Raw genomic sequence first — 115,119 nt, forward strand, 5'->3', positions numbered from 1 at the left:
CTAAACTTCACATCCATTATCAAATCCATAAAGAGATGCTTTGTAAATACTGTATAATTATGAAATTGGTAAAGCAAAACAGTCTTTCTTCTCCAACATCATCAACAGGAATATGAACAATGCCCGTGTGCTATTTTCAACAGTAGAGAAGCTAACTAATCCCCCACCACAATTAGCACCTGAACTTCTCTCAGTTAATAAATGCAATGAGTTTGCATCCTTCTTCAAAGGTAAAATTGATAAAATACGGCAGAATATTGCTCATAATATATCTCAGTTGCAAATAACTGAAAAGCTGCAATCACCAGTGACACAGACAGACAATTTCAACACAATGTCAGAATTTTGTTTGATTGATTATGAGACTCTTGAAAAAACTGTACAAAATCTCAGTTCCTCAACATCTGAATTGGACATTCTGCCCACCAACTTTTTTAAGTCTGTTCTTCACCTTATAATTACAGATGTGCTTCAGATCATAAATACATCCCTAGAGACTGGCATTTTTCCTGTGTCCCTGAAAAAAGCCATTGTAAAGCCCCTACTTAAAAAGAATAATCTGGATGCTTCAGTATTGAACAACTACAGGCCAATATCAAATCTACCATTCATCGGGAAAATCCTTGAAAAAATTGTCTTCAATCAATTAACTGCCTTCTTGATATCAAACAGCTGTTTTGATATCTTTCAGTCAGGATGTCGTGCCAATCACAGCACTGAAACAGCACTGATTAAAGTTATAAATGACATACAGTGGTGCTTGAAAGTTTGTGAACCCTTTAGAATTTTCTATATTTCTGCATAAATATGACCTAAAACATCATCAGATTTTCACACAAGTCCTAAAAGTAGATAAAGAGAACCCAGTTAAACAAATGAGACAAAAATATTATACTTGGTCATTTATTTATTGAGGAAAATGATCCAATATTACATATCTGTGAGTGGCAAAAGTATGTGAACCTCTATGATTTGCAGTAAATTTAAAGGTGAAATTAGAGTCAGGTGTTTTCAATCAATGGGATGACAATCAGGTGTGAGTGGGCACCCTGTTTTATTTAAAGAACAGGGATCTATCAAAGTCTGATCTTCACAACACATGTTTGTGGAAGTGTATCATGGCACAAACAAAGGAGATTTCTGAGGACCTCAGAAAAAGCGTTGTTGATGCACATCAGGCTGGAAAAGGTTACAGAACCATCTCTAAAGAGTTTGGACTCCACCAATCCACAGTCAGACAGATTGTGTACAAATGGAGGAAATACAAGACCATTGTTACCCTCCCCAGGAGTGGTCGACCAGCAAAGATCACTCCAAGAGCAAGGTGTGTAATAGTCATCGAGGTCACAAAAGACCCCAGGGTAACTTCTAAGCAACTGAAGGCCTCTCTCACATTGGCTAATGTTAAGGTTCATGAGTCCACCATCAGGAGAACACTGAACAACAATGGTGTGCATGGCAGGGTTGCAAGGGGAAAGCCACTGCTCTCCAAAAAGAACATTGCTGCTCGTCTGCAGTTTGCAAAAGATCACATGGACAAGCCAGAAGGTTATTGGAAAAATGTTTTGTGGACAGATGAGACCAAAATAGAACTTTTTGGTTTAAATGAGAAGTGTTATGTTTGGAGAAAGGAAAGCACTGCATTCCAGCATCAGAACCTTATCCCATCTGTGACACATGGTGGTGGTAGTATCATGGTTTGGGCCTTTTTTACTGCATCTGGGCCAGGACGGCTTGCCATCATTGATGGAACAATGAATTCTGAATTATACCAGCGAATTCTAAAGGAAAATGTCATGACATCTGTCCATGAAGTGAACCTCAAGAGAAGGTGGATCATGCAGCAAGACAGCAACCCTAAGCACACAAGTTGTTCTACCAAAGAATGGTTAAAGAGGGATAAAGTTAATGTTTTGGAATGGCCAAGTCAAAGTCCTGACCTTAATCCAATGGAAATGTTGTGGAAGGACCTGAAGCGAGCAGGTAATGTGAGGAAACCCACCAACATCCCAGAGTTGAAGCTGTTCTGTATGGAGGAATGAGCTAAAATTCCTCCAAGCGGGTGTTCAGCACTGATCAACAGTTACCAGAAATGTTTAGTTGCAGTTATTGTTGCACAAGGGGGTCACACCAGATACTGAAAGCAGAGGTTCACATACTTTTGCCACTCACAGATGTGTAATATTGGATCATTTTCCTCAATAAATAAATGACCAAGTATAATATTTTTGTCTCATTTGTTTAACTGGGTTCTCTTTATCAACTTTTAGGACGTGTGTGAAAATCTGATGATGTTTTAAGTCATATTTATGCAGAAATATAGAAAATTCGAAAGGGTTCACAAACTTTCAAGCACCACTGTACGTCTTAATACTGATGCAGGCAAAACATCGGTCCTGGTGTTACTGGACCTCAGTGCAGCTTTTGATACTGTTGATCACAACATACTGCTATATCGACTTGAACACTGGGTTGGGTTGACTGGTAAAGTTATCAACTGGTTAAAATCATACTTAAAAGATAGAAGCTTCTTTGTTACCATGGGAAATTGTACCTCAACATCAATGTCCTTGACCTGTGGTGTCCCCCAGGGGTCGATCCTTGGACCATTACTATTCAACCTTTATATGCTCCCATTTGGACAAATTATCAAGAACAACTCAATTTTGTATCACTGCTATGCAGATGACACCCAAATTTATTTTGCTCTATCACCTAATGATTATGTCCCCCTTGAATGTCTCTGCCAGTGTATCGACCAAATCAACAACTGGATGTCACAAAATTTTCTTCAGCTGAACACAGATAAAACAGAAGTACAGTGGTGCTTGAAAGTTTGTGAACCCTTTAGAATTTTCTAGATTTCTGCATAAATATGACCTAAAACATCATCAGATTTTCACACAAGTCCTAAAAGTAGATAAAGAGAACCCAGTTAAACAAATGAGACAAAAATATTATACTTGGTCATTTATTTATTGAGGAAAATGATCTGATATTACATATCTGTGAGTGGAAAAAGTATGTGAACCTTTGCTTTCAGTGTCTGGTGTGACCCCCTTGTGCAGCAATAACTGCAACTAAACGTTTCCGCTAACTGTTGATCAGTCCTGCACACTGGCTTGGAGGAATTTTAGCCCATTCCTCCGTACAGAACAGCTTCAACTCTGGGATGTTGGTGGGTTTCCTCACATGAACTGCTTCCTTCAGATTCTTCCACAACATTTCAGTTGGATTAAGGTCAGGACGTTGACTTGGCCATTCCAAAACATTAACTTTATTCTTCTTTAACCATTCTTTGGTAGAACAACTTGTGTGCTTAGGGTTGTTGTCTTGCTGCATGACCCACCTTCTCTTGAGATTGAGTCCATGGACAGATGTCCTGACATTTTCCTTTAGAATTCGCTGGTATAATTCAGAATTCATTGTTCCATCAATGATGGCAAGCCGTCCTGGCCCAGATGCAGCAAAACAGGCCCAAACCATGATACTACTACCACCACCATGTTTCACAAATGGGATGAGGTTCTTATGCTGGAATGCAGTGTTTTCCTTTCTCCAAAAATAATGTTTCTCATTTAAACCAAAAAGTTCTATTTTGGTCTCATCCATCCACAAAACATTTTTCCAATAGCCTTCTGGCTTGTCCACATGATCTTTAGCAAACTGCAGACGAGCAGCAATGTTCTCTTTGGAGAGCAGTGGCTTTCTCCTTGCAACCCTGCCATGCACACCATTGTTGTTCAGTGTTCTCCTGATGGTGGACTCATGAACATTAACCAATGTGAGAGAGGCCTTCAGTTGCTTAGAAGTTACCCTGGGGTCCTTTGTGACCTCACCGACTATTACACGCTTTGCTCTTGGAGTGATCTTTGTTGGTCGACCACTCCTGGGGAGGGTAAAAATGGTCTTGAATTTCCTTCATTTGTACACAATCTGTCTGACTGTGGATTAGTGGAGTCCAAACTCTTTAGAGATGGTTTTGTAACCTTTTCCAGCCTGATGAGCATTAACAACGCTTTTTCTGAGCTCCTCAGAAATCTCCTTTGTTTGTGCCATGATACACTTCCACAAACATGTGTTGTGAAGCTCAGACTTTGATAGATCCCTGTTCTTTAAATAAAACAGGGTGCCCACTCACACCTGATTGTCATCCCATTGATTGAAAACACCTGACTCTAATTTCACCTTCAAATTAACTGCTAATCCTAGAGGTTCACATCCTTTTGCCACTCACAGATATGTAATATCAGATCATTTTCCTCAATAAATAAATGACCAAGTATAATATTTTTTGTCTCATTTGTTTAACTGGGTTCTCTTTATCTACTTTTAGGACTTGTGTGAAAATCTGATGATGTTTTAGGTCATATTTATGCAGAAATATAGAAAATTCAAAAGGGTTCACAAACTTTCAAGCACCACTGTAATTCTATTTGGGAAAAAAGATGAAAGACTCAGGATTACCACTATTCTTGACGCAAAGGGGATTAAAACAAAAGATATGGTTAAAAATCTTGGTGTTTTCATTGACAGCGAGCTAAACTTTGACAGTCACATGAAAGCAATCACTAAATCGGCATTTTATCACCTAAAAAACATTTCCAAACTAAGAGGACTTATGTCAAAAAATGATCTGGAAAAACTTGTACATGCCTTCATCTCTAGTACGGTTGACTACTGCAATGGCCTTTTCACAGGCCTGCCAAAAAAGACCATCAAATGACTTCAGCTGGTTCAAAATGCAGCGGCTAGGGTTCTCACATGAACAAAAAGAACAGAGCACATTACTCCAATTCTAAGGTCCCTTCACTGGCTTCCAGTAAGCTACAGAATTGACTTTAAAGCATTGCTGCTGGTGTACAAATATCTAAATGGTACAGGGCCCAATTACCTCTCTGATATGTTGCAGCGGCCTAACCCAATCAGATCTACCAGATCGCAGCAGCAAAATTTACTGGTAAAACCTGTTGTTAAAACAAAGTGTGGTGAAGCAGCTTTTAGCTACTATGCAGTACAGATATGGAACCAACTGCCAGAGGACATCAAAAATGCTCCTGCTGTTGGCAGCTTCAAATCTAGACTAAAGACCAAGCTGTTTTCAGATGCTTTCTGCTAACTGATAAATATCATCATCTTTACATGTTTTAAACTTTACTTAACTTTTACAGTCTCTGCATGTTTTAAACTTTACTTAACGTTTATTCTATTTTATTCTGCTGTTTTTTACTGAACTTTTACTTCATTTTATTATTTTATTTCTACTATTGTTTAATTCTTATTATTTTTCTTCCTCATTTATTTTATGTAATTTTTTTTCTATTGTTTACTGTTTTGCTTTTACCTTTGTAAAGCACACTGAACTGCCACTGTGTATGAAATGCGCTATATAAATAAACTTGCCTTGCCTTGCCTTGTGCATGCGCACATGGACTTCCTCTGTTTGCTTGACTGTGCGAAACGAGCAATTTCATGCACATTACTTGCTCGGGAATTCCCTCAAATTAAATAACTTCCCAGCCACAGAATGGCCTGATATTTTGTGAGATATTACAGAAATAAACATATATCACAATGACCAAATTTCAGAGGGAACTAAATTTCACCAATTTTATGAAATCGAAAGGCCATCTAGCTTTAAGAAAAATAAAGGTTAAACCAACCAAAATTATTAACAGTTTTCACAGTATTTCAGATGAAGATTTGGACAGTTGTGGCATCCTGTTACCTTGCTTCATGAGGGAGTCACCTAGGAGACTTTTCTTAGAGTTGCCATAATTACAGTTGAAAACTATGTACTGGTGAAGGGAAGCAATTTCTTTTGAAGTAAAATTCACTTAACAATTACTTACCTACTAAGTATTTACTGATCTAATAAAATCTTTCAGAGCGTCCAAAAAATTTTGATACAGAAACAAAAGTTATGTATGGACACTCATTTAAATACAACTCCACCAATTTGGGTAGGTATTAACCACTGCATACCAGGAACACCCTATAAAATGTGCAAATGTACCATTTTTACATTACCGTTTTTATGTGTTTATGTTTTTGTTTTAATGTTGTGTTCCATGTCACATTTTTTATCATGTTTTTTTTTTATATGTTTATCACGCTGTGTTTTATGTGTTTTATGTTAGATGTTTTAAGTGTTGTTTGGCATGTGTGGAAGAGAAAGCTGACTGTGGCAGTGGGGGCGTGGTCAAGAACCGGTCTGTGACAGGAGGGCGGAGTCAGGGAAGGTAAGTGGCAGAATCACTACACCTGAGAGCAATTAACCTGTTTGTGTGTCTTCCCAGTGACCGCGCCCTATATAAGGAGGGAGAGCAGAGAGCAGGGGAGCTCTCCCAAACCAGACGGCTGATGTGTGTGTATGTGTGTGAGAGTGTTTGCGACTGAAAAGTGCAAATAAAGCGGATTATCAACCTGAGCTCTGTCCTGCCGTCTTCTGTGCTCCGCCAATACATAAGAACGGCTACAGTGGTGCCGAAACCCGGGACCTGGAGCACAGAACGCCGAACCGCCCCATGGAGTCTTCCCTGTTCGCCGACCTGGTCCACGCCCTCGCCACGGCCCAGCAAAGCCAGCACCAGGCGCTCGTCACGCTCCGTAAGGAGCAGGAGCAGCGCTTCAAGGCCCTGGTGTTGGCCCAGCAAGAGGACCGACAGGCGTTCCGGCACCTCCTCGTGTCGGCGGGGACAATCGATGCTTCCATCGCGGGCCCGTCCCCCCTCACCCTGACAAAGATGGGCCCGCAGGATGACCCCGAGGCTTTGATCACGCTCTTTGAGCAAGTCGCGGAGACCTCAGGGTGGCCGATGGATCAGCGTGCGGCGCGCCTCCTCCCCCTGCTAACGGGGGAGGCGCAGTTGGCCGTGCTACAGCTCCCCGCCGACCGCCGGCTGGCCTACGCGGACCTGCGCCGGGCCATCCTCCAGCGCGTGGGGCGCACCCCTGAACAATAGCGCCAGCGCTTCCGCGCTCTGCACTTGGAGGAATTCGGCCGCCTGTTTGTGTTTGGCCAGCAACTCCGGGACGCCTGCTGGCGGTGGCTGAGGGCCAACAACCGCGACGCCGAGGAGATCGTCGATCAGGTGGTGCTGGAGCAGTTCATCACGCGCTTGCCCACAGGAACCGCGGAGTGGGTCCAGTGCCACCGCCCGGCGTCGCTGGATCAGGCCATCGAGCTGGCGGAGGACCATTTGGTGGCTGTTCCGGCGGCAGGACAGCAGACAGCCTCTTCTCTTCTCTTCTCGCTCTCTCTTTCTCCCCCTCCTTCTGTGTCCCGTCCTCGCCCCATTCCCCCACCGTGGAGGCGGGGGCCGGCACCACGCCAGCTGTCCCGCCGCACCCGTGGTGCCCTCCCGTTTCTCCCTTCTGTGTCTGTCTCTCCCCCCCTCAGGTGAGTGAGCCCCAGAACACCAGTGCAGAGAGGAAGCCCGGGCCGGTGTGCTGGCGCTGCAGGGAACCGGGCCACCTCCAACAGCAGTGCACGGCAATGGAGGTGGGCACGGTGGTTTGGATCCCCGACGAGCCAGAAGCCGCCCTCGATCAGGCCGGAGCATATTGCATACCGGTGAGTATCCAAGGGGATACATATCAGATGTTGGTGGATTCTGGTTGTAATCAGACCTCAATTCACCAAAGCCTGGTTCAAAACGAGGCATTGGGGGGAGCACAGGGGGTGATGGTGTTGTGTGTGCACGGGGATGTTCACAGCTACCCTTTGGTGTCAGTCCACATTTTTTTCCGAGGGAAAAAATTTATAGTGAAGGCGGCGGTTAATCCTCGCCTTACCCACTCTTTGATTTTGGGGACTGATTGGCCGGGATTTCGGGGTTTGTTGTCACGCTTAGTAGAGAGTGGGTCCTGCCATTTAGCAGGGGGAGGTCCCGGTGTCACTTTGGTGGGAGCAGCTGTCATAGAGCCGTCTACGTCATCTCCGCGTCAGAGTGAGGAGCCCCAGGCTGCTCCTCTCTCTCTCGGGGAATCTCTCACGGATTTCCCGTTAGAACAGTCGCGAGACGAGACTCTGCGACATGCGTTTGACCAAGTGAGAGTAATCGATGGTCAAACGCTCCCGCCAAACGCCCCGCCAAACGCCACCCTGTCCTTCCCCTATTTCTCTATTATGAAGGATAGATTATACCGAGTGACGCAGGACACTCAGACGAAAGAGCAAATCATGCAGCTTTTAATTCCAAAGAGCCACCGGGAATTGGTATTCCAGGCGGCTCACTTTAATCCCATGGCTGGACACTTAGGGCAGGACAAGACACTAGCCCGAATAATGGCCCGATTCTATTGGCCGGGGATTCGCGGCGATGTTCGTAGGTGGTGTACGGCATGCAGCGAATGCCAGTTAGTAAATCCAGCGGCCATTCCAAAAGCGCCTTTGCGCCCTCTTCGAGACCCCGTTTGAGAGAATTGGGATGGATCTCGTCGGGCCATTAGATCGGTCAGCATGAAGGTACCGCTTTATATTAGTTCTGGTGGACTATGCAACGCGATACCTGGAAGCAGTGCCTCTGCGCAGTATCTCAGCACGCAGTATTGCGGAGGCACTCTTCCGTGTCATCTCCCGAGTCGGAATCCCGAAAGAGATTCTGACTGATCAAGGCACTACATTTATGTCACGGACACTGCGCGAACTGTATGGGTTATTGGGGATTAAGCCGATCCGCACCAGTGTGTATCACCCACAAACGGATGGTTTAGTGGAACGGTTCAACCGCACCCTCAAAAATATGATTAAAAAATTCGTAAGTGAGGATGCACGTAATTGGGATAAGTGGCTCGAGCCCTTGTTGTTCTCAGTGTGCGAGGTTCCCCAGGCCTCCCCATTCGAATTATTATATGGGTGTAAGCCGCGCGGCATTCTAGACGTGCTGCGGGAAAATTGGGAGGAGGGACCTTCACAAAGCAAGAACGAAATTCAATACGTTATGGACCTGCGTGCAAAACTCCACACGCTCATCCACCTAACCCAGGAGAATTTGCGGCAGGCCCAGGAACGGCAAGCCCGCCTGTACAACAAGGGTACGCGCCTTAGGGAGTTCACCCAGGGAGATAAAGTACTCGTACTGTTGCCCACTTTGAGCTCCAAATTGATCGCCAAGTGGCAAGGTCCCTTTGAGGTCACATGGTGAGTCGGGGACGTCGACTACGAGGTGAGGCGAACGGACAGGGGTGGGGTGCTACAAATTTACCACCTCAATCTCCTTAAACTCTGGAAGGAGGCGGTCCCCATGGCGTTGGTGTTGGTGGTTCCGGAGAAGGCGGAGCTGGGGCCGGATGTTCAGAAAGGGGCATTGACATCACGTACCCCTCTGGTCCCCTGTGGAGACCACCTCTCCCCGACCCAGCTCACGGAGGTCGCCCAGTTGCAGACCGAGTTTTCGGATGTGTTCTTGCCCCTGCCCGGTCGCACTAAGCTCATAGAGCACCACATAGAGACGCCCCCGGGGGTAGTAGTGCGTAGCCGCCCTTACAGACTACCCGAACACAAAAAAAAGGTGGTTCGGGAAGAACTTGAGACCATGCTTGAAATGGGCATCGTCAAGGAGTCCCACAGTGACTGGAGCAGCCCGGTGGTCTTGGTACCCAAGGCCGACGGGTCGGTCTGGTTCTGTGTGGACTACAGAAAAGTCAACGCGGTGTCTAAATTCGACGCGTACCCAATGCCTCGTATTGATGAGCTGCTCGATCGACTCGGCACTGCTCGCTTTTATTCGACACTGGATTTGATGAAGGGATATTGGCAGATCCCCTTGACTCCACTATCCTGAGAAAAACGGCCTTTTCCACACCGTTTGGTTTACACCAATTCGTCACCCTTCCATTTGGGCTGTTTGGGGCGCCCACTACGTTTCAGCGGCTGATGGACAGAGTCCTCCGCCCTCACGCCACTTATGCGGCCGCTTATCTAGATGACATCATCATCTATAGTAATGACTGGCAGCGGCACCTCGAACATCTGAGGGCTGTCCTTAAGTCGCTGAGGCGAGTGGGGCTCACAGCCAACCCAAAGAAGTGTGCGATTGGGCGGGTGGAAGTACGGTATCTGGGCTTCCACTTGGGCAACAGGCAGGTGCATCCCCAAATTAATAAGACGGCAGCAATTGTGGCCTGCCCGAGACCCAAGACCAAAAAGGGGGTGAGACAGTTCCTGGGGCTGGCGGGCTATTACCGTAGGTTTATACCTAATTATTCGGACGTCACCAGCCTGCTGACTGATCTCACTAAAAAGGGGGCACCAGATCCGGTCCAGTGGACGGAGCAATGCCAGCGGGTTTTTTCCGAGGTAAAGGCTGCACTGTGTGGGGGGCCACTTTTACACTCCCCTGACTTTTCTCTCCCCTTTATGTTGCAGACCGATGTGTCGGACAGAGGGCTGGGGGCAGTTTTGTCCCAGGAGGTGGAGGGGGAGGACCGCCCCTTCCTGTACATCAGCAGGAAGCTGTCGTTGCGTGAGGGGCGCTACAGCACCATAGAGAAAGAGTGTCTGGCTATCAAGTGGGCGGTCCTCGCCCTCCGGTACTACCTGCTGGGACGCCCTTTCACCCTCTGTTTGGACCACGCGCCCCTCCAGTGGCTCCACCGCATGAAGGATGCCAACTCGCGGATCACCCGTTGGTATCTGGCACTCCAACCCTTTAATTTCAAGGTGGTCCACAGGCCGGGGGCGCAGATGGTCGTGGCAGACTTCCTCTCCCGTCAAGGGGGGGGGAGTCGGCTGCAGGCCGGACAGCCGCCCGGCCTGAGTCGGGCGGTGGGGGTATGTGGCAGTGGGGGCGTGGTCAAGAACCGGTCTGTGACAGGAGGGCGGAGTCAGGGACTTCAAGAATTGACTGTTCTCTTGCTGCCTGATATATCCCACCCCTTGACAGATGCCATTGTCATAAGATAATCAATGTTATTCAATGTGAGGAAAGAAAAACAAAATGGCGGAGTGTGTTGCTGAACCAACCAAGGACGAAATAAAAAGTCTACTCGAAAACAAAACCCTAAAAATTGTTATAAAGTACTGAAAAGAAACAGAAAAAGCTAAAAGAATATATTTTTCCCCCCAGTATCTTCTATTCCACACTCCAGCCCAGTCAGTGGCGGTAATGCACCTTTAAGCTGGTTTGCCAACTACCAAAAAAAAAAAAAACGAAAGAAGAAGAAGGTGAAGAAGAAAACCCCAAAAACTACAAAAAAGGAAAAAAAGTATTTGATGGTAAGAACATATCTTTTTTTTTCAAGAATTATCACATTTTTCACAAATTGCTACTGTCATTTCGCCAGTTTGTTTACATTGTAAGCGGAAATGATTTTGTCTGATGTTTTGTATAAAGTTTTAATTTATCAAATTTGCAAAAGATAAAAATTAAAATGCTCTTTTATATATATATGATATTACACAGTCTTGTGAAGATATGAAGTTTATCTTTGAGTGGTGAATGTATATATCACAAGTGAGCGATGGAAGCTGGAAGTTAATCTCATCTCATCTCATTATCTCTAGCCGCTTTATCCTTCTACAGGGTCGCAGGCAAGCTGGAGCCTATCCCAGCTGACTACGGGCGAAAGGCGGGGTACACCCTGGACAAGTCGCCAGGTCATCACAGGGCTGACACATGGACACAGACAACCATTCACACTCACATTCACACCTACGGTCAATTTAGAGTCACCAGTTAACCTAACCTGCATGTCTTTGGACTGTGGGGGAAACCGGAGCACCCGGAGGAAACCCACGCGGACATGGGGAGAACATGCAAACTCCACACAGAAAGGCCCTCGCCAGCCACAGGGCTCAAACCCAGAACCTACTTGCTGTGAGGCGACAGTGCTAACCACTACACCACCGTGCCGCCCGCTGGAAGTTAATCCATCTATAAATTCTGAATGAACCAACAAACTGGCAACCTCTCACAGAAATTAAATCAGAGAAATCTTTCATTCTCCTGAAATTTTGAGCCATTTTTATCTTTTTTTTAACTTTATCCTTCCGCTTGTGCCTGGGGGGGGGGGGGGGGGGGCGTCGCGGGAAGATGTAGACGTCTCTCTGCAGCCAGGTGAGTAGTCTCCTAGAGAGTCAGGCCATGTGCACGGAGGGTCTCTGCTACTCCCTCTATCCATCTGCGGTGTGGTATCCCTCTGGCCCTGACACCTCAGTGTCTGGCGGTGTAGGCTCTTAAGGCTGGCTGTGTGATTGGCATTCTCGTCAGGTGACCAAACCACTGTACTCTCTGCTTGGTGATGAACTGTAGGACAGGTTCGGTTCCAACCATCTCTCTAACCACTTCGTTCCTCAACCTGTCTCTCCTTGTCTTTCCAGCTGCTCTTCTCAGGACCCTCGTCTCACAGCTTGTGAGTTTTCTCTCCTGTGCTCTGTTCAGGGTCCAGGTTTGGCACTGGTATGTGAGTGTCAGAACGAAGATGGCATTGATCAGTCTGGCCTTGGTCTCCATAGGAATACTTGGGTGCCTTAGTAGAAGTGCTAGCTGGTAGTTGACAGAGTTTGCTTTCTTTATTCTTGTCTCTATCTCTCTGTCTAATTTCCCATCCTCTGTAAAGATGCTCCCCAGGTATTTAAACTCCATGGTCTGTTTGAGGAGTTGTCCATTAACTGTGATCTCCAGTCTCTCTGGGCAGCGGCCAACTGACATGGATTCTGTCTTCCCAATGCTGATCTTCATCTCGTGACAATCGCATGCACTGTTTAGCTCATCTGTGTGGTGCTGGAGTTCCTCCTTGCTCTCGTTCAGGATACCTTGATCATCAGCAAAAAGCAGTTCGTTCAAGGACTCTGGATCTGGGTTAGCTTCCTTTGTGATTTTATCCATGTACACTATGAACAGTAGAGGTGAGAGTACGCATCCTTGTCTCACTCCGGACCTTATCTGGAACCAGCTGGAGAGACCATTTGGTGTTTGTACTACACTCTGACTGTTATGGTAAAGTGCTCTTATGTTCTCTAGAAGTTGGCCCTTTATACCGTACTGTTCCAAAATCTGCCAAAGTTTGTTCCTGTTTACCCGATCAAAAGCTTTTTCCTGATCGACAAAGACAAGGTGAAGATGCTTTTGGTACTCGCAAGCCTTCTCACAGAGTTGTCTGAGTGCAAAAATTGCGTCCGTGCAGCCCCTCCCTTTCCGAAAGCTGAACTGGGCTTCACTGAGCATCGGGTCTACAATTGCTCTTGTGCGTTGTTCAAGAATTTTTGCAAATATTTTACCTGTGTGACTGATGAGGGAGATGCCTCGGTATGTGCTGCATTCTTTCTTGTTCCCTTTCTTCTTCCATATCGGTATGACAATTGATTTCCTCCAGTCCTCCGGCACACACTGTTCCACCCATACTTTCTGGAAGATACTAGTGAGCCATCTGATGCCAGTCTCGCCACACGCTGTGATGGCTTCTACAGGGATCCTGTCAACCCCTGCAGCCTTGTTCTTTGGACTGGTCTTCACTGCTCTCTGTACCTCTTCCTCTAGTACACTGGGTTCCATGTGCTCTGGGTAGCTGGGGTTGAACTGGATGTGACTGTTGTTCTCATCAACCGGGTGGAGGAGATCTCTGAAGTATTGCTCCCATCGCTGTTTAATCTTGTCCTCCTCATATATGGGGTTTCCATCCTGTTCGTTTATCACAGGGGTGGGGTTGTAGGGTTCGTCTATGAGTCGCATGGCTCTGACACTCCTATAGAACAGAGGAACAGAGGATTTCTATTCTGGAATCAAAGATTAATGCTCTGCCAAAGACGGATGAATTAAAAGCGATATCTCAGGAAAGGAGTACAGAAACAGTGGCTGAGAATGCAGAGATTGCACTCCGACAGACCGAGGACATTGCAGATCAAGTGGAAGAATTCATCAATCAAGCTGGGCAAAATGTGAGTACAGAAAACTGGCAAATGATGGGTGGTAAGCCCAAAAATAAAAACAGAAGAGTAATTACTTCAACACCAGCTCGTTCTACAAATTACAATAGGATCTACAATCCTATGGAAAATCCACAGCCCATAAGGCTTCAGAACAAATTTGAATGCCTCAGGGATGTGGAAGAGGATTTTTCAAGCGGACAAACACATAGTAAAAAGAGATCGCACCAAGATCGAAGAGCTGTGAGAAGAGGTAAAAAGCAGCTCGTAACACCACCTGATCCCACAACCCTTGTTCTTGGTGATTCCACTGTAAGAAAATTAAAAGGTTATGGGATGATTATTTGTTGTCTTCCAAATGCATCCATCTCTGACACTAAAGACAGCATTTTGAAACTCATGTCCGAGCATAAAACTATTAAACGTATTGTTGTGCATGTGGGAGCAAATGATGTTTTCAGAGAACAGCTGTTTGTCCAAGATGATTTCAGAAAACTTTTTTCTGAGCTCTATAAGACTGGAATTCAATCTTTTATCAGTGGCCCACTCCCAGCGAGAAGAAGTTTTGCTTTTTCTCAACTCTTCAGTCTTAACACCTGGCTTGGAAAAACTTGTTTTTCATTTGGTATGAACTTCATAGACAATTTTAACCTTTTCTGGAATCGCAAAGAATTTTACAAGCCAAATAGCACTGAACTCAGCTGAATTGGAGCCAAAGTCTTAGTAGACCATTACAGACTTGCAATCTTTTCTCAGCCAGCATTGAGGAAAACAGTTGATAAGATGTCGCAGACTGACATAGTTACAAAGCCTAAACAATCATCTTTGCAAGTCGTCATCAAGGACACACAGACATCTGACTTGCAAGACTCCCAACATTCAAAGACAGATGACTCCACTTCTCCTCGGATGGATTTCCCAAATAGCATGAAAAAATTGCTCCCAATGGCTACACTCTCTTTTTCCAGCCCAAATCTGTCGCGACAAGCAGTGTACCCAGTTCATCAAAATTGTGTTCGTCCAGGACTTTCAGCTGGCTACAAATCTTTTTCACCATCCAAAAGATACATGTCATCTCCAATCCTTTCACCCTCAAACCAAATGGAACATTTAGAAAGTCTTGTTTGATGTACTCTGGGTCCCTGCAAATGGGTGTAGTGTTGAAAACTAGCTGGGACCCAATGTGCCTATGCCATTCACTATTCCTGTGTTGATAAGAAACAGAAAACATAGAGCACATTTAACCCTGGGGGTGAACCAATCTAATCTCCTTCCTGTTTTAAAACAGCATCAGAGTGCACAAGCAGATATTACTTCTAGACTTTCTGTAAAGCTATCTCTTCTGAACATTAGATCACTTTTAAACAAGTCATTTTTAATTAATGATCTTATTTGCAAACACAATCTTGATTTTTTGCTTTTAACTGAAACCTGGCTGGATCAAGCAAATAGTGCTACTACCCTTATTGAAGCAGCTCCCCCAAATTTTAATTTTTTGAATGTTACCCGACAAGGGAAAGGTGGAGGGATCGCAAATATATTCAAAGTCTCTTTTCAATGTAAACAATCCTCACTTGGTGATTTTATGTCCTTTGAACACTTATGTGCACTTGTTACATGCTCTCCTAACATATTATTATTAACTATTTATAGGCCTCCGAGACATTCAGCCAAAGTCTTTCTTGAAGAGTTTGGTGAACTGTTGTCAGTCATTTGCTTAGAGTTTGATTGTCTTATTATATCTGGGGATTTTAACTTGCATGTAGATAATACTGATAACATTTATGCCAAAGAACTACTTGCAATTATTGACAACTTCAACCTAGTACAACATGTACAGGGGCCGACCCACTCTTGTGGTCATACTCTTGACCTCGTCATCACAAAGGGTCTTACTGTTTCTAATACTGTTGTTGACCTGGCCTTATCTGATCATTTCTGTGTTTTCTTTGATGTTTCTATGTCTCCTCACATTCAGAACAGCTCAACGACTATAGGTAGGAGAGTCATAAAAGACAACACATGTGTTCTCTTTGAGCAAGCTCTCTCTCAGAACTCAACCAAAATGTCAGACTCTGTAGATGATTTACTGGAATTTTTTAATTTAAATATGACCCAAATTATGGATGATATTGCTCCATTCAAAATCAAAAGAGTCAATGATAAGCAGAAAGCACCATGGAAGCAGTACCCGGCTGTTAAACTGCTAAAGAGAGAATGTAGAAAGACTGAAAGAAAATGGCGCAAATCTAAACTTCACATCCATTATCAAATCCATAAAGAGATGCTTTGTAATTATAATTATGAAATTCGTAAAGCAAGACAGTCTTTCTTCTCCAACATCATCAGCAGGAATATGAACAATGCCCGTGTGCTATTTTCAACAGTAGAGAAGCTAACTAATCCCCCACCACAATTAGCACCTGAACTTCTCTCAGTTAATAAATGCAATGAGTTTGCATCCTTTTTCAAAGGTAAAATTGATAAAATACGGCAGAATATTTCTCATAATATATCTCAGTTGCAAAAAATTGAAAAACTGCAATCACCAATGACACAGATAGATAACTTCAACACAATGTCAGAATTTTGTTTAATTGATTATGAGACTCTTGAAAAAACTGTACAAAATCTCAGTTCCTCAACATCTGAACTGGACATTCTGCCCACCAACTTTTTTAAGTCTGTTCTTCATCTTATAATTACAAATGTGCTTCAAATTATAAATACATCCCTGGAGACTGGCATTGTTCCTGTGTCCCTAAAAAAAGCTGTTGTAAAGCCCTTTCTTAAAAAAAATAATCTGGATCCTTCAGTGTTAAATAACTACAGGCCAATATCAAATTTACCATTCATCGGGAAAATCCTGGAAAAAATTGTCTTCAATCAATTAACTGCCTTCTTGATATCAAACAGCCGTTTTGATAATTTTCAGTCAGGATTTCGTGCCAACCATAGCACTGAAACAGCGCTGATTAAAGTTATAAATGACATACGTCTTAATACTGATGCAGGCAAAACATCAGTCCTGGTATTACTGGACCTCAGTGCAGCTTTTGATACTGTTGATCACAACATACTGCTATATCGACTTGAACACTGGGTTGGATTGACTGGTAAAGTTATCAATTGGTTAAATTCATACTTAAAAGATAGAAGCTTATTTGTTACCCTGGGAAATTGTTCCTCAACGTCAATGTCCTTGACCTGTGGTGTCCCCCAGGGGTCGATTCTTGGACCATTACTTTTCAACCTTTATATGCTCCCACTTGGGCAAATTATCAATAAAAATTCAATTTTGTATCACTGCTATGCAGATGACACCCAAATTTATTTTGCTCTATCACCTAATGATTATGCCCCCCTTGAATGTCTCTACCAGTGTATCGATCAAATCAATAGCTGGATGTCACAAAATTTTCTTCAGCTGAACACAGATAAAACAGAAGTAATTGTATTTGGAAAAAAGATGAAAGACTCAGGATTACCACTATTCTTGACACAAAAGGGATTAAAACTAAAGAAATGGTTAAAAATCTTGGTGTTTATCACAGCGAGCTAAACTTTGACAGTCACATGAAAGCAATCACTAAAATGGCATTTTATCACCTAAAAAACATTTCCAAACTAAGAGGACTTATGTCAAAAAATGATCTGGAAAAACTTATACATGTCTTCATCTCTAGGGTTGATTACTGCAATGGCCTTTTCACAGGCCTGCCAAAAAAGACCATCAAATGACTTCAGCTGGTTCAAAATGCAGCGGCTAGGGTTCTCACACGAACAAAAAGAACAGAGCACATTACTCCAATTCTAAGGTCCCTTCACTGGCTTCCAGTAAGCTACAGAATTGACTTTAAAGTATTGCTGCTGGTATACAAATCTCTAAATGGTACAGGGCCCAATTACCTCTCTGATATGTTGCAGCGGCCTAACCCAATCAGATCTACCAGATCAAAACAGAAAAATTTACTATTAAAACCAGTTGTTGAAACAAAGTATGGTGAAGCAGCTTTTAGCTACTATGCAGTACAGATATGGAACCAACTGCCAGAGGACATCAAAAATGCTCCTGCTGTTGGCAGCTTCAAATCTAGGTTAAAGACCAAGCTGTTTTCAGATGCTTTCTGTTAAATAATTAATATTGTCTTCTTTACATTTTTTTATAATCTTTACTTTGTCTGCATGTTTTAAATTTACTTTAACTTTATTCTATTTTATTCTTTATTCTATTCTGCTGGGTTTTTTTTTCTCATCCTATTTGAACTACTACTTCATTTTATTATTTTATTTTTACTATTGTTTAATTCTTATTATTTTCTTTTAATTCTTTTAATTCTTTTAATTAATTGTTTTAGAATAAAAATAAAATTATTTTATGTAATTTTATTTCTCTATTGTTTACTGTTTTTGTTTTTACTTCTGTAAAGCACATTGAACTGCCTTTGTGTATGAAATGTGCTATATAAATAAACTTGCCTTGCCTAGAACTCCCGTGGTGACCGTTTGCAGAGTTCACTCAGTTCCTGACCATAAGCCTTCCATGAGGCATCCTTTACATGTCTCACCTCTCTCTTGCTCTTCCTTCTGGCTATTCTGTAGTTCACATAGTCTTCGTGTGTCTGTGATTTTACCCATACTTTGTAGAGTTTCTTCTTTTCCCGTACTGCCTCTTTCACCTCATCATTCCACCACTTTGTGGCTTTTCTCTGACCTCTTCCATATCTCTTCGTCCCACATGTGTTATTGAAGCAGTCAAGGAGTGTGTCTCTGAAGATACACTATGTTCCTTCTACGCTCTTGTCCCGTGTGTCTTCTTGCTCTAGTCTCTCTGTGACTCTCCATTTTATCTCTTCTTGTGTGTCCATGTTCTTCCGAAGTTTGTGTAAGTTAATCTGTGGCTCATGTGGCACCTTTCGTCTGTGGTTCCCATTTTTCTTCCCTCTCATACTCATGAGCACTGGTCTGTGATCTGTGTCCAGCCCGGCGTTTGGTATCGCCCGTGCATCGTGGTCCTCCTGGATGCTCTGGTGAGGATGAAGTCCTCACCAGAGCACTATATGCTCATTTTTATCTGCATGAGCATATTTTATCAGAAATACTAATATGCAAATAAGTTAATTACATTCCAGGAATTTAGCAGATGATCTTAATCAGAGCAACGTATAACAAGACCCTAACATCCCAACAGCAGTGGGCAACCCAGGCAGCAGTTGGGGGTTAGGTGCCTTGCTCAGGGGCATTTCAGCCATTCCTGCTGATCTAGGGAATTGAACCTGTGACCTTTTTTTGGTCCCAAAGCTGCTTCTCTAACCTTTAGGCCATGGCTTCCCCATGATGATGGACACAGTGAAGAAACTTGTTCACACGTGATCATTTTCATAAAAATGGTTGACTGATAAATTGCTCCATTGCACAGCTAAGTTGCATGGGTCATCCATGTCTGCCAAAGTGCCTTGTGTGGTACCAAGGTTTAGCAAAGCTCACATTAACAAAAATGAGTGTGGCTACCATGTTACATTTAGTCAAACAAATGAAGCCTTGAGGGCAGACTTTTAATTCCCCACACTTTTGAATCCATGCAAATGTCAGATGAACATCCCTTCAATTTCTTGTTAAGTTTATCACAACAATATGTCTCAATTTTGTGTTATTGATTGTTAAAACTTGAGGTAACAGTCCATCACGTAAAACATCTGATGCCTTGAGTCCTAGCAACATATGCACTGCAAATGGTTCACTTTTATCAGCCATTTTCCAAAAATCACTGAAAACTGAAGATTTTTAATGAAATGAACACCTTGAACAGCTGTTGGCTGTTTTTAAAGAGAATTTTTGGATATGAAGCTAAACAACTGCAACCCCATTTCAAACTTCCCTTTCACAGGAAAATTGCAAAAAAGGTTCTTCCAAACCACTCAACAGACACTGTTCTATAATATACAGTCAGAAATATGGAAAAATTATGTGGAAAAAAAATCATCAATGAATATGTATATCATAGCATAGTGAATGTTTGCTTAAAGTGTAGTACTCTATATACTATCCATGTACTAGTTGTGTACTTCTATTGAACTAAATTAGGACAACAAGTATACTTGTAAATAAATTAATTTGAATTTTTTTGTTTAATAATTAGTTAATTTTAGTATAAGTAATAAATACCCAACTGATGTAATGTTCCCTTTTTCTAAGTGCTTCTTCATGTCCCTGACCTTATTTTAACTTTGTCAGCCATTGTACATTGTTATTCATGAAAAGGCAAATGTAAATATACTGGTATGTTTTGTAAGTGAATATGAAGTATGTTTGAATTTATGTGCACACATGGAAAATCCATCCATCCATTATCCATAACCACTTATCTTGTGCAGGGTTGCAGGCAAGCTGGAGTCTATCCCAGCTGACTATGGGCAAGTCACCAGATCATCGCAGGGCTGACACACAGAGACAAACAACCATTCACATCAATATAGAGTCACCAATTAGCCTAATCTGCATGTCTTTGGACTGTGGGGGAAACCAGAGCACCCGGAGGAAACCCACGCAGACATGGGGAGAACATGCAAACTCCATGCAAAAAGGCCTCCGTCAGCCGCTGGGCTTGAACCCAGAACCTACTTGCTGTGAGGCAACAGTGCTAGGCACTACACTACCATGCCGCCCCCACATAGAAAATGCAATTGCAAATACATGTTTGAATTCACATTTCCACATTATAATTTTGAACGGGAATAAAATCAGGTATACCGTATATTGCTATAGTCTGCAGCTTCCTTTTTTTGGTACAATATTTCACATGACTCAATCCAGATATCTTTGTTTTTCCCCTGGGGACACTTAACCATGTAGTTTTCAAGAATATGTTGCAAAGAAAATACTTTTTGCTAAAATGCTTAATTTGTTTCATTTGACCTTTTTTTACACACAAATAACAATTTAATTAAACTAATGTACTTTTTCTTTAGTCAAGTCTGTGGCTCAGTCTCCCCTCTTTAACAGCACCAGTGTATGAACTTTCTAATACTGCAATCTTTTTGACAGTTGTTTGTTTGTTTGTTTGTTTGTTGTTACCCCCAGTATAAAGCAGGTCTTCTAGAAATAGGAGCACCATTACATACAGTACTTCAAAAGAAAGTCCTTGGAGTATACACTGACAAACCAGCTCACCAGGCTAAGTAATTATCGAGTTCTGCATGCTAAGTATTACCGCTGCTTTTGGCATCCTAATACTTCTGCTACAAAATAGAAGTTCTGTGTATTGTTGATCTTCATTAGAAAGAAATATAGTTGCCCATTAGTAGTAGTGAAGAGGGACATCAACAGTTTTGTATTTATGTGTTTAATGTTTACGAGTTGCATAGTGTAATTTTTAAGTTGAATTAACTGTTAAAGGAATAAAACCAAAGAGCAGATGGCAAGGTTTACAAAACCATGGGGGAATATTCTGGAACTGTCAATCTAACATTTTTAAGCTGGCAAAAAAAATAAAAAGAAGAAGAAATCGTATTTGCATGTGCGTCAGCAACGTAAGTAAGTCACTGAGGTCATGGAACATTGGCACTACAACCGAATGATTTCACCCATAGGTATTCAAAAGACATTCTTTTTGACAAACACATCATGTCTCACAACATTCAGTTTTCAGTATTCACATTCTTTCTCATGAAGCTGTCTTGTGTTGGTATTAACATGAATAATACGCAATTTTTAAACTCTTTGTTGAGTTGCAGATGCTCCTCTGATTTCTATTATATGAACCTATATATGATTGGTAATGAGAAGCAAATAAAATAATAGGTGAATTTTGTTGACATTGGTGAAAAGAATAGTCATATTGTTTAAAAAAGTGAATTGTTTAAAAAAATGGCTAAACAAAGATAAAAATGTATTGTTTTGTAAGTTAATACATACTTTGTATCGGTTGCATTTGGGATGTGTTTCTAAATAACCAAAGTCTCAATCTCAACAAGTAACTAATGAAGAAATTCTTTAGTGTTATATCAAATATCAAATAGCTTACTTAAAATGATATGGTTGAATATTTGGAAATTCAAGCCCCTCCTTGAATCGCCACCTTAACGTGGTGGAGGGGTTTGAGTGCCTCAGGGATTCTAGGAGCTATGTTGTCGGGGGTATTTGGCCCTGGTAGGGTCTCCCAAGGCAAACAGGTCCTAGATGAGAGGTCAGACAAAGAGTGGTTCAGAATGACCCTTATGAGAGGAAAAGCAGGTATCCGAGTGCCCTCGCCTGGACCAGGGATACCGGGGCCCCACCCCACCCGGAGCCAGGTCTGGAGGAGGGGCTCGTCGGTGAGCGCCTGGTGGCTGGGCCTATGTCCATGGGGCCCAGCTAGGCCCAGCCTGAATGAGCAACACAGGACCACTCTCCTGTGGACCCACCACCCGCAGGAGGTGCCATAAGGGTCTAGTGCACTGTGGATCGGGTAGCAGCCAAAGGTAGAGGCCCTGGCGTACTGATCCCCAGCTGACAAAACTGGCTTTTGGGACATGGAATGTCACCTCTCTGGTGGGAAAGGAGCCTGAGCTTGTGCATTAGGTTGAGCGGTACCAACTAGATATAGTTGGGCTCACCTCAACACATAGCTTGGGCTCTGAAACCAATTTTCTGGAGGGGGTTGGACACTCTTCTATGCTGGTGTTGCCATGGGTGAGAGGCACCGGGCAGGGGTGGGGCTATTGGTACTGGTGGGGATATTGGCCCCCCCAGTTTGGCGTGCTAACATCAGAGTTCTCCCTAGTGAATAAGAGGGTTGTTTCCCTGCGTCTTCGGGTCGGGGAACAGTCTCTGACTGTCATTTGCGCTTATGCACCAAATGGTAGTTCAGAGTACCTGACCTTCTTGGAGTCCTTGAGTAGGGTGCTAGACAGTGCACCATTGTTTAACTGGGGGACCATTGTTTTACAGGGACTCCATTGTTTTACTGGGGGACTTCAATGCTCACATGGGCAATGACAGTGAGACCTGGAGGGGTGTGATTGGGAGGAACGGCCTGTCTGATCTGAACCCGAGCGGTGTTCTGTTGCTGGACTTCTGTGCCATGCACGGTTTGGCCATAATGAACACCATGTTTGAGCATAAGGGTGTGCATAAGTGCACATGGCACGAGGACACCCTAGGATGTAGATCAATGGTTGTCTTTGTAGTCATTTTATCTGATCTACGACCGTATGTCTTGGACACTTGGGTGAAGAGAGGAGCAGAGCTGTCAACTGATCACTACCTAGTTGCAAGCTGGATCAGATGGTGGGGGAGGATGCCAGACAGACCTGGTAGGCCCAAACATGTAGTGAGGGAATGCTGGGAATGTCTGGCAGAGGCTCCCGTCTGTCGGATCTTCAACTACCACCTCCGACAGAGCTTCAACTGCATACTGGAGGAGGATGGGGGCATTGAGTCTGAGTGGACCATGTTCTGCACCTCCATTGCTGAGGTGGCCATGCAGAGCTGTGGCTGCAAGGTTGTTGGTGCCTGTTGTGGCGGTAATCACCAAACCCGGTGGTGGACACCTGCAGTGAGGGGAACCGTCAAGCTGAAGGAGTCCTATCGGGCTTGGTTAGCCTGTGGGTCTCCAGAGGCAGCTGACAAATACTGATGGGCCAAGCGGAACACAGTTCTGGCAGTCACTGAAGCAAAAACTTGGGTGTGGGAGGAGTTCAGTGAGGCATGGAAAGTGACTTTCAGTCAGCCTCGAAGAGATTCTGGCAAACCATCGGGTGACTTAGGAAGGGGAAGCAGTGCTCTGTCCCTACTGTTTACAGTGAAGATGGAGTGCTGTTGACCTCAACTACATCGTCTGGCAGTGGAAGGAATACTTTGAGGATCTCCTCAATCCCACCTTCATGTTGTCCAAGGAGGACACAGAGTCTGACAGTGCTTGGGAGGACTTGCCCATCATGGGGGCTGAGGTTGCCAAGGTGGTTAAAAAGCTCCTCGGTGGCCAGGCTCTGGGAGTGGATGAGATTCGTCCAGAGTTCCTGAAGGCACTGGATGTTGTTGGGCTGTCTTGGCTGACACGCCTCTTCAACATTGCATGGAAGTCGGGAACAGTGCCTCTGGATTGGCAGACTGGGGTGGTGGTGCCCCTTTTTAAAAAGGGGGACCGGAGGGTGTGTTCCACAAGCACCTGATTGTCATCCCATTGATTGAAAACACCTAACTCTAATTTCACCTTCAAATTAACAGCTAATCCTAATCTAATCAAATTAACTGCTAATCTCAGTTTCTCTAAGCAGAGTAAAACATTCTAATTGCTGATCTGATAGTTATATTGTTAACTACAGGGTCACTTACATTGTCTGACCTTAAATTAGTAGTTTGAATTTTTTGTCGGATATTCTCAACTTTGTCATTAAAAATATTCATGAAGTCGTTGCTACTACATACTACAGGTGTGCATGTGTCTATAGTGGACTTATTCCTGGTTAATTTTGCGACAGTATTAAATAGGAATCTAGGATTATTTTTGTTATCTTCTATTAGGGAGGAGAGATATGTTGATCTAGCAGCACTAAGAGCTTTTCTATACTTCAGGAAGCTCTCCTTCCACACTAATTTGAACACTACCAATTTTGTTTGATGCCATTTACATTCCAATTTTCGAGTGGTCTGTTTTAAAATGCGAGTGTCATCATTATAAAAGGATGCTAATTTTTTGTCTCTGACCATTTTTCTTTTAAGAGGAGCTACATTATCTAAAGTATGATGGAACATTCTTATCTATCTATCGATCGATCGATCGATCGATCGATCGATAGATAGATAGATAGATAGATAGATAGATAGATAGATAGATAGATAGATAGATAGGAAAGCATGCATGTGAGAATTCACTTTTCTGCTTCTCTTCTTTATTTTCATGGAAAGACTTGGGATTGGAGAACCATACATTTGCTAATGGTATCCGGTTCAATTCAGTAGATCCCCTGGTTTCCTCAGGTTGGTGTAGTCAGCCAATTGAAGATAACTAAAGTTCTGAAGAATGAAATATACTCACAGTGGTCATGAAGAGATGAAGGAGATGAAGTAAACAAAATGTGTAGTAAGTGTAATATTAGAATTACTATCACCCATGGTCTCACACACACACACACACACACACACACACACACACACACACACACACACACACACACATCTGATGGTATAGATTTTAACAAGTTTAGTAAAAATTTAAAGATTATGATGGTTTACTCAGACTCTTTGAACCCACTTCCTCAAGTTCTCAACAAGATAATCAGAAAGAGGATGATGAAGCGATGACCATATGTAGACTACCCACAATGTTTGAATCAAACACAAAGCTTTCAGAATATTTGCTTACCGTATGTTGCTGCACTTGAAAGCTATCAATCTAAAGTTGTTGTTTTAGCCAGGTGAGAAAGTGAAAAAGTAATTAAAATGGGGATGGAAGAGGTGAAATGAGAGAGAGCAGAATGGAGAGGCGATACACACAACACAAACATGTGCACACAAATGACTGTGCTCTGTTTGCATTCAGATGTATTTCTATTTCTTCACTGGTTGCACATCATACAGTCTCACTGAGGGCTGTACATCCCAAAGGCTTAAACTCTAGAATTTCCCTGGTTGTTATTCCTCTCATTGAGCATATAGAAAATTTTTTAAAAATTAAAACATTTCAGATGACATATAGAAAATGTTTGAGTCTGGTCGTCGTCACTGCTGAACCTGATCCGGGCTTGAGGCGAACTTGGTTGACTTGGCCAGAATTGCAGTATTAGGGTGGCCGGTTCCTTTCTGCACACTCACACACACTTTCACACCTATGGGTAATTTAGAGTAGCCAGTTAACCTAACTGCATGTCTTTGGACTGTGGGGGAAACCAGAGTACCTGGAGGAAACCCACACAGACATGGGGAGAACACACAAACTCCTTGAGTCTGTTATCTTCTGTCAATACCAAAATGATCAGATTTTGTTGTCATGAAATTTAAAATCACCTAATGTTGTCATGAAATTTAAAATCACCTAATTTTTCTCTTTAAATTATACATTTTCTCAGTTTAAACATTTGATATGTCATCTATGTTCTCTTCTGAATAAAATATGGAATTTTGAAACTTCCACATCATTGCATTCCGTTTTTATTTACAATTTGTACTTTGTCCCAACTTTTTTGGAATCGGGGTTGTATTTTAATAATAACCACAGGCTGCTGCCTCTGATATGCCTCTGCCTCTTCCCAAAGGCTCGAGCTGAAAAAAGAAAAAAAACTGATTAAAAGAATCTAACTTCAGGTTCGGGCAGCACGGTGGTGTAGTGGTTAGTGCTGTCGCCTCACAGCAAGAAGGTCTGGGTTTGAGCCCCGTGGCTGGCGAGGGCCTTTCTGTGTGGAGTTTGCATGTTCTCCCCGTGTCCACGTGGGTTTCCTCTGGGTGCTCCAGTTTCCCCCACAGTCCAAAGACATGCAGGTTAGGTTAACTGGTGGCTCCAAATTGACCATAGGTGTGAGTGTGAGTGGTTGTCTATGTGTCAGCCCTGCGATGACCTGGCGACTTGTCCAGGGTGTACCCCGCCTTTTGCCCGTAGTCAGCTGGGATAGGCTCCAGCTTGCCTGCGACCCTGTAGAACAGGATAAAGCGGCTAGAGATGATGAGACTTTGTCCCAACTTTTTTGGAATCGGGGTTGTATTTTAATAATAACCACAGGCTGCTGCCTCTGATATGCCTCTGCCTCTTCCCAAAGGCTCGAGCTGAAAAAAGAAAAAAAAACTGATTAAAAGAATCTAACTTCAGGTTCGGGCAGCACGGTGGTGTAGTGGTTAGTGCTGTCGCCTCACAGAAAGAAGGTCTGGGTTCGAGCCCCATGGCTGGCGAGGGCCTTTCTGTGTGGAGTTTGCATGTTCTCCCCATGTCCACGTGGGTTTCCTCTGGGTGCTCCAGTGTCCCCCACAGTCCAAAGACATGCAGGTTAGGTTAACTGGTGGCTCTAAATTGACCGTAGGTGTTAATGTGAGTGTGAATGGTTGTCTATGTGTCAGCCCTGCGATGACCTGGCGACTTGTCCAGGGTGTACCCCGCCTTTCACCCGTAGTCAGCTGGGATAGGCTCCAGCTTGTCTGCGACCCTGTAGAACAGGATAAAGCGGCTAGAGATAATGAGATGAGATGAGAAGTTCAGGTTCACCCCAAATATGGTTCTTCAAAGGTTCTTTAATTGTTAGTTATATAATTAAAGGGTGCAAAGAAGGGTTTAACCTTTAAGAAATTCCCCAGAGGGACAGCTGAAGAGTGAATATGAAAACAGGTCTGTAAGTAGAATAGCACTGATTTTCTCATTAATTATTAATATTGAGTAATCTATGGTATAAACTGGGGCAGCACGGTAGTGTAGTGGTTAGCACTGTCACCTCACAGCAAGAAGGTTATGGGTTCAAGCCCAGTGGCTGACGGGGCCTTTCTGTGTGGAGTTTGCATGTTCTCCCCGTGTCTGCGTGGGTTTCCTCTGGGTGCTCTGGTTTCCCCCACAGTCCAAAGACATGCAGGTTAGGCTAATTGGTGGCTCTAAATTGACTGTAGGTGTGAATGGTTGTTTGTCTCTATGTGTCAGCCCTGTGATGACCTGGCGATTATGTCTGGGATGTACCTTGCTTCTTGCCCATAGTCAGCTGGGATAGGCTCCAGCTTGCCCATGACCCTGCACAGGATAAGCGGTTATGGATAATGAATGGATTGTCTAAACTGCATGCATTTCTCAGAGGATGTGATAGCCTTTTATACAGAGATGCCATTTTGTTATGCAGATGCAATGAATAATCTCCATCTCCAGTTCTCTACATGTGCTGCATTTTTTTTCTTTCTTTCCCCAATTTTGCTTATCTGCTGGGCAGAAATGGCACCATTCATAGGTTGAAATTGCAAAAATTTATATAAAATAACTGTGAGACAGTTATATCAACAAACTTCATCATACATTTTATATGAAACATGTACTCTATCATACTATGTCTTACTCTTTCAGCAATATCAGCTTTAATTATTTAAAATGGAATAACAGATGTCAACTGTTTAGGGGATGTAAGAGCACTTAGGCTAAATTATATATGAAGTAATACACGGGCTTATTGAGGTGAAAGCTCGTGCATCCACTTTTCTTCAACATCTCTGACGTCTTCTGTCATTAGCCTTTCAGATGATTTCCACTAGCCCTAGATGAAACAATTTGACTACTTATTGTATTGTGTCTCATGCTTGTTCTGGAACAAATGAATACTTGGATATCAAACCAGGACATCAGGCTGGAGTTCTCTGGTCTGATGCAAGGTGTTTTTCCAATAAAAACGGTACACTGACCTTCTTTGTTTTGAATAATAATATGTGTGTATTATACATCTGTGCTAATAGAATGAGTAAGAGTATTTGATGGAATTGTTTGCATCTTATATGTGATGTTTATGCCACAGCTTGTGTGCTGCATGTTTCATTAACTCCATTCATAATCAATGCAGAATATAAAATGGAATCAATACACAGCATTTGTTTTTGCACATCCTTCTTTCTCAACTATTCTCAGTGTTTGATAATAAGCACATCATTGTCCCTCTGATACTGATTTATGCAAAGCTTTTAAATAAGCAATTCTATGAAAGTCATTTCCATTTAAAATGACATTGTTAAAATATAATAAATCAAACCACAGGGTGAGGGAATTTCATTTAAAAGGATAATATAATAAAGCAGAATAGTCAAGGAAGGCCTAGAATAGAGAGTGTGTCAATAATAAGTGAACCACAATGGAATTTGTTTGCATCTTCCAGTGTGTGTAGAATTAGAGTTTTTCCAGATGTGTTCGAGGTCATGATATGGCTGTGGGCCTCTCTATGTAGCATGATATATGGTTTCTCTAATTGTACATTAAAGACACATTGACCCTGGTACTGTATGTCCTGTGGTGTCTTCATAATGAAATGAAATGGTTGTTAACTCAAGATTCTTTCAATGTACTTTTCTTGCAGGTGCTATGAAGACTCACAGTAATCAGTAAGATAAATTTTTGTTTAGTTTTATAGGATTGATTTCACTGCACTTCTGATGGCTGATGTAATCAAAGGTAATTTAATATCCTATCCATCCATTATCCATCCATCCATCCATCCATTATCCGTAACCGCTTATCCTGTGCAGGGTCATGGGCGAGCTGGAGCCTATCCCAGCTGACTATGGGCGAGAGGCGGGCTACACCCTGGACAAGTTACCAGATCATCGCAGGGCTGACACATAGAGACAAACAACCATTCACACCTATGGTCAATTTTGAGCCACCAATTAGCCTAACCTGCATGTCTCTGAACTGTGAGGGAAACCGGCGCACCCGGAGGAAACCCACACAGACATGGTGAGAACATGCAAACTCCACACAGAAAGGCCCCTCTCAGCCACTGGGCTCAAACCCAGGACCTTCTTGCTGTGAGGTGACAGTGCTAACCACTACACCACCGTGCCACCCTAATTTAAAATCCCTTATATACCAATTTAGAGCTTGCAGTAAACCATTATTTTTCATCATTTTCTACTCATCTCATCTCATTATCTCTAGCCGCTTTATCCTGTTCTACAGGGTCGCAGGCGAGCTGGAGCCTATCCCAGCTGACTATGGGCGAAAGGCAGGGTACACCCTGGACAAGTTGCCAGGTCATCACAGGGCTGACACATAGACACAGACAACCATTCACATTCACATCTACGGTCAATTTAGAGTCACCAGTTAACCTAACCTGCATGTCTTTGGACTGTGGGGGAAACCGGAGCACTCGGAGGAAACCCATGCGGACACAGGGAGAACATGCAAACTCCGCACAGAAAGGCCCACGCCAGCCACGGGGCTCAAACCCGGACCTTCTTGCTGTGAGGCGACAGCACTAACCACTACACCACCGTGCCGCCCCATTTTCTACTCTTTAACCTGTAATAACATTACTTAATTAACTAAATCATTCATTCATTAATCTTCAGTCAGAGTAATCTTTATCATGGTGAAGGTCAGGGTTGTATAATAACTTATAATATGTAAATTTCACTGAAATAGTTATGAAGCATGATTATTGCAGTTACTTCTCACTAAAACTTGACTTAAGATTGCCTATTTTAGGTGCAAGATTTTCAGGGGGGTTTTGGTGGTTTTGTTTTGCATTTTTTACCTTTTGACTAAATTTATATCGTCTTTTAAGCTTGTCTTCAATAATGCCCTAAGATCCAAACTAATAAGTGCAAATGTGTATGTGTAAACATATGAAATGCACAGGCAAATCGTGGCTGTGTTGCAGAATTTGCAAAGAATAATTGTATGAATTATGTCACGTGAAAAGTCAGGGAGGGAATAATCATGGATATACTGTATTCCCTCTGAATGCTCAACTCTTCACAGTGAGAACTCTGAAGGATCCCTCACCATAGGCGTCAAACATAACACGGATCGAACATCTCATCTCTTCTCATTATCTCTAGCCGCTTTATCCTGTTCTACAGGGTCGCAGGCAAGCTGGAGCCTATCCCAGCTGACTACGGGCGAAAGGCGGGGTACACCCTGGACAAGTCGCCAGGTCAACACAGGGCTGACACATAGACACAGACAACCATTCACACTCACATTCACACCTACAGTCAATTTAGAGTCACCAGTTAACCTAACCTGCATGTCTTTGGACTGTGGGGAAACCGGAGCACCCGGAGGAAACCCACGCGGACATGAGGAAAACATGCAAACTCCACACAGAAAGGCCCTCGCTGGCCATGGGGCTCGAACCCAGACCTTCTTGCTGTGAGGCGACAGCGCTAACCACTACACCACCATGCCACCCCGGGATTGAACATAACAATAGAATTCACTTGAACTCAGTCAGTGTTTTGTTGTCACACTATAAATGACGCGTTTTCAAACAGTACTGTGAACTGGATAACAAATAGACAGCCTAATTCCTCATAATGCCACCAGTTTCATGTAGGAGCTGCTGATTTTGTAAATTTGCAGAGACAAACTAAGAGAATCCACAAGCTATAGAATGTTACCTCACACAATCATAAAATCATGAAACCAAAATCCGAAATAAAAAAGCACTACTTTTAGTCCCTTAATTAAATGTATTAAGATTTGATTTCTCATTATTAAAACTTGGCATAATTTTGTCTTTAACTGGTTGAAATGGTTTTCCTTAAATGTAATCCCCAAAATGACTTTCAGGTTTCGTGAACTGCTCTGTGGGTGCACATTAATCAATCTGTATTGACGTCACCATGTACTTTGCACCGTGTTGAAATTCTCCAAACTGCAGAGGCATTATGCCAAATGTGCAAAACAGACTTGTTATTTTGCTCATGTGAAAGGTGCCATTCGATGTAGTCTCTGCTATTTAATCAGGTTTTATAAAGTGTTTTTATACACGCAAAACTTTATAAAATCAGGACTTAATTATGCACAAATATTTGACCTGTAAAGTAGGCCATTGTTTCAGGATTAGGTCTAAATGTATATCTTATAGGAATATGCTACAATCTTTAAAAAAATCACAGTTGTATTGTAAATGCAGCTGACATAATTCATCTTATTGTTTTCATTTTATGCAACATGGTTTTTGTATATGATTTGGTGGCTGTAGTCCAAGTCTATATGGTGAGAAATGTTGAAATCTATTCCACATGTAGCATTCTGTGGCCAAAATGTTCCAGTGAATTCTGAGATTGTCACATACTGTCATACTGTATAATATACAGTGACTTACAAAAGTATTCATTCCCCTTCATGTTTGTCCTGTTTTGTTGCATTACAAGCTGGAATTAAAATGGATTTGGGGGTGGGGGGTTCACACCATTTGATTTACACAACATGCCTCCAACATTAAAGGTGAAAATTGTTGTTTTATTGTGACACAAACAATAATTAAGATGAAAAAACAGAAATCTGGAGTGTGCATAGGTATTCACCTCCTTTCGTATGAAACCCCTAAATAAGAGCTGGTCCAACCAATTCACTTCATAAGTCACATAATTAGTTGAGTAAGATCCACCTGTGTGCAATCAAAGTGTCACATGATCTGTCACATGATGTCTGTATAAATCAACCTGTTCTGGAAGGACCCTGACTAGTAAGCAAGCAACATGAAAACCAAGGCGCTTCCAAACATGGCAGAATCAGATCGAACTGATGTTTATGTTAATGTTTAAATGATGCTGATCTGGGAGTATTCTGTGTTAGTATGTGTTACAGGGTCCAGCTCCTGGGTCTGCAATGCATTAAGTGAAATTAATGTCATTCTTTATATTCAAATTAAACACATCTATAATTTTTAAAGGATTATTAAAGTCCTTATCTCTGAATGAGCTGAATTTCATTATGTGGGGTAGCTGGTTCACAATACTGAACTGAATGACACAGAATTGCAATTCTACCCAATTAAAACACTAAATGGTTGACTGTACTTTGCTATTCCTATGCTGCCCTCATGTGGATGTCAGTAAAAATTTGCTCAAAGATCTGTATCTGTAATCCTGTCTAAGGAGTAAAACACTTAAGTACTCCATGATGAAATAAAAACCAGAAACAAATTGGAAATTACTCTAAGACTTCATTGTGATCTAACCAGAAATAATCAGAAAAACAGCAATGTCGCTTTTTAAATCCTCTATATTTATTTTTTTAACAAAAAAAAAGAAAATCCTTAATTTAAAAAAAACAGTTAAAACATTATATATAGCCAATATATATATATATATATATATATATATATATATATATATATATATATATTTGGGGGTTTTGTTTGTTTGTTTGTTTGTTTGTTTGTTAGCAATCTATCGTCTAGATGGTTGCACCGATTGACTTCAAATTTTCAGGGTAGGTGGGCAATGGTCTGTAGATTACCTGATTAAATTTTGGGGGTAATCAGGTCAAGGTCACTGGAATAGCATGTTTTCCATTATAACCCAAAAACAGTTGCTGAGAGACAAATGTTTACTATTATAAGCATATAGGAACTCCCATATGGCCTTTCATTTGGCAGATGATCTTTGACCTTGAGTGACCTTAAAAATGTCAAATTCAAGGTCACAGATTTTCAGAGGGCTGTAACTTGAAAACAGTTGATGGTAGACAGATATTTACCATTATCAACTTATAGGAAGTGCCATATGGGCTTTCATTTGGCACCATGAAAGACTTTGAAATGTCAAACTCAAGGTCATGGATTTTCATAGGACTATAACCTGACAGCTGATAATTGAGAAATATTACCATTATCAACATATAGATATAAAATAAGTGCTGCCGGGCAAGGTTTGTTTTGCCTGGCAACACTTGTTTATATTATTAGCTGTTTATGTCCCAGACATTTTACTTGCAACATGTGTCAACAATGTCTCAACTTTTCTATTTCTCAGTAGCAGACAGCTCTTCCTGTGTTTGTTCCTGATTTATGCATCAGTCCATGCTTTGGCAGACACTCTCTCTCTCTCTCTCTCTCTCTCTCGTGTCAATGCATGTGTGCACAGACGACCTGCTGTCTGTGCAGAGATCTGTCTGTCTGTCTTTGCTGTCTGATTTCCCAGCACGTTCCATGATTCCAATCATTGGGAATTTTTATTGTGTTGACTTTGTATTAAGATGAATTCAAATGCAACACAAATGAATAGTGACTTCAAATATAGATTTGGCAGCTTAGTATAACATGGAAGAATAAGCTATATCAATGACAGCCAAATAAATAAAATTAAATTTGAAAACCTTTTTAATGCTCTTTCCAGAAAGAATATGACTAAAACTCGTTACAACTCAGTGCTAAAAATATGTAAATGATTGCATTATGTCACCAAATTTAATATGCACTTGTGGTATGGTTCGGCAGTACTTCACTGGGGTAGGTTGACAAGCTTGGTTTTATAGTGTGCACATGGTATTTTTGCCAAGGCACAGCACTGTCAACCCTCTGCCTTGTTTCTACACTGGGTAAACTAAAAGAGCACTGATGTGTGCTGGCGAACACTGGTGACTCTAATCAGAAACATTTCAAGATGGCATGGAGTGTCTAACTGCAGCCCAGTCCAGCTTGCCACCTGTTTGGCATTATTAAGCAGTATAGGGCAGCTCAATTTTCACTTAATTTGGTTTGAATTAAAGCTGCTTTCTTTTTCTCTTTTTTTGACTGAGGACAACAGCGGACATATGGTTTATTAATGCCACTGTGACGTGCCTTTAATGTGATTTTTTAATGTTGGGTTCTGGGCATTTGTATCATAAAATCCACCCTCAACCACTTCCATCTACTGTACATCTTCCCCTTACACAGACCCATTGAGATATATATATATATATATATATATATATATATATATATATATATATATATATACACACATACACATATATATATATATATATATATATATACACACATACATACATACATACATACACACACAGGGCAAAAAAGTATTTAGTCAGTCACCAATTGTGCAAGTTCTCCCACTTAAAAAGATGATAGAGGCCTGTAATTTTCATCATAGGTATACCTCAACTATGAGAGACAAAATGAGAAAAAAAATCCAGAAAATCACATTGTCTGATTTTTAAAGAATTTATTTGCAAATTATGGTGGAAAATAAATATTTGGTCAATAACAAAAGTTCATCTCAATACTTTGTTATATACCCTTTGTTGGCAATGACAAAGGTCAAACGTTTTCTGTAAGTCTTCACAAGGTTTTCACACACTGTTGCTGGTATTTTGGCCCATTCCTCCATGCAGATCTCCTCTAGAGCAGTGATGTTTTGGGGCTGTCGCTGGGCAACACGGACGTTCAACTGCCTCCAAAGATTTTCTATGAGGTTGAGATCTGGAGACTGGCTAGGCCACTCCAGGACCTTGAAATGCTTCTAACGAAGCCACTCCTTCGTTGCCCGGGCGGTGTGTTTGGGATCATTATCATGCTGAAAGACCAAGCCACGTTTCATCTTCAATGCCCTTGCTGATGGAAGGAGGTTTTAACTCAAAATCTCACGATACATGGCCCCATTCATTCTTTCCTTTACACGGATCAGTCGTCCTGGTCCCTTTGCAGAAAAACAGCCCCAAAGCATGTTTCCACCCCCATGCTTCACAGTAGGTATGGTGTTCCTTGGATGCAACTCAGCATTCTTTCTCCTCCAAACACGACAAGTTGAGTTTTTACCAAAAAGTTCTATTTTGGTTTCATCTGACCATATGACATTCTCCCAATCCTCTTCTGGATCATCCAAATGCTCTCTAGCAAACTTCAGACGGGCCTGGACATGTACTGGCTTAAGCAGGGGGACACATCTGGCACTGCAGGATTTGAGTCCCTGGCGGCGTAGTGTGTTACTGATGGTAGCCTTTGTTACTTTGGTCCCAGCTCTCTGCAGGTCATTCACTAGGTCCCCCCGTGTGGTTCTGGGATTTTTGCTCACCGTTCTTGTGATCATTTTGACCCCACAGGGTGAGATCTTGTGTGGAGCCCCAGATCGAGGAAGATTATCAGTGGTCTTGTATGTCTTCCATTTTCTAATAATTGCTCCCACAGTTGATTTCTTCACACCAAGCTGCTTACCTATTGCAGATTCAGTCTTCTCAGCCTGGTGCAGGTCTACAATTTTGTTTCTGGTGTCCTTTGACAGCTCTTTGGTCTTGGCCATAGTGGAGTTTGGAGTGTGACTGTTTGAGGTTGTGGACAGGTGTCTTTTATACTGATAACGAGTTCAAACAGGTACCATTAATACAGGTAACGAGTGGAGGACAGAGGAGCCTCTTAAAGAAGAAGTTACAGGTCCGTGAGAGCCAGAAATCTTGCTTGTTTGTAGGTGACCAAATACTTATTTTACCGAGGAATTTACCAATTAATTCATTAAAAATCCTACAATGTGATTTCCTGGATTCTTTCCCCCCATTCTGTCTCTCATAGTTGAGGTATACCTATGATGAAAATTACAGGCCTCTCTCATCTTTTTAAGTGGGAGAACTTGCACAGTTGGTGGCTGACTAAATACTTTTTTGCCCCACTATATATATGTATGTATGTATGTATGTATGTGTGTGTGTGTGTGTGAGTGCATGTACTGTATATTCCGATATAGTATATGGACATGAGTGTTTTACTGGGAAATACCCCACTCATATTTTTCATATGAGCTACATCCAAGACATGGAGAACCAAAACAGTGAGATAAATCTCTGTATGTCACTCCTGAAGAAATAGATGAATTGTTTTGATGAATTTGGGTACTTTTTGTTTGTGCATGTGTCTATATAATAAAAAGAACATCACACATTGGCTTGAAGATATGAAGTTTATCTTCTCATGTTGAAAAATTCACATTTTTCATATGAAATACTGTACATCACAGATCTGAGTGACATATTTAAATAATTGCTGGCACTGAGTGGTATATCAGATATATTCCATTCAGCTAGCATGAGTCGAAAACGAGTATGCGCAGCAGAAAACTTTCTTATTGAATATTCGCATCAGTTCCAACAACATGTGACGTCATGTTGTCTTGACAACTACACAATATTGTCAACCATATTCAACACTCATTCTCCATTGGGTAGAATGACATAATACATGTAGGATAAGCGATATGCGAACAATATTGCATGCTATCAAACCAGTTGAATAGAACTCCTAGAAGGGAATAATAGAATACATGTTTTTATTCCATCAAATAATAATTTCCGATATTTCACTCCGATGATGTCACTCCCATGATGTCACTCCCAGTGTTTTCCCGCTGAGTAGACGCGCATTGTCAAAATGGCAAACCGGTTCAAAATTAAAATTCTTTTGATTAACTTGCATTTTTTTTTTGTATTTGTTTGGTGGTTGTTTTTTTGTGGATGTGTCCATATGATACAACCCCGATTCTAAAAAAGTTGGGACAAAGTACAAATCGTAAATAAAAACGGAATGCAATGATGTGGAAGTTTCAAAATTCCATATTTTATTCAGAATAGAACATAAATGACATATCAGATGTTTAAACTGAGAAAATGTATCATTTAAAGAGAAAAATTAGGTGATTTTAAATTTCATTACAACAACACATCTCAAAAAAGTTGGGACAAGGCCATGTTTACCACTGTGAGACATCCCCTTTTCTCTTTACAACAGTCTGTAAACGTCTGTGGACTGAGGAGACAAGTTGCTCAAGTTTAGGGATAGGAATGTTAACCCATTCTTGTCTAATGCAGGATTCTAGTTGCTCAACTGTCTTAGGTCTTTTTTGTCGTATCTTCCGTTTTATGATGCGCCAAATGTTTTGTATGGGTGAAAGATCTGGACTGCAGGCTGGCCAGTTCAGTACCCGGACCCTTCTTCTACGCAGCCATGATGCTGTAATTGATGCAGTATGTGGTTTGGCATTGTCATGTTGGAAAATGCAAGGTCTTCCCTGAAAGAGACGTCATCTGGATGGGAGCATATGTTGCTCTAGAACCTGGATATGCCTTTCAGCATTGATGGTGTCTTTCCAGATGTGTAAGCTGCCCATGCCACATGCACTAATGCAACCCCATACCATCAGAGATGCAGCCTTCTGAACTGAGCGCTGATAACAACTTGGGTCATCCTTCTCCTCTTTCATCCGAATGACACGGCGTCCCTGATTTCCATAAAGAACTTCAAATTTTGATTTGGCTGACCACAGAACAGTTTTCCACTTTGCCACAGTCCATTTTAAATGAGCCTTGGCCCAGAGAAGACGTCTGCGCTTCTGGATCATGTTTAGATATGGCTTCTTCTTTGAACTATAGAGTTTTAGCTGGCAACGGTGGATGGCACAGTGAATTGTGTTCACAGATAATGTTCTCTGGAAATATTCCTGAGCCCATTTTGTGATTTCCAATACAGAAGCATGCCTGTATGTGATGCAGTGCCGTCTAAGGGCCCGAAGATCACGGGCACCCAGTATGATTTTCTGGCCTTGACCCTTACGCACAGAGATTCTTCCAGATTCTCTGAATCTTTTGATGATATTATGCACTGTAGATGATATGTTCAAACTCTTTGCAATTTTACACTGTTGAACTCCTTTCAGATATTGCTCCACTATTTGTCGGTGCAGAATTAGGGGGATTGGTGATCCTCTTCCCATCTTTACTTCTGAGAGCCGCTGCCACTCCAAGATGCTCTTTTTATACCCAGTCATGTTAATGACCTATTGCCAATTGACCTAATGAGTTGCAATTTGGTCCTCCAGCTGTTCCTTTTTTGTACCTTTAATTTTCCAGCCTCTTATTGCCCCTGTCCCAACTTTTTTGAGATGTGTTGCTGTCATGAAATTTCAAACGAGCCAATATTTGGCATGAAATTTCAAAATGTCTCACTTTCGACATTTGATATGTTGTCTATGTTCTATTGTGAATACAATATCAGTTTTTGAGATTTGTAAATGATTGCCTTCTGTTTTTATTTACAATTTGTACTTTGTCCCAACTTTTTTGGAATCGGGGTTGTATAAAGAACCTTAAACAGTTGCATGAAGATATGAAGTTTATGTTCACTAGTTCGCTTCATTCACTCGTGAATATGTTCACCACTCGAAGATAAACGTCATATCTTTGCACGACCGTGTACAACCCCAATTCCAAAAAAGGTGGAACGCTGTGTAAACTGTAAATAAAAACAGAATGTGATAATTTGCAAATTATGGAAACCCTATATTTCATTGAAAATAGTACAAAGACAACATATCAAAATGTTGAGACTGAGAAATTTTATTGTGAAAAATATATGCTCATTTTGAATTTGATGTCAGCAACATGTTTAAAAAAAAAGGTGGGACAGAACCATGTTTGCCACTGTGTTGCATCACCTCTACTTTTAACAACACTCTGTAAATGTTTGGGAACTGAGGAGACCAATTGCTGTAGGTTTGAAAGAGAAATGTTGCCCCATTCTTGCCAAATATACAATTTCAGTTGCTCGACAGTTCGGAGTCTCCTTTGTCGTACGTATTTTGCGCTTCATAATGCACCAAATGTTTTAAATGGGAGACAGGTCTGGACTGCAGGCAGGCCAGTTTAGCACCCGGACTCTTTTACTATGAAGTCATGCAGTTTTAATATGTGCAGAAAGCGGTTTGGCATTGTCTTGCTAAAAGAAGGCCTTCCCTGAAAAAGATTTTGTCTGGATGCACTATAAAAAATGATTTGTTGTTTTAACTTAAAAAAGTTAGTGCCCGGGCTGTCTTAAAATTTTGAGTTCATTGGAATTCATATAGTCAGTTAAATTGTTCACCTCGTTGTGTTAACTTACGATATTAATTTCAATGAACTCAAAATTTTAAGGCAGCCCGGGTACTAACTTTTTTAAGTTAAAACAACAAATCATTTTTTTTACAGTGTGGCAGCATATTGCTCTGAAACGTGTATATATCATTCAGCATTAATGATGCCTTCCCAGATATACAAGCTACTCATGTCATTTGCACTAATGCACCCTCATACCATCACAGATGCTGCCTTTTGAATTGTGCACTGATAACAAATCGGATGGTCCCTCTCCTCTTTAGCCTGGAGGACGTAGTGTCCATGATTTCTAAAAAGAATTTTACTTTTGATTTGTCAGACTTCGGGACAATTTTCCACTTTGCCTCAGTCCATCGTAAAAGAGCTCGGGGTTTCTGGATATTGTATATATATGGGTTTAACTTGCATTTGTGGATGCAGTAATGAATTGTTTTCACAGACGATCATTTTCTGAAGTGTTCTTGAGCCCATACAGTGACTTCCACTACAGACACGTGTCTGCTTTTAATGCAGTGCCACCTGAGGGCCTGAAGATCACAGGCATCTAATGTCAGTTTTCAGCCTTGTCTCTTGCAGAGATTTCTCCAGATTCTCTGAACCTTTTAATGATATTATGGACCATAGATGATGTGATCCCCAATTTTTTTTTTGCAATTTTACACTGAGGAACATTATTCTTAAATTGTTGCACTGTTTGCCTATGCAGTCTTTCACAGAGCAGTGAACCCCTCCCCATCTTTACTTCTGAGAGACTCCACCTCTCTAGGATGTTCTTTTTATTCCCAGTCATGCTACTGACCTGTTGCCAATTAACCAAATTAGTTTTTTTTTAGCATTACACAACTTTTTAAGTTTTTTGTTGCCCCTGTCTCATCTTTTTCTTAAAACTGTTGCTGACATCAAATTCAAAAGGAGCATATAAAGTTGGGAAAGGGGCAACAAAAGACTGAAAAAGTTGTGTAATTCTAAAAAAAACTGATTTGGTTAATTGGCATCAGGTCAGTAACATGACTGGGTATAAAAAAGAAAACATTGTTTTGTTTTTATTAATGTTTAACACAGTGTCCCAACTTTTGGGAATTGGAGTTGTACTGCAGCACTTGTCAGAGTGTGCAACCTAAGAATGTCATTGTACAAGGAGCATTCTTGAACCTAATTAATCTTGAATCATACTGTTGCATAAGCCTAACTTCATTTAATGTGAAACTACTTTGGTCTTGGCTTAATTAGTATGCATTCACCTCAAGACAAGGCTACGTTAAGAACTTAGTGTGCCTGGATTGTTGTTTATTATCTCAGCTATGTTTCCTATTGCTTTCAGTGAATGAGCCTGAGCCCTTTCTATAATTTGTCTACAAATGATAAATATTATAACATACTGTAAATTGCAACTGAATATCCTTTGAATATAAGAAATATTGTAGTTTGTCAAAGGATTTTCATACATAGTTTCTATTGGACTTCACTGCCAATTAACAGGCCTTTGTTTGATATTAAGTCAGCCCTCTTGTGATAGCTAAGGTAAGTCTGGAAACAATTTTTAAGTTCTGAGTCACAGCTGTGAAATATACCAGTAAGGTCAATGCTTTTGGTGTGGTTACGGTTTCTGACTTGCCTCCTGCTTCCAGGATATTCCTTTGTTTTCCAAAGAGTGTAATTTTCAACAGGCATTCTCAGTCTAATGGGATGTTTTTGATGAATCACTGGAGTTGAGAAACTATAGAGTTCACTTGTACAGACTGAATTATAAAAAATAACAACTTCAGTGGGCGGCACGGTGGTGTAGTGGTTAGCACTGTTGCCTCACAGCAAAAAGGTCCTGGGTTCGAGCCTAGTGGCCGGCAAGGGCCTTCCTGTGTGGAGTTTGCATGCTCTCCCCGTGTCTGCGTAGGTTTCCTCCGGGTGCTCCGGTTTCCCCCACAGTCCAAAGACATGCAGGTTAGGTTAATTGGTGGCTCTAAATTGACTGTAGGTGTGAATGGTTGTCTGTGTGTTAGCCCTGCGATGACCTGGTGACTTGTCCAGGGTGTACCCTGCCTCTCGCCCATAGTCAGCTGGGATAGGCTCCAGCTTGCCTGCGACCCTGTAGGACAGGATAAGCGGCTCCAGATAATGGATGGATGGATGGATGGATGGATGGATGAACAACTTCAGTGTTTTGAGGCAGTTTTATCAAACATAATGTCTTACAATATTCAGTATGAACCTCATATGACAAACAAATACAATACCAGTCAAACGACTGGCTATCGTAGCCTGCAGGGAATCGGCCGTCAGACATTCTGTCGCATGTCCCAGACCCGGTGAAATGTAACTGAATTGTCTTGGCCAGGCCTAAGGGTCCCATCTGCATCTCATCATTGCTGAGGAGTGTGCTCCCATCACCCAATCAAGCATCCAGCCAGAGCAGGTCATGATATATTTTTTACCATATTAACATGCCATTGTGTGTTATGCCTGATGTAAAGATTCTCGTCTCAGCGAGCCTACCACACAGATTTAATACTTGTCATTTTTAGGGCATACCTAACAACGTGTTTTCTTTCTCTCTCTCCCCCCCCCCCCCATCTGTCCCTCTGAGTTACATGTTGATCCTGGGATTGGGATGCTGGCCTCTTTTGCCCCTCGGACCTGCTTGATCCATCCTGGTGCCCTGTGTCTGGTTGGAGTTTTATCGCCCCACTCCTGTGAAGGACGGCCCCATGAGGACAGTTGAGGGTTATACCTGTTAAAACTGTTAATATTATAGTCAGGCTGTCTGTTGTTGCCCAAATGAGGATGGGTTCCCTTTTGAGTCTGGTTCCTCTTGAGGTTTCTTCCTCATGTCGTCTGAGGGAGTTTTTCCTTGCCACCGTCGCCACAGGCTTGCTCATTGGGGATAGATTAGGGATAAAATTAGCTCATGTTTTAAGTCGTTCAAATTCTGTAAAGCTGCTTTGCGACAATGTTTATTGTTAAAAGCGCTGTACAAATAAACTTGATTTGATGTCTCGACACAGCTTCTAATTCAATGTTTTAGAATTCAATTCTAATTCAATGTCACAAATCCACAGTGGATGTGATTACCTGGAAGTGCATACAAGATACTCTATTTCGTACAATGAAGGAAATAACAATTGTTGAATTAGTTATTGAATAAATAACAGTTATTCCACGAAATCTAGTCGTACATGAGCTGATAGCCGACGAGGTGCATAGTGCCGAGTCGGCTGTAAGCCATGTACAACAAGATTGAGTGGAATAATTGTTTTATTCTATCCACATTCGCTGGATATGAGCAATCGTGCACTCTCATTGGCTACTCTGCTACTAGGCTATCAGCACGGTGGTGTAAGTGGTTAGCACTGTTGCCTCACAGTCAGGAGGTTCTGGGTTCAAGCCCAGTGGCTGATGGGAGCCTTTCTGTGAGGAGTTTGCATGTTCTCCCCATGTCTGTGTGGGTTTCCTCTGGGTGCTCCAGTTTCCCCCACAGACATGCAGTTAGGTTAACATTGGATGATGACCTTGGGCTGAAGTGCCCAAGAGTGGCAGCGTGCATGTACACAGCAGTTTTGTTCTCCTATGATGAACTCAGTTTCATTGTACATTTGTGCAGTGACAATAAAGGCCATCTAGCTATCTATTCTATCTATAAACCGTGAGTAGAGACAAACAAAATGGCAGAACGTGTTGCTGAACCAACCGAGGACAAAATAAAAACTCTACTCGAAAACAAAACCCCAAAATACAAAAAATATATATATATATGAAATAAAAGTATTTGATGGTAAGAGTTTATCTTGTTTTATTTTTCAAGAATTATTATTAAAGCATTTTTCACAAATTGCTCCTGTCATTTCCCTGGTTTGTTTATATTCTAAGAGGAAATTATTTTGTCGGACGTTTTGTATAAAGTTTTTATTTATTGAATTTGCAAAAAATAAAAATGCTCTGTAGCCCTGTGATGACCTGGCGACTTGTCCAGGGTGTACCCTGCCTTTCGCTCGTAGTCAGCTGGGATAGGCTCCAGCTTGCCTGCGACCCTGTAGAAGGATAAAGCGGCTAGAGATAATGAGATGAGATGAGAAAAATGCTCTGTTTCTCAAAATCCAGTGAATGTGGATAGAATAAAACAGTTATTCCACTCAATCTCGTTGTACATGGCTGCTACAGTGCTACACGCCTCGTTGGCTGTCAGCTCATGTATGACTCAATTTTGTGGGATAATTGTTAATTATTCAATAACTAATTTAATAATTGTTATTTCCGTAGTTTTACCAAATAGAGTATTTTGTATGCACTTCCAGGTAATCACATCCACTTTGGATTTGTGGATGATTTCTGATATGTAGTAGCCAAGATAAGCTGTGAAGCCTAAGGCAGTAGACTGGTTAACATACCCTGGCTGAGCATCTAAAGTGTTTTATGTTCATTTCATTGAGAGAGGGATTTTTGTAAACCTGCATCAGTGTTTAAACTGTTAAAAAAAGGTGCTTCATAAAATTCTCTTTAAATAGCCTGTGTCTCTATCCTCATCCCCCACCTTAAGGCTAAGCTTTAAAACACGTAAGAGTCTCTCTCATACACACACACACACATGCCATGAGTGTGTGTGTGTGTGTGTGTGTGTGTGCACGCCTCGTCATTCTAGAGTGTGCAAGTTTCAGTGCACCTCCTTGCTGATGTCAGCCACTCCTCCTCAGATTTAGTCCTGCTGCAGCAGAGCAGTTGTGTCTAACAAACCAATCACATCCAGTTGTATGAAACAGCATACACACGCACACACACACTGACACTCACCAATGCATGGCTGCACTTATGGAGTATTATCCCATCATACTACTTTCCATCTGTTTCCTGCTCCCAGGTAAGACAGAGCACGTATGTAGCTGTGTGTGACCTCAGATATGTCTTTGATTCTGAAGCCTGAAGAGAAAATCTGTTATGATGGAAATTTAATCAAAACAATATGCATGTGGATGGGGATGGTATGCCAATATGGGGATTTCTAATATGGGAACTATTAAAGTATAGCACTTGTAGGGAAAAACATCTATCTAGTGTTGTCAAGAGGTTAAAATACAACTTTCAAAACAATTTACCCTATACTGGGTGACATACACAGATTTATCTCCTGATAGGTAGATGGTTTGTTATTTAGTGGCGTGTTTACAATATGAGTCAAAAAGTGATGAACACCTGAAATATTTATTATTATTATTATTATTATTATTATTATTGTTGTTGTTGTTGTTGTTGTTGTTGTTATTACCAGGTCATTTACAAAAGACCTAACTATTTCTATTTAAGAACTTACTAACTGGCCATTCTCAGATCCTAATGGGATGCTTATTAAAGGGCAGGTGTACTGGGCAGGTAAACAAGTTAAGACTATAGATAATAGTCTCAGACACTGTATGTATCCATTGTAAGACAAATATATCATATGTTCTACAAGTCCCTAATGAGATTTATCAAGATCTAGTCATTTTCCAAGCCCTGCGATGACCTGGCGACTTGTCCAGGGTGTACCCCACCTCTCGCCCATAGTCAGCTGGGATAGGCTCCAGCTTGCCTGCGACCCTGTACAGGATAAGCAGCTACAGATAATGGATGGATGGAGGGATAGTAATTTTCAATTAGATTTATACTGTTTCACTGAATTAGAAGTCCGATATTTCCCTACTCTTCTCTATTCATCCCAAAAACTTCCCTATACTTCCCTTTTCCATACTTTCTAATTTCTGTGTATGATCCCATTCCTTAAAGGAAAAAAGGTGAGGTTTTTTTAAGCTTTTCAAAAACATTTCATCAACAGTGTACTTTAAAAAGTGCTACAAATGCAGCAGAATTTTCCGACAGTTTCAGGTGCCTCATGATCATATCTGATATTGTGTATAAATAAATAAATAAATAAATAAATAAATCATTTGACCTATAGCAAATTAATCAATTTTGGAAATGTACTGCTAGAGAGATTAATGTTTTAGGTGTTATACTTTCATAAAGGAACTTTCAAAGTAAAGGTCAGTATTCCAGTTTCCAAAGATAGATCTACAGACAGTTGGGGTATGAAACATCAAAACTTTCTGTATGTACAAAACTTAATTTACATTGTTAATTTCATTGTGGTATTTCTATTAGAATTTTCCCAAAGCTCAACACATTGGGTTAACACTTCTGAAAGGCATATGGAGATTTGGATAGACATGCCCAGGGAGCAGATGATGCTAATGAAGAGTGAAGAAGAGAGGGAAAAAGAGAGAATGAAAAAAATACAGCATGGTACCAGATGGGGAATCATCTTGATCAGTTTACTTTTTTTGTGTGTGATGGAATGGTCTGGTCCATCTATTTTCAGATATCACAGCTTCCTGTTGGGGGAAATTAAATATAAAGAGCAAGTTGAAATAATTTGAGTAATATGGTATTTCTGCCTCACTTGGCAGCAGTAGAGAAGTCTTCCTGTGCTCATTTAACTGACCTCTGCAGATAAACTATAAAATTGAAACCAGATGCCATCAAATCATTGACTCAAATACTGGATAAGAGGACTATGGATATTAAGATATGACAGACAAAATCCAGTTGCAGGTCAGATTGTTTATTCCAACTACTGTTGCATTCAGAATAATATAGTAAATATTTCCAAACGTTTTGTCTGTTCAAGGATGACAACTATTAGAAAGATATTTCTAATATAAGTCCTTGCACTGAAGAAGTAGGAAAGTGTGTCTTTATATTACTGAGTATATTATTTTTATTTCTCTTTTAAGGGAGCAGAAACTGCTTCAGTATTGACACAAAGAAAGCCCAGATCATCCAAGGACCAAAAGAAACACAGTTTGGCTACACAGTGCAGCAACACGAGGCACTTGGTCAGAAATGGTATGGCATTTTTTCACTGAGTAATATGTCTAACCTATTACATGTGCTGCTTCCTAGAAAAATATTTAGTTTTCAGAAGCAATCAGTGATTGTATGAAAGTAACTAGAGAGTAATATCTCTCGATTGTCACAATTTGCGATGTGTTGCAGATTTCACGAGACACAAAAAGACTTGTGTCCTGACATTTATATTAATGGCATGAGGTTTCTAAGTTAAACAAGATAAAGGTGTGATTTGATTTGTTAAGAAAGCAGGAAAAGCAATGTTGTGATTTTCAACATCAAAATGTGTTTTATGGCTGGAACTGTATGACAATTTTTAATCTATTATATATTATTCATGAATGTTTAATTTATTGCATAGATCAAGGATTGAAAAAAACTCTAGTAAAGTTCCATAGCACTGAATAGTTAAACACACATCCCAGTCATATATTTCTCAGAGCAATTTTTGTGATTTGTATTTCGTCCCAATGCTGTCTGCTGGCAAGGAGTCTGAGTTCTGCCTTGCCAGAGAGCTCTGAGCAAACAATCACATTTCATGCCTGATTTCATTCAAAGTATTTCACATAGAAAAAAAAGAGTCAGACTGTCCAGGTAAAGTGAAATAAATAATAAATATTCAAGAAAATGTATATGCTGTGTATACACAAATATTTACTTCGGATGAGGAAAATCCATTAAATCAGGCTCAGGTAAAACAATGTGATATTTTGTAGCTCATTCATTCCACATGGTGTTTAATCAGAACCATAAATTCCAGCTAATCTGGATCCAAAATGAAAATCTCAAACCAGGCCTCACAAATTGAAGGACTAAAAAACAGGTATGGATTCATTTTAGACGATGCAACAAAAAGTTGCTCGTGTTTTTACTCATGTGACTTCAACATAGGCAGGAGTAACACAGTTCTAATTCTGTGAAAACACACACAAAAAAAACCCAGATCTAAAATGGGAAAGAGCTGTTGTGTGACTGACTATACAAATAGATTCAACAAGAAATTGGAGCTCTCTTTTTACAGACTGCTGAAAGCTAAAGAAAAGAGAAGCAACTTGAGGTAGTTGTTTAATGTGTAAGCTGACTACAGCCTTCTCAAATGTTCGTAAATTGTTCAAGGACAGTTATTTTGTTATTAACATTTTTTTCATTTTTAACAAAAGGCATATTTTAGTTAATAGGCTATTATATTACAAATGTTTGTAAATAATCATTGTTTATATATATATATATATATATATATATATATATATATATATATATATATATATATATACAGTGTCTTGGTGTTTGTCCTGTTTTCTTGCATTACAAACTGGAATTAAAATGGATTTTTGGGGGGTTAGCACCATTTGATTTACACAACATGCCTACAACTTTAAAGGTGAAAATTGTTGTTTTATTGTGACACAAACAATAATTAAGATAAAAAAAACAGAAATCTGGAGTGTGCATAGGTATTCACCGCCTTTCGTATGAAACCCCTAAATAAGAGCTGCTCCAACCAATTCACTTCATAAATCACATAATTAGTTGATTAAAATCCACCTGTGTGCAATCAAAGTGTCACATGATCTATCACATGATGTCTGTATAAATCAACCTGTTCTGGAAGGACCCTGACTCTGCAGCACTACTAAGCAAGCAACATGAAAACCAAGGAGCCTCCAAACAGGTCAGAGACAAAGTTGTGCAGAAGTATAGATCAGGGTTGGGTTATAAAAAATATCCCAAACTTTGAATATCCCAGGGAGCACCATTAAATCCATTATAGCAAAATGGAAAGAATATGTCACCACTACAAACCTGACAAGAGAAGGCCCCCCACTAAAACTCACAGACCGGGCAAGGAGGGCATTAATCAGAGATGCAACAAAGACACCAAATATAACACTGAAGAAGCTGCAAAGATCCACAGCGGAGATGGGAGTATCTGTCCATAGGACCACTTTTAAGCCGTACACTCCACAGAGTGGGGCTTTATGGAAGAGTGGCCAGAAATGTCATTAGTTAAGAAAACACGTTTAGAGTTTGCCCAACAGCATGTGGCAGACTCCCCAAACACATGGAAGAAGATTCTTTGGTCAAATTGGACTAAAAATTAATCTTTTTGGCCATTATGTGAAACGCCATGTGTGGCGCGAACCCAACAGCCTGAGAACACCATTCCTACAGTGAAGTATAGTGGCGGCAGCATCATGCTGTGGGGATATTTTTCATCTGCAGGGACAGAAAAGCTGGTCAGGACTGAAGGAAAGATGGATGGCACTAAATACAGGCTAATTCTGGAGGGAAACCTGTTTGAGTCGGCCAGAGGTTTGAGACTGGAATGAAGGTTCACATTCCAGCAGGACAATGACCCTAAACATACTGCTAAAGCTACACTGGAGTGGTTTAAAGGGAAACATTTAAATGTGTTGGAATGGCCTAATCAAAGCCCAGCCCTCAATCCAATTGAGAATCTGTGGCATAACTTGAAGATTGCTGTACACCAACGCAACCCATCTAACTTGAGAGTTAGAGCAGTTTTGCATTGAGGAATGGGCAAAAATCCCACTGGCTAGATGTGCTAAGCTAATAGAGACATACCCCAAGAGACTTGCAGCTGTAATTGCAGCAAAAGGTGGCTCTACAAAGGATTGACTTTGGGGGGTGAATACCTATGCACACTCCAGATTTCTGTTTTTTTCATCTTAATTATTGTTTGTGTCTTTGTGTCACAATAAGGCAACAATTTTCACCTTTAAAGTGGTAGGCATGTTGTGTAAATCAAATGGTGCTTACCTTCAAAAAATCCATTTTAATTCCAGCTTGTAATGCAACAAAACAGGACAAACACAATGGAGGATGAATACTTTTGCAAGACACTGTGTGTGTGTGTGTGTGTGTGTGTGTGTGTGTGTGTGTGTGTGTGTGTGTATACAACCCCAATTCCAAAAAAGTTGGGACAAATACAAATTGTAAATAAAAACGGAATGCAATAATTTACAAATCTCAAAAACTGATGTTGTATTCACAATAGAACATAGACAACATATCAAATGTTGAAAGTGAGACATTTTGAAATTTCATGCCAAATATTGGCTCATTTGAAATTTCATGACAGCAACACATCTCAAAAAAGTTGGGACAGGGGCAATAAGAAGCTGGAAAAGTTAAAGGTACAAAAACGGAACAGCTGGAGGACCAAATTGCAACTCATTAGGTCAATTGGCAATAGGTCATTAACATGACTGGGTATAAAAAGAGCATCTTGGAGTGGCAGCGGCTCTCAGAAGTAAAGATGGGAAGAGGATCACCAATCCCCCTAATTCTGCACCGACAAATAGTGGAGCAATATCAGAAAGGAGTTCGACAGTGTAAAATTGCAAAGAGTTTGAACATGTCATCATCTATAGTGCATAATATCATCAAAAGATTCAGAGAATCTGGAAGAATCTCTGTGCGTAAGGGTCAAGGCCGGAAAACCATACTGGGTGCTTGTGATCTTCAGGCCCTTAGACGGCACTGCATCACATACAGGCATGCTTCTGTATTGGAAATCACAAAATGGGCTCAGGAATATTTCCAGAGAACATTATCTGTGAACACAATTCACCGTGCCATCCGCCGTTGCCAGCTAAAACTCTATAGTTCAAAGAAGAAGCCGTATCTAAACATGATCCTGAAGCGCAGACGTCTTCTCTGGGCCAAGGCTCATTTAAAATGGACTGTGGCAAAGTGGAAAACTGTTCTGTGGTCAGATGAATCAAAATTTGAAGTTCTTTATGGAAATCAGGGACGCCATGTCATTCGGACTAAAGAGGAGAAGGACGACCCGAGTTGTTATCAGCGCTCAGTTCAGAAGCCTGCATCTCTGATGGTATGGGGTTGCATTAGTGCGTGTGGCATGGGCAGCTTACACATCTGGAAAGACACCATCAATGCTGAAAGGCATATCCAGGTTCTAGAGCAACATATGCTCCCATCCAGACAACGTCTCTTTCAGGGAAGACCTTGCATTTTCCAACATGACAATGCCAAACTACATACTGCATCAATTACAGCATCACGGCTGCGTAGAAGAAGGGTCCGGGTACTGAACTGGCCAGCCTGCAGTCCAGATCTTTCACCCATAGAAAACATTTGGCACATCATAAAATGGAAGATACGACAAAAAAGACCTAAGACAGTTGAGCAACTAGAATCCTACATTAGACAAGAATGGGTTAACATTCCTATCCCTAAACTTGAGCAACTTGTTTGCTCAGTCCCCAGACGTTTACAGACTGTTGTAAAGAGAAAAGGGGATGTCTCACAGTGGTAAACATGGCCTTGTCCCAACTTTTTTGAGATGTGTTGTTATGAAATTTAAAATCACCTAATTTTTCTCTTTAAATGATACATTTTCTCAGTTTAAACATTTGATATGTCATCTATGTTCTATTCTGAATAAAATATGGAATTTTGAAACTTCCACATTGCATTCCATTTTTATTTACAATTTGTACTTTGTCCCAACTTTTTTGGAATCGGGATTTTATATATATATATATATATATATATATATATATATATATATATATATTGTGTGTGTGTGTGTGTGTGTGTATAACAAAAGGAATATTTAACTAAGTAAATAGGAAAATGCATTTTGCATTTTTTTGGTAATACATTTTTTTCATTTAATTTTTGTCAAAAATATTGTGAAAATTGAATCGTGAACCCAACATTGTGAAATCAAACCAAATCATGTGACTGGGTGAATTGTTACATGTTCAGTCACAAATAATGTCCAAGTTAATATTTGTGGTTTATTTCTACACATTGTATTGTATATGTATTGTTTGTGTATTTTTATCTGGTAGCCTTACAAGCTGATTTTAGTCTTTGATCCTTTTGCAAAATCTCATTTGTTTTAATGGTTTTCTGAGAAAAAGTAGTCTCTGAGTTTTCTTAGAAGAAAGAGCTCCGAGTGCTTCATTGTTTTGCTGCCACTGATTGCCATTTAAAACTATTATCTTTGAGTCAGCTCCACATGTGTATCATAAACCCTGCAGACAACACTTAATGTGTAACTCAATTAAGGTAACCCCACTCAACTCAAGCTGGCTACCTACTTCCTGTTTTCAAGCTTGAGGTTTTTCAGTCCTGATGGTTAACTTGCATTCCTTCAGGAATACAAAATGTTTTGTCCTTTGAAGTTTGCAGGTAAATAAGTGGAAAGTATTTGCACTTGTCTAGCAACCTGTCTGCATGGTTCATGTAGCACTAGCGGCTTCTGGAAAGTATGTGTTGTGGTTTGTTTTTCCCAAGAGTCCCACTGTGCCTCCCATCATAGTTTAACTTAACACAGTGGCAAAAAGCAAACCTCCTGGCATATGACGCTTCAGGAATGTGAGTGAATCCACAGCAGCACACCAGATTCAGGAATTCTGTAGTATGTAAGAGTCTTTAAAAAAATCTCAGTAGCTCTGTATTCCACATTCTATCACCACATATGGTATTATGATTTGTGACTTTTTTTTTGTTTCCTATGATTCAGGAATAAAGAAGTTATGAGCAGTGATACGTTTCCAGGAAATCTGGAGTTTCTGCTGATTGGTGCCAAGAAATTCAGTTTTTAATCATTTTTTTAATGTGTGTTATGTTTTGGCACAAGTTAAGATCCATGCTGGAAATCATTCGTTAGTAATCCTTTTAAAAATTCCAGATTAATTTATCTTTTTTTATTCGGTGAAGTGGTGTAGTTGCTTCTTACTGAGGAAGTACTCATCCATCTGCTTCATACAATCTATAGCCATTCAAAACTCTCAACCTGGTAATCCAAAGTGCTGGAGAGATATACTTTAAATTATTGTATTTTACAAAAATTCTGAATCACTATAGATACATTTGTGGTCATAAATGAAGCAACTATATGAGTAAATTAAACTATAATATGATTTTAACTGAGTAAAGTATTCTATAGTAAAGAGAACAAGTGAGTAAATTTGTCATGACATATGTGTTTTGCTCTGTTTTCCTGTAGGCTCCTTGTGGGAGCTCCATTAGAGAAGAATGGTGAAAATGAGACCGGTGATGTCTACAAGTGCCCACTTGATAGCTCGACTAAAACAAACTGTTCACGCCTCAACTTAGGTATTGTCTGGATTCCTGATGGAAGATTAATTTTACACCAATAAAATATGACGTTTTGTGGACCAACTCTGTCTTCATTGAAATTAATGTTATTACCTTTTTTATTTTCCTGAAGGAGGGACAACTCTAAAAAATGTATTTGAACACAAAGACAAAATGAGACTAGGGATGTCCCTAACCTCCAACCCAAAAGACAACAGTTTTGTGGTGGGTGTCATTTTCAGAATAATACTATTCACAGGCTCTACTCTTATGATCATAATGCAAAAATAAAAATTGGGAACAAAATCACATCATCTGTGAGTGTACTAGCAGATAGGCATAGTGTATGGATTTTTTTTTTTTTTTGGACCATCAGTGCAAACAATTTTCTTGTGAAAAGCAATATAATTGTAAAAAGGGATTGGGTTGGAATGAATACATTACCAAGCAGTGTATTTAGGTGATTATATAGTTATAATCTGCTCCTTTCCTTTAAAAAGCTAGGTGATACACTTAAAAGCTAAGTGTATGGCAGTGTTTTGGCACACATTTGTGTACAAAAATATATTATGAGATTAGATAAAATATTGTTTCACTTAAGACCAGAAAGCTGGATCAAATGGGATGAAAAATCCCACTGTGATGGCAAAGTTTGGATGTCACACAAACTATTTTGCCAGTTCACCCACATGTTCATGCAGATATTTTGTTCTTCAGGCTTGTGGTCCATTATGGTCATACGAATGTGGTACATCTTTATACAGCACAGGAATCTGCTCCAGTGTTGACAGCACTTTTAACTTCTCACACAGCATTGCACCTGCCTTTCAGAGTATGATTTTGTTAATTTCTCAGTTTTTCTTTTTCATTTTGTTGAAAATACTGCATGATCATTGATTAGAGTCTTGGTAGAAAAAAAATCTGTGCATGATTATTTTTAACTAAATGCACATATTCAGTCACTGAAAGTTACCATTTGAATGTGTATTTTTATCTACCAGGATGTGAAACATATATGGATATAGTCATAGTGCTGGATGGATCAAATTCTATATACCCCTGGTTTGAGGTGCAGGACTTCCTAATCAACATCCTCCAGAAGTTTGCTATTGGTCCAGGACAGATTCAGGTATGACTGAAGCATAGTCATGTCCACCATGCATATGTATGTAGATGGGTATTTATATAATGTGTTCCATAATATTTGTCATCAGAATATTGTTATTATTATTGCTATTGACAGAGTTCTTGTTTGTGCATGCTATTTATATTGTACATATTTGGGATCTCTACATACATAAACAAATATTGTAATGCAAATCTCGGATTATGTGCTACTGTAATTTGTAGCTTGGCTGAGAAACCATACTGATTTAAACACTGCATATGCAACCTGAGGACTAAAGTGCCACTAAATCACTCGAGGACTGTTGAAGTCTACAAGGGGACACAAACTCTTTGGACAAAAAATGGACAGATAAAGGTTTACAAAGGACCACTAAAGACCATAGATAGATAGATAGATAGATAGATAGATAGATAGATAGATAGATAGATAGATAGAGTGGTGCTTGAAAGTTTGTGAACCCTTTAGAATTTTCTATATTTCTGCATAAAATGACCTAAAACATCATCAGATTTTCACACAAGTCTTAAAAGTAGAAAAAGAGAACCCAGTTAAACAAATGAGACAAAATATTATACTTGGTCATTTATTTATTGAGGAAAATGATCCAATATTACATATCTGTGAGTGGCAAAAGTATGTGAACCTCTAGGATTAGCAGTTAATTTGAAGGTGAAATTAGAGTCAGGTGTTTTCAATCAATGGGATGACAATCAGGTGTGAGTGGGCACCCTGTTTTATTTAAAGAACAGGGATCTATCAAAGTCTGATCTTCACAACACATGTTTGTGGAAGTGTATCATGGCACCAACAAAGGAGATTCCTGAGGACCCTAGAAAAGGCGTTGTTGATGCTCATCAGGCTGGAAAAGGTTACAAAACCATCTCTAAAGAGTTTGGACTCCACCAATCCACAGACAGACAGACTGTGTACAAATGGAGGAAATTCAAGACCATTGTTACCCTCCCCAGGAGTGGTCAACCAACAAAGATCACTCCAAGAGCAAGGCGTGTAATAGTCAGCGAGGTCACAAAGGGCCCCAGGGTAACTTCTAAGCAACTGAAGGCCTTTCTCACATTGGCTAATGTTAATGTTCATGAGTCCACCATCCAGAGAACACTGAACAGCAATGGTCTACATGGCAGGGTTGCAAGGAGAAAGAGACTGCTCTCCAAAAAGAACATTGCTGCTCATCTGCAGTTTGCTAAAGATCACATGGACAAGCCAGAAGGCGATTGGAAAAATGTTTTGTGGACAGATGAGACAAAAATGGAATATTTTGGTTGAAATGAGAAGCATTATGTTTGGAGAAAGGAAAACACTGCATTCCAGCATAAGAATCTTATCCCATCTGTGAAACATGGTGGTGGTAGTATCATGGTTTGGGCTTATTTTGCTGGGTCAGGACGGCTTGCCATCATTGGTGGAACAATGAATTCTGAATTATACCAGTGAATTCTAAAGGAAAATGTCAGGACATCTGTCCATGAACTGAATCTCAAGAGAAGGTGGGTCATGCAGCAAGACAACGACCCTAAGCCAAAGTCCTGACCTTAATCCAATCGAAATGTTGTGGAAGGACCTGAAGTGAGTAGTTCATGTGAGGAAACCCACCAACATCCCAGAGTTGAAGCTGTTCTGTACGGAGGAATGGGCTAAAATTCCTCCAAGCCGGTGTGCAGGACTGATCAACAGTTACTGGAAACATTTAGTTGCAGTTATTGCTGCACAAGGGGGTCACACCAGATACTGAAAGCAAAGGTTCACATCCTTTTGCCACTCACAGATATGCAATATTGGATCATTTTCCTCAATAAATAAGCACCACTGTAGGTAGGTAGATAGATAGATACGTTCTGTAGACCCTCTCAATATAAATTTATTTTAGGAAAATAATCCATGGGGCGGGTGGCATGGTGGTGTAGTGGTTAGCACTGTCTCCTCACAGCAAGAAGGTCCTGGGTTAGAGCCCAGCGACTGATGGGGGCCTTTCTGTGTGGAGTTTGCATGTTCTCCCCATGTCTGCATGGGTTTCCTCCTGGTGTTCCGGTTTCCCCCACAGTCCAAAGACATGCAGGTTAGGTTAACTGGTGCCTCTAAATTGACTGTAGGTGTGAATGTGAGTGTGACTGATTGTTTGTCTCTGTGTCAGCCCTGCGATAACTTGGCAACTTGTCCAGGGTGTACCCTGCCTTTTGCCTATAGTCAGCTGGGATAGGCTCCAGCTTGCCTGCGACCCTGTAGAACAGGAGAAGCAGCTACAGATAATGAATGGATGAATCCATGGGGCAGCCATGACCTAAAGGTTAGAGAAACAGCGTTGGGCCCAAATGGTTACTGGCTTGATTCTCGGGACCGGCAGGAAAATCCATGGCTGAGATGCCCTTAAGCAAGGCACCTAAACCCCAACTGCTCCCCAAGCCCTGGGTATATGTATGTACTCATTGTACATCGCTCTGGATAAGAGCATCTGCTAAATGCCTGTAAAATAATGTAATCCAACTATTCAAATATTAGGCTCATTGTTTAAAAGTGGACAATATTTTGGCCATTTATTGCATCCATACTGACACTTCAATTCTCAACACTTTCTATTAAAATGGTCATTTATATACTTTATAGAAATTTGGAGTACATTACAGAGCAAGTCTAAACTTTAAGGGTTCTCATTTCTTGTAACAAACCTTATCTTATGACAGGCCTACTTAATCAGTCACAATTCAGCGTCAGGCCTTTTATTTGCTTTTACTCTTCTACAACTGTATACTGTAATGATTTATAATGGCTCTTTTGGGTGTTACCCAGAAGAGGACGGGTTCCCTTTAGAGTCTGCTTCCTCTCAAGGTTTCCTGTGGTCTCAGGGAATATTTCCTTGCCACTGTTGAACTTGGCTTGCTCATTCAGGATCGAAACCTACATCCGGATTTCTGCTTTGTGAGAGTGCCTATTGTTAAAAAGCACTGTACAAATAAAAGTGAATTGAATTTAGGATTAAACCCATTTCATTCAAAGTCAAATAGTTCATACCTATAAGAACTCAATAATAAATGTAACTTCTGCTAATGATGGGTTGTGATTTCCACTTCCAAGTTCCAAAATGTAAAAAAAAAAATCATGGACTCCTTAGATATACTTCACAGACATCTGGGGATCCTCAGGCTTTGAGAACCAGGGCTCTATTAATTTTATGTCTGGCTTTTCCTGCTCTCCACAGGTTGGAGTGGTGCAGTATGGAGAGAGGGTGGTTCATGAGTTCCGCCTAGATGATTTCCATACAGTTAATGAAGTGGTGAGTGCAGCACAGAATATTATCCAACGTGGAGGAGAGGAGACTCGCACAGCACTTGGGATCAACGTTGCACGGTACACCAAAAGCAGACCTTTTTTTATTGAAAATATTACACTTTTCAGGTCTACAGTCACTCTGAGATTTTGTTTTAGTTATAATTCCACTACTCAGAGTCTGGTTTTGAAATTCTTACAAATACAATAAATTTGTGCAAATAGCTTGTAGGCCGGTTAATTACAGGAATTTTTGACAGTGGAATAAATCATTTTCTAATATCAATGATAGTTCCCAGGCATTTAAGCGTGGAGGGCGTCCCGATGCCAGGAAAGTGATGATTGTGATAACTGATGGAGAATCACATGATAGCCCAGACCTAAAGAAAGCTGTTGAAGAGAGTGAGAAAGACAACATCACATTGTATGGAATCGCTGTGAGTCTGCTTTACCTTTACCATCCATTTGTTACTCAATTCGTATTAATTTCCCACCAAATGTATCAAGGGTCCTTTACTGCATAGCCACTTCCAGTGTCTTGCAAAAGTATTCATCCCCCTTGGTGTTTGTCCTGTGTTGTTGCATTACAAGCTGGAATTAAAATGGATTTTTTTTAGGGGGGGTTAGCACCATTTGATTTACACAACATGCCTACCACTTTAAAGGTGCAAATTGTTGTTTTATTGTGACACAAACAATAATTAAGATGAAAAAACAGAAATCTGGAGTGTGCATAGGTATTCACCCCCTTTCAGATGAAACCCCTAAATAAGAGCTGGTCCAACCAATTCACTTCATAAGTCACATAATTAGTTGATTAAGAGCCACCTGTGTGCAGTCAAAGTGTCACATGATCTGTCACATGATGTCTGTATAAATCAACCTGTTCTGGAAGGACCCTGACTCTGCAACACTACTAAGGAAGCAACATGAAAACCAACGTGCGCGCCAAACAGGTCAGTTGTTGAAGTATGGATCAGGGTCGGGTTATAAAAAAATATACCAAACTTTGAATATCCCAGGGAGCACCATTACATCCATTATAGCAACATGGAAAGAATATGTCACCACTACAAACCTGACAAGAGAAGGCCGCCAACCAAAACTCACAGACTGGGCAAGGAGGGCATTAATCAGAGATGCAACAAAGACACCAAAAATAACACTGAAAGAGCTGTAAAGGTCCACAGCGGAGATGGGAGTATCTGTCCATAGGACCACTTTAAGCCATACACTCCACAGAGTGGGGCTTTATGGAAGATTGGCCAGAAAAAAAAGCCATTGTTTAAGAAAACACATTTGGAGTTTCCCAACAGCATATGGCAGACTCCCCAAACACATGGAAGAAGATTCTTTGGTCAAATTAGACTAAAATTGATCTTTTTGGCCATTATGGGAAATGCTATGTGTTGCACAAACCCAACACCATGACAGCACCATTCCTACAGTGAAACATGGTGGTGGCAGCATCATGCTGTGGGGATGTTTTTCATCTGCATGGACAGGAAAGCTGGTCAGGATTGAAGGAAAGATGGATGGCACTAAATACAGGGCAATTCTGGAGGAAAACCTGTTTGAGTCGGCCAGAGGTTTGAGACTGGGATGAAGGTTCACATTCCAGCAGGACAATGACCCTAAACATACTGCTAAAGCTACACTGGAGTAGGTTAAAGGGAAGCATTTAAATGTCTTTGGAATGGCCTAATCAAAGCCCAGACCTCAATCCAATTGAGAATCTGTGGCATAACTTGAAGATTGCTGTAACACCAACGCAACCCATCTAACTTGAAGGAGTTGGAGCAGTTTTGCTTTGAGGAATGGGGAAAAAATCCCAGTGGCTAGATGTGCTAAGCTAATAGAGACATATCCCAAGAGACTTGCAGCTGTAACTGCAGCAAAAGGTGGCTCTACAAAGGATTGCCTTTGGGGGGGGGGATGAATACCTATGCACACCTCAGATTTCAGGTTTTTTTTATCTTAATTATTGTTTGTGTCACAATAAAACAATAATTTTCACCTTTAAAGTGGTAGGTATGCTGTGCAAACCAAATGGTGCTAACGCCCCAAAAACTCCATTTTAATTCCAGCTTGTAATGCGACAAAACAGGACAAACACAATGGGGGATGAATACTTTTGCAAGACACTGTAGTTGTTAGTTCTTTGTACAGTATATTTACTTTATTTGTTTACAAGCAAAGATTATTTTACAGATGTTCACAGGAGGGGAGTTGGTGACAGCAATGTTTAGCTAGCTGACTTTGTTCTAATCCATCCATCCATTATCTATAGCGCTTATCCCTCAGGGTCATAGGGGAAACTGGAGCCAATCCCAGCTGACACTGGGTGAGAAGGCAGGGTACAACCCAGGCAGGTCACCAATCTATCAGAGGGCTAACACAAACAAACAACCATTTACACTCTCATTCACACCTATGGGAAATTTAGAGTAGCCAGTTGATGTAATCTGTATGTTTTTGGACTGTGGAATGAAACTGGAGCACCTGGAGGAAACCCACACAGGCACAGGGATGTCATGCAAACTACATACAGAAAGACCCCAGTCAACTGCAAGGTTCAAACCCAGAACCTTCTTTCTGTGAGGTGACAGTGTTAATCACTGCACTACCATGCCACCACTTTGAGCTAATCCTAGATTTTTGTTGTTGTTGTTGTTCATTCCTTGAAAAATCAAATTTACTAGAGCACTCTGAATATTGTCTAACCATTTTTTGATTAATTTTTGCAGAGTGGATATTGCATTTTATTCCCTTAAACAACATATAGTAGTGTATTCTATAATCCTTAAATGCTATAAAATAAAAAAGGAGAAACAAAAATAAAAGCATCACAAACCTTGCTCTTTGAATGGTATTTTGCAAATTTGCCTTGCAAATTTGTCTCACACAGTTAGAATTGCAACTAAATAACATTTAAAGAAAATATTGCCTGGCCTTTATAGGTTACTAACCACCCCTTTGTTTTATTCTTTGGTTGTTTATATTCGATTTTACGCCACACCAACAGATATCTGTGCAAATCATCGTGAATATGCCTTACCTTCACCTCCCAAATCCCTTCCAATTCCTCATTTTGAATCAGGGCCTGTGACTGCCTGAATCCAATGAAGGACCACTTAAGACTGATGTATACCCTCTTGAGTAATGGCCAGCACTCGGTACTTCTGCAGCATTTAATGCTGTCTGTCCAGATGTTCAGTGGTTCACCACAGCACCAAAAGCCCAGACCTCACTCCAGCTCTTTGTTTGCTTCCCTGACTAGCATTTGTGAAGTATTGCTCCACACAAATAGCAAGGGTTCTAGTCCACTAAGTGCAACGGGCAAGAGCAACTTATTTTGGTAAAATGATGGGATCAGCTGAGTTCTCAGGGTGGGGAGGAATTTGTGCTTCCAAATGCTCTAGCATCATCCATTAGATGACATTGTCTGGGTGCTGAGAACTGCCAGCAGAGTGCTTCTGGAAACAGGAGCTTCTGGAAACAGGAGCTTGCATTTTGTCCAAGGACTGGACAATTTGGGGGTGAGGGGCTGTGCTCCATGCCCACTTTAAATTATTTTCCAAGCAGCTCTGAGGTTTAGGAACCAGTATAATAGTATGGCTCTCAGGGAACAATTTTGAACAATTTCATTGTTTTCAGCTTTGCTTTATCGTCATCCTGTTCACGGCCACAGAGACATATGGCCAGCTCACTGTTTAGAGAGAGATTTCGAAAAAGAGAAATCTCTTTTTCTCTTTTTGGCATGTTTGAATAACAAGGCTCAGACATGCCATGTTATTCATTACCTCTCGAGCTCATGTCCAAACATATCCCTCCTAATGCAGAACCACCCTAAACCACACCACCACTTGCTTATAGTGGGAAATTTGTTTCTTTACAGCATACACCAGGTCACAATGTCATCACACTAAAACTTTAGGCATCAAGAAGTCCATGGTGACAGGCAGTCAATCAGAAAAGACAGAGTATGAGCAAGAACATGTAAGTCAATATATTCAATAAGGAATGCATATTTAGGGGTAATTGAGCTTTTTTTTTGCTGAAGTAGTAAGAAATTTCTTTTACTGGGAGGTGGGAAGCTAGTAAATGATGGTTTCTCATTGGAAAGTTATTTTAGCTAAAGAAATAATAGCTGTGAGTGCATAGGCACTGCTGCTAGGCAGTCACAGTGACAGAGTACTTGGTGGACAGGAGCTATATGACCAGCTGTTGTTGAAAGTAAGGGGTTTTCCTCTTTTACATAATACTCAGTAAATGTGACATGTTGATCATCGTTACCTCGGCCAACTTTGTTGGAGGAGCTTATGTTTTTGCCTCCGTTTGTTTGTTGTTTAGGCGGCACGGTGGTGTAGTGGTTAGCGCTGTCGCCTCACAGCAAGAAGGTCCTGGGTTTGAGCCCCAGGGCCGGCGAGGGCCTTTCTGGGTGGAGTTTGCATGTTCTCCCCGTGTCCGCGTGGGTTTCCTCCGGGTGCTCCGGTTTCCCCCACAGTCCAAAGACATGCAGGTTAGGTTAACTGGTGACTCTAAATTGACCGTAGGTGTGAGTGTGAATGGTTGTCTGTGTCTATGTGTCAGCCCTGTGATGACCTGGCGACTTGTCCAGGGTGTACTCCGCCTTTCGCCCATAGTCAGCTGGGATAGGCTCCAGCTTGCCTGCGACCCTGTAGAAGGATAAAGCGGCTAGAGATAATGAGAATGTTTGTTGTTTGACTTTTCCCAACATAACTCAAAAAGTAGTTAATGGATTTTGATGAAATTTGGAGGAAAGGTGGACCATGGGCCACAGAACAGTTGATTGAATTTTGGTGCAAGTCTGGATATGTATGTGGATCTAGGATTTTTTGTCTCTTCCCATGTAACTCAAAGTAGTGAACGGATTTTGATGAAAATTGGTGTGCAGCTTTAGTATTATCCTAGGTTCAAGTGACTTGATTTTGATGGTGATATGTGGCTTGGCAGAGGTATGCACTGTACTGACTGGCCTTCTAGTTTTATTCTGTAATTACAGTGGGAGCATATATATGTTATTTACCAGCTGGGAGGTCTGTATCATGAAATACCGTGACCAAGGTCTTGAAAGTACTGAGCGAGGCCCTCTGGGCCGAGTCAGTATTTAAGGCCGAGGTCACGGTATTTCACCATACGGACCGACCTTAAGCTGGTAAATAATCAATTTATTTTTTTCTTTACCAAATTCTAACAGAAAACGAGAGCGCCCCAAAGGGAAAACCGAGCCGAGCCGCCATTTTGAATCCTCATTCACGGCTGTAATGCAAATTGCTTTCTCCTCGGTATACAAGTGCACTTCCATGGCAGGAAAAAAACGCATTTTGCTGCCTATGTAGTCCCCTATTTATACAAATAGGAGTCATTCAGGATTCAGTCATGTTTTTGCTCAGCGTTAGCAAGTTAGAGGTTTTAGCTTTCTCCCGAAATGTTTTCTTTTATTTTGTCTTCCTCAGGGTAGTAAAACTCGCTTTCACTGTGAACACTGTCATTATCGCTATCCATGCTGTAAAATTAATACTATTTTGAATCCTCATTCACGGCTGTAATGCAAATTGCTTCCTCCTCGGTATACAAGTGCACTTCCATGGCAGGAAAAAAACCCTACATTTTGCTGCCTATGTAGTCCCCTATTTATACAAATAGTCATTCAGGATTCAGCCATGTTTTTGCTCGGTGTTAGCAAATTACAGGTTTTTAGCTTTCTCCTCATCTCATTCATCTCATCTCATCATCTCTAGCCACTTTATCCTGTTCTACAGGGTCGCAGGCAAGCTGGAGCCTATCCCAGCTGACTACGGGCGAAAGGCGGGGTACACCCTGGACAAGTCGCCAGGTCATCACAGGGCTGACACATAGACACAGACAACCATTCACACTCACATTCACACCTACGCTCAATTTAGAGTCACCAGTTAACCTAACCTGCATGTCTTTGGACTGTGGGGGAAACCGGAGCACCCGGAGGAAACCCACGCGGACACGGGGAGAACATGCAAACTCCACACAGAAAGGCCCTGGCCGGCCATGGGGCTCGAACCCAGACCTTCTTGCTGTGAGGCGACAGCGCTAACCACTACACCACCGTGCCGCCCAGCTTTCTCCTGAAATGTTTTATTTTATTTCTTCTTCCTCAGGGTAGTAAAACTCACTTTCACTGTGAACACTGTCATTATCACTATCCATGCTGTAAAATTAATGCTATTTTCCTGAGAAATGCTGGCAAAAATCTATAAGATTTTTGATAATCTTATAAATAAATCTTATAAAAAAAGATAAATGTTGACAAAAAAATGCTACTATGTTTGTTGTTGTTGTGAACGAGTGAGTCGCCAGAGGTCCATAACCGGGGTCTGTAACTGGAGTCCGTACCGTGGGATACAGACCCGCTCGCCAGCCAATCAGAGCGCAGGATTTGGACTGCAAAAAAAATATTTGTTATCTTCAGAGTTATGAATAGTTGGACTGCCTCCCAAAGCATTTACTACTTAGAGCCTTGAATTCTTATTGAATGGACACTCACAGCTGTGAGAGTCATCTGCACAGTGACAAAGGACACAGCCAACCCACATTTTGAAATGTTCTTCTGTGAGTAGCTTGCAATCACAATTTATTTTCTACACAGCAGGGCAAAATTCCAAAATCTTACGTCCAAAAGCATGGCCACACTTGGAAGTTTTCTGTCTGGCTTTGGAAGCAGCAGGCAATTCATTTAAAATCTTCATAATTTCTTAATATTATGTCTTGTCCTTCTGCAGTAAGTTCTCAGAACTTACTCTAGCTTCTCAAAAACTCAAGAGGCAGAATCACCACCTTAATACTATATTATTTTATGCGTCTTCAGTTTCATCACCTTCAGCACTGGTCAGGTGCATGTCCTTTGAGGATATTACATGCACTGAAACATTCTCTCCTGCATGTTTATCAGTATTTATGGATTTCACTTATCTGTGCTCAAGTTCTGGCCTTTATAGCTAATGATGGTGATTACAAATTAATCAGATACTCTCTGTACAGTACAATCACTCCTACAGCATAGAGGTAATCTTATAGAACTAAATGTACTGTGTAGTTAACCGGTCTTATCTGATATATCTTGGTTACAATGGTATTTCCTGAGGCTGTGGATGAGGATCAAGTTCCATGATGGTGTCCTCAGGTGCTTGGCTACTACAATCGACGTGGGATCAATCCTGAAGCATTCTTGAGAGAGATAAAGTTCATTGCCACTGACCCCGAGGAGCATTTCTTCAGTGTGACAGATGAATCTGCTCTGAAGGACATTGTGGATGCCTTGGGAGAGAAGATCTTCAGCCTGGAGGGTAACTTTTAGTTAAATCATCATCTAAAATGTAAATATTTACATATATACTTTTTGTCTGCTATTAAGGTTTAGAATGTTTACAATTAATCTTTTGTGCTATGCTTTTCTTCTGCATGTATCAGTGGTCATAGCATCAGATCAGACACTTACCTTAATCCAATGTTAATTAATTACTATCAGACTAGCATCATAATAATCTACTATGATTCCATAGGTACAAGTCAGAATGGAACTGCCTTTGGACTACAGATGTCGCAGGCAGGTTTTTCCTCACATGTTGTGGAGGTAAGTTTGGCCCTTGTTCACCAGCTCTGCTTTAAAGAAATCCATAATTAATTAATTAATTACTAGCATAGATTTATTGAACCTGGGAGTTTTACAATAGTCTTGAATATTTCCCACACTGTATTTCTAAATCAATTTTATATTACAGAGGAACACTACAGTGTGTGTAAATAAGGTGAAAATTTCAATAAAGGAAAGAAATACTGATGTTTTTCTAAGATGAAAGCAAAAAAAAGATTTTAATTTGAGACTAGCTTCTTTTGAGATTATGTCTTATTGTCATCTCAGTCATTAGTACGTGGCAGTGGTGGCTGAATGGTGAAGGCTTTGAGCTCCTGGTCAAAAGTCAGCTTATCTACTTCCAAGCATATATTCATATACTATTGGCCAGCATCAAGGTCAAGACTTTGTTATTGTCATTTCAACCATATGCAGTTGCTACAGTACACAGTTAAAACAAAACAATGTTTCTCCAGGACCATGGTGCCAGGCTTGTAGTCCAGGACTCTGACTCGAGTCCGACTCGTGCCTTGATTTTAAGGACTCGTGACTCGACTCGGACTTGAGCACTGATGACTCAGACTTGAACTCAGACTCATGCATTAACGAGGGTTATGTATATAACCACGGTTCTATGAGTTTCGGATGACCGCCAGAGGCGGTGCTTTCAGCACATGGATATCCATCACACGAACGTGCAGGTCGAGTAATAGTAACAACAAAGTCACGTGTGACCTGGGTGACGTCACCCCGTGACCCCGGCACAAAAGACCGGTGAACCCAGGAAGTGACCTCTTGGCAAATCTTCTCGTGTACACTCCGAGTGACTGCCAAGCTCTGGCGGTCATCCGAAACTCATAGAACCGCGGTTATATACATAACCCTCGTTCTATTTCGTTTCTCCTGACCGCCAGAGGCGGTGCTTTCAGCACATGGATGACTAATACCAACCAGGTCATGAGGAGTGCCTACCCGTACTCAGTGCTGCTGCGACTGGCCTGGAATGACGGACGTCACCACAGGATTATGTGGGATGACATTAAGACGGTAAAACCTGGTGAAGGTGCAGCTGGATGCCCAGGAGGCTGCGCTGCATAAGTCTGAAAGGGGTACGCCCTTCAGTGATGCCCATGAGGCCGCCACGCCCCGTGCAGAGTGCGCCCTGACAGCCAGAGGAATCGGGGAGCCACTGTGCCTGTAGGCATGTAATATGGCCTCGACTATCCACTTGGATAGCCTCTGTTTAGAGAGCGCCAGACCCCTCCTCGGCCCTGTGTGGCACAGAAACAGGGTGTCACTCCTACGGAAGCCCTCCGTACGGGACACGTACACCCTGAGGGCACGAACTGGGCACAAAAGTTCCGACCTCTCACCATGGCCCGCCTCGAACGCCGCAAGGCTAAGGGGCTGGTTGATGAAGGTAGCAGAGAGGGTCTTCAGGAGGAAAGAGGGGTTAGGCCACAGAGTGACCCCACTGTCGCCGGAGTGCCACTGCAGGCACTCCCCACTGACTGACAGCACGTGTAATTCCCCGACGCGAATGGAGGGTGGAGGGTGTCCGAGAGCTTGCAATGGTGTTGACCACTGCCGGCTCACAAAGACCTAGCAGGGGGTCCGGCCCTTCAGCGGCCACACCCAGAGCTGCAGACGGGCTGGATCCGGGTGCCAGATCTGCCCTCCCAGCTGTGATAGCAGGTCCGTCCTCACTGGCAGGCACCAGGGGTCGCCGTTCAGAAGTTGCAGCAACTTCGGAAACCACACTCGGCCCAGCCACCGAGGGGCGACAAGCAGCAGCCCGTGGTGGTCCATCGCAACCCTGTGTAGGGTTGGCATGATCAGCGGCAGAGGGGGGAAGGCATACAGCAGTTGCCTCGGCCAAGCATGCGCCAGCACGTCCTGGCCCAGGGAGCTGGGGCTGTGGAGGCTGAACCACAGAGGGCAGTGTGTCGACTCCTGGCAGGCAAAGAGGTCCACCTCTGCCCTGCCAAAACGTTCCCAGATGGCGAGAACCACCGCTGGGTTGAGTCTCCATTCCCCGGGATCGGGGTCCTGGCGGGACAGCAGATCCGCTGCCCTGTTGGCAGTGCCTGGCAAGTACATGGCACACAGGCTCAAGAGATGTCGATGGGCCCACCGCAGAAGTTGGCTGGCCACTTCCAAGCACTGGAGGGACTTGGTGCCTCCCTGGTGGTTGATGTAGTACACTACCGTAGCGTTGTCCTTCCACACCAGAACGTGTCTGCCGGCCAGGCCTGGGAGGAAGTGCTGTAGGCCGAGGAACACAGCCCGTAGCTCCAGCACGTTGATGTGCTGCTGTCGCTGCCCTGGACTCCAGCAGCCTCTGACGGTCCGGCATTGCCAGACTGCACCCCAACCTCCCAGGGAAGCATCCGTGGTGATGACCTCCCTCCGAGAGGGGATAGCCGCCAGCGGAACACCCTGCAGAAGGTAAGCCCTCCTCCTCCATGGACGGAGGAGCCTGCAAAAAGTATCCGTCACCTTCACAAGCCTGTGCCCGTGCAGAGCCGGGTGGAGGTGGAGACCGTTGAGCCACCTCTGAAGCGGACGTAAGTCCAGGAGCCCCAGCGGGACCAGAGAGGAGGCTGCCGTAAGCATGCCCAGCAGGCGCTGAAAGGTCTTCAGGGCGAGTGACCTGCCCCGTCCGAAGCGGCCAAGCAGCAGGCGGATGTTGTGGATCCTGGTCTGGGAGGGGGTTGCCATGAACGACCTCGAATCCAGGTGCATGCCCAAGAAAATCGTCTCCTGGCTGGGCACCAGCGAGCTCTTCTTGTAATTCACCCTGATCCCCAGCTCTGCGACATGTGAGAGCACAGTCGCGATGTCGGTGTGGGCCTGAGCTGCTGACCCTGAACAGATGAGCCAGTCGTCCAGGTAAGGCAGGACACGCAAACCCCATGCCTGAAGCAGTGAGGGTCACCAGCACCCAGGGGTCTGGGGTCAACGCTCTCCAGCGTTGGAGCTGTTCGCTGGAAAAGCGGCCGACCGCCGGCGCGCTGATGTCAGCGCCGCCCAGATCGCCCCCGTCGGTCACCAGGGGGGTGACGAGGAGCGGACTGGGTGTAGGGGGTGGTGCCGCGGGTCCGGGAGGTGGTGGGGCGACGAAAGTCATCAACCCATCTGGTCTCCTGGCGGGTGCGTGGCCGAGACGGAGTCGGTGTGGGCTCCCTGAAGGACTGGGCAGCGTTGCCGTGGTGGTAGACCTGGCGGAGGCCAGCAAACTGCTGTCGCGCCTGGACAACCTGGTCACTCCGGTCCAGGGCTTGTTTAGCGGCCTCGCCAAACAGCTCCCCGGGGACAACAGGGAGAGAGCGCAGCACACGCCGGTCGGGCTCGGCCAGAGGGGACTGCGCCAGCCATATCTGCCGGCGGGCGAGGGTGAGATACGACATCAGCCGGCCCAGTTCCTGCGACAAGTAGGCAAAGGCCTGGAGAGCTGCGTCGCACAGCTCCCGTGATGCCGCGCTCGTCCCCTCCAGCGTCTGGGCGAGGGCCAGCAGCAGGTGGGACATGGAATTGTCGATACGACCCATTCGTGCCGCCGTGTCATATCCCCGCATGATGAGGTCGTCGGTCACACGGCATTGAGTGCGGGGGCATCGGGCGTCAGGCCGCAGAGCCTCGTTGGGCGAAAGGACGAGGGCAGCCACGGAGGGCTCAATGTTGGGCATCTGCTGGAGGCCGTAGGTGGGGGCGTCCTGCATTGCTGCCAGGGCCCTGCAGTCACTAGGGAGGTGGGAAAGGCGTCTGGGGTCCGCCCAACACCTCTGTAACTCCTCGATGTATAGGGCCGAGGGCAGAACAGACAACGAGGAAGGCTGTGTGGAGCCTCTGAAAAAAGCGCTCTGATGTTGGGCCACCGGGGGCGTGTCCAAACCCAGACGAGCCAATGCAGCCCTCAGCATTGGCTGGATGGATGAGCGTCCGCCTTCCGACGCTGCCACGGTGCCATGGCTGGTGGCCTGGGAACCGGCCGGAGAGGTGGAGTCATGACCGTCAGACCCACCGCAGTCAAAGCTCTCCGACGCCTGGATCAACAGCTCATCCAGGCCGCGTGCATCAATGGCCGGTGGCAGAAGCGGTGGTGATGGCGAACGGTCGGGCTGCCAGGCAGATGGGGTGGCTGCGGGAACACTGCTGCCCTGTGGCGGAGGCTGGAGATTCGCCAGCAGGGCCTTCATCTCCTCCAGCTCGGCGGACATCACCTCCACCTTCCAAGCCAAATCGCCCGAGCGCTTCTTTTTCGCCTTGGAAGCGGAGACGCGTGGGGGAGCCCCACGGCGCTTGCTGGGCCCCGCTGCTGCAGCCGGCACCATGTCCTGTCCCCCCAAGGACCGGGGGATGTCAGACGGAGAATCCATCAGCTGGCAGAAGGGAACTTAAAAAATAGGGTGAGAACACCCCAATAATTAGTAAGTAACACAAAATAAACAATCAGGCGGCAACGAAAAACGACCGGGCGAACACACCCGTGGTCAGAAAAAAATGGTGCGAGGGCCTAAGCGGGAGCACCTGGACCTCCCGAACCGCGAGCCTACTGCCGCGGGTTTAAAAGACAGCCGCAACTAAACAGTCACTCACTAGCGTGAGAAGAGATCATACACCGCTAAAACACACAAGACAGGCCGGAGGCAAGGCTACACAAAACAAGGCGGTCGATAATACTAACAAAAATAGGCGCCGTGCGCCACAGAACTGATAACAAAACAGTGGCGAGAAACACCGCTTTAATTCAAATGAGATGAAAACCACTTACCTGAACGAAAACAAGCCGGCCTCCAGCGGCGAGGACACCGCCTCGGAGGGCTAGTCAGCTAACTCCACCGAGCAAGAGCACTCAGCTAACGGAGTAACAAAACAATACGAATACAATGACAAGAGAAAAAAGGAATTGATGGACTTAACACAGTTTCTTGGAGGATGCGTAAGCACAGCCCCAACCCCACGGGTAACGAAACTAACACGGCGCTTCGTCCAAAATCCAAATTCCAATCCAACTCGCAACCTGCAAAACGCAAGAAGATGCAAGAGGTCACTTCCTGGGTTCACCGGTCTTTTGTGCCGGGGTCACGGGGTGACGTCACCCAGGTCACACGTGACTTTGTTGTTACTATTACTCGACCTGCACGTTCGTGTGATGGATATCCATGTGCTGAAAGCACCGCCTCTGGCGGTCAGGAGAAACTAAATAGAACTGCATTAGGACTCAGAAAATGGAGATGAGGACTCGGATTTTTTCTTTGTTTTTTTGGTAACATGCTATAATAATTTGGAAGAAGATATTTATATCTACATTAATTTTGTACGAATTTCGTGTCAGAGTGTCACACCTGCGCACCTTGGCGCGTGCATCAGATAAGACTTTCGGGCGCGCTCTGGACAGTTCGCGCGCGCCAAGCAAACTCTTGCGCGTGCGCACCATAAACAACTCACACCTGCACAGGATTAAGGCACAAACAGGGCGCCTATATAAAAACTGTGAAAACACACTTACTTTGCGAAGTATTGAGTTGCGCTGTTGACACATTACTGAGCCTTATTTCCTTGTTTGGTTTCCTGATTTCCTGTTTTTCGTCTTTGATTCTGCCAAGGCTACGATAGCCTGTTTGTGTCTCGCTCAACCTATTGCCTGTTTTACGATTTTGCCTGCCATTCTGGATTGTTTACCTGTCTTCACTTGTATTAATAAACACACCTTCTGCACTTACATCCATCTCTCAACCATCTCTGACAGACTACTTCACACTCCCTGACAGAGAAGCACATTCACCTGTTCATACATCATGTTCAGGAACAAACTAATGTTAATGGGGCTAAAACAGCCACCGTCAAATGGTGCGGTTGGAGTCTTGGACTCGACTTGGATCAATAGTGGACTCAACTTGGACTTGACTCGAATTTTTTAATGACTTGGACTTGACTAGGACTTGAACACTGGGGAATCAAGACTGGACTCGGACTCGAGGTTTAGTGACTCGACTACAACACTGCACGGTGCTACATTAAACATCACAGCACTACAAATCTACATATAACAGCAAAGTGCATGAGTGCAGCGAGTGTAAATATTGCTTTCCAATAGAGAAGAAGTCTGAACACAGGTATATGTATAGGCAAGGCAAGTTTATTTATATAGCGCATTTCATACACAGTGGCAGTTCAATGTGCTTTACAGAGGTAAAAGCAAAACAGTAAACAATAGAAAATAAAATTACATAAAATAAATAGGGAAGAAGAGAGAAAAAATAATAAGAATTAAACAATAGTAGAAATAAAATAATAAAATGAAGTAAAAGTTCAGTAAAAAAAACAGCAGAATAAAATAGAATAAAAGTTAAGTAAAGTTTAAAACATGCAGAGACTATAAAAGTTAAGTAAAGTTTAAAATGTAAAGATGACGATATTTATCAGTTAGCAGAAAGCATCTGAGAACAGCTTGGTCTTTAGTCTAGATTTGAAGCTGCCAACAGCAGGAGCATTTTTGATGTCCTCTGGGAGTTGGTTCCATAGCTGTACTGCATAGTAGCTAAAAGCTGCTTCACCACACTTTGTTTTAACAACTGGTTTTAACAGTAAATTTTGCTGCTGCGATCTGGTAGGTCTGATTGGGTTAGGCCGCTGCAACATATCAGAGAGGTAATTGGGCCCTGTACCATTTAGAGATTTGTACACCAGCAGCAATGCTTTAAAGTCAATTCTGTAGCTTACTGGAAGTCAGTGAAGGGACCTTAGAATTGGAATAATGTGCTCTGTTCTTTTTGTTCGTGTGAGAACCCTAGCCGCTGCATTTTGAATCACCTGAAGTCATTTGATGGTCTTTTTTGGCAGGCCTGTGAAAAGGCCATTGCAGTAATCAACCCTACTAGAGATGAAGGCATGTATAAGTTTTTCCAGATCATTTTTTTTGACATAAGTCCTCTTAGGGGCGGCACGGTGGTGTAGTGGTTAGCGCTGTCGCCTCACAGCAAGAAGGTCCTGGGTTCGAGCCCCGGGGCCGGCGAGGGCCTTTCTGTGTGGAGTTTGCATGTTCTCCCCGTGTCCGCGTGGGTTTCCTCCGGGTGCTCCGGTTTCCCCCACAGTCCAAAGACATGCAGGTTAGGTTAACTGGTGACTCTAAATTGACCGTAGGTGTGAATGTGAGTGTGAATGGTTGTCTGTGTCTATGTGTCAGCCCTGTGATGACCTGGCGACTTGTCCAGGGTGTACCCCGCCTTTCGCCCGTAGTCAGCTGGGATAGGCTCCAGCTTGCCTGCGACCCTGTAGAAGGATAAAGCGGCTAGAGATAATGAGATGAGATGAGAAGTCCTCTTAGTTTGGAAATGTTTTTTAGGTGATAAAATGCCGATTTAGTGATTGTTTTCATGTGTCTGTCAAAGTTTAGCTCGCTGTCAATGAAAACACCAAGATTTTTGACCATATCTTTTGTTTTAATCCCCTTTGTGTCAAGAATAGTGGTAATCCTGAGTCTTTCATCTTTTTTCCCAAATAAAATTACTTCTGTTTTATGTGTTCAGCTGAAGAAAATTTTGTGACATCCAGTTGTTGATTTGACAATATAATGTATAATGACAATAAAGTATATCTTATCTTTTTTATCATGCAAATGGATCCCAGAATGCTTGAGGATAAGCAGGTGTGTGTGTGTGTGTGTGTGTGTGTGTGTGTGTGTGTGTGTGTACCTCCATCCATCCATCCATCCATCCATCCATTATCCGTAACTGCTTATCCTGTGCAGGGTCGTGGGCAAGCTAGAGCTTATCCCAGCTGACTATGGGTGAGAGGCAGGGTACACCCTGGACAAGTCGCAAGGTCATTGCAGGGCTGACACATAAAGAGACACACAACCATTCACACTCACATTCACATCTATGGTTAATTTAGAGCCACCAATGAGCCTAACCTGCATGTTTTTGGACTGTGGAGGAAACCGGAGCACCCGGAGGAAACCCACACAGACACGGGGAGAACATGCAAACTCCACACAGAAAGGCCCTCGTCAGCCGCTGGGCTCAAACCCAGGACTTTTTGCTGTGAGGCAACAGTGCTAACCACTATGTGTGTGTACATATGGATTGCAAATAAGAGATAAAGGGAATATGCCAGGAAGCAAAATCACTGGTTTGTTTCTTATTTATAAACATTTTTAAATGTTTTTCATATCAAAATTTGATTTTTGAAAATAATTTTACCTGTGATGACCTGGCGACTTGTCCAGGGTGTACCCCGCCTTTTGCCCGTAGTCAGCTGGGATAGGCTCCAGCTTACCTGCGACCCTGTAGAAGGATAAAGCGGGCTAGAGATAATGAGATGAGAAAATAATTTTAATGTTAAGTAGATAAATGGGGTGGCACGGTGGTGTAGTGGTTAGCACTGTCGCCTCACAGCAAGAAGGTCCGGGTTCGAGCCCCGTGGCCGACGAGGGCCTTTCTGTGCGGAGTTTGCATGTTCTCCCCATGTCCGCGTGGGTTTCCTCCGGGTGCTCCGCTTTCCCCCACAGTCCAAAGACATGCAGGTTAGGTTAACTGGTGACTCTAAATTGACCGTAGGTGTGAATGTGAGTGTGAATGGTTGTTGGTGTCTATGTGTCAGCCCTGTGATGACCTGGCGACTTATCCAGGGTGTACCCTGCCTTTCGCCTGTAGTCAGCTGGGATAGGCTCCAGCTTGCCTGCGACCCTGTAGAACAGGATAAAGTGGCTAGAGACAATGAGATGAGATGAAGTAGATAAACTGAAAAGGCTTTATAAAGAAAATAAATATTCATAGGGACTTTTTGTCCTATTCTTGGTTGCTCCTTCTGTGATGTTGCAATATGAGGTTGCTCCATAGCAGGTGAATCTCTCTTTAAATCAGGAAAAAGCATTTTCCTGGGGAAAATAAAATGGGGAAAATGATCCAATGTCATACCTCACATTGTTGGATTCCTTGTGCTACTTTCAACAGTGGCATTTTGAGAGTGAAGATAATGTAATGGAAAGCTTTTTCCCCTCTCTCTGACTTTGAAAGGAAAAGCAGTCCACATATGGTTTTATTGAAGTCAGGCTCTTTCAATAAGGGACATGAAAACAAAAGCACACTCACGTGCTGTTGGCTTTTCTGTGTATAATTATACATGTGAATATAAAGGAAGGGTTTAGTTTTATTTGCTTGTAATCTATGAAAATGTTAAATAACAATACCTCATATGTTTTATTAGAAATAAGGGTATTGTCTGTCAAACTTGGTACAAATAAAACACACTTGTAGGAAAATAAATCTGAGATTCTGGTTTAGTTGCTTGGCTCCATGACGCAGATGTGGAATACTAAAACTCTCTGCTGTTTACCTTCAAGTGCCAAACACTTCAGTCTATGAGATGCTAACGGATCACATTTGCAGATTTAGTCCCCTCTTAGCAGAAGTTATTTTCCACTTCACATATAATTTTTCAGTTATTTCCCATCCATTCATCCACCCCTTATCTATAACGCTTATCCATTGAGGGTCGCGGGGGAAGGTGGGGCCAATTCCAGCTGACTTCAAGTGATAGGCAGGGGACAGTGCTAACTACTGCACCACCATGCCACCAGTTATTCCCCATATTAAAACCTGTTTTACCTCAGTGTGAAAGAAGTTCTTTTTAGAAGGCCATTTTTCAACGATAGGCTTCCTTTTGCTTGCAGTTTGGTTGAGGGTGGTCTTTGGTTCAGACTCTCACACTTGAAGGAAACAAGTTCATGGTCCTCCTGAGGCCCACAAGATTATGACATTTCATGAATCTGTACCAGTAGTTGAGTGTGAAATTTAATGCTTAAGATCAGACATGGAAATAAGGTTGAAATGCTTTCCTTGGGCGGCACAGTGCTGAAGTCGCCTCACAGCAAGAAGGTTCTGAATTCAAGCCCAGCGGCTGGCGAGGGCCTTTCTGTGTGGAGTTTGCATGTTGTCCCCGTGTCTGCGTGGGTTTCCTCCTGGTGCTCCAGATTCCCCCACAGTCCAAAGACATGCGGTTAGGTTAACATGGGGCAGCCATGGTTTGAAGTGCCTTTGAGCGAGGCACCAAACCCCCAACTGCTACCCAGGTGCTGTTAGCATGGCTGCCCACTGCTCTGGGTATGTGTGTGTGCTCATTGCTCACATGTGTGTTCACTGCTTCACTGGGTTAAATGCAGAGAGGAATTTCACCAGTGTACGTGTGATGAATAACGTTGTTGTTGTTGTTGTTGTTGTTGTTGTTGTATCTATAATATATAGACATTTTAAGAATAAGTATGAATTCTGATTTTGCTTTAGGTCTTATGAAGACCATGTAGTGATTATGATTATAATTGTTACTGACTAAATATCTTTTGCCAATGACTTTCTGTCACTGGTTCTTCCTTTTCTCAGAGAGAATCATAGTCGAAACTACATTTCATTTTTCATTCTTCTTGGAATCTGTTTTGCTTATAAAATATAAAATGTTATACATATTTTAACAATCCATATGAACTTTTTTTCCTCAGTTGTATTCCAGGCACAAATAGATGCCTGTAAATCATAATGGAACCATAAAAGGTACTGAGATCAGCCTGTATCATAGAATTGATATTGCTGAGGGAGTTTACTGTGCAAATGTGCTGTGGCAGTCAGTCAAACTGTCCACGTCGACGCTCTATGAAAGAATAGTTGGCTGGTGTGTGAACTGGGAGCTTTTGCACGGCTCTCCATATTTCTTCACCAGAAGTAGCTCTAGAGTCTAGTGCAGGAGGTTTTTAATTCACCTGTTAGTTTAATCCAAAATTCCTTTATTTAAGATTTCATCTAGGCATGGAAAATCCTTGTCATACAGGTTTGGGTTATATTCTAGGTTACTGAGGGTAATGCGCTGCTGACTATCTGGCATGAACACACACACACACACACACACACGCACGTGACCAAATATGAAAGAATGTGTTGGCAGTGTTAATATTCTCTATAATATGCTCTTGTGAAGGAGCTCTGTTTTTCATGGTATTGTAATGCTCTTTCTAGCATCTCTGTAGATTTAAGAATCAAAACCTGTGCACGAGCGTCCTACATGTATGCAGATCCACCTGGTACAATGTGTGAATCTACAGTACAGCTGTTGGATGTTTTATTATTATTATTATTATTATTATTATTATTATTATTACTTAAACCCTTCTAACTTTTCTAGCATGCAGTACAGCAGTAAAGTAACTGTAAAAGCCATTACAAACTTAAGAAAGAAGTGTATGTTACTCTAAACCATTTCCACATTCATGGGTATCTGTTTTGCTTTTATTAGGCAAGATATTTTGCCATTACAAATAGGTTATGTAAGAGAGAACAGCCAATGCAGAGCCTGTTGAAATGAAGAATTCATTTCCAGTCCAGACCCAGCCTCAGTATGACACTTTTCATGTCACTTTTGATGGTGTATGTTTTAGCTTTTAGTTTATTACTCTATTAGTTTACACACAAAGTTGCATATTTGCTTTAAGGATAAATGTTTGCCATTTATGCACCAAAACAGTTTTAACAAAAAAAAAGTTAATTGAATAAACTGCTTAAATAAATAAGTGATATTTGTACAATAACCTGGAGTTATGTGTCCATAGGATGGTGTTCTGGTAGGTGCTGTAGGTGCTTATGAGTGGAATGGTGCAGTCCTCAAACAGACACAGAATGGCAATGTGATCCCTCCAAAGTCCTCATATCTCAAAGAATTTCCTGAGGAGCTGAAGAACCATGGAGCTTACCTGGGTGAGAGCCAGAAACTATGTACATGTTATAATGCAATGTAGTGCAATGAATTAAGCTTTTTTTAAATCAGTTTTTTTATTGAAATGCAGCTTAAAGCTATGGGTATAGCCATCAAAAATTTTGGTTTAAAAGATTTGAAAGCCAATAATCAAAGCAAATATCACATATCATTTATTATCCATTAGAATTAATGATAAATCAATCCATCCATTATCTATACCGTTTATCCATCAGGGTCATGGGGGAAGCTGAAGCCAATCCCAGTTAACTTTGGGTAAGAGGCGGGGTACACCTGGGCTAACACAGAGACGAACAATCTATCACAGGGCTAACACAGACGAACAATCAAACACACTCACATTCACACCTATGGGCAATTTAGAGTAGCCAGCTGACTTAATCCACATAGACTGTGGGAGGAAACCGGAGCACCCGGAGGAAACCCACACAGGCACTGGGAGGACATGCAAACTACATACAGAAAGGCCCCAGTCAACCGCAAGGTTCAGACCCAGAAACTTCTTTGTGTGAGGAAACAGAGCTAATCACTGCAACAGTGTGCCTCATTATAAATCAATTTTTGACTGTAGTTTATTCTTTAAAAATGATGATAATAATAATAATAATAATAATAATAATAATAATAATAATAATAATCCATGTAAGATTATAAATAAAAATGAAAAATAAATGAAAAATAACTAATATATTTACACTGATGTGTAAATAATTTAATAAGCTAGTAAGGTGATTTGCTCCTAATTCTGATACTTGTATGGGGGAAGCCATGGCCTAATGGTTAGAGAAGCAGCTCTGGGACCAACAAGTTGCTGGTTTGATTCCCTGGACCAGCAGGAATGGCTGAAGTGCCCTTAAGCAAGGCACCTAACCCCCAACTGGTATGTTGTATGTCACTCTGGATAAGAGTGTCTGCTAAATGCCTGTAATGTAATACTTAATATAGTCAGAAGAAGAAGCCTTTATCTTTCATTTATAGTTTACAGCACAGTGAAATTCTTTTATTCACATACCCCAGCTTGTTTGACATTTGGGGTCAGAATGCAGGGCCAGCCATGATACAGCACCCCTGGAGGGTTAAGGACCTTGATCAAGGGCCCAGCAGTGGCAGCTTGGCAGTCAGTGTGTTTACATGCACATAGAGAAAATCGCATTTCTGCCGTTGCTCGACTGAAATCGAAGTTCTAAATGGCATGGAAACACCTTAGCTAGGCTGAAAGTGAACCGAACTTGATTTCTCGTAATCGAGCTGCACAACCCAGATTATGCGATTTTTGCCGAGCTACTTAGTGCATGTAAACCCTATCGAGCTACGTAGTCCAGCTACTTACTTCAGCACTGCCCCTTCCGGAAATGACGAGACCACAAGCGGGAAACACAACAGCCTCGGTTGAGAAAAAAAAAAAACAGCCTCGGTCGGCATGACACTTCACCTTAGCCGCCCACTTTATTAGGAACACTTCTGTTCGTACATACAAACTACAAACACTCTTCTTGTGAACATGGAACTGATAACTTTGTGTATACTCTTGAATAGCTCTTCTTCATGACAACAACCGGAAGTGTACCAACATGATGGGGCGTGTAGCACCACCTGTGGCTCGGGTGCACAATGTACCTCACACAATAGCTCGATTTCCTTGTGTGCATGTAGGATTGGATTTCTCTGGCACCCCTGCTGGGACCCTTTGCTCGATTACTGACAGCAGCTCGATTTGGATGTGCATGTAAACATACTGAATGTTGGGGCCTGAGCCCTTGACCTTCTGATCAGTAACCTAGGGCCTTAACCATTGAACCACCACAGCCCCTAACCACATCATCATCATCATTCACAACTTAACAGTAGGTCTACCCCAGAGTCTAAAAAGTTGGTCACATCAATCAGACGCTACTCAATTGAATCACATCATACCATTTTGTAGCAGATTCAGTGGTATTGTCAAATATAGTGTCGTTGCCTTAACAATCAAAATTGTATTATATTATGTGGAAGCCTGAGATTTACACTCCCTACATGGGGGAAGCCATGGCCTAATTGTTAGAGAAGCAGCAAAAGGTCGCTGGTTTGATTCCCTGGACCAGCAGGAATGGCTGAAGTGCCCTTGAACAAGACACCTAACCCCCAACTGCTGCCCAGGCTGCTCTGGGTGTGTTGTACGTTGCTCTGGATAAGAGAGTGTATGCTAAATGCCATTGTACTTAAAACTACTGTAACCAATATTAATATTCTTCATAACCAAGCCACTCAGGAAATTCACCCTTCCATTCTATTTATTTATTTATTTATTTATTACTACAAAATGAATAAAAAAAAAAACCAAGAAAATATATTCCTGCCATCAAAAAACTGACCTCCCCAACATGAAGCAGTTTTGGTGACTGTTTTGTTTGTGTGTTTGTATGACTCTAGGTTATGTGGTGTCCTCAATAGTATCAGCTCATTATGGCCAGCTGTATATAGCAGGAGCTCCTCGGTATAACCACACAGGCAAAGTGATCATTTTTACCCTTACCAACACAGGCAACCTCACCATACTGCACTCTCTAACAGGACAACAGGTGAATGTGCCACCACTTTGCTCACTCTTTCAGTATACTTCACTCTCTGTTTTCATGTTTCTCTATTATGAAGATACTGTATGTTTATATATCATGATTACTCATATTTCAGATGTCTTCTGCCTAGTCCCGCAGCTGCATTCAGTCCAAATTTGTGTCCTGTACCAGCTTCCAGTACAACTGAATCAGTTAACCAAGGGCTTGTAGACACTGGACTTATGTGTATTAACAAAAACATAAACATATGGACTTAATTGGAGGTTGCCTCATGTTCTTTGGAGTATTTTAATTGCTCATCTGCACTGAAAAAGAGCTGAGGGTTCTGATAGAATACACTTTGCATGAAGTAATGTGGATTTTACCAAAAGCGCAAATCAGGATGTTGAAGGAATTCATCATTTGGTCATTATTCAAAATGCCATAAATACTTTATCATTTATATGTAGGTGCAGTGTAAGTAAGTAGTGTCATCTTTATTGCTCCAGGATAAACAAGCAAGCCTGATTTCTTTCTTTCTTTTTTTTTTATAACTCCTAAGGTGAGTCGGCTGAAATTTATCAGTGTGCAAGTAATTTAGCTATCCATCCATCCACCCATTACCTGTAGCCGCTTATCCTATACAGGGTCACAGGCAAGCTGGAGCCTATGGGCGAGAGGTGGGGTACACCCTGGACAAGTCGCCAGATCATCACAGGGCTGACACATAGAGACACACAACCATTCACACTCACATTCACACCTACAGTCAATTTAGAGCCACAAATTATCCTAACCTGCATGTCTTTGGATTGTGGGGGAAACCGGAGCACCCGGAGGAAACCCATGCAGACACGGGGAGAACATGCAAACTCCACACAGAAAGGCCCTCATCAGCTGCTGGGCTCGAACCCAGAACCTTCTTACTGTGAGGCGACACTGCTAACCACTACACCACTGTGCCGCCCTGTAATTTAGCTAATTCAAAAAAAAAAAGAGGCTTTAAGGCATGACACTGGTAGGAATATAAGCTGTGTATTGGGATATATCTTCTCTCACTCATTCTTCATTTGCCACACATAAACACTGATCTCTATGTCCAAGGTTATTATGGTATCATAGTATTAAATTAGTAATAGCAGTGCTGATTGAAGGAGCAACTGAAGTTCTTAACGGAGAACACATTATTAATGGAAGATGTTGTGTGACAGTATAGACTCAAACCTCTATTCCAGATGGGAGCTGACGCGACAGAACATGTGCAGCTTGTGTGTGTATGTGTGAGAGAGAGAGAGAGAGAGAGAGAGAGAAGGAAAGTAACCTCAAACAGATTATCCTTGGTGTCTTTCTTGTATCTGAACATCTTACATGGGAGACTTGATGTGTGCTGGAACATATGATACATATAGATTTAATGTTCATGATTAAGAAAAGGGGAAACAAATAATGGTTTATTATCCCAATATAATTCCTTCGACCTGTTTTCTGTTTGTGTGCTTTTGTAGATTGGCTCATATTATGGCAGTGAGTTAACTCCACTTGATCAGGATGAGGATGGATTGACTGATCTGCTGCTGGTGGCTGCTCCTATGTACTTCAGCAGAGGCTGGGAAACAGGTAGAGTCTACATCTACAGACTGGACTACCAGGTAAGCATCAGCAAAGAATTACTATTACAAAACAAGGCTCCTGGATACTCTAAACACTGAATAAATATATGCACAACTATCTCTTCCTCTACTTGATTTAATTTGTCTTGCTTTTTTTTCCCCTCCGTCTGAAGGGACAGGTTAACCTGGAGGGGTTTCTTGAGCCATCAGACTGGGCTCATAACTCTCGTTTTGGTTCCAGCATGTCCTCAGTGCCTGATCTGAATGGTGATGGTTATGGAGAGCTGGTGGTAGGTGCCCCTCTAGAGGATGATCACGGCGGTGCAATCTATCTCTTCTACAGCCGGCACAATGGTATTCAGCCAAAGTATAAGCAGGTAGAACTCAAAGCTGTTAGAGGCTGATATTACAGTAAGCCACAGTAACATGAAATTCTCATTCTCTGGCTAATTGTTTTGTTTTTTCTCTTTTATATTTCTCTTTGTCAGAGAATAGCTGCTGCGGACATATCCTCAGGCCTGCAGTATTTTGGTCGTAGTGTTCATGGTGTGATGGACATAAATGGAGACGGACTGCCTGATTTGTCTGTAGGTGCGCTCGGTGCTGCCATCTTACTCTGGTGAGTCCTTCTTGTAACTTGAATGCAAAGAGGTAAAAAAAAAAAAAATGTACGCCCATGTTCACACCTAGGGGCAATTTAGCTTAATCCAACTCCATGCATGTTTTTGGAGGTTTGGAGGAACCAGAGAAGTAACCCAGGCAGGCAAGGAGTGAACATGATGACAGTTATAGAAGGGAAATGATTTTCATAATCGCTCTATCCGCTATCACTCAGATGAGATTGGGTTCCCTTTTGAGTCAGACTCAAGGGTTCTTTCTGGGGAGCGTTTCCTTTCTGCTGTTGCCTCTGGCTTTCTCAGTAGGGAACAGTTATTTCACGAAATCGAGTCGTACATGAGCTGATAGCTGACAAGGCATGTATAGTTGGTTATAAGCCATGTATGACAAGACTGAGTGGAATAATTGTTTTATTCTATCCACATTCACTGGATTTTGAGAAATGGAGCAGTTTTATTTTTATTTTTTGCAAATTTGATAAATAAAAACTTTATACAAAACGTCCGACAAAATAATTTCCTCTTAGAATGTAAACAAACCGGCAAAATGACAGTAGCAACTTGTGAAAAATGTGATGATAATTCTTGAAAAATTTAAAAAAGATACGTTCTTACCATCAAATACTTTTATTCCATATTGTATTTTTTTTTTTGGGGGGGGGGGGTTGTTTTCAAGTAGAGTTTTTATTTCGTTCTCAGTTGGTTCAACAACACGCTCTACCATTTTGTTTTTCTCTACTCACGGTATATGAGCTGATAGCCTTGTACTAGAGTAGCCAATCGGAGTGCACGATTGCTCAGATCCAGTGAATGTGGATAGAAAAAATGTATTTATGTCAGGATTTTATATACAGTATTTATGTAAAGCTGCTTTGTGGTAATGTCCATTGTTAAACCCACTATACAAATAAAACTGAATTGGCTCATAAAAACTGATAGCTGAAGAAGAAGACAGCCTTGTTTGTCCAGTAATTCTTCATTTCTCATCGCCAAGCTGAGGTCAGAGTGCAGGGTCAGGCATGAAACAGCACCTCTAAAGCAGAGAGGGTTAAGAGCCTTGCTGAAGAGGTGGGAGGGGGGAGCAGTAGCGGATTGACAGAGAAAGAGCTTGAACTCACAACCTTCTGATCATTAGCCCAGAACATTGTCCTCCACTGTTTACCACTGCTCAGAGTAAAGGCTACAAAGTGCTTTTCTAATTTTTTACTGCTTGCTTCTGATTTAAATGTGCAGGTCTCGCAGCGTGGTCCGTGTGCACATTGATGTTCACTTTGAGCCATCAAAGATAAATGTGTTCAACAAAGATTGTGTGCGAGGAGGCAAAGAGGTGACCTGCATGGCAGCCATAGTCTGTATCACTGTAAAGGCACGAACCCCAATGCCAGACACACAAAGTGTGGGTATGTAATCACTGTTACTCATCTTTGTAGCAATATCTTGGAGACATGATGACAATTTAAATTATCACCGTCTGCTTTAAAGGTTTAGCGATAAAGTAAGAATGATTGGTTGTCTGTTTGTATACACGTGAGCACAGACAAGAGAGTTTAGGTAGTATTTTCCAATGAACTGGAAACCTCCATCAGATGTGTGTATGAAAGGTCAGGTTTTTAATCATGGAAAGATTTTTTTCTAATGTGTTTAGCCACAGAAAACACAGCCATAGAAACCACTGTAAAACAGTGTCTGTCACTTTATGCTCCCTCTCACGCCTCATCTGGATCTAATTTATTTAAATCTCTCACACTCTCTCTCACACACACACACACACACACACACACACACACTTACTTTATCAAGTTCTCTATCTCTTTCATATCAGGCTTAACACTTGGCTGCCATTTTCTCAGTCTGGATCAGTATAAAATTTATTTAACCTGTTCCATCCTCCATTTTGGAAAAATCGAGTCAGAAGCTTTTCCTTTATTTGAGAATATTTTAGTAACCAGAATAAAAAAAAAACATTCTCCATTACAATGAAAACTTCTCTCTCTAATGGTAGTCATGGGACAATAGCAGATTCAACTGATTTATCTATTTATTTATTGACTATAAATGAATTCTGGAAAAACAGCCAAACATGATACAAACTTTGGCTTTGACTAAAATTTCATTTTTCTGCCAATAATATCCTTTGAAATCTCTACTTTTTAAATGAAACCATAAATATATTTTACCAAAATTATGTGGAAATGTTTTTATTTAGGACTCTTTCTAAATTCTCTGCTTTCAAAGATCTCATTTGGTTAGGGAAACTGTTTATCAACATGGTGATAAAAAGTCTGTCTGCTTAAATGGTTACACTAGCTAAGTGTGATTTTTTTTTCTCAAGCAATTAAAGTTATGCTTTGATCAAATTGTTCCATTCATCCATCATCCATAAACACTTATCCTGTACAGGGTCGTGGCCTAGCTGGAGCCCATCCCAGCTGACTATGGGCGAGAGGCGGGGTACACCCTGGACAAGTCGCCAGGTCATCACAGGGCTGACACATAGACACACACAACTGTTCACACTCACATTCACACCTACGGTCAATTTAGAGCCACCAATTAACCTGACCTACATGTCTTTGGACTGTGGGGGAAACCGGAGCACCCGGAGGAAACCCACGCAGACACGGGGAGAACATGCAAACTCCACACAGAAAGGGCCCCGTCAGCCACTGGGCTCGAACCCAGAACCTTCTTGCCGTGAGATGACAGCGCTAACCACTACACCACCGCGCTGCCCTGATCAAATTGTTGTTACAGCAAAATGGACACACAAGTCTAATCAATTTAGTTAGTTAATAAGATACCAACTATTACTCTCAGATTGCTTACAATGATCCTGCAATGTTGCATCGTCAACAGCACGGAGAATAGAGCTTACAAACTCTGTACAAATGACAGCTTACAAATGGCAAGTCTGAACATTTTTAAATAACCTCATCTCATCTCATTATCTCTAGCCGCTCTATCCTTCTACAGGGTCGCAGGCAAGCTGGAGCCTATCCCAGCTGACTATGGGCGAAAGGCGGGGTACACCCTGGACAAGTCGCCAGGTCATCACAGGGCTGACACATAGACACAGACAACCATTCACACTCACATTCACACCTACGGTCAATTTAGAGTCACCAGTTAACCTAACCTGCATGTCTTTGGACTGTGGGGGAAACCGGAGCACCCGGAGGAAACCCACGCGGACACGGGGAGAACATGCAAACTCCACACAGAAAGGCCCTCGCCGGCCCCAGGGCTCGAACCCAGGACCTTCTTGCTGTGAGGTGACAGCGCTAACCACTCCACCACCGTGCCGCCCCTTTAAATAACCTAATAAAATCTTATTAAGAATAAGGCATTTAGCCAAAAGAACAAACATCTTTTGGCTTTATTTCCTCATCAGTGTAACAGTGTACAGTTATCATTCAGGACAATTATAAGGCTCATATTTAAATGTTGAGAATTAATTTTATCTAACGTGATGAGACAGAGACCTTTGGGAAAGATGCTTATGATCAAAGTGATGGCTCGTTTTCCATTTTTAACTTAAAAATATTTCAAATTTGTCAGTAATATTGTTTTTCCATAAGTAGATTAGGTTATAAATGTACCGGGTGTCAAAAAGTCAGGAACCAATGGGAAATATGTTGAGCAAATATGTCGATCTGGGGTTTTCCAAGGGTGCAGTGGTTAGCCCTGTCGCCTCACAGAGGTGAGGCGTCTTCCCATGACTCTGTGGGTTTCCTGCCACAGTCCAAAAACATGTGGATTAGGTCAGCTGGCTACTTTAAATTGCCTGTAGGTGTGAATGTTAGTGTGAATTGCTGTCAGTCTCTTTGTGTTAGCCCTGCGATAGACTGGGGGCCTGTGTACCTGGTTTTACCCCGCCTCTCAGGTGGGATTGGTTTGATATGCGATATAAAACAAATCAATGAATGAATGTCAAACAGAACATGTTGAGTAAAATCCACAAATACATGATACAGCAGCTGAGAAAACATGTAGAATATGTAGTAAATAATAAATACAAAAGTATGTGTAGTTTTACTCACATTGGTTCCTGACTTTTCAGACCCTGTAGATGTAGGTGGAGCATCTGTTAGTGTCTTTAAATCTATTTTTTTTCTCCTTTTTCACTTTTGGCAGGAACTAGATATTAAAATGCTTTTTTATTTGTGAGTCTGCAAAGAAGTATAGTAGTTAGTCAGTTAGAAAAAATTCTAATTTAAAATAAGCTGTACTACCCAACCCATAGCAACTGTAGCATTACATTACAGGTATTTAGCAGACGCTTTTATCCAGAGTGGCATACAATACCCAAAGCAGCCTGGGGAGCAGTTGGGGGTTAGATGCCTTACTCAAGGGCACTTCAGCCATTCTTACTGGTCCAAGGAATTGAACCAGCAACCTTTGGTCCCAAAGCTGCTTCACTAACCATTAAGTCATGGCTTCCCCCACCTGTAGCACCTGTAGCACGAGTATAATTCTGTATTCTGGAAAATGCAGTGGACGTAGGATATGCTGCAAATTTAGCTTATGCATATTAAACACATCAGTTCATTCATAAGCATTCATCTTGACACATTGGATTAAATTTCAGTTTCTCTTTTTCTGTCTTTCTCTGCAGCTCTTAAACAGAGCTGGGCGTTTGATGAGAGACGCTACAGCCCCAGAGCAGTGCTGGATAATACTGAAGGACAGCCTTCTACGAATATCACTGTCCTACCAGACACAACACACTGTGATCACATTTACTTCCACGTGCATGTGAGTCTGACATCACCATCCATTCATTCATCCATTATCTGTAACCGCTTATCCTGTGCAGGGTCGCGGGCAAGCTGGAGCCTATCCCAGCTGACTATGGGCGAGAGGCGGGGTACACCCTGGACAAGTCGCCAGATCATCGCAGGGCTGACACATACTGTAGAGACACACAACCATTCGCATTCACATTCACACCTACGGTCAATTTAGAGCCACAAATTAGCCTAACCTGCATGTTTTTGAACTGTGGGGGAAACCGGAGCACCCAGAGGAAACCCACGCAGACACGGGGAGAACATGCAAACTCCACACAGAAAGGCCCCGTCAGCCACTGGGCTCGAACCCAGGACCTTCTTGCTGTGAGGCGACAGTGCTAACCACTACACCACCGTGCCGCCCGAGTCTGACATCACCTCTTAACTTATAATAATAATAATACATTTTATTTATAAGCGCCTTTCATGACACTCAAGGACACTTTACAAGAATAAAACAGAAAAAATAAACCGATTAAAAACTACACAATATAAAATGGAAAGAAGGAAGAAAAAAATATTTTATATATATATATATATATTCTATTTTATTCTCAATGTTTATTATCAGTTTACATTCAAAAGGATATCAAATCCATATCAGTGTAGACATTTTCATCTTGGAATTTTTGCAATTCATCATTTATTGCATTACATGATTTAATAGATTTAACAGGTGCTGTGTTTCAACGTCTGTGTACTATGTGTATAGGAAACTGCCGATTACACTCGGCCAGTAGTGTTCAGTGTGGATGTGGAACTGCAGAACCTCGATGAAGGCCCTGTGCTGGATGATGGCTGGTCCACCTCACTACGTTTAGAGGTGACTCACAGTTAAAATAAGCTTTAGCCATCTAAAGTTAGTTAAAACATTGTTCACTGATGGAATGCTATGCTTAATGAGATTAATAGTGTTCCTTCATCACATTTTCTTTCCTTAGCTGCCCTTCTGGAATGGTTGTGAGGAAGACGATCGATGTGCACCTAACTTGATGCTCCAGAGCAGCACTGACCTATTGGATCACAGGTGTGTTGTTGTGGTTCCACACTCAAAGACAAACCTGTAGTACACATGCTACACCTGAAGTAATGTTTGTGTGTTCTTTCACACACAAGCACATACATTCTGCTGTGCACTGCTCCCCTGGTAGCCTTGTATGTGTCTCTGTTTTTGGTTCCAGACAGTTCTGTGCTTGGAGAGAGTGTGCCACATGCCCACTGTGTAGCCTGAATGGGGCGAGGGTGGACACTGAACGAGTAGTGGAAACCAGCAGGAGAAGGGTGCTGGTGGAGGTTCAACTTGAGAATAGGGGAGAAAATGCTTACAACACACAGCTTCAGATTTCTCACTCAGCAAACCTATACTTCTCCAGCCTGATGGTGAAGGTTTGTTTCTACATGCACATACAAAGTACGATGTGACACTTTGGACTGTCAAATTGGGTTGGTTCCAGTATGAAGACTTGACATTTTGATACATCGAATTAATTTCAGTATTCAGTGAGCCAGTCCAACTGTATGACTCACATGACTTGCCTTGAAAAGAGACTAAGGGAGGGACGTCATGGTTAGTCATTCATGGGTGGCTCATGCCAAGGTGACATACTAGTGTTTCTTGCATTCCAGACTCCTGATGTAGAAATCAAATGTGAAGCAGCAGAAAGACTAGGTCTACAGAGGAACTGCAATGTCAGTGCTCCACTGATGAGATCTCTTGCTCAGGTGAGACACTAAACTTGGAAGAAGAATTACATCATTTTTTCCCTCTGAGCATTCAAGCTACAGAGTGTGGGGAAAATCCATGGACGCCTCCATGTTTGCGTTTTATATGCAACAAGCTAGCCAGCTAACTGCAATGAATAATGTATATTTACCTCTTCAAACTGTATAACCAGTGTTATAGATTTAACAAGAAAACATGTCTGTATGTTGATTGATCTAAAAGAAATACTCATATATACAGCATAAATTAGTTAATGGTTAAAAAAAATACTGCTTTGTTTACTGTTCATGCAATGAGCAGCCATGTTGATTTGATGTCCCATGCTGAACTCGGGGCTTGAAGAGACCATCCCATGTTCCCAAGCAGGAATTCCAAATCGAAGGGGTGTTTTCTTTGGTTACTGGAAATTACAAGTTACAACCTTTAGTGTATGTAACCAGTGTTGGGCAAGTTACTTCAAAACTGTTTTGCATTATTTATTACTTGTTACTGTCATTTTAAAGTAATTAGTTACATTACAATATTACTGTATTTAAAATGTAAGGCATTACACTACTATTGCATTACTTTTAAGTTACTCTCACCAAAAATAACTGGAAGTATGGATTTGGCAATCTAAATGTAGCTCAAGACGCTCAATTAGCTCATCATACATCCAGTGGAAGGTGATGTGGTATCTGACTCAGCTAGGCTTATGGTTAAAAACACTAGAATATAATAGCCACAGTGATGGCTCATGGCACAATACAAGGAACAATCATCGCAAGAACAGACAAAAGGTGAAAGTCTGGCAAATTGTGATAGAAATACTGTAACTTTAGGCCTATTCATATTAGCATTAATTGACCTGTATTGTATTGTAATGTCTAAAGATATGACAGGATACAAAATTAGCATTTCTATGCCTTTATTGTTTTCAAGTTTACAGCATTAAGCATAGTTTATGCTTCATTAAAAAAAAAAAGATTAGCCCTAAGGGATATGACTCCATTTCAGAAATTTAACAAAAATGAACATATTATGGCAAATCGTAGCCTACAATAAAACTGGCCTGAAAAAAAAAACACGAGCCTTTTAAATCACAGCTAGACGATGACTATTAGCTATATGAGGCTACCCAGTCACATTTCGAAAAACAGAATTAGAAATAAAATCAAAGTGCTTTTAATGATATTGAAGTGCTTAGGCATATTAGCCCTCGAAGGAAAGGCAGCTCAATCACTTTAGTCTGACTTCCGACCAGAAAAAAAACTCAGTTATACAGGACAAAAATGTAAACAAACTGTCAGCATATCTTCAACAACATACTCCGCCACAAGTCTCCTAACCTCCTGAGGCTGAAGGAGCATCTCAGAGCGGCAGAACGTTAATTTTGGCTGCTTGGTGATTTTATCACCACTCTCATCCTCCGCTTGCTTCCTTGCTAACTTCATGTTACTATGGCACCTCTGGAAATACTTAGTTAAATTACTGGTGCTATTTCGGGAAGTGGACAGTTCTTTAGGTTTAGCACACAAAGTGCATTTGACTACGATGTTCTTCACATCCTTATTTTTCACAAACTTAAAGTAATGGGCGTATACCCATCTGGAGAATGTGCTATCCAACGTTAGATCAGCTGCAGGTTCACTCTTCTCTCTCTCCTGTGTGACTAGCCTAAAGGAAAAGGAAGTGAAACATTTTGCGCGGACGTTTCACCTCTGCTGATCTCGCGTGATTTTGGCAAATTTGTATGAAGGAAAAAAAAAAGCCCACCACTTCATTCCAGGTTAAAAATGCATTGTAACGCGCGTTACTGACATTTGTACTGAGTAAAATATTACCAATTTTTTTTTCTGTAATGCCTTACATTACCGCGTTACTGCAAAAAGCAATGCATTACAGTAATTCGTTACTTTTGTAACGCGTTACTCCCAACACTGTATGCAACATAAACATGCCGGTCACTGTCGCATCCCCACATTGTTCTTTGCTGATTAAGGACAAGGGTAAGGGCTTTGCTAATAATGAAAAAAATCTGCAGAAAAAAAAACCCTGTAGAAAATCAACAGACACAAATTAATTCTAGTGCACATTGCACAGTAACGATTCAGAGAAAACAGTCATTAATCTGTCAGGCTGTCTTGCATAAATTCCTCGAAAGTTGTTAGAAATGTTAATCATAATTCTCTGCCAAATTTCCATTTTCCAATATCCATGTAGACAGAAGCCATCTATCTTTCAAATACTCCATTTATACCAGTGACATTTAATTCATCCACAGTCTGGTAAATCAGTAATGTTTTCCTTATTCTCTGCTTCTGCTTCTCTTCTTTTCCATATTTTCTGTTTAATCTGTTCAGCCTTATCTATCTTTTGCAGAATTCTTAATCATTCCAGGACTGTAAGATTTAATTATATACAGTATAATGAATCCAATTGATTAATTTCAGAGCCATTAGTGTCGAGTGTTGGGGTAGTTACTCAAAAGTAATTAGTTACAAGTTACTAGTTACTTCTTTAAATTGTAATGAGATTACTTTACTAGTTACTGCATTTGAAAAGTACAGTGGATATAAAAAGTGTACACACCCCGTTAAAATGATAGGGTTTTTCTGATGTAAAAAAATGAGATCGTGATAAATTTCAAAACTTTTTTCCACCTTTAATGTGACCTATAACCTGTACAATTCAATTGAAAAACAAACAAATCTGTTAGGGGGGATAAACATAAAAAACGTACAATAAGCTGGTTGCATAAGTGTGCCCACCCTTAAACTAATACTTTGTCGAAGCACCTTTTGATTTAATTACAGCATTCAGTTTTTTTGGGTCGGAGTCTATCAGCCTGCCACATCTAGACTTGGTAATATTTGCCCACACTTCCTTGCAAAAGTGCTCCAAATCTGTTAGATTGCGAGGGCATCTCGTGCACAGCCCTCTTCAGGTCACCCCACAGGTTCTCAATTGGACTTAGGTCCGGGCTCTGGCTGGGCCATTCCAAAACTTTTTTGGGGCCATTGTCGTGCTGAAAGAGGAAATTCATCTTCAGCTTTCTAGCAGACACCTGAAGGTTTTGGGCCAAAATCGACTGGTATTTAGAACTGTTCATAATTCCCTCCACCTTGACTAAAGCCCCTGTTCCAGCTGAAGAAAAACAACCCCAAAACATGATGCTGCCACCACCATGCTTCACTGTGGGGATGGTGTTCTTTTGGTACAAACATATCTTTTGGACGGGCGGCACGGTGGTGTAGTGGTTAGCGCTGTCGCCTCACAGCAAGAGGGTCCAGGTTCGAGCCCTGTGGCCGACGAGGGCCTTTCTGTGTGGAGTTTGCATGTTCTCCCCGTGTCCGCGTGGGTTTCCTCTGGGTGCTCCAGTTTCCCCCACAGTCCAAAGACATGCAGGTTAGGTTAACTGGTGACTCTAAATTGAGCGTAGGTGTGAATGTGAGTGTGAATGGTTGTCTGTGTCTATGTGTCAGCCCTGTGATGACCTGGTGACTTGTCCAGGGTGTACCCCGCCTTTCGCCCGTAGTCAGCTGGGATAGGCTCCAGCTTGCCTGCGACCCTGTAGAACAGGATAAAGCGGCTACAGATAATGAGACATATCTTTTGGAATTGTGGCCAAAAAGTTCAACCTTTGTTTCATCAGACCAGAACACATTTTCCCACATGCTTTTGGGAGTTGATATATATAATTTTTTTCTTTTTTTCAAAATTTATCTGGGCCTCGATGTTTTTCTTTGACCCTACCTCATAGTCCAGACATATGGAGAATACGGGAGATTGTTGTCACATGTAGTACACAACCAGTATTTGCCAGAAATTCCTGCAGCTCCTTCAGTGTTGCTGTAGGCCTCTGGGCAGCCTCCCTGACCAGTTTTCATCTGTCTTTTCATCAATTTTGGAGGGATATCCAGTTCTCGGTAATGTCACTGTTGTCCCATATTTTCTCCACTTCTTGATGACTGTCTTCACTGTGCTCCATGGTATATCTAATGCCGTGGAAATGTTTTTGTACCCTTCTCCTGACTGATACCTTTCAACAATGAGATCCCTTTGACGCTTTGTAAGCTCTCTGTGAACGCTGGCTTTTGCTGGAAGATGCAAATGAGTAAATGTCTGAACTTTATTTGGGGTTAATCAGAGTCATTTTAATTGATGGCAGGTGTGAACCCAAAAAGACTGAATGCTGTAATTAAATCAAAAGGTGCTTCAACAAAGTATTAGTTTAAGGGTGTGCACACTTATGCAACCAGCTTATTGTACATTTTTTATTTTTTATGTTTGTCCCCCTAACAGATTTGTTTGTTTTTCAATTGAATTGTACAGATTGTAGGTCACATTAAAGGTGGGAAAAGTTTTGAAATTTTTTATCGTGATCTCATATTTTTTTACATCAGAAAAACCTATCATTTTAACGTGGTGTGTACACTTTTTATATAAACTGTAACTTCACTGCCCATTACTTTACTTTACTTTTCAGTTTCTTAATCCAAATTCCCAAATTTACCGCGTCGATACACGGACAAACATAATGGCCCTTTCATCACTTTATTTTCAATTTTCAATAAGGGCATCTCTTAGCCTTTCAACATAGTGTAGATAGCTCCTCGTTAGAGTCAGACCCATCATCAGGCTGACCAGATTCAAACATTCTGAAGGCTTTCACAAAATTGCTGCCATTATCTGTGACACATGCCATTACTTTATGGGTTAGTCCATAGGCTGAATGAACCTGTTCTATTTGACTAGCTATGACATCATAGGTATGTCTTCCTCTCACTCTCTTGTAGGCTAGAGCAGCCTTTGCACGCTTAAAACTAATGTTGTCAATCCAGTGAGTGGTCATTCCTAGGTAACTTTTATTGTTTGCAGTCCAAATATCCACGGTGACACCTAATCCAAGGACTCAAAAGTTTTTCTAAGACTGGATTCCATGTCGGAATAACATTTGTCCAAGTAACTGCAAAAGGTTTTCCTGTTTTTTGGTTTTGTTTTGGTTTTTAGGTTTAATTATTTATTTTGGTCATTTAAACTTTCAATAACATACACACTGGTTACATACGGTACATATCAGCAAGAAAGACTGAAAAGGATTAGACTGAAGCAAAAGCTTATTGCGTCTACTACCCTTATTACATTTCATAATTTAAAGACAGTCTGTCTTTTTTTGATGCCAAAGGAATTAAGGAAAGAAACAAAAGGGGGAAAAACAATAAAATAAAATTATAATAGTATCTGTTACATTTTGTTTGATACAGTTTTACAGCTTTCAATTTCAAATGAACACCAAAACATGCATATTAATGTACATCCTGTCTGATGGTAAGAAGAAGAAACAACCTTTTATTTGTCACATGCACACTTCAAGCACAGTGAAATTCATCCTCTGCATTTAACCCATCTGAAGCAGTGAACACACACGCGCGCACACACACCCAGAACAGTGGGCAGCCACACTACAGCGAGGGAGCAGTCAGGGGTCAGGTACCTTGCTCAAGGGCCCTTCAGCCCAAGGCCACCCCATGTTAACCTAACTGCATGTCTTTGGACTGTGGGGGAAACCAGAGCACCCAGAGGAAACCCACGCAGACACAGTGAGAACATGCAAACTCCACACAGAAAGATCCTCGCCGGCTGCTGGGTTCGAACCCAGAACCTTCTTGCTGTGAGGCAACCGTGCTAACCACTACACCACCGTGCCACCCACAGTAGTAGGTATTTTACTTAACATTTTTCTAAATCTCGGCGATTTGATAGTGGACAGGGGAAGCATGTCTTCCACGATGTACCCTGCTACTAGTCTGTTCATTTCTTTTTGTATTACCTGCTGTGCTCCAAGATGTGAGAGAAGCTAAGCTTGTTTAGAGGGAGTTGGTGCCTGAGTGTCTTCAACTGCCCAACGAGCCAGAGGATCTTTCGCCACAAGTTTTGTATTGCGATGCTGGCTTGCCAAGTGCTTCTACAGGTTGCTCGTTGAGTTAGCAGTGGTTGAAAGACACCTCTCACCTGGGCATAGAGTGCATTTCACATGAATATTTTTGTCCTTTTGAGCAATAAACTGAAAGTAATGTGAGTATCGCCACTGGCTGAAACCCTCTGTGTCCGTCTCCATTTTCCCTCTCCCATGTCCCTCTATGCACCAGCAGCTACGCACTCACTCAAATCGGTCTCTGTGGTAACAGTGCCTAAGCACACATGCAGCATGCATGCACGTGCCACTAAAACAGATCAGAACTTTTCTGACTGACAAAAATGGCTTGGGTAACGCAGGAAAGCGCGTTCCTATAGTCTAGTAAAGTAGTGTAGTTACCGATATTTTTAGTGTAATGTTACTTTACAGGGCGGCACGGTGGTATAGTGGTTAGCGCTGTCGCCTCACAGCAAGAAGGTCTGGGTTCGAGCCCCGTGGCTGGTGAGGGCCTTTCTGTGCGGAGTTTGTATGTTCTCCCCGTGTCCGCGTAGGTTTCCTCCGGGTGCTCCGGTTTCCCCCACAGTCCAAAGACATGCAGGTTAGGTTAACTGGTGACTCTAAATTGAGCATAGGTGTGAATGTGAGTGTGAATGGTTGTCTGTGTCTATGTGTCGGCCCTGTGATGACCTGGTGACTTGTCCAGGGTGTACCGACCCTGTAGTAGAGCCCTGCACTCCCGCGGGAGTCCCGCGGGACTCGCAGGACCCGTCGCAAAGCAGTGCGGTGCGGGACAAATTTTGAAAGCTCATTGCGGGTGCGGGCGGGACCGGAAGTGCACATATGCGCGCGCGGGTGGGAGAGGTGATAAGCTGCAGTCCCACTAACTAAAAACATGCTTGAAATAAAATTTATAAATTATTAATTTATGTCTATCATATATAATTTGTGCTGGATATTTTATTTGGCGTTAATAAAAACATTTTAAGATGCCTAAATTTGCAGAGAAAGTCAGATTGCCAGATTGAGTGAGAAATGGCCTCTTAAACTTGCCATTGATCACCCTAAGGAGAAATTCTTTGATCACTCTAATGACTCGCAGTTCATACCCAGCTAGCAAGAGAACCATAAGTGAATTGATTTACTTGTTGCGTTAGTCTACAACTTTAATCAGAGAGACAGGTTACACAGTGACGGTAGGCTTGACTCAATGCTATCCCAGAAATCCTTCCTGTAATATGCAAATTTGGCTGTCCAATCAGAGGCGGTCAAATTTGCATATTACAGGAAGGATTTCTGGGATAGCATTGAGTCAAGCCTACCGGCACTGTGTAACATGTCTCTCTGATTAAAGTTGTAGACTAACGCAAGCAGTAAATCAATTCACTTCTTTTACTAGCTCTGCTTTGCAATAAAAAAAAAAACATTGGTACAAAGCAAGCCCATTCACTTTTTTATGCTGATCAGAGAATTACAATGGTTTCTCATGTGATAAAAATGTGTGATTTGCGATTAAATATTTTAATCGTTTGACAGCACTAATTATTATTATTAGAGATACTACATGCTGAATTCAGAAACAAGGTAAACAATAACAAACGTGAGCTGTAGATATTTATGCTCAAATCCACTCAAAATAAGAGGCGGGGCACCATCACGCTGTGTCAAGACAAGAACTTTCCTGAGAAATAACGCGAACGTCTGCATCATGCGGGATTTGCGGGCGGGAGCGGGACAAAATATGGCAGGCGGGGGCGGGAGCGGGACTGAAAATCATAATTTTTTTGTGGACGCGGGCAGGAGCGGGACTGAAAATCATAATTCTTTGCGGGCGCGGGCGGGAGTGGGACTGCACAATGCGGGCGCAAGCGGGAGCGGGACTGAAAAATCCGACCCGTGCAGACCGCTACCCTGTAGAACAGGATAAAGCGGCTAGAGAAAATGAGATGAGATGTTACTTTACTTTGTTACCCATAAAGGTAATAACATTACTGTAATCTGTTATCTCCAACACTCTGAGTGTCAAATTACATTAACAATGATCGAGAAGAGAGACAGTTCTATGAGCCAATTTACCAAACAGGGTTTCTAACCAGGTCCTTATTTTTGTGCTGTCCCAGCTGCACACGCACACACGTCAGGTTTTGTTGCTTTATTTGTATTGGTAGTGAAAGGAGATTTAAACTCTGGAACTTCAGGGACCTATTCATGAATCACAGTATTAAGCTGTTTGACAGCTTTGTGTTTTGTGGGTGTGTAAAAGCAAATTGGTTTGTCTCACTACCTGAAGAAAAGAACATTACTATATCTAAGCTCCTGATCTTCTTTAAGAATGTAGACTGCTGCTTCATTTACTTTTGGTGTGAACGTGCATCTGTGTGAATGTTTCATTCTAGGTGACTTTCCGGTTGGAATTGGAGTTTAGCAGATCTGTCTTTCTGGATTACATGCAAGTTTTGCTCAAGGCCTCCAGGTGAAGACACATATATTATAGTTTTAATCGTGCGTTCATACAGTGAACAGAAAAGTCACATTGATCTCCACTTTTCTTAAAAGTGTTTTATGGGCGCCTGAGTGGCACAACAGAAAAAGCATTCTCCCTCTAGTCAGGGGTTTGTAAGTACGAATCTGGAAACTAGACTCAAAAATGGGGGAATTTTATTTTATTTTTTTTAAATGTGACATGTATATTACATGGCTCATTTGAATACTTAATTCTGATTGGTCAATTATGGCATTCTACAATCTCTTATTTCCGTCATTAGCAGAAACAATAAAACCAAAAATTTTAAATCAATATTTTGTCAAATTGTTAAATTCTTCAGTTAATCGCTGTGTAATAAATGAGATAATGTACAGTGAGTCAGTCATTATTACAAAATAAATCCCTTCAGAGTGATTCAAGATTCCTCCGCTTTGCATCAGTGTCCTGCCTCACACTCTTCTTCTCATTTCAGCCGCTCCCATTAGAGGTTGCCACAGTAGATCCGTTTCACATATGTGATTTGGCATAGGTTTTACACCGGATGCCCTTCCTGACGCAACCCTCCCCAATCTATCCAGGCTTGGGACCGGCACTAAGTATGCAATGGCTTTTGCAACCCCAGTGCCTGGGTATTTTACCTAATCTGCGTGTCTTTGAACAGTGGGGGAAACCAGAGTACCTTGAGAAAACCCATGCAGACACGGGGAGAACGTGCAAACTCCACACAGAAAGGCCCCTGTCGACCATTGGATTCAAACCCAGAATCTTCTTGCTGTGAGGCAACAGTGATAACCACTGCACTGTTCTGCCTCACACTATCAGGGTTTATTTAAATAATATTGACTGGCTTTGAGTGGTCTATCAGATATATTCCATGATATTGAAGGAGTTGAAGATGACTTCAATATCATGCTAGCTGAATGGAATATATCTGATATACCACGAAAAAAGCCAGACAATATGATTATTATACAGACACACACTCTTTATATCAACATTCCTGAAGGCCAACACTAGCTTACCTGCAAGTTGGTGCTGTTAGTGCGGCAATGAAGTCACCTTCCAGCCGGTGTAGGGTTCATCAGTAGCACAGACTAACAACCGAGAAGCTAACATTTCTGTCCCAAGACTCTTCTTCTGCACACACTCGCCACAGCATTTTTCACACAGACTTAAGTATTCCTTTCCCGATGTAATTTACTTAGTTACTTTTAAAATCAACATTGACAACTACACACAACAGAGCGACCTGGCAGCCAAAATTCTCTCAAAATCTTCCACTTTTAATGAAGCAAACCTCGCAGCCATGTTTGTTAAAAACTGCCACAATCACTCTCTAGTGTGGAAGTTTTACATCACTGATGTGTCTCTTTTCCAGTTTTTCAATGTCTGTTGGTATGTTTTTCTCTTGTAAATATGCGTGAAGAATATATAATGAAGTTTTGGTAGCCTTTTGGGTGTTCACCATTTTCAGTTTTTAGTTTATTTATTTAGTGCTTAATTAAAGCATAGCTAATCCTAGCAGTAGCACTCGATTAGCCTCATCTTCTCTCTCTCCCGGCTGGCAAAGAAATGATTCTATGCATGTGCAGCAGAAAAGTTTTGTCACTGGATCTTTGCATGAGCTCTGATGTGTGACGTCGTGTTGTCTTGACAACATGCAATATTGTAACAATATTGCATGCTCGTTCTCCATTGGGGAGAGTGGCGTAATACATGTAGGATAACCGATATGATAACAATATTGCATGCTATCAATAAACCCACTAAAAGGGAATAGAATACATGTTTTTATTCCATGGATAAAGTGACCCGTATGTATAATAGCTCACAATAATAGCCAGCTCTGGGGCGTTGTGGCTCAGGTGGATAAGGCGCCATACCATAAATCCGGGGACCCGGGTTCGATTCCGGCCCGAGGTCATTTCCTGATCCCTCCCCGTCTCTCTCTCCTGCTCATTTCCTGTCTCTACACTGCCCTATCCAATAATAAAAAAGGTGAAAAAAGCCCCCCCAAAAAAAATTATAATAATGGCCAGCTCTCTGTGCATTATCCCTTACTTAGCTGTGGTAAACATTGGGTTTTTTTTGTTTTGTTTTTTTTGCAGCGATGGTGAAGAGGTGACTCCTGAAGACAACATCAATAATATATATCATCCTTTAAAGCATGAGGTTGATCTCCTGTTTACAAGGTAATGAACCAGATATAACACATGTGCATTTGGAACAATAAAGTTTGTCATTAATATCTGTCGGTGTTTATATCGGAAATAAGATGATGTATAAATTAACTTTCTTTTTTCAAATAATCATTTTATGAGTCAGGGATGAAGCACAGAACTTGTGCTAATGTTCTTATCCTGTGTCTGGAGCATCTTACATTACATAACCACCACATCTATCCTACATGCTATATGAAAATGTTGTGTAATTTTTTGTGTGCTTGTTCTAATATATTATCATTTCCATAGGAAGAGTTGTGTTATTGGAAAATGATAAAGTTTGAGGTTGTAACTGTAATGTTTCATGTTGGGCCACATCACACCACCCCATCGCTGATTATTTTCCTATTACAGTGTGCACTATAAAACAAGATGTTTTATTCCTTACTTCTCAGTGAAATATAACATAATGAACAAATGTGCAGTGTAGTAAGTTGCTCACAGAGTGAGTGCAGCAAAGAGAAAATGCACATTTTTATTTAAATATAAACCACATACTGTAAAAGTTAAACTGAGCAGCTCACTTTTTTTTTCTCCAGGGATTCCAGCCCTGTTCGCTTTGAAATTAAATCTGCACCTAATCCAGGCTATGCCGTCACTACCGGATCTACCTTCAATCTCTCTTATCAGGTGGGAATCACTTCTTCCTTTTGCTCAAATTTTTAGCATTAAACATTTTTTTCTGCTAACTTTAATAAAAGATGTCACTAAGTGATACAATTTTTTTTTAAAACCCTTTTTGTTTTTCATGTTACACTGCAGCTCCAGAACCTCGGTCTGTTCCCTGTTACTCACCTGCTCCTCACAGTAGATGTTTTTTCTGTGACTAAAAATGCCAATCATCTTCTTTACATATCAGACATACATGTTGCTCAGGTATTGGGATGAAACTGAATTTTCACATTATTCATTTCCATTCAACTATTCATGTTTGTTTTGTTACAGTTTTATCATTGTTGGATTCTTGATGTATAGGAGTGTTTTTTCTATCTGTCTCAAATTGTATTCTGACAGTAACTTAAAGCTAGGGTAGGCAATTTATTTTCGAAGCTTTTTTTTTGAAGTTCTCTTTACATCCCAACAGCAATGAATAAGTGAAATGTTCTGACAAAAAAAAGAGAGAAATCTGTCATCTATGGCAGTCATAGGGCTGTAAAAAGCCCATCCAATTCAGTCTGAATGAATGATCGGATGGCTTACTTGCCTTTCTACCTGCCTCCCTGTGTGCACTCTGCCTGTGCAGTCATTGCGTGTGACCGGAGACTTCCATAAGGCTCGGCAGATATATTGCAGACATATTGCTAAAGCTAGAGAGCTAGATGACAGTTGTGAGTGCTAGCTATAGCCATGTTCATTATTTACATTCATTGTGATAATGTTAGGTGTTTTCTTACATATGAATGAGACATGACGTAGTTGGATAAGACAATGATCTGCTATGCTCCTCCCCCCAAAGGTCTCTCTCATGGACTCCTCCTCCAGTGGTAGTCAGGCAGTGCGCGTTCATGTGTTTTGGACAAGTGGCTTTGGAGGGAGTGCTGAAGGGAGGGGGTGGGATTTTTTGTTTGTTTGTTTGTTTGTTTGTTTGTTTGTTTGTTTGTTTGTTTGTTTGTTTGTTTGTTTGTTTGTTTGGATACTTTCAAAATGCAGCTTACCTTTTCTGGTTTCTCCAACATTGCCTCCCCAAGCTTTAAGCAGCTGGTTTACACTTGCTTGCCCAGTAGATCTGTTCTACTCTCCAGTAATCAACTTTGTATAAGCTTTACTGTTCAGTAATGATTTACAGGGTAAGAGTCAGTGTATTCGTGCTTTCTCCAGAATTCTGGCTCTCAGTGCAGTGTTCCACATGTCACTGTGACAGATGTGCCCTCAGATGAAGACCTCTCACTCACACCACAGCTGGTAATTATCTGTTTATTGTATTCAATAAAAGAGGTGGAGAGCTCCTGTCCATACTAGCTACTGTTAAGCAAGTGAAAAATGCTTTTAACTGAGATAAAATGGGCTCTTTGCAGCTACAGGTCACGTGCTCGGATACCACATAGCAACACCATACTGAAGAGCATGCTTTCAGGTAAACAAAACCCTCGACAAGATCAAGTACAAACGTTTCAGCAGTTTATAGCATTTAATATCTTTCCTTTTCTGGAAAAAATGTTCAAGTAGTTTTCTAAGTTTAGTTTAGGCTCATTTTTACAGAAAAAAAAAAGATTTTATCACAAAGGCATTGACTTTTAACGGGCAGCATTTGGATCTTCACGGCCAAACAACATGGTGACTTTGCAAAGTATGTACACCAGTAAAACCTGGGAAAAGCACTTATTTTAATTCTAACAGCTCAAATCAGATCCATAGTAAAACCTTTCAAGGTATATAGTTGTTTGTGAAAGGTCTGACTACATCTTGAAGATATAAATGGACAGTTTACCTCGATGGTAACACATGCTTGCTACAGCGCATCAGTGGCTTTATACTAAAATTATATTACAGCTTTCTAAAGGACATAAACTTAAGATATTTCTTTTTGAATTGCTAGAGCCAGTTGGGAAATATACAGAAGATAATTCTGGATGCACAAGTACAGCAAAACTGTACAAATTCATAGGTGAACCTGGCTACTTGCACAATATAAAATTATATAACAGGATTTCTTCTTCTTTATGTGTACTGTAGGCGCTTCAACAGTATTCTGTATTGTGAAACAGAAAATTATTAAGTACAACAACTTTAGTATAAAGCCACTGATACACTGTAATAACAACGTGTTATTATTGCAGTAAATCATTCATTTATATCACTGTTTCTCAAAGTGCAGTGGTCCGTGAGTTAATGTCATAATCACATTTTGTCAGTGTTCTCTCAAATCGCCTATGTGACTCCAAAAGCAAAGTTATGAGTAGCACAGATGAGTTGTTTTCTATATTGAATAAAGTCCAATGGAAATTCAAATAGTAGCCTATTATTTGAATTTGTCTGACATTAAGCAAGCCAACAGTTTTGCGACACTGCCTATAGCTACGTCAGTTTAGGTTACGCTTTCATATCAGCGTCACCTCGGAATGTGGAGGGAATGTGGAATGCAGAGAAACTACGAGTACCCAAATCAGACTTAGCTTCAAACTGTCAAAAAGATAATGGATCGGTGGCTGAAGACCAGGTCAGTCAAAAGAAAAGCACAAGAAACACCTGACACAAGCGAGGACAAAGTGCAACAACATGGGAATTCTTTGTTTGAGAAAATGAAGCAGTGCAACCGGATCAATGTGGCCCCCGATACGAGATTAAAACTGTCCAGTTTGGAGCCAGACATTGCTTCACTGATGTATCAGAATAAGCAGCACCATTCTTCCCATTAAGAGGACGACAACAATGCCGTCCATTAAAAGCCAATGCAGGTAAAATCGCGATAAAACAATTTTTTCCTGTAAAATGAGCCTAAACTAAACTTATAAAACTGCTTTGACAATTCTTCTTCTTTCGTACTTCACCTCATCAGGGGTTTTGTTTACCTGAAAACTTGCTCTTCAGTATGCCGTTGCGATGTGGTATCCAAGCACGTGACTTTCGAGCTGCAAAGAGCCTATTGATCATTGTACAAAAATGGTTTATAATCATTTTAATTCTAGTAAGTTATAAACTGAAAAGACGACACTACGTGATTTATGCCCTGCCTCTTTGGAGTTCAGTACAATCCCTGTTATTTACAAGTCTGTATCTCTTCAGTGCAGTTCTCAACCCTGTTTATTGTTTACTGAAACAGAATTCGTCGACTGCTCTAGCTTTTTCTGCACAGTGCAGGCTCACACTCCTTCCCCAACAAGACATCAGTGTGACTGTGGGAGGATGGCTAAACCTCCACACACTACAGAAAGTAAGCAGCTGGACTTTAATGCATTGTGGCTCCTTTTCTGAAATAAAATTTGAAATAAAATTACTTTTTAATGTGTCCAGTGTGGCAAATCAAATCCTATGCCTAAACTAACATGTTTCATATATATAATATACACACACACACACACACACACACACACACACACATATATATATATATATATATATATATATATATATATATATATATATATATATATATTGTGTGTGTGTGTGTGTGTATATAATATATATGTGTGTGTGTGTATGTTTCTTAATGCGTCTTCTCTCTGCTTGATGATGATGCCAACTGATTACGTCTCTAATTTCATATAAGAAACACCTATTTTGGCTTTTTTGAGATACATCTGATGACCAATAATAGTATGTTCTGCAGTAAAGGCGACGACTACGCTGTAGCAAATTATTAGAAAATCAGAGTATAAGGAAAAGTCAAGGAAAGTTTTCTGTCTCATTTTGCTTGCGAAATACCAGTCTAATACCAGCTGTTAATACCAGCTTTGTTTGACTTCTTTTTGGATGACACATTTTGTGGAAAATGTCGTATGCCTAATTTAGTTCAATGTACGTGTCAGAATGCTAGACAGAGCTTATTTCACCACTTTGAAAAGGCAACTGAAATTCTCATAAACTCAAACTAATGGAAAAGCTACAATTATCCTCAAATCTCAGAACACAATTTACCAGCTGGTCTTGGGATTGTGATATGAAAATCCAAAATCTTAATTATCATTGCTCTGATTCTTATGTAATATTGTAATTTTAAATATTTTGAGTGCAGCAAATAACTTGAAAGAAAGAGGGTGTAGAAAGCAACCACCCATAAAACCAAACAACAAAGTTTGCATGGGGAAAAATGTATTTCTTGTATTTTGCCCAGATAAACTTCAAGGTTTTGGAGTTGGTGACGACAGCAACCATCGAGTTGAGCCCAAACAACACTGTGTTCCTGTATGAGGAAAGACCTACAAGACATGTGAGCACTACAAATGAATTTCACTCACAAATAAAACCTTTAAAGCATTTAATAAAATCCAAGTATTAAAATAATAAGAATGAAAGCAGAGAATAATAGAGAATAAAACTTTCATCATATGTATGTGTATGTCTGCTTTCTTGAATAATCTTCAATCTGGTTACAATAAAAAATTATTTCCAAACAAGATCACATAATGATGATGAAAAAGAAGAAGAATGTAGACTGCCTAGTAAACAGTTGTATTGAAGTCAGGGAAGCGCTTTCACGCCCTCAAGACCAACATGGAGAGAATGAGGAGGAGCTTCTTCCTTCAGGCCATTTGGGCTCTTAACCAGGACAATACTTCGGTCTCATCACCAGTTCACCCTCATCCCCCCATCTCTTTCACCTAATTGTGCAATTTCACTTAATTATAGTGCAATATAGATAGATAGATAGATAGATAGATAGATAGATAGATAGATAGATAGATAGATAGATAGATAGATAGATAATTACAGTTTTATATATGCTACTGCATTTAAGCATTTATACTACTATATACTACTAAGCATGCTACTAATATACCATTAAGCATGCTATTACTAAGCACTGCAATTGTACTATGTCTGATTTTGTATGTCACAAATAAAATTTGAATTTGATTTGAGATTCAGAATCTTAGTAATAAGGTTAAAAGGAAGGTTAACCAAAGATGTAGCATATATGGATAAATATTTGGTCAAAAAATTAGCAGATACTAAATAATCATGTCCAGTAAACATAATCAGGTCTGTTAAAATTACATATCAGATTAAAAACACACACTCTTGACCTACATATCTCTTCATATATCCATATATCCACAAATTGTATATTCAGGACCCAGTGTTTATTTTTGTTTTGTTATGCCTGCAGATAATTCTGGAGATTAGAAAGGATGAAGATTACAAAATTCCAATCTGGATTATAATCGGAAGCACTTTGGGAGGTCTACAGCTTTTGGCTCTGCTGGTACTAGCTCTTTGGAAGGCATGTTATCCTCATTCGTTATTACACACCCTCCATTATATTGTATATACACACTCAGTTTCTCAGTAGCTACCCTAGTATCTACACTCATCCCTTAATGTTTTTTTAACCAGGTAAACCTACATATACTGTACAGTACAACTGATAACTGTCACCCATTTGTTGCTTTGCAGTTAGTCAGTCCCTCTCTACCCTGTCTGTCAATGAACAAAGACCAAAATAGAAAAGGGTAACTAAATACTACTTAGATGTTGAACTATTCTCACCACAGCAGTGACACTGACATGATAATGTGTGTTACACTGGTATTGGTCCATCAGGAACAGAAGCATTTTGTGGGGTTTTAAACCCAGCAGCATTTTGGGGGTTTCAATGTCAGTGCAGTGACCTCAGTGACATGCACATAGAAAATATTAAAAACTATAGTCTCTTGGTGTACAAATACAAGGTTGAGGAATAATGTGCAACCCCAATTTTAAAAAGTTGGGACACTGTGTAAAACAAATAAAAACAGAATGCATCCATCCATTATCTGTAGCTGCTTATCCTGTTCTACAGGGTCGCAGGCAAGTTGGAGCCTATCCCAGCTGACTACGGGCGAAAGGCGGGGTACACCCTGGACAATTCACCAGGTTATTGCAGGGCTGACACACAGACAAACAACCATTCACACTCACATTCACACCTACGGTCAATTTAGAGCCACCAATTAACCTAACCTGCATGTCTTTGGACTGTGGGGGAAACCAGAGCACCCGGAGGAAACCCATGCAGACATGAGGAAAACATGCAAACTCCACACAGAAAGGCCCCTGTTGGCCACTGGGCTCGAACCCAGAACCTTCTTGCTGTGAGGCAACAATGCTAACCACTACACCACTGTGCTGCCTGAGTCTGACATCACCTCTTAACTTATATATATTGTATTTTATTCTCAATGTTTATTATCAGTTTACATTCAAAAGGATATGAAATCCATACCAGTGTAGACATTTTCATCTTAATATTTAGAAAGTTTATTGTTTTTTGAAAAATATATACTCATTTTGAATTTAATACCAGCAACACATTTCAAAAAAAAAGTTGGGACAAGGGCAACAAAAGACTAAAGTTGTGTAATGGTTAAAAAAAAAACAACCTAATTTTGTTAATTGACAACAGGTCAGTAACATGATTAGGTATAAAAAGAGCATCCCAGAGAGGCAGAGTCTCTCAGAAGTAGATGGGAAGGGGTTCACCGCTCTGTGTGGGCAAATAGTGCAACAATTTTAGAATAACGTTCCTCAACTTCTCATCTCATCTCATTATCTCTAGCCGCTTTATCCTGTTCTACAGGGTCGCAGGCAAGCTGGAGCCTATCCCAGCTGACTACGGGTGAAAGGCATTCCTCAACTTAAAATTGCAAATAATCTTGGGATTACATCATCTATGGTACATAATATCATTAAAAGATTCAGAGAATCTAGAGAAATATCTGCATGCAAGGGACAAGACCATAAACTACCATTGGATGCCTGTGATCTTCAGGCCCTCAGGTGACACTGCATTAAAAACAGACACGATTCTAGAGTGGAAATCACTGTATGGGCTCAGGAACACTTCAGAAACCATCATCTGTGAAAACAGTTCATTCCTGCATCCAGAAATGCGAGTTTTTGTTAGGAGACATTAATATTTATGAAAGGAGTATCAGTTGTGGGTGGCACGGTGGTGTAGTGGTTAGCGCTGTCGCCTCACAGCAAGAAGGTCCGGGTTTGAGCCCTGTGGCCGGTGAGGGCCTTTCTGTGTGGAGTTTGCATGTTCTCCCCGTGTCCGCGTGGGTTTCCTCCGGGTGCTCCGGTTTCCCCCACAGTCCAAAGACATGCAGGTTAGGTTAACTGGTGACTCTAAATTGACCGTAGGTGTGAATGTGAGTGTGAATGGTTGTCTGTGTCTATGTGTCAGCCCTGTGATGACCTGGCGACTTGTCCAGGGTGTACCCCGCCTTTCACCCGTAGTCAGCTGGGATAGGCTCCAGCTTGCCTGCGACCCTGTAGAACAGGATAAAGCAACTAGAGATAATGAGATGAGTATCAGTTGTCAGCATTCTCAGCCTCAGTTACACTTTCCATTTTCATAGTAAAATGACAGAGAGAGAGAGAGAGAAAACAAATGTTTATCACAGCTCTAGCATAGGTGAGAACAGAAATTAACTAATCTCTCGGATGTTCCACAACATTAAATCTAATTATAAACCATTAAATGCATGATGTGTTCAGTAATAAATTAAAGGTTGTAATTGTTGGCAGATGGCTGTGGTATAATCAGAATAACACACTCCAAACCATACTGTTATACAAGCATAATACGCTCAGCGTTCACTTGATTCCACATCACACCCACCAGAGTGCATTATTTTTGTATAACAGCATAGTGTGGAGTGTATTATTCCTTACATATTAGACTTTAAAGTCAATCATAATGGATATGTAGCCTACACATTAAGGGAAAAACTCACAATAGGCTCTGTTTGTCTGTAGCTGGGATTCTTTCACAGGGAGACACAACGTGAAGAAGATGAGAAGACCACAGAGCAGCGGTAAAGCCATGGTGTGCTCTTTCCTTCACAAGGCTGTAACTCAGGGATGCTCCAGGAGCATGGGTCCGTCTTCGCAGCACTCTGGCCATTGGACACTTGTCACACACTGCTGAGCCCTCCCACTTTCTCCCAGGACCAATATGTTCTAATGCAGTAAAAATGCAGATCTCTGACGAGTCGTAACTTATGACCACAGTCTTAAACATTGCAAGGCCTTGACTATACAATAACTTTTATTTGTAGGCTTTTTTTAAATAATATATAGAGCTAAAAAGAAATGTGGGATTTGTAAATGTAATAAATGTACAGTAGCAGTTGAAAGTACAAATAAATGCTTAAATAGATCATTTAGAACACATTATGCATTATAGTGATAGCAAATAATCATTTAATATTTGCAGTAACATAAATTCATGTGGATGCACTTGTACGTATAGACTTGAACTAGTAACTAACCAGTGACAAAAACAGTTCCTTTTGGAATGAAGTATGGCAAATATAAAATATGCACATTACATACTGTATCTGCTTTAAATGAGATGTTCCATTGCACCTTAAATTAACCTCAATCCCTCTATGGACACATCTTCGGTACTTCATGCTGATATAACATCTAATCACCGTAACAGAAGCAGATATGATACTTCCAAGTTCAGCTAATTTTTTTTTTTTACATTGTACATTTAATAGTGGCTTTATTTGATACCGCACAAAAAGATAAAGCGATGTTTAACATGCAAGAACTACTGTTGGGTAGAACAAAGGCCAACCGTGGGGATAACTGCTTTTTGTTGTTGTTTTGTTTTTTGTTTGCTTGTTTTTATTTTAAAATAGCTTCTGATTAAATTTTCCTCCCAGTCTAAAACTGAATTAAAAGAATATATTTACTGTATCTGAGTGAGAGACCGGTTGTATTCTCACGGAGTTAATACGAAGATGTATCGGCTGATATGTTGAACTTGACTGAGAAGATATTTAATGGATAATTTAATCATTTGAAATTTGCTAGGACTGAAAATCAACTGAGCCTGGTGACTTGTCCAGGGTGTACCCCACCTCTCACCCATAGTCAGCTGGGATAGGCTCCAGCTTGCCTGCGACCCTGTAGAACAGGATAAGCGGGTACAGATGATGGATGGATGGATGGATGAAAATCAACTGTCTAGCCTCAGTTTACATCATTGTAGGGAATAAGCTGAGAGAGCACCAATCAATGGCTTGCGATTAACATTTATTGTGCCATTATTCTAATGTATTTTACTCACCCCATTTCTAGAAAAGTTAGGATATTTTCCAAAATGCAATAAAAACAAAAATCTGTGATTTGTTAATTCATGTGAACCTTTATTTAACTGACAAAAGTACAAAGAAAAGATTTTCAATAGTTTTACTGACCAACTTAATTGTATTTTGTAAATATAAACATAATTAAAATTTGATGCCTGCAACACACTCAAAAAAAAAGTTGGAACAGAGGCAAAATAAGACTGAAAAGTTTACAGGATATTCAAGTAACACTACTTTGGAAGATTCCACAATAAGCAGATTGGGGCAGCACCAAAGTCTCAGGCTTTGCAAGCAAGGATGGGTCATGGCTCACTCCTTGGTGCCAAAATGCGTGAAAGAATTGTTAGTCAATTAAAAAGGAACATTTCTCAATAAATGTATTTCTCAGTAAATAATATTGTAACAAGATTCAGGGAATTCAGAGACATCTCAGTGCATAAAGGGCAAGGTCAGAAACCACTGTTAAATGTGTGTGACCTTCGAGCCCTCAGGAGGCACTGCCTGAGAAACCATCATGCTAATGTGACAAAAAATTAACAAACATGGGCTTGGGAGTACTTCGGAAGACTGTTGTCACTTAACAGAGTCCGCTGCTGCATCTAGAAATGCAGCCTGAAACTGTATAACGCAAGGAGGAAGCCATTCATCAATTCTATGCAGAAACGCCACCAATTTATCTGGGCCCGAACTCATCTCACATGAACCGAAAGATGGTGGAAATGTGTACTGTGGTCAGATGAGTCCACATGCTTGTTTTCAGGAAAACTGGACATCCAGTTCTCTGTGCCAAAGGTGAACATGACCATCCAGTTTGTTATCAGAGAAAGGTGCAAAAACCAACATCTGTGATGGTATGGGGTGCATCAGTGCCCACGGCATGGGTGAGCTGCATGTGTGTGAAGGTATCATTGATATATTTGGGATTTTATAGAGACATATTCATCATGGCAACGTCTCTTCCTGAGAAGTCCATGCTTATTTCAGCAGGACAATGTCAGGCCTCATTCTGCACACGCTACAACAGAGTTGCTTCATAGAGACTGAGTGCATGTGCTTGACTGGCCTGCTGCCAGTCCAGATCTGTCTCCTATTGAGAATGTATGTGGTATCATAAAGAGGAGAATCAGACAACAGCAACCACGGACTGTTGAGCAGCTGAAGTATTGTATCAAGCAAGAATGGACAAAAATTCCAATTGCAAAACTGCAACAATTAGTATCCTCACTTCCCATACCATTAAAAAGTGTTATTAAAAGGAAAAGTGATGTAATACAATGGTAATAATGCCTCTGTACTAACATTTTCTGAGTGTGTTGCAGGCATCAAATTTTAACTTTGTTTATATTTGGGTCTGTCTCAGAAACTGGGTACTGTGGGGGTACCCCACTAAATATACTCACAGTCAATAAACTATACGGTTTTGAATGGTGATGTTGGTTTTAATTTGAAATAAAATGATGAAAGAAATAATACAGATAAAACTAAATCTTTGATGTGAATATTCAAAATTTGGCAAAAATTCTGCAGATTTGTGGAAAAATGGCGGCTTGATCTGGGACATGATAAATGGTTGACTACACTGCATTCCCTTAAAAAGGTCATAGTCCACTGAAAAGTCTACAGTTATCACTAATTGTATTTTAAGTTGTAACTTTACACACCTAAGGATTGATGTGCTCACAGAATAATCATAACCGTAATAAAACATCATGCAAAATATTTGATCACTGTTGTAACTCCCTTTTCTGCAGACCCAAAACCAATACAATCGTGTGTTTTGATCTAAACGGAAAGCCTCAGGGTCAAGGTCACTACCTCACCAAAAGTAGTAACTTAAAATCACTACGCCATATAAACATTGTTATAAATCTGCGATTTTGTTTTTTAAAACGAAAGCTGAAAGTTAGGCATAGAATATGTTTCTTACAGAATATGTTACGATGGTAGCTGGTCTTGTATGAATTTCTGAGCTATAAAATGAGTTGTGGTCTATTTTTTACCGTAGCGTGTTATTTGTGTGCAGGGAAGGACACACATTAACAATTTGCATGTGTAGAATGGAGTTTTCCACTCCAACAGTTAGGAGTTGATCGTGCTTCCATTTGCGGTCTTTCTGTTACGCAGGTGATCTGTTCGGACGTTATCACTGAAAAGGTGAGTTTTGACAGTTTTATTTTGTTTTAGTCTTGCAGTATAAGGCAATAGGATGTTTCTTTTTCATCTTACTTTCATATTTCGTAGTGTTTGCGTATTTTTGTCCAATATTTTGCAACCATGGTCAATTTAGATCGAACTTTTGATAGAATCTATGGCCAGTCATTTTGCCCCGTCCCCGCCTCGCGCTCCGTCCGGTGCGATAATGATGTCCTGTTGCTCGCATGCCGCAGCAGAGACCTGTGTGACCTTCAGCCGGTACAGTCGCTGTTCTTTTACCACCGCCGTTATTCTCATCTTTCCGGTGTGTTCTTGATTTTTCCATTGTGTCCTATTTCGCCATATCAAATACCCAAAATGTATCATATTATTCATATTTAAGTGAATAATCAATTCAGTCATCATAACTTGGCATTTTTAACCCAAGCAACCAAAAAGAGGAAATTTATTCAATATTTTCACTCATCTGTGAAGGAGGGGCTTTAATTCTTCATGATGTAGTTATCTTATATGTAAATCATCTCTAGCCGCTTTATCCTGTTCTACAGGGTCGCAGGCAAGCTGGAGCCTATCCCAGCTGACTGCGGGCAAAAGGCGGGGTACACCCTGGACAAGTCGCCAGGTCATCACAGGGCTGACACATAGACACAGACAACCATTCACATTCACACCTATGGTCAATTTAGAGTCACCAGTTAACCTAACCTGCATGTCTTTGGACTGTGGGGGAAACCGGAGCACCCGGAGGAAACTTTTGCATGTTGTTTGTGGACAATATGCAAACCCCGCACAGAAAGGCCCTCGCCAGCCATGGGGCTCGAACCCGGACCTTCTTGCTGCGAGGCAACAGCGCTAATCACTACACCACCATGCCGCCTATATGTAAATCAATTTTACAAAAGCATTTGAATTGTAATCAAAAAGAATTTCCACAGTGGAGGCCAGATAAAGCAAGATACTATCTTTAATCTTATTAAACATGACAAAAGAAACATTGAGTGTTAGGTAAACACAAAATATAGTAAAATTAGAAAATGTATTTTTTGACCATAATGTCCCAAATGAGAGACCAGCTTCTGAGACGGACCCATTTATGCAGTGCCTTGAAAAAGTATTCATACCCCTTGAACTTTTTCACATTTTTCCACCTTACAATAACGAATTTAAGTTTTTTATTGAGATTTTATGTGATAGACCAACACAGAGTAGCACATAATTGTGAAGTGAAACGAAAATGATAAATGGTCTTCAAAATTTTAAACAAATAAAAATCTGAAAAATGTGGTGTGCATTAGTATTCAGCCCCCTGTCCTCTGATACCTCTAAATACAATCCAGTGCAATCAATTGCCTTCAGAAGTCATCTAATTAGTTAATAGAGTCCTACTGTGTGTAATTTACTCTCAGCATAAATACACTTGTTCTGTGAAGACCTCAGTGGTTTGTTAGAGAACACTGAAGAACAAACAGCATCATGAAGACCAAAGAACTCACCAGACAGGTCAGGGATAAAGTTCTGGAGAGGTTTAAAGCAGGGTTAGGTTATAAAAAAATATCCCAAGCTCTGAACATCTCAAGAAGCACTGTTCAATCCATCATTCAAAAATGGATAAAGTATGGCACAACTGCAAACCTACTGAGACATGGCCGTCCAACTAAACTGACAGAGCGAGCAAGGAGACCACTGGTCAGAGAAGCAGCCAAGAGGCCCATGATCACTCTGGAGGAGCTGCAGAAATCCACAGCTCAGGTGGGAGAATCTGTGCACAGGACAACTATAAGTCGTACACTCCACAAATCTGGCCTTTTTGGAAGAGTGGCAAGAAGAAAGCCATTGTTGAAAGACAGGCATAAGAAGGCCCGTTTGCATTTTGCCAGAAGCCATGTAGGGGACACAGCAAACATGTGGAAGAAGGTGCTTTGGTCAGATGAGACCAAAGTTGAACTTTTTGGCCTAAATGCAAAGCGCTATGCGTGGCGGAAAACTAACACTGCTCATCACCCTGCACACACCATCCCCACTGTGAAACATGGTGGTGGCAGCATCATGCTATGGGGATGCTTTTCTTCAGCAGGGACAGGAAAGCTGGTCAGAGTTGATGGGAAGATGGATGGAGCTAAATACAGGGCAATCCTGGAAGAAAACCTGTTGGAGGCTGCAAAAGACTTGAGACTGGGAAGGAGATTCACCTTCCAGCAAGACAATGACCCTAAACATACAGCCAGAGCTACAATGGAATGGTTTAGATCAAAGAATATTCATGTGTTAGAATGGCCCAGTCAAAGTCCAGACCTAAATCCCATTGAGCATCTGTGGCAAGACTTGAAAATTGCTGTTCATAGACGCTCTCCATCCAATCTGGCTGAGCTTGAGCTATTTTGCAAAGAAGAATGGGCAAAAATTTCAGTGTCTAGATGTGCAAAGCTGGTAGAGACATACCATAAAAGACTTGCAGCTGTAATTGCAGCAAAAGGTGGCTCTACACAAAATATTGACGCAGGGGGGCTGAATACTAATGCACACCACATTTTTCAGATTTTTATTTGTTTAAAATTTTGAAGACCATTTATCATTTTCGTTTCACTTCACAATTATGTGCTACTCTGTGTTGGTCTACCACATAAAATCTCAATAAAAAACTTTTAAGTTCGTGGTTGTAAGGTGGAAAAATGTGAAAAGTTCAAGGGGTATGAATACGTTTTCAAGACACTGTAAAATACAGTTAAGTTGGTCAGTAAAACTATTGAAAATCTTTTCTTTGTATTTTTGTTAAATGAAGGTTCACGCGAATTAACAAATCACAGACTTTTGCTTTTATTGCAATTTGGAAAATATCCCAACTTTTCTGGAAATGGGGTTAGCACTTAAAAACCAAGTACTTTTCAGGTTTAAAAGTCGTTCAAAGTATTTAACAATAATGTAAGCATTTAACAAGTAGTTTATTGGACATCTTTTGTGATACACTCAGATGCCACATCACTGCATCTGCTCTACTTTTTTGGACACCATCTTGTTTATTACTATTTTATTTGAGATAGTTAAATGCTCTTGTGAGCTTATTGACTTTACCAGTTTTACTGGTAAAATTTTTTACTGGTCACCTATTTTGGAAAAAAAAAGGGGGGAGGGCAATTCCAGTAAATGCTTAAAGTTGAGTTAGCTGTTTATTTTTATGTAGACAGACACTAACAACTGCAAATAGGCTGACAGATGATGGTTAACATCAGTATTTTCTATACTGTAAGATGTACAGTAAGGTCCATATATATTTGGACACTGACACAAATTTTGTTTTTTTTTACCTGTTTACTGAAAGATATTCAAGTTATAGTTATATAATGGACATGGACATAAAGTCCAGACTTTCAGCTTTCGTTTGAGGGTATCCACATTAAAACTGGATGAAGGGTTTAGGAGTTTCAGCTCCTTAACATGTGCCACCCTGTTTTTAAAGGGACCAAAAGTAATTGGACAATTGACTCAAAGGCTATTTCATGGGCAGGTGTGGGCAATTCCTTCGTTATGTCATTCTCAATTAAGCAGATAAAAGGCCTGGAGTTGATTTGAGGTGTAGTGCTTGCATTTGGAAGATTTTGCTGTGAAGAAAACATGCGGTCAAAGGAGCTCTCCATGCAGGTGAAACAAGCCATCCTTAAGCTGCGAAAACAGAAAAAAAACATCCGAGAAATTGCTACAATATTAGGAGTGGCAAAATCTACAGTTTGGTACATCCTGAGAAAGAAAGAAAGAAAGAAAGAAAGAAAGAAAGAAAGAAAGAAAGAAAGAAAGAACTGGTGAACTCATCAATGCAAAAAGACCTGGACGCCCACAGAAGACAACAGTAGTGGATGATCGCAGAATAATTTCCATGGTGAAGAGAAACCCCTTCACGCCAGCCAACCAAGTGAACAACACTCTCCAGGAAGTAGGCGTATCAATATCCAAATCTACCATAAAGAGAAGACTGCATGAAAGTAAATACAGAGGGTTCACTGCACGGTGCAAGCCACTCATAAGCCTCAAGAATAAAAAGACTTTGCTAAAAAACATCTGAAAAAGCCAGCACAGTTCTGGAAGAACATTCTTGGACAGATGAAACCAAGATCAACCTCTACCAGAATGATGGAAAGAAAAAAGTATGGTGAAGGCGTGGTACAGCTCATGATCCAAAGCATACCACATCATCTGTAAAACACGGCGGAGGTAGTGTGATGGCTTGGGCATGCATGGCTGCCAGTGGCACTGGGTCACTAGTGTTTATTGATGATGTGACACAGGACAGAAGCAGCCGGATGAATTCTGAGGTATTCAGAGACATACTGTGTGCTCAAATCCAGCCAAATGCAGCCAAACTGATTGGTCAGCGTTTCATAATACAGATGGACAATGACCCAAAACATAAAGCCAAAGCAACCCAGGAGTTTATTAAAGCAAAGAAGTGGAATATTCTTGAATGGCCAAGTCAGTCACCTGATCTCAACCCAATTGAGCATGCATTTCACTTGTTAAAGACTAAACTTCAGACAGAAAGGCCCACAAACAAACAGCAACTGAAAACCGCTGCAGTAAAGGCCTGGCAGAGCATTAAAAAGGAGGAAACGCAGCGTCTGGTGATGTCCATGAGTTCAAGACTTCAGGCAGTCATTGCCAACAAAGGGTTTTCAACCAAGTATTAGAAATGAACATTTTATTTACAATTATTTAATTTGTCCAATTACTTTTGAGCCCCTGAAATGAAGGGATTGTGTTTAAAAAATGCTTTAGTTCCTCACATTTTTATGCAATCATTTTGTTCAACCCACTGAATTAAAGCTGAAAGTCTGAACTTCAACTGCATCTGAATTGTTTTGTTCACAATTCATTGTGGTACAGAACCAAAATTAGAAAAATGTTGCCTCTGTCCAAATATTTATGGACCTAACTGTAGATGTCCTGATTTATAAGGTGAACTTTATACTTTTTGCAAGAGATAGCACTGATCTCATCGTCAGTATCTCCTTATATTGGAGAGAGAAAAAAAAGGAAAGAAATTGATCCTGTAACAAATCTTGCCATAAATCACAGAACTGCTTGTTTACCAAAGCATGTATTGGGGGTTATCTGTTGGCTGTGTGGAAACATATCAGATTATTCATTTATTAGTGTCGTCGTCTTCTCAGAAGGTCGACAATCATGGATCTCCATTTCTGTCTGTTTTGAGCTGTACGGACACATTGGACATAGTTCATTTTCATCCATGTCCTTTGTTGTTTCTCTCTTCTCTGCTTACCCTCTACTTTGCCTTCTAAAAGCTGCTGGTGCATCTCATCTGTTCTTATGATGTGTCCAAAGTATTGTATCTTCCTTTCCTTTCCTTAATGTCACATACCAGCTTTCTCTTTTCTCCCACCATATCTAGG

The 115,119-nt window shown here is 41.4% G+C and overlaps 1 protein-coding gene across 3 annotated transcripts; it reads left to right on the top strand.

Moving 5' to 3' along the window:
• Positions 1-43,883: 43,883 nt before the first annotated feature.
• Positions 43,884-107,616, top strand: itga11b (integrin, alpha 11b). Of its 3 annotated transcripts, none has more exons than XM_060914579.1 (30): positions 43,884-44,010; positions 45,920-46,031; positions 52,042-52,151; positions 52,267-52,358; positions 52,851-52,965; positions 53,135-53,262; positions 56,474-56,622; positions 56,834-56,978; positions 63,725-63,887; positions 64,104-64,174; positions 75,777-75,921; positions 78,353-78,501; positions 79,983-80,126; positions 80,261-80,464; positions 80,576-80,706; positions 81,938-82,104; positions 85,320-85,459; positions 86,207-86,317; positions 86,436-86,521; positions 86,676-86,880; positions 87,121-87,216; positions 95,510-95,586; positions 97,707-97,790; positions 98,360-98,450; positions 98,583-98,696; positions 99,639-99,722; positions 101,581-101,691; positions 102,592-102,687; positions 103,588-103,701; positions 106,221-107,616. In XM_060914579.1, the coding sequence occupies exons 1-30, from the start codon at positions 43,950-43,952 to the stop codon at positions 106,281-106,283; spliced, it is 3,558 nt and encodes a 1,185-aa protein (XP_060770562.1). In that variant the 5' UTR covers positions 43,884-43,949; the 3' UTR covers positions 106,284-107,616. The 3 variants fall into 3 exon arrangements, with proteins under 3 accessions (XP_060770562.1, XP_060770563.1, XP_060770564.1); XM_060914580.1 differs by having other exon boundaries at positions 80,267-80,464; XM_060914581.1 differs by lacking the exons at positions 63,725-63,887; positions 64,104-64,174.
• The last annotated feature ends 7,503 nt before the right edge of the window (positions 107,617-115,119 follow it).

The sequence above is a fragment of the Neoarius graeffei genome, chromosome 2, assembly GCF_027579695.1.
Source record: "Neoarius graeffei isolate fNeoGra1 chromosome 2, fNeoGra1.pri, whole genome shotgun sequence".
Classification (NCBI taxonomy): domain Eukaryota; kingdom Metazoa; phylum Chordata; class Actinopteri; order Siluriformes; family Ariidae; genus Neoarius; species Neoarius graeffei.

Coding starts and splice junctions, on each gene's coding strand:
- itga11b (XM_060914579.1), top strand. CDS start 43,950: ATGGCTGCACTTATGGAGTATTATCCCATCATACTACTTTCCATCTGT. Junction 85,460..86,206: donor ACATTTACTTCCACGTGCAT/GTGAGTCTGACA, acceptor CTATGTGTATAG/GAAACTGCCGATTACACTCG. Junction 95,587..97,706: donor GTTTTGCTCAAGGCCTCCAG/GTGAAGACACAT, acceptor TTTTTTTTGCAG/CGATGGTGAAGAGGTGACTC.